The sequence below is a fragment of the Gossypium arboreum genome, chromosome 6 (assembly GCF_025698485.1).
Source record: "Gossypium arboreum isolate Shixiya-1 chromosome 6, ASM2569848v2, whole genome shotgun sequence".
NCBI lineage: Eukaryota > Viridiplantae > Streptophyta > Magnoliopsida > Malvales > Malvaceae > Gossypium > Gossypium arboreum.
Genome location: NC_069075.1, coordinates 139,130,250 through 139,250,591, shown reverse-complemented (window position 1 = coordinate 139,250,591; position 120,342 = coordinate 139,130,250). Strand labels below are relative to the sequence as shown.

Below are 120,342 nucleotides of genomic sequence, written 5' to 3'. Positions count from 1 at the left end.
AAAAAATATTATATTGCTGTTTTTTTGTTGTTCTTGGTGTTTTGGTGTTATTCTTGCTGTTATTTTTGTTGTTGTTTGAGTGTTGTTTTGTGCATTTTAACATTATTTGAATATTGTAGAATTTATATTTTATTATTAATTTTGCTGCTATTTTAGTTGCAACTATATTAGTATAAAAAATTTTAATGTATTTTTAATTTTTTGTTTAATATTTGTTTTAATGTTTTTAATTGTATTTCATATATTTTATTTTTAAAATTTTGTTGTATATAATAAAATAATCTAAAAAATTAATACGAGTCAGGCTGGACCTGAACCTAGAAAATAAGCCTAAAATTTTGTTAAGGTCTAGTCCGACCCAACCCGACCCATTATCAACTTTAATTCTGATCAATTTGAATGAAAATTTCATTATAATTTAACATAAATTATTTCTTTTAAATTATTTAAAACTCTAAATAATTTTACTCTTAAACTTGATAAACTTTAACCTAAAATATCCAATATTCTAAAAATTTGGATTATGATAGGATCCAAAAACAGTACCATCTAACGGTAAATGGGTGTTTATTTGTATCCACAACAGTATGGAAGAAGAGAATGTGAATGGTGAGTTGTGGGAACTAATAACTTGGGATCACACTTGTGATATCAGTTAAAAAAGAAAATGTAAAAAATAAAAGTAAATTAATCTCTTTAAAAAAACTGAAGTAATTTAATTTTTGTTAATTTTAAAATTGAGTAATTAAAGACAATTAATTATGGTAATAATGTCTTTGTCAATTATACATAATTTTAATTAGTATCATAACAAAATTTAACATATTTTGTCAATTTGGTCTTCATTCTAAAAACTTTAACATTTACATAAATACACAAAATGTTGTGGGTTAAATTTATTAAACAGGACCAAATTAATAAAATACATAAAATTTTGGGAATAAAATTATTATTATATCAATTACAATTACAATTACATGCATTTAATAGAAAAATATTAATATCGTGATTAATTATTTATTATAAAATTTATAATAATTTTAAAAAATAGGAAAAAATATTTTTATTAAAAGAAAACAAAGAAATTGGTAAGAGGCAGTGATGAGTGGTAGAGGCAAACAACTTTTACAATAAATTCCATTTGAAAATGGAAGGAGACTGTCATTTAATGTATTCTGGATTTAGTGTCTGCTTCTTTGGTTGCATTTGTTTCATTGTCTAACTAAGCTTAGCCACCTGCTCAATTTCAATCACATATCCTGTCTCTCACCTTACAAGTCAAAGAATGAAGTTCATCCATGGATTCTTTTTCTTTTCTTTTCTTCCTGGATCTTTCTTTCTCATGATAGATATCCTTCACTTTGATTATACTATTTATGAAGCGTTACGATAAGTTACTTATTTTTAAAAGAAGATATGAATTTTGAAAAAATTATTGTTAGAAGAGATAATAATAAATTATTGAAAAGATTTAATTTTTATATATCATATTATATAAAAGATACTTTGATTATTCAAAATAAAAACTCACAATGTGAAAGGCTCGAATTTTTGCTTAAATTTTGTAATCGAATCCAAGTTTGATTAACCATAAGCTTTTCACTACTCAAAATTCACAATGTGGAAGTGAACCTTTCCCTCGAGTCTTGAATTAAATTTGAATTTCAAAGTCGATATTATTGGAAGAGTTTTACTTGAATACTACCCCTGGCACGAACAAGACTTAGCTCAAATAGCAAAACTGATGAGGCATGTGGTTATACCAAACAAAAGTTCAAGCTTACCTTATTTTCTAGATTCGAGTTAGAGTTACTCTTGTCATATACAAAATTTTAAAATTAAACTCTAGTATTTGGTCATTGGTCATGGGTAGATTTGTTCATAGGCTAGGTTGCTTATCCAGGCCCGAAGACTTCCCCAAACTTTGGGAGGGTTTGGACAAAAATATTAGGCCCGAAAAATAGACTTGGGTAAAAACTTAAGACCATTTAAAATACGGGTTGGGCTCGAGCTTGAACATTTAAGGCCCGAGCTCGACCCCTTTTTAACTTTGCAGTGCTTTATATTAAGTTATTTTTATATATTATGTAATTTATAATACATAAAAATAAATCTATACTAAATATATAATATTACTATAATGTAAATGTTAAAAAAATGTTAAGACAAAATTATAAAAAAATTTAATAAATAAAAAATATTAAATATTAAAATAATATAAGTATATTTAAAAATAATAATATCGGTAGACCTAAAATGGGTTTTGATTAGCCATTTACAAATATGGGCATTGAGAAAAATTTTAGGCTCATGTTTCAGGCCGAGTTGGGCTTGAGCAAGTATAAAGTGTATTAATATCATGTTTAGGTTTGGCTCGAACTCGACCGAGCCCATGACCACCTCTAGTCATGCGCGTTCACCCACAACCTACGTCATAGGTTTGAGTCATGTTGTGTGTTGGATCTGGTGCCAAAAGTGTAATACATTCATTTTGTATATTTGTATTTTTTTGAATAAAATTAGTTTAATAATATTCATTAATTACATTAATATACTTTGTATATTATCCTTAATATTTTTGCACGTAAAGCAAAATGGAAGCAAATATTTGCTCACTGATTATCTAATGTTTAACTAATATTAAGTTATATTACGTGGTTGGATCGTAATATAGAAAGGCAACTTGTATTAGTAGATTAACCTAAGTGTCCTTAGTCTAATCGAAATAAGCGAATTGATTGAAAGATTAATATGTCATCTATTAAGTCCAATTGGGGAAATATTTTTTCTTGAGTATCGGAGTGGAGGATTCTCATAAAATAGAGATGTAGATGTGACTAACCAAACTGACACTGCATTGGACAATTAGGTCCACTTTGGTACATGTACTTTTTTTTGTTCAATTTGGTATCTAAACTTGAAAACTAAATCTATTTTGGTACCTAAACTTGAATCTCATCAAGATTTGATGACGTGACTAGTGTTCTTGGAACATGACTAGATTGGTTGGTTGAAAATGATTTGAATATACAACCTATACATAATAGTAGAAGTTACTTTTTTAAAAGAAACTAGAAATCTTATCACACGCAGTGGAAATCACAAATTTATAAAATATATAGTTTGAAACTAATTAGTAATAATATCACGAAATATGTACAATGTTAAAAAAATAGATTAAGATTATTTATCCTAGTGTTGTTATCAATTTTGAGTCAATATTAACTCAGTCAATTACATTAATATATGTACACACATAATTGATAGAGATAATAAAGTATGTATAATAAAAATTGAAATGTATGAAACATTAAAATAAAACTTTAATTAAATGATAAATCAAAAATCTTTCTAATCTAATTAGTTTAAGTTCAAATCTCAATATATACAATTTTATTAATTTTTAAATAAAAATTATTTTAATATAAAAAAATATTTTCGTAATTTTTCAAATTAAATTAATAATCCAATTAAAGGTGATATTTTAATAAATAATCTCTGGAGTACCTCTACTTTTCCCATGTGGTGTTGGAAGGTAGATGTAGTTTAGTGGCCCACACTATTAAATGATATGTTCCATTCACCTATGGTTAGAAGGTTCTTTTCAGTGTCATATGCTGAACCAGAAGGTTCTTTCTTTATATTTCCATCAACCTTGTAGGTTAGGACAATTGAGTGAAAAAAAAGGTACTGCCATTGTCCAACCATGTCAATTACTTTGTTAAATGTGTTTGATTTATCTTGAAAGGACAGTGGCTAGCTATGTCTTTATAGCCTTCTTTCACCCACTTTTTTTCTTTCTAATCCCTCATTAAAGTATGTAGGTATATAGGTAAATTGATGAATTGACATAGTATTGTCGTAGAGAATTTGGGTTAGATAGTGACATAACATGTTATCCACGTTGAGTTTAGGTTGAAAAATACTTACCAAGGCAATATTCGATGTCACTGCCACCTTCACGCTCCTCATATCTTTGATTAAAGCTTCACTCTCATTCAATGCTGGTTTGATAGGATCTTAACTCAACTTCCAGTCCCATTACAAACACAGCAAAATGAATACAAAAGTAGGGGCTAAAGCAAACTTTTTTTTACTTGCTGAATCATCTCCCAAGTTTTTTGTTCCATCATTGGCATGAATAAGAACAGTACCAAAAACACGAGAAAGGAATTACCAACTTATCCGATTTTACATACACTGGGAAATTGCTTTGTGTGAAAAGGCAACCCCCCATGCAAAACCTACATAAACACAACAGCTCATTACAGCTTTGCTATATTTTTTCCCCTTATTATTAATTATCATTATAGGCCTCAACTTCTAATGGGAACTGCCTTCCAAATGGGTTAGATAAAACATCTACTGTTGCCTGGAACCAAAAACAAAGGTTGGTGGAATAGAATCTCCAAAATCAGCTGCTTTCAGGTTATTCAAACGACACCCATTGTTACTGTTTTCCTTTCTGCATCGCTACAATGGAGATTTCAGCAACTTCTTTAGTGTTAATGCCTATGAAGCATGGACACGGACACGTAATACGGGTGCAACACGATACGGAAACGGCGACACGGTAATTTTAAAAAAAATGAAGTCACTGATAGATACGGCAATAAAAAATATTTTTATTATTTTTATATATATTTTTATGTTAAAATACTCAATGTAAATGAAAATATTAATATTTTTCATTAATATATAATCAATTTATTTCCATTAAGCTCTCTTATCATTACATAAAATATGACAAAATATAGTAATACATTTTTTAAGTTCATTGCACAAAATATGTCATATCAAATCTAAATTTGAAGTTCAACCTATATCCTTAAATAGGCTTGTAAAAAAAAAAAAAAGCAAAAAAAGAACAAATTTCTAGTTCAATTCATAGCATTAGCATTTTCCATATCTTCTTCTTCATTGATAAAAATTACCATCTCCATATCCGATTCATCAAGAGATAAGCTAGTAACTCCAAGAATTCCAACTCCTTCAAATGAGTCAAATACATCACTTCCAATATCCCACATCTTGTTCTCTCCTTCTTTATAATGAAGAGTTTTTCTTGAAAGTAATGTACACAAATACTATATAGCAACTATCAATAGGAATTTTTAGTATTCTCAAATATAACTCCATCAAATCCAAGAAATACTTGGCACCTATGTTAGTCGGGATAGGTGTGACCGTGAAGTTCAAGTATGTTTAGTTAGTGAAACTTGGGGTGGTTTTTATTTCATTTCTCTTTTACTTAGAGAGTAAGCTACTGCTAATCTCTCTCCTTATTGGCCGTGACTACAATAATAAACTGTCAAGGAAACATCTACAACAAGCTGCTCCTTGGTCCTAGCCGGACCGATGCATTCAGAGAAAAGATAGCTATAGAGACTTCCCAGTCTAACTCATCATCATATAAAATTAAGTGCAGTGAATATATCTAGGACAAAGTATAGACTTACTCGGCCCAACAAGATTCCATGAGGGAAACCAACTTTGGGGAGGTGTTAGGAGGAATGGCAAGCTTCCTATTCTGGAAAGCTACAGCACCAACCACCTACAATTTGCAGCACCACAAGAAAGGGGGTGACGGAATTAAAAAATAGAGCATTGAAATTCTTCAACGGTTGGTCAATTACATTGATATTTATGAATGCACTTGTTAAGAATAAGAAAAGAACCATAATGAAAAATAAGAAAACCAAATTTATCAACCTGGGCAGGACTGAGTCCATTCCATGGTTGTTGCATGGTAATAAGTTCCCATAGGATTACTCCGAAACTGTAAACATCAGATTTTTGCTCTCCGCGAAGGAATTCTGGAGCCATCCACTCAGGCTGAAAATGAAAACAAGAGATTTAGATGCTGATTGATGCAATAGGAAGAAAAGTGTTCAAGGTACATGAGATTGAAAGAAACATCCAACTTCATATAGAATGCAAGTCTGCAATGATTGTATCTGTTCATCATTGTACAAAACTGAACTAGGATTGGTTTTATGATAATGATTGTGATTGTTGTCTTTAATACAGGTTTAATGTCATGATAGATCATCAATACATCAATGGAGTTCAACATTGTTCCTATGGCTTATTATCACTCTACACCATTAATTTCCTATATAACTAGTCTGCCATGCCAAATGCAAGCCATCATAGGTTTGTAGGTTCCCGACCTTTATAATAAATTTATAGGCCTTGGCAACCGTGGCCTTACCGTTGCTCGACCACCAAAGCCAATCAAGTCTGGACCATCTCCATTTGGCGGGCAGGTACCTGCGATCCGTAGGTTGGTAGTCCAGCTAAAATAGCTGTCGAAAATCTTCCATTTCCAGTTGTTGCATTCATCCACCATCTCACTAAAATTGAAGTTTTTACCAATCTCATCCACATGCAGTTTGTGATACTTAGGGATGTTAAAATTTAAATCGCTCCATAAATTTTAAATCGATTTGCTTTGATTGGAGTAGATTTTATTTTTCTTTTTGAAAAGTAGATGCTAGGCAAAGGTAGGGTAGATTTTTTCTTCTTCTTTTGAACAGTTAGTATAGAGAGGTAAGGATAATTGTTTGTCCTACTGCACTATATAAAATTATCATTTTACCATTGAATATGTATAACTATTACAAATGTAAACTTGTAATAATGTATTGTAGAAAAATGTGTTTTATGTTTAAATATATAAATTTAAATATTTATTTGACTTTAAAAAAATTAAAAATATTAGAAATAGCTAACAAAAATAAAATTAAAATGAAGTGGGATGAGGTGAGAATAGATACATCCAAAATTCATAGAGATGGTAGTGACTTTTAAGATCAAATATTCATAAGGGAAGGAGGCGGGTGGTGGAACAAAACATACCAACTATGAAACGGTAGTAAATTTGGCAACATCCATCCTCGTCTCGCTCCATTGTCATCCCTAATAGTACCACAAAGGACCCAACAAACATCTATCCAAAATTTCACCTCTTATCCTCTCTTACCATCCAATACACATTATTGTAAACACAAATATCTCATTTATACTCCTAATTAACATCTTTTGGTATGACCAATATATTTTTTTATACCCATTTTATAATCTATAAATTTTTTTGACAAAATACAATATACCTTTAATTTGAAAATATTTGATCAAGAGCCTATACTTGGTTTATTAGGACAAGTAAAGGTGACTAGAACTATCCATGAGTCGAGTCGAGTTTTTGATAAAATTTTGGGTGCGTCTGATAGGTTCGGGTCGAAAATGGGCTTAAAATTTTGCCCAAGTTCAACCCGGATAAAAATATTAAAACCTCGGTCCGGTCTCGCCTATATTAAATTTAAAAAATATAATACATCAAAAACACTAAAAATATTAAAATAAATGTTCCCAAAAAAATTTATACTTAAATAACACTAACATAAGTGCAACTTAAGCAGCAAAATGAACAATAAAATAATAATTATACAATGTTCAAGTAATAATAATAAAATAACAATAATATAATACTAAAATGACAAAAAAAAATGAGAAAACAACAACAAATCAACATGTTTTTTCTTTTTACAAATTCGGGCCAAGTCAGACAAAAAAAAATTTATTTGAGGCTCAGGGCTCCTTTGGTTTGGCTTTTAACATCAGTGAGGTGCAGTTGGGGTAGCAACCTCACTGATATGTTGTTTGGTTCAGCAACACAGTGCAGTGAAAGTTGATTTCAACCACACTACTATGATGAAAAGGAGCGGGAGGTTTCAGCAGCAATTGAAGGCAGTGGGATAGTAGGTATTTTTAACAGACAAAAATACCCTTACTTTTATTTATTATTTTACCATTTTATCCTGGAAAATTAAACTAATTTCTTTCCCAACCTTATTTGTATCACATTACAAAAACAAAAATTTAAATACTTATACCTAATAAAACGTGTATTTTATTACAATAATAGTTATTTTCCAAATAACATATTGTTTTATAATTTTATTTCTTATTTAACATTTTAATTTAATTTTAATAATGCATATTTTACCCGGATGAAGTATGCATTTTTAATAACACATGAAAAATAACGTTACTATTTGTGAAAATAATATTTATCATTGTTATAAAAGAATATTTAACTATAAAAATTAAAATTAATTATCATTTTATCTAAAAATAAATTAAATTAATTATATAATTGATTAAAATATTTATAATAAAATATTAGAAAATACATTTTAATATTTATTAAACGAATTTATAAATTAACATATTTTAATAATTTTAAAAAGTAAAATAAATTAAAAACTTCTATTATATATCAATTCTAATATGATGTCCTTAATAGTCATTTTTTATTCTCACCTCATCTCTACAGCTGCGTTTGAATCTAAACACACACTCTACCATTGTTTCTAATCTCACCGCTACAATAACTAATCTCATCACCACCGCTATTTTTTATCTCACCGGAAGTAAACATATTGCCCATCCAAACTAAGCCTTAACCCATTTTTTATTTTCTGTCTAAACTTATTTTTTAAATTTATAAATTTTTTAAATTCTCTCACTTTTTAAACGTACTCACGGCGAGTAAAAGTGACAAAACAAAGCATGGGAATGGAAATTAATCAAACAATTGTCAGGAATGCAATGTCTGCTTTTTTTTTTTTCTTTTCAATTATTTTCTCTCACTAACTACAACATTGATAGATTGATTGACAGCTTTAAAATGATTCCTCCGTAATGGACAAGCTTTTCAATTTCATTCTTTAAAACGGAACGGAAAAAGAAATAAAGCATCACAACGTACGGGGTTCCTCTCCTGACTGTACGTGCGGAACTGAAATATAAACCTACAATTAAATTAGGTATAATGACATATATAGTATTTATATTTTATGTCAATTTAATTCTAATTATTTTAGTTAATTTATCGAATTTGATCATTAAATCTTTAAAAATATTTGAATTACTATCTTTTAATGAAACCCGCATAACAATTTACATTTAATTTATGCTAATTTTCTAAAATTTATATTTTTAATGTTTTATATTTTTTAATTATTTGTTTATGTAACATATAAGATAAATAATATCATGTCAACATAAATTACACTTAAATTTTTATGCAAACATCATTAAAAATTTAACATTTTAATTAATATTTTTATATAAAAATAATTTGACTCTTTTAAGAGGTCAAATTTTTTTAAAAAAAGTAAGTATTAAATGTTAAATTCTTCATTATACCATAAATTTAAAATAAAATTTTGTTTTTTATTAAATCTGAAATTATGGAAAAATTAAAATAAGACTTACTAAAAGGGTTTTAACTTTTAAGCTAAAGTTACATAGGAGATTAAGTTATTTAGTTACTACAAATTTGTAGTTAAAATTAGAAAGGCTAAAATTCGCTTATAGTTCCTATACTTTTCAAAAATTAGAATTTAGTCTCTTTGTATTTTTAAGAAATTTAACTCTCTATTTTTCATATTTCAAAATTCAAGTCATACAGTTAACACTATTAATTTTTTGTTAAATTTACTGTTGTGATATTTTGATAGCCATATAAAAAATATTTTAATTAACTTAAATTTAACAAAGTAATAATAATATGAGCATTTTGACCGAATTTTGAAATCTAACAAAAAAATTAAATTCCTAAAAATACAAGTACTAAATTCCTAATTTTTAAAAAATACAGTGACTATAGGCAGATTTTAACCTATTAGAAAATAAGTGGGTTGGTTTCCCGCCAGCTGACACGACAGTGACACGCGTCCAGAGCGCCAGAGTCACGTCTGATGTATAATTACCCAAACACATAAGATAGTTTTATATTGAACACTAAATAATTACATAAATACAAAACTAATTATTGTACGTAAAAACACCACATCCACCCCTTCAAAGGATTTAATTTTTATTAATTTTGAAAGTGAGTGAATCAAGATAATCAATTAAAATTTTTATTAATTATATGTATTTTTTATCAGTATAATATTAAATTTAATTTTCAAAATTTGTATATTTTATTAATTTAATTTTAATTTAATAAATTTCGTCTGTAATATTTATATATTTTATTAATTTGGTCTTAATTAAATAAATTTATCTCATATTATTTATATAAAATATATAAAATTGATGGCTAAATTTATTATTATGTCAATCATATTTATGTACAATTGACGAAAAATATAGGAGTAAAGTTAGAAATTTTTTTTAGGAGACTGAAATTAAATTGTAATTTTTACGATAGTAAAATATAATTTCATCATTTTAATAGCAAACATCTTTATAATTTTTAAAAATTAAATTATTTTTATTATTTTAAGGAATGAAAGTACAATTTTATCAATATATTTCAAAATCTAGATGATATTGATATTGATTTTTATATATAATATATTAGTGTAACAAAATAAAACATATTAAGTTGGTACAATGATGGTTGATGATGGACATTGGATATTGGATGGTATCACATGACACTCACCATACCACCTGCTGACATTTGTGTGGAATATTTTTATTCAATTTTTGGACTGTTTTGTTATGTCCCTATCTTTTCCCACCTACATTATCTCTTTAATTTTAATTCATAAGTAAAAAGGATCTCTTTTGTCATTCAAAAATCATATAATATACTCATGTCAATCCACCCCATAAAATCATTTTCTAAAATAAAATTTATCAGAAAAATGAAAAGTTAGTCCTTGTATTTTGACGAAAATTTGAGATTTTTTTTCATTTTAAAAGTTAGAAATTATGTCTTTTAATTGTTTCAATAAAATTCAAATTCAATTATTTAAATCGTAAATTATTTTTATTAAAATTTGTTAATTTTACATGTTGAGTAAATTATCCTCATGTTGGGTATAATCAAGCCGAGTCAAGCTCAAATATTGTCAAGTTCAAGCTTGACTCAAAATTTAGAGCTCAATACTCGGCTTGAGCTTGATCGAACGCTTATTTTTAAACTCGAGTTCGACTTGATAATTAAGCTTAAGATTAATAATATATATTAAGGATAATAATGTAATTTAATAATTTAAAAAATTGAAAAGCTGGATAAGATTTGTTAACCATTCAAGTAAATTATTATGAAGCTCAAATTAGATTTGATCAATAGCTTTAGCTTGAGTTTAGCTCGATAATCACTGAATCCAATTTAAATTTTTTCGAGTCAAACTTGAGCACCCATGTCTCAATTACATCCCTACGTATCATATGATTAATGGAAAATAAATATTTTAAGTCAACAAATTTTAATAGAAATTACTAACAAAAACAATGATCAAAATAAAATTTTAAATTAAAAAATAAGAAGATTGAATTTTAAATTTTTAAAATATATAAAATTATTTTTTAATAATCTCCATAGGTTTTGATTTTTAGACAATGTCTGGAACTATTCATAGTCCCTCCCCAACTCATAAATAGGAGAATAATTTAGGGGTGAGCAAAATCTAATTCGATTCAAAAAACTCTATAAAAAATTTAAATTTTGAATTAAATAGTTCGAGTTATTTGAGTTAATCAAGTTATTCAGATCAACTCGAATAAAAAATTAAGTTTTTTAGTTTAACTCGAACATGAATTACACAATTCAAGTTATCTAAAAATCTAAATAAGAAAAGGCAAAACTACGTCGTTTTGATAAATGTTTACCTTTTCTAAAGTTAAAAGTCAAAACTATTAAGTTAAAAGGCAAAATTACGTTATTTTGATAAATATTTTCTTATTAAGTTGAAATGTAAAATAATTATATTGTTTATGTAGTTAAATAATCTTTTACTTCGTCTACTAGTTAAATAATCGGTCCATGTAAACGCAACATTGAGTATAAATAATATGATTTGTTAACTCGACTAGACTTAACTCGAAATTTTTTCACTTGATTCAATTCGATTTGAAAAAAAAAATCAAATTGAGTTCAGTTGCTAAAATATGATTCGTCAACTTGACTAACTCGAATTTTTTTGACTCGACTCGACTCTATCGAATATTCATCCCTAGGATAACGCGCTTCAGCGCACTCGAACCCACATCTTTCTGCATTGACAACAATACCAATATCGATCGAGCTAAGACTCAATCAACTATATAAATGTATTTTTAACTTTTTTAAAAAAAAAAAAAAGCTTACCCAACATTTCTTGAATTCTTCAAGTCCCAAGGTTCCAAAGTCTACTCTTAAATAATAATATAATAAATCAACAAAATTTAGCCTTATAATATTATTTTGGTTTCATGCATGCACTTAGGACATGAGCAAACAAACCAAGAATTAAAAATTATATCTCCATAACTATTGCCTGTTTTCAAATGCTAATTTGCTTGACAACAACGTGGTGTGATTTTTCATTGATATTCTTCACGTTTTTTATCATTGCTTCTCAAAATTAATTTGAAATGTATTCAAGATTAGTTCATGCACATATATATAGTCCATAAAAAAGAACAAAGTTCATGCATATATATCTCTTATAGTAGACCTAATAAATGATAATAATAATAATAAAACTTTAACTAGCCGGTTGAATTTATTATTGTCAATGTAGGAGGACGTGAGTTTAAGTGCGCTGAAGTGCATTATCCTCCTATTTATGGGTTGGGGAGAGGCAATGGGTAATTTTAAGCATTGTGTCAAAAAAGAACAGATATGATCAGAACTTGTTATTAGATTATTTAAAAATAATAATTTAGAAGACAAATTTTATTGAAACTTTGAAAGTGTTATAATCTCTGGACATTTTCAATAATGAAAAATTCTTTTGATTTTTTTTTAGTTAGGCTTCGATCCAAAGGTTGTTTAGATTTGATTTTAGATGGATGCGAGTTGTTTCAAGTGTCATGTTGACTTTACTTTTGAAATGGGTTTGGACCTCCTTTCTTCAGTTGAACTAGCTTTTCTTCAGAACGGGTATGGTGTTCATCATAGTTTCTTCAAGTTCTTTAGTTTCTTTAGAGATTTCTACAAAGGTCCTCTAAACTTCTTGAACTTGTGAATATGTAAAAAGGCTTGGAGGTAGCCCTTTTTTATAGAGCGGTTACTTGGATAAAAGATAGTTCTTGTAGAATTTAATTTATTTCATTGAGTGTTCTACAATAATTTAAACTCTTTTATTTATTATTTATTTTATATTAATTTAATTAATTAGTGAAAAATAATCATTTATAATTTCTTATTAATTATCTCTTAATTAATTTAAATTAATTAGAGAAAAATAATTATGATATAAATACGATGTCATCATTTTTACTATGGTAATCTTAACTTGACCTACGATAAGTTCAGAATGACACCTGACTAAAAATTTCCTCAACTAAAAAAAAAATAAAAAAGAAGAAGAAGAGAAAGATTTAATGCATTGGAAATGGTCAATGGTGGTTTTAACTTCGCTTGAAACTCTTTTTTTTGAAGTATAATTACAATTGTCTTTATTCGTTTTATGGTCTAAGACCAATCCTGTTCAGGTTGAGGGTATTATTCAAGAAAAGACCTCCCAACAATGATGACTTCAATATTCAAACTTGATCCAAATACATAAGAAGAAATTCACATCCACTTTTTTCAACCACTTGTTGATGTCGTGTAAAACTCTTTGAATAGAAAAAGAAAAGGTATTATATATCAATGTTATATATAACTGAACTAATAAACATTGAGTGTAAAAGTAAAATATATTGCACTTTTAAAGAGAGAATGCATATTCGAATAAAGAAACCATAAATTTTAAATATGGACAATGAAATAAAAATAAAATATTAAAAAAATAACCTTACATGTAGCTGAGGGAGATGGGTTGCACTTGGGCACCTGTGGACATTTTATGTCCATAGCCATAGCCATCAATTAATTAATTATACAGTGTAAAATCCAAGTACTAAATTTTAAGCTGATCTGCTACCCAATGTTGAAGCAGCTGTCTCCCTTTTGGGTACCCATCTCTCTCTCGTCAATCTTAAATAATAATATTATATATTAAACTCCCACTCCTTATTCCTTTAATATTAATTATGGTTTTAATTATGTATATTTAACATAATTAGAGATGATGGTGGGTGAGGTTGGGCCGTAATAAAGTTACAGGGTTGTTTGCTAGGTTCGGGTTAGGCTCAGTTTGAAAAATGAGTTTAAAATTTTGTTGAAGTCTGATTCAGGTAAAAAGTTAAAACCTGAGCTCGACTAAACTCACCTGTGTTAGATTTTTTTATATAAAATAAATTTAACAAATATAATACATCAAATGTATTCCAATAAATTGAAAATAAATTAAAAAATTTATACTTAAATAACGCTAAAACAGGTATAACTTAACAAGCAAATACCTCTACAATAGTAGTAAAATTAACAATAAAACAATAGGTATACAATATTCAAACGATAATAACAAAATAATAGTAATATAATATTAAAATGACAGCAAAACAATGGCAAAACAACAATATTTTTTTTTTTGTAAATTTGAGCCGAGCTCGGGTGAAAAATGCTTACTCGAGACAAGGCCTGTTTTCTAAATAGGTCTTTCCTTTTGTTATCCAAACTTATTTTTTAAATTTTTATTTTTATTTAAACTATTTCACTTTTCGAACCGAACTTTAAAATTAACTCAATCGATATAAATATAATTTAACTCATAGAAATCGTATCTCTTCATCTTTAAAAAGGTGTCACGTGTATATGTATACATATCATACAATAAAATAGAAAAATAAAGAAGTCACACCAATTTTCAAGTCATTAAATAATTAACTATTATTGAAATCCATAAACATTGAACAAGGAATATTTGTGATTAGATGTGTTTATTCATTGAATAGCTTAATTAAAAACACTTAAACAATGTCTAATCCTCAACCAGCTAACATTGGATGATTGCATTTTATCTTAATATTTTAAAAATAAATAAATTATTTTTATAGTAAAATTTCATTCATTTTATTGTTAAAATTAATATACTTACGTTAGTATGAGATATATGTGACATACTACATGTCACCGTCTAGTTATTCTGTTACCCACACTAATTTTTAATAAAAATAATCGATTTACTCTTTAATCTAACATACAGATGTTAAATTTACTCATTTTTTAAAAGAGTTTGAAAAATATAATCTGACTCTTAATACAATAGCCTCCATAATATTTTTAGAAGAGTTCTTTTGTAACAGCCTAATTTTCAGTGGTATCGGGAATAGAGATTTGAGATCAACAAATTCGACGGGTGAGTTAAAAATTTAATAAATTAATACCTATGAGTCAAATGCGAATATAAAAGCATTTTTGAATTAGTGAATTTGGTGATTTAAAAGAATTAATTAGGTAAATATGGTCTAGAATGAGGTATCGAGACCTCAACTTCATAAATCGAGCCATAAATATTTTTAGAAATATTTATGGAGTGTTGGTGAGGTAGTATTAAAATTTAGTCAGAAAATTTTTACGTTTGGGTGGTTAATTAAATAAAAAGGACTAAATTGGAATATCGAGAATTCTCTTCATTTCTCTTCATATTCATCAGCTGAAAAATAGCCATGGAGGAGGGTTCAAGCTGGTTTTCATACTATAGCTTCATGTAAGTTTAATTCTTGCTTTCTCCTTGAAATTTTTATATTTTTGTGACTTTTACAACTAGGTCCACTTGTTGAATTCATTAGTTTTTTATTCTATGAAAGAAATTGAAAGTTGTTATGAATATGTGCTGGAAGTATATGATGATTTGGCATGGAATTGGAGCTTTAAATTATTTATATGCTAATTTTATTGAAAGAATTGAATAGAAAGTGAATGTTTGGGACCTAATTGTAAAAGAGTTTGAAGTTAAAGTTTCATATGGAAATTCTGAATTTCAATAATTATGAAATAACTTATAATGTCTAGAAAAAGTGTTAATTGAGAAAATTATCTTAATTGAGGGGTTAATTGAGCAATGACTGAATTGTATGAATTGTGAAATTTGGGGCAAAATGGAAATAAAAATTTTGCACTAAAACTGTTTTAGACAGCAGCAGTAGTCTAACTTTGAAAAATCACTAAAAATTATAGAAATCCAATTAGAGGATGAATAAAATATTAAATTAAAGCTTATTGAGTCTAGTTTCTTATAAAAGAAATTATGTAAGCAATGAAATTGTAAATCATCAGATACAATAACTTTTGTGAGACAAGGTCAGAATGATTTCGAGTTCCCCTGTTCTGAATTTGGAAAATCATAAAAAATTGGATAAAATAATTAGGGGCTTAAATTTATATGTTTAGAATCCTGAATGAGTCTATTTTCAAGAAAAACAAACGAGAACATCATTCGAATCCTGTACAAGAAGATAATTAATTTTTAGTGAAGAAAGGTCGGAACTGTCAGACAGCAGAACAGGGGAGACTTCAATAAATAAACTGTATTAATTGGCCCAACCAAAAATTATGAAATTTTTATAGTAAGAAGGTATATGAGTCTAGTTTTAGAAAAAATTAGCGGATCTTAATTTGGAGTTCTATAGCTCAAGATAAAAATAATTTAGTGACTATGACACAGATGGATAGCTTGAATATTCACATAAGTAGATAATGAAAATTATGGATAATGTTACTTGCTGGTGTGTTGTTTATACTAAGGATGTGGATGGAGAGGAGGAGGAGGAAAAATATACATATATATGAATGACTCGTGTATAAATTGATCACATGCCCGGTTATAATCGATGATTGTTGGATTAGAAATGATATAATGTTTTATTTGGAATATTTATTATAAAATTATGATTATCGTTATAATACAAAAATTGAACTTGTGAATTTATATAGCTAAATTTTAGTGATTATTTGTTAATTTTATGAATTTTATGATGAGTTATTTCATATGTATTGATGATAAAATCGTGAATAATGTAAAAGCATGAAAATTGAATAAATGATCAAATTGAGCATTTCAGTTCAGTGACAAGATGAATTGAAGGAAAAGACCATGGTTGGACCATGGAAACAAGTGATAAGTGATAGCTGCGGCTACACTTATCTGATCAAGGACAAATGAAAGTGATAAGTAATAACTTCAGCTACACTTATCTGATTAAGGACAAGTGAAAGTGATAAGTGATAGCTTCGGCTACACTTATCTGATCAATGGCAAATGACAACTGAAAAGTGGTAGTTTCAGCTACCTGATCAGTGAAAAGTGGTAGCTTCTGCTACCTAATCAGTGAAAAGTGGTAGCTTCGGCTACTTGATCAGTGAAAAGTGGTAGCTCCGGCTACCTGATCAGTGAAAAATGGTAGCACCAGCTACCTAATCAGTGAATAGTGGTAGCTTTGGCTACAAGTGACAAGTGACAAGTGACAAGCGATTTCTGTATAAGACCATATCTGGGATATGGTATCGGTGTGATATATGCTACTGTATAAGACCATATCTGGGATATGATGGAATTATGTGACATAAAGAAATACGAGTTGATGAGACATGAGCATAAAACTTGGTTGATGGATGGATTCATTTGTGATTATATATTTCTACGCCTTGAGTGTATTATCCGTATGAATTGGTATTCCAAATGGGTTAATGAGAAAACTTCTAGTATGAAATAATCTGAGTTCGAAATGAAATATCATGAAAACGTACTTGAAATACATTGGTATGTATTGTATATGCTATTTGAATTCATAAATGTGGAAAGCAAATGTATGTGGAAATATAAGATGATGATATTTGTACATGGAATTTATTGATGAATACGTACATCAAAATTTATATGATAAATTTTAGTGAATATTGAAATTGGGCTGAATAAGTGATTTGGCAATTTAAATCGTAATTGGTAGGAAGAGTTAATGAATTGCATATTTATGAATTGTTACACGTATTTGTCTGAAATACGAGGAAGTGATGGTAATTGATACATGGAAATATGAAACTATGATATATATATATAAAAACATGGAATATGTTTAATAAATGTGTTCATTCATAATTATAGAATTACGTATCTCATGTGTGCTATTTGCATAAAGATGATATTTCAAATACTTTAGTGAATAAAGCTTAAATATGAAATAGTATGAAATCGAAACAAATTGTTATGAAAATGTATTTAAATTATCTGTAAGTGTTTCGTGCTTCTCGGTAATGTCTCGTACTCTATTCCGGCGACAGATACGGGTAGGGGGTGTTACATCTTTTACCTGCATACATCCTCCAAAAAAAATACAAGAAATTATCATGTAATTTAGTTGGAGAGAAAGCAATTTTCATATTTAATTAGTATGTTAAAAGGATATAAATTTTAATACCAACTTAATTTTCTTTCGATAATAACATTCTATTTTCCTTCGAATATAACAAAGTGTAATAAATAAGTATCGAGTATAATGATAAAGATATATTCTCAAGGGTTTGAATATCGCTTCAAACTTTGAAAAAAAACACTATGCTCAAACTTTGAGAAAGATATTAATGGGAAAAGCAAACACAAATCTGCGTTAGCACATAATCCCTCTTCAACTCATTAATAGGAAAATAATTAACTTTAACGCACCTAAACTCACGTCCTCTTGTATTGATAATAATACTTATGCCAATCGAACTAAGATCCAATCAACAAAAATAAACTAACTTTTGTTAATAATTATTATTTTTCCTATTTTAATTTTTGTCTTTTTTGTAACATTAGTTATTGATATTCCTCACATATGAATATATATTTTTAAGTTTTTAGATTTTATAAAATCTTAACTAATTAATTAATTATTATTGGTTTAACAGTCGATCCGATCAGACTAGTTGAATTAGGAATCAGTGGTCTAACATGTTCAACGATTGGTCTAGTTATTGAAATACTGAATATGACACTCTAAAATTATGTCACATCATTACTTGAAATTTTATATAATTTTTTATTTTTTATTTTTTATTTTTTAGATGTTTATAAAATTTTATTTATTTATTTATTATTGGTTTAACGGTCGAACCGATCAAATTTATTGAATAAAATCAATAGTTTGACATGGTCAACTACTTATCTTATTACTAAAACATTGAATATGACACTATAATATTGTACCATAATATTATTTAGAAATTAATAACTTAAATATGTTATCATCAAATTTTTATATTTTTAAATTTAGATATTAAAATGGACAAAATTAATAAATTTAAATGATAAAAGTGGACTAAAACATTAGAAATGGTAACGTGAATCAGGTGGAAATTGGAATTAGGTAAATAAATTGCTTATTTGGTTTCGGAAAATGGAAAGCACATGAAAACCTTTCTACTAAGACACTTTTGCAGGTTAGGGAATTCATGGCCACACTCTCTTCCCTGCTCTTATCTTCTCTTCTCAGCTAAAACCCATAATTTTTATTCTCCAAAGCCCTTTGTTTTATATTATCTAAACTCGCTTCTTTTTTCAATTATTGTTCATGGTGGATCTGCTGAGTTAACTCGGTCTGCCATGTAAAATCTCCCCCCCCCCCCCCCAATCAACAAAACAAGAAAGTCAAAAGAGAGGGCAGTGAAAAAAAATGGATTTTGATGAACATGATGACCAAGAAGAAGAAATGGGTATGGCTGTTCCACCAGGCTACGACTCACTGGGTACCTTATCGGAAACTTGGTCGAAACCGGGACCTACCACCACCGGCGGTGGTGATGGCTTCGCGAGAAAAGTGGGGTCCACCACGGTAAGGTATCGAGAGTGTCTGAAGAACCACGCCGTGAGTATCGGCGGCCACGCGGTGGATGGTTGCTACGAGTTCATAGCGGCGGGTGATGAAGGGACCGTCGAGGCCTTGAAATGCGCCGCCTGTAACTGCCATAGGAATTTTCATCGTAAGGAAACCGAGGGGGAAAGTAATGTTTATAACTATAACCCTCACTACCACCACCACCACCACCAGCAGTACCCCCAATTCTCGCCTTACTATCGGGCACCGCCACCAGCCGGATATCTCCACCTCACGCCACCTTCACAGCACAGGCCATTAGCGTTGCCGGCAGCGTCAGGTGGCGGCGGGGACAGTAGAGAAGAAGAAGACGTCTCGAATCCCAGTAGCAGTGGCGGTGGCGGAGGATCAAAGAAGAGATTCAGAACAAAATTCACAGCCGAACAAAAAGAAAAAATGCTTGATTTCGCTGAAAAACTGGGGTGGAGGATTCAAAAACATGATGAAGCTGCCATACAACAATTTTGTGAAGAAACTGGTGTTAAAAGGCATGTTCTTAAAGTCTGGATGCACAATAACAAGAACACCCTTGGTAAGAAACCCTAACAACCATTATGATTATTATAATGGGACAAAAAAAATCATGATTAGGGTTTTTAATTTTTATATTTGTTGTGAATGAGCCATTGCTCAAAACTATAAAACATCTTCTCTAACACCTAGTTTTTGTTAATAATTAATCTTTCCGTTTCAGCTCAAAAACTGCAACATCTTAGCTAGGAATTTTATCAAGTCATTTTCCCTTCTTCCACCATTGAAATACTTACTTTGTTTTATCATCATGTGATCATCAATGAGTAAATTTCAAAAATGGAAATCAAAACGTGTTTGTCATGCAAAGCTGCAAAATATTTATTCGTTAACATCTGTCACCTTCTCCATTTTTTTCTCTCTTATCTTCTGCATTAAATTTGTTTCCACTTACAAATCTCTAGGCTCTTCCTTGTATACCTCAAAATCACCGCGAAAAACTTTTTTTTTTTTTTTGCCAAATATTCAGCTTTAGATCATGAGATTAATTACTCATTTTCCATTTATAAACTCTTCTTCTTCTTCCCCTTTTTGTCTCTCTCAAGTCTCATCTTTCTTTTATCTTTACAGTGGGTTGCTCACCCTTTTCTCCTTTCTCTTTAATTTTTATTTTTCGGTATTAAAAATGATTATAAGCATTTGATTCTTGTAAGATTACATAACATTCTTTTATATTTGATTGGATTAAATACATTTTATTTAATTATCCTTAAAATGAAGTGAATGTGAAATAACTATAAAAATATAAAAATTTAAGACATTAATATACAAAGTTTATTGCAGTTACTGGTTTAATTAACTGATTTGACCAACTAATTTTATTAACTGTTTAATTAAAAGTGTTTGATAAAACTTAGTTGAAAGTTGATATATGTAAAATGACAAATAAGGGCATGATATATTTTATTATTAAATATTTATTTGTTTATAATATTTTAGTCTTTATTGAGTGAAATTATAAAACATTACTACTAAGAAATTAAAACATCTATTATGAAAATTAATTAGTGTATATTTTAAAATTTTAAATAAATAAATTTCTTAAGTTCTTTATTTGCAAATATTAACATTGTGAAAATTGTTAAATATAATTGTAAACTATATTTTTAGTGATAATTATGTCACATTCTAAATAAATTTGTCAAGTAGCATATTTCAATTAATAAAAAGTTGCATAGGAAAACATCTTACACAAGTAAATTGAAAATAAATTAAGAGTACATAAATATTCAAGATGAATGGGCTCGATTGAAAATTTCTTGCGACAATGTTGATTTTTGTAGATTCATGGTGGATTTTTTTTTTTTTGAGATTTATTTTGAACTTTGGAGATGAAAGTGAAAATTAGCGAATGAAGGCTACTGATATCTTGAAACCCCTATAAGGTTTGAGAGCATGTTGCATAGAGAGTAATTTTTTTAACAAACATAGTCAAATATGTCATTCCACATATCTCATATACAATTAGTTGTTGAAGAAAGTTGTCCTTCTCAACGTTTTTTTATTTTAGAGGTTTTAACTCGACAAGCTCTTACAAACCTCCATTTATCAAATACTACAATTAGAAGATTTGACTATCCAATCCTCAATTTGTGCCCAAATAAGTTAAAAAAGGCCCAAAACTCTATTTAGCTAACATCCTTGATATCTAGAATTAAGCATGGTTCCTTCTCACCCTTAAATAAGAACAAAATCACTTATAATAATTAATTGATTAAAATTTTATTCATTAATGTTTTTTAGTTAATTAAAATGAATTAATATCATTAATAATACATAAAATTGTTATGAATCTTGTACCTACTATAAAAATGGTCACAAATTCCATACAGTTAAGAAATAGTGATATTGAGGTTACTCAATATTAACACATTTTGGTTATTGATAATGTTATATATTCATATTTTCTTTATTTAAACATGAAAATAGGATTCCAAAATGGAAAATTACCACCCATAATCTTATTTTTATTAACCAAATTTTGTTAGAAAATATACAAGAGAAACTAGTGATTAGGTGTAATGGTAAGACATATAGCATTTTTAATGGGAGGATTCAGTTTGAATATGGACAGTCACAAACGGTTAATGGTTACATATAAAAATATATGTTGCATGTATCGGGTGACATATCCTTTGGCACCAAATTATTTATAAAAGTTACATCTCTATTATTTTAAGCCTTTTAAAAGTTATGTTATTTGAATATATTTATTTAGATGTAATAGTTTTAATAGAAATTGATTGATTTGATCTTTAATTTAACGTATAGTGATTAATTTACTTATTTTTTAAGTAAAAGAGATAAAATACAACCTAATTTTTAATTAATACTAAAACCTTTATAATACTTTTACCGTTTTATTGCAATGAGTGTTGCAAACATAATTTTTAATTGTTCTGACCTAAAGAAATGTGGATGGAAGGTTAAAAAAACTTATAAATATACCTACTTTAATTCATTAACGCCTCGTTTGGTTATTTAATACATATGTTTTAACATGAGAAAAAAAATTAGTGTACTAACATGATGAATAAATAGCCCATCATTTGGTAGATAGATTACTAATCATGTAATAAACATATATTACTTTGTTTGGTTAAAGTGCTAAGTAAAATGTACGTGTTATTCTATAAAATATCAATTTTGCCATTGACAAAAGATTAGGCTGTTAAAATATTAACTTGATTATTTTTACCATTCAAAATAATTTTTAGAAAAATCGTTTTACTATTTACTAAAAAAGGTAAATAAATTTTAACAGAAAAAGTAAATAATTTGATTAAGAATGCTTTGTTTTTTTTTTATTCTTGTTGTCACTTTTTCTTTTGGTTTTATCAGATTTTCATAATCTTATTTTTTCTAAAAAAAAGAAATCACACAAGAATATGACAATAACTTTTTATGAATTGTACAATTTATTTTATTTTGATTTTTCTTTAAAAGAACCAAACCATAAATAAACATATAGTCTAGAAAAATAAATATACTAAGTTTAGAAAAAAAACCACATCTACTAAATATATCCTAAAATCATCCATATCAATACTTGGATTCTAATATTTTAAGATTAAACATATTATAACCAATAACAAAATCAAGTATTTATGCCACTAAGATGGCTTTTAGTATAATAATAAACTATACATATTAAACTTGTCTTGCAAATACGTTAGTGAAATAAACAATAATATAAAATATTGATTTAAATCACAAGATTGAACCGAACAATATATATAATATGAAAAATAGAAAATAGAAATAAAACTTGATCAAAATTGCATGATCTGCATTATGATAGGAAAGACATATGAAAATTTTGATAAGAGAAATTTACCGATTTTATATTTAATTAGGAGGAAAGGACCAAATTGCATAAAATGCAAAAGTTGAATTCTAGTAGCTATAGGTAGACAATAGCTATAGAATTCAAAATTTGAGGTCATTATATGGCAATTAGACCATTAAATGTAGTTAGTAGATATTTATGATGATTCATCCATGGAAATTTAAGAAAAGAAAAGGACTAAATTAGAAAGAGGAAATAATAAAAGATGATATTTTAATTCAATAGAAAATATCATCATTTTATATCATCTTCCCTAAATTTTTCTATGGAAACCCTAACTAAGAGAGAGAAATTCAAGCAAGCTTAATTGGATCTAGAAAGACCAAATAGAGGTGTGCATGGGCCGGGCTGGGTCGGGCTCGGGCCGGGCTGGGCCGGGTTCGGGCCGGGCCCATAAAATAATTTAGGCCGGGCCCCGCCCGAAATATGGGCCTGAATTTTGTCCAAGCCCGCCCGGCTCGGCCGGATTTTTTTATTTTTTATAAAATAAAAACTTTAAAAATAATAATTCAAATACATTTAAAACATAAAAATAAATATTAAAACAAATAAAAAACAAGACAAACAATTCTTAAAATAATACATAAATTAAAAATACAATAAAAAGTAGTTATATTAAAATTGAAACAAATTAGTACTAAAATAATAACCAAATTAATAACAAAACAAAAGTTTTATAATATCAAAATAATATTATAAACGACAACATATAACATAATAAATAGTTATAAAAGAACAATAAAACACGACAAAAAGTAGCAGTAAAATAGCACCAAAACAGCATCAAAACAACACCAAAATACCATCAAAACAGCACAAAAATACCATCAAAACAGCACCAAAACAGCAACAAAACAGCACAAAAAACAGCATCACCAACAACACCAAAAACTTGCAAAATATAATCAACCAACCAAAATATTTATACATTAACCAAATAACATATTTAATTTTATAACAAAATATAATTGTAAGCTAAATTAAATTGTCAACAATTAGAAATGAAGGTAACCTAAAAAGCAATCGAAGAAACATCGTCCTCATCGTCCTCGTCATCCTCATCATCCTCATCGTTCTTGCAACCAATTTCTAACATAAAATAAGAATAAATAATTAGATAATCAAATTGATAAAAATAATATAAAATTACAACAATAAAACGAGAATAATAATTACATTGAAAATCCCTTAGCTCGCATCCAATCATCCAAGCAAACAACGGCTTGAACCGTTTTTGGCTTAAGTGAACTCCTCAAAGGTGTGATAACTTTCTTACCCATACTAAAAGCCGATTCGAAGCTACAATTGATATTGGAATTGCCAAAAGATCACGAGCCAATAATGAAAGCTCATTATACCGAACTGAACTTTTACTCCAATAATCCAAAACATCTATTTGACTATTCAACTCAAGCTCCGGTTCTTCCAAATAAATGTCCAACTGTGACTTTTCACTCCTAGTGCTAGATTCATTTAAATATCGTTTATAATCATCACTCTCATCAAAATCTCCTCCAAAATCAACATTATTAACATTGTGTTCACCCAAACTAGAATCAACAGGATTTTTATCCGAAACATTAGAACTCCCAGCCAAAGAGGAAGATGTGGATTTGGATTTCTTAACATACTCGTCAAACAAGAGTCTAAGATTGCTAAGATTGGTTTCAACAAAATCTGAAGCATGAATACCATATATTGTAGTAAAGCAATACTGCATATAATTCAACTTGTAACGAGGATCTAAAATTGCCGCACATGACAATATCAATGAATACTCATTCAATATTTATTAAATTTCTCTTGCATTTGCTTAACCATTGGAGTTAAAAATGAATAAGGACCTTTAACTGTATCAAGCAAGACCTTGTGAACCTTCCAAACACCTCTAAAATAAAGATTAGCCGTTGGATAATTAGAACCAGAAAAAACACAAGTCACATCATAAAAGACTTTCAAAAATTTGCAAAGAATAGCAACATTTCTCCACTCCTCGTTAGAAAGTGCAAATAATTGATAATCTTTATCCCGTTGGCCCCAATAATCTAGCATATCTTTATAGTAAAGAGAAGATTCAAGCATCAAATAAGTAGAATTCCATCTCACACAGACATCTTGACGCAACTTTTTGGTCACATTCAAATGAAAACTTTTGTCGGCCACATCATAAAATCTTTTCCTACGAGTTCCCGACTTTTTTATGTACTTAATTCCATTTTGAATCTTAGCAACAACATCATCAGCAAGTTCCAAACCAGCTTTAACTATAAGATTCAATATATGTGCACAACATCTAACTTGAAAAAAAGCACCATTACACAAAATAGCTCGGTTCATATTTAAAACGATTTTTAAGACAAGAAACCATAACATCATTATAAGAAGCATTATCCAAAGTGATGCTAAAATTTTCTTATCTATACCCCATTGAGATAAACATAAAACAAGTTCATCCGCTATGTTCAAACCATCATACGGAGGAAATAAAGCTCTAAACCTTATGATTCTCTTTTGTAGCTTCCAATTTTCACAACCCAATGAGCGATAATGCAAATATATTCATCATTAGTATGCTCCGAGTTCCAATTATCGAGGTTAGACAAATTAAACCAGCGCCTAGCCAACTCTTCTTTAACACGATCTCTCTCTTTTGTATAATACATTAGGACATCCCTAGCAGCTGTATATCTACTTATATTCTTAAAATTAGGACTAGCAATACTCATCATGTATCTAAATCCCGGTTCTTCAACTGTCCTAAATGAATGTTTGCCACACACAAGAAAAGTAGAAACAGCTTTACGACACTCATCAGCATCAAACTTGTAATTTTTTATAAATGGAACACCTCCTAATGATGGTTGAGTGGCTATGGTGTATTGACTGATGTCCTTATTAACTTTTTTCAAACAACTATTTAGATGACGTCTTAAATGAGAGGTTCCACTAGAAGATTTAGCGAGAGAAGATAGTCTTACAAAGATTACATTGTGCCTTCAATTCATTTTTGTTCTCGCATTCAAACTTTGTCATTTCATCCCACACCTTTGAAGTGGTAGACTTTTGACGTTTGGCAAGACTTTCATACTCATTAAACCCATCGTCCACATGTATAGGACTGTTCGAACTAGCCATAGTCATAAAAATTCAAGTCCGAAATCCAAATAAACCAAAAGATTATTAATTTTCATACTAAAATATCTAATAATTATGATACAATTTATAATTGAGACCAAATGGCTTCATCTTATTTAAATATCTACCACAAGCCTAACAAAATCAACTATAGTTTGGAAATAATTAAAAAGTCATTGAAACCCCAACCAATTAGTTCAGTCCAACCAAAAAACAGATCAAGAAATTATAAAACACAAAAAAAGAGAGCCTAAAATCAACTAAATCAAAATAATTACAATAAGAAACACAGATCATCCAATAAAAAATACGAAACACATCTAGCTAATCTCAATCCAAAGTTTAAAAAAATCGAATTAAGGACACTAACCCAATCAATATATTTATGAAACCATCACTAACTTTAAAAAAATTCCATATATTCGGGTAAAATTGGTAAAAGCAGATCCGATTTTACCATTGTCTCTGAAATATAGCTTAAGCCCTTTGAAGATGTAATAACAAGTGCGGTAGATCGAGGTAAAATAAAAAATTAAAATGAAAATTATACCAAAAAATTGCTTATGCTAAAGATCGAATATTTTATATTCTCTTAAAATATAAATATTCTTAATTAGATATAATATTTAGAAAAGAGAAGGGGCCCGTGGCAAATTGGCAATTGGCAAACATAAGAATACATTTGTGTGTGTCTTGTCCAAAGGACTTGAAAGTTGAATAGCATATGTATATATATTTTTATTTTACTTTCCATTATTCTTTCTTAGTCTTACTTACTCCAACATTATTACATGGAAAACAACTTTTCCGATTTAGATAATACCCATTTTTGTTCATTATTTATTTCATTTGATCTATTTTCCTTCAAGATTTTCACCAAAAAATTATAGTAAGAGATATGGCAAGATGAATAAGAAGTAGAAGAAGCTTACCTTGAAGAAAACAAGAAATAAAGAAGTGAAAGACTACCGGATCAGCTACCGAGACTGCAATCAAATGAAGAAGTTTGAAATGAAATGAAATGAGCTTCAGGCTAGTTGGAGGTGGCTGACGGACAACTAGATCGGGGGAGGTAGTGGTGACCGGTGAGCTAGGGATTTGTTTAGAAATGGGAATAAAAAGAGGAAGGCAGCAACAGAACTACAGGAGGAACTAAACGAAAATGAAAAAAAAAACAGTAAAGATACTTAAACTTAAAAATAAAAAAGGAAAAAAAATATAATATTATATTCGGGCCGGGCCCGGGCCAAAAAATTCTTACCCGAGGCCGGGCCCGTTTTTTAAACGGGCCTCGTTTTTTGTCCAAGCCCATTTTTTGGGCCTATATTTTTACCCAAACCCTCCCATTTTTCTAAGGGCCTTGGTGCGGGCCGCCCACCATGCACACCTCTAAGACCAAATACAGAATTGGATTAAGGAAAAGAAAAAGTCTCGGATTAGTAGATTTTCATACACGAACAAGTGTCAAGGTAAGTTCGTGTAACTAAATTGTGTACATTTATATGTTCGAATTAAATGTTATAAATGTGAATGTTAAAATTGTGTAATTGTTATGTTTATGAGATCAATCATAAACCTGATAATGCTCGATAAATATATAAAATCCCATTTGGATACATTAAATTCGATTGGATACAAGGCTCCTCTGTTGGTTGTGGTCTTGCATATGTTGCAGACACACCATAGCTCGAAAGAGCATCCTGTTATTAACTCTCCTGTGTTTCCCATTATATGGTTCTTGCAAGCTTCTCGTTATAGCTCTTCGGAGCGTCCTGATAGGTTGTGGTACTACATATGTTGTGGACACACCTTAGCTCTTATGAGCATCCTTTGTAAGGCTCTTTGTGAGTTTTCCGTTAATTGGCTCTTTGTGAGCTTCCCGAAATGGCTTGCTTGAACTTTCTGATATATGGCTATCCGGAGCTCCCTAATTAATGGCTCTTTGGAGCTACCCGTTATACGCACGAGCTTCCTGAATGTGACTCTTATGAGTTTCATATTTTAGCCCGGATAAGCTTCCCGTTTATGTGCTTTATAAACACTCCCGAGTATGAGTTGACAGATTTACCGTATAGTACACTTTGTGTGTACTGCCCATATATCTATGAGATTTCAAATGATTCAACGGGTATCTTTTCGATAAGGGATAATATGAATTCAAGATGAAATACCATGATAATATTTGATATGCAAAATATGGTATATACATGTTCCTTGGAAACTTGAAATGATAAACACATGTATGTAGAAATGGTATATTGATGAGCTCATCTGTATTCCTTGGTAATTATATGAATTTACATACTAATATGCTTGATGATGATTTATGTATGGTTAGGCTATTGATTTTATTGATTTGGACGTACTGTGAGTGTTTATTTAAATGAACATGATTGGTAAGTTAATTTTCTATTATACGAACTTACTAAGTATTATATGCTTACTCTGTTTATTTTCCTCTATTTTATAGTTCTCGGAAGCTCATAAAGGTTGGGAATTGGTCGGAGCATCATCACACTATCCTTCAGCTCGTTTTGGTATAAACAGTAACTTATTTTGGTAAAATGGCATGTATAGGTTAAATTGGCCAATGATGGCATGTATATGGTTGGTTGTAACTAGCCATTAGAATGGCTAGTAATGGTATATTTGATATTTGAGTATGAGGTTATATCATGTTTAATATATATATGCTTGGTATGATAGATTGAATTTTGATAAACATATATGATTATACATATAGATAAGTTTGAATACTTAAATGCATGTTATGATATATCATGTATAAGATTGATATTGGTTTGGTTTTAAATATCTTGAATTGGTTGGTGAATATATTTAAATGTTAATGTAGGTGCAAGGCAAATTTAAGTTAGAAATAATACTTGGAAATGGCCTTATTTTGTTCACACGGGCAAAGACACGGGCGTGTATCTCAGCCGTGTGTGTCACACGACCTAACACATGGGCGTGTGACTTGGCCGTGTGACCTCTGCACCTAAAATTGGAAAATTAAATTTTTCACACGGTCTGGCACACGGGCGTGTAACTAGCCGTGTGACCCAAGTCAGAGAGTTACACGAGTATGGACATGGGTTGGAACCTGGCCGTGTGCCTCACATCGAGTACCCACACAACCTGGGACATGGGCGTGTCACTTAGCCGTATGGTTGGCCACACAGGCGTGTGACCCTTATACCTAAGAAAATTTTTGAAATTTTACGAAAAATTCTCTCAGTTCCCGATTTATTCTTGACTTATTTCAAATGCATAAATTGGGCCTCGAGGGTTCATTTAAGGGACAATATGATTGAATATGATTGTTTTCTTATATCAATAGTAATTGACATGAATAAATTGTATTTGTTCTGTAAAATTTAGTAATAATCCTTAACCCTGTTCCAACGATGGATATGGGTTAGAGGTGTTACAAAAATACCCTGCAGGCCTAAACCAATATGGACATATTATGTCATGCAGGTCACCCCCAACCTCAACGGGTTTGGATTTGCACCCTCTTGTGCGCGAGGAAGAGCACTAGCTTAGTCATTCAATAACCAATAAGTTGACTCATATATATAAACATATTCCATACTTTATATATAACTAATGTGAAATTAAGTTTTCTATTTTCCTCAACATAATTCACAAGTGACTTAATTTAAGCATCAATTTCTCATTCATCACTCAACCATTTTAAGCTTATGATATATCATTATAAAGGTTTCATGGGGTAGGATATAAAACCATAATTTTATGATTCAGATCTCCACATTTACCAATTGAGAATATGCCTCAAAGCTTCCAAAAATCCATTTTTTTCAACAACTTGAATACTAATAACAAAAACTAGTAGAATAGTTTTTTTTTCCCATGTCTTTAATAATATAGACACCATAATAGTAGAATTACTCACCACTAAGGTATCCCTTAATCCACTCCAGCTTTTGATGAGCTGGAACATTCAAAAACATAAGTATATCCCCAACATCTTTGACAATCTTTCTTGAAGCAACCATTACTTCATTTTCGGTTAACCCTTCATTTTTGGACAACTCTTCATATAAAATTTCATATTTTTGGGCAACCACTGCCTTAGTTATGAAGTTCCTACCTAAATGTTTCAATGAAGACTTGAACCTATCACCAAGCTCTTTTGCCATTTGAACAAGATCACAAGTTTCATTGATCTTCTTCTTCTTATTAGACTTGGTAAAACCGATAACTTCGTCCCATTTTGCATATGTTGATGTAACAAATTTCTTGTCAATCATTTTTGGAGAATCCAAGTCTTCGTACATTCTTTCATCATTATTTTCAACTTCATTAATCTCGTCTAAGATATCATTAACAACTTAAGCATCTTTTCCAGTAGCTCTTTATTTCCCATAAATCATGGTGAGCTCATCAAAGTAAGGGAAACTTCTCACCCTCCAAATGCTAGCATTTTTGTGGCTCTACCAAAATTCAAAATACAAAGACATTAGTAAAAAAAGACTTTAGATATCAAATTCAGACCAAACATGATGAAACATTTACACATGCTCATTATTAATTGATAAATATTGCATTCAAGACAAAATAACATAATCACCTTTAGATATGCATTCCAAATAGGTTTTTCGGTGTCTGAAATTTGCAGAAAGTCAGGTTTTCAATATGCACTTGAAGTAGTTTCGAAGTAGGATCAACAAAGAGAACTCTTAAGACCTCAAACGAACATTCAATGACCAATTAAGCAATAATTCGTAACAAGCGCCTAGATTAAAGCGCCAAATTTGTCAAAGCGTTTCGACACAAACCCAACTCCACACCACAATTACCTTTGTACAAACCGCAATTCACAAATCAAGAATGTTAGGGAAACTGTTATACTCAAGACCTTCTCCTAAAGACAAAAGTGACAACACTAACGATTTCAGTTATGGAACAACCGAAGGCATGAAATTAATGCAAACGAAAAGTAGATACAAAGTACGAATCTAAGCGGCAACCAAGCAGAAAAAAGAAAGAGAGCAAACGAAAAGAGCGAAAAAGAAGAAAAAGTAAAAAAAGTAAAAAAAAATGATAGAAAGAAGAAAAAAAATGGGAAGGAGGGGAAAGGAGAACGTTACATTATAATCTAAATACTGATCAGAATCCTAACATGTAGCAAAAATATTCCTTAACACAAGCACTAAGAGATATAGAAAAGCTTAACCATTAAACCAACAAGTTCATTCTTAACATAAATTCGCACAGAATTAAACTTAAGGCAATGACTCAAGAGTAGAAGTTAATTAAAATAAAAGAGCAAAACTTCCTAAAGCATGGCTTGAACCTCTAGCCTTAAACAATCAAACAGATACATAAAGTATATAGCCAGAGATACAAAGATTTAATTACAATAAAATTCAACAATCAAACATTCAAATTTTTGAGGTATTACAAGACACGCTAAAAAATTATAAGAAAAGAACATATAACTTAAGATTTATTAACTAATGTATTAATTTAAAAAAAACCAAACAACTGAATATTTTGAATTGATATATTAAAAGGTGTATTAAAATTATAATATTCCTATCAAATTAAGTATAAGCATTTTTTTATGAATAAAGAAGCTAACTAACATTAATTAATTCTATTAAAAAATTCCCCACTTACCTATAATTCTAAATAATAATAAATGTGCTTCAAAATAGGGAAAAGAAAGTGTTATAAAAGAGAAAATTAAAAGAGAAGAAATAATAATAAGTGGGGAACAAAGACAACATGTTTGATGTTGGGGAAAGTCAAGTAAAGAGATGAGATGGCATAGTGGAACTGAAGCTGTCGGAAATAAAAAGAGTTTGGTAAGAGGTGTTAGGGAACAACGTGGGATTGTGGGTTCTCTTTCTTTTTTCTCTTTTCTCAGAAAAGAGGAAAAGGATAAAACTATTAATTGCAATTCTCAAAGCAAAGGTGTTATAGTTTAGTTAAAATTAAATTAATCGATCAAATTAATTTAATTTAGTTAATCAATTAGCAATCAATTTAGTTTGGTAGGAGATTAGTTAATAATTTTTAAAATTTTAGATATCGATTAATTCAGTTCAAAAACAGATAATTAATCAAAATAAATAATATATAATATATTTTTATATTCAATGTATTTTTGAACTATTATTTTTATATTAATCGAAATAAATAATATACATTATATATAATATATTTTTAAACTATTAAAAAATGAAAATGAACATTAGCAATGTATTTTTTTATATGTTTTATACTTATTTTAACCAAAAGACAAAAATATATAAATTTCGGTTAATTTAGTTAATCGATCGAATTAATCGAAATATTTCAATTCGATTAACGGTTAAAATTTTTTACATTTTAGTTAATACAGTTAATAATATTTAATTTGGTTCGGTTAATAAATGAAACAATCGTTTGAACAACCCTATATCAAAGCTATGTTCTGCTTGTTATTGTCTCAATCTCTCCTAAAAGGGTTAATATATTATTTGATATCTAAGTTTGAATTCAATATTCAGTTTGATACTTCAAACTTTTTAATCCCAAATGGTACCTGAGTTTGGTTTTAATGTGCATTTTGGTATTTGAGTTTTTAAATTTTGATACTTGATTTTATTTGTCCTAGTTGTGTGCCTAGATTAGCCTCAATGTTCAATTTTGATACATGAGCTTTTTTTTTCACCCAATTAAGTACCTATCTTTTTTTTACTAGAGCACATATGTTAAACATTCATTTGGGTTACATGGTGTTGTTCAGTTTGGGTACTAGATTGAACATTGAAATCAAACTCAGCTACCAAATGATATATTAACCCTATATATAACTAATATTGATCCTTACCCACACTTTTGGTTGAGTTAGTTTTCTTTTTGGGTCAAATTATAGAATAAAAATTTGAAGGTCAAAATATGTTTCAAGTTTTTGTAATATTCGTAAATTTGGAAATTAGTCTTTCTACATTTTGAATTTGAAAATCCAAGTTCAGTTGTTAACAACATTGAAATTCTTCTATTAAATTTGTTGGTGTGACATTTTAAAATTAAAAAAAATCATTTGTCGGCCACGTAACCAAAAAATTATTGTAACGGAAATGAATTTAATAAAAAAAATTTAATGATGTTAATAATTCTTAAAAAATCATGTAAGTATTTTAATCATAATAAAGTATCTAAATTAACTAGTGTCATTAAAAATTTGAGGTATCAAATTATGTGAAAGATTAATTATAGATGTTAAATCTCAAATTTAAGTGTAGTATGCAAACCAAAATTAATATTTGGCTATTGTATAATAATAATAATAATAACAGAAGGTTGTGACATGTGTTGCATAAGAAAAAGCCCGTGGCATTCCTTTTATATATAGTAGTATAGATTAAATATGGTTATGTTAGGAACCTCATCTGTTGGCCTAATGGTCAGGGTGTTCTCCACCCTAGGTGTGGCTTGGGTTCTAGTCGTACTAGTTGCGTTGTTGTTAGGGCTTTGCCTTCTTCTTGTAATTCATTAAAAAAAAAAGATGGTTATGTTAAGTATAAATAATATTTCTAACCTTTTACCATGATTAAATTTGAAATTTAATATCTATAATTTAATTTGGTAAAATCGTGTTAGGTATAGATTGTCTTGGTTATATTATGGTTTTAATCTTTTTACTATGTTTAAATTTAAAATTTAGTTCTTATACTCTTTGGGTAAAACTTAGTCTCTATACTATTACAGTGTCATTTGTTAATCTAAATGATTATCAACCTTAACAATTTCAGTTAAAATGCTTGTGTGGATTTTTTCTTAAAAGCACACATTTGAACTCATCATGATAAAATAATTTTAATAGACAACATAATAGGCCCCGCTACGTACATCCCAGACGCACTCCTTAATGATAACCACCTTACCACGTCACTAATACCAGACAATAGGACTTTTCCTATAAATACCCTTTAGATCAAAGGAAAAATGACCTTCTCCATTGTCAACCATGAGCTCTTACTCTTAGCATACATTGTCAACCATGAGCTCTTACTCTTAGCATACAATCCTCTTTTGCCTTCGGCTCTCCGTCTGTTTAAGTGAATCGACTTCTTTTGCACCACCACTTTTTCTTCCATATCTCTTCCTTTGTTGAGACTTGTATCAACAATTGGTGTGGTGAGCGTGGACAAGCCATGGCTTCCTCCTCTCAGATTGATGCTTTCTTTAACCCAGGAAACCCAACGAACTCCACCAACCCAGCAAACTTTTCAGCTTTGATGAACCCCGCCAACCCCATTGCCCCTAAGCTTCCTTCAAGCTAAAACTTCCCCCAAACCATTCCCTTGACTTAGTCACCAACTTCAAACAGACCTAGTGTGTCAATTTCTCATCCTCTCCCTTCATTCTCGTAGTTATTGGCATCACTTTTTATTCCACCAGCTCATAACCTTGCCCTTTTTGTTGTTTCTATCCCACTTATTGTTTCTATGGCCAAAAGGGAAGAGAGGAAAAAGAAGAAAAATAGAAGAAATGAGGGGTAGAGGTGGAGGTGAAAAAAAAGAGCTGAGGAGAGGAAATTGTGGAGATGAAAGAAGAGAAGGTGGAAGGGGAAAGGTCAGGAGGTTGCCACCGTTGATGCCCCCCAAGTGGCTAGGGTTTGAAAACTTACCAGAGAAAAGGGAAAGGGGCAAACACATGTGAGAGAGAAAATAAAATAACTAGAGATTGGTAATTGGTTTATGATGTGTCTTAGTTCTTTTTCAGTGAAAACGATCAAGTTTTACAACATAATTTTAATTAAATTTTTAAGAGTATGCTTAGTTTACGATCCATAGTTGAATACATGCATTTCTGTATATATCTATATTATTTAAGTGTTTGATTGAGTTGGCATTACCCCAACTCTATTATGAAATTATCAAAAACTCGTTATTTTTGTAAATCAACAAAAAATTATTTTAAGGGTATTTTTGTCTCTTTATATTCTATATAAAATTTAGAAAATTACTTGCACATTATAAGATTTAAACCCAAGACATTATGATCTTCACTGTTTTCAATTTACCATTTCAATAAAAGCCACATTTGATTTTTATATCAATTTTGTATAAATTTGTTACATAAAATTTTAACCACATCGTAAACGTGCCACAATCAAGTGTACATATAAAAAATAATCATTCATTTATATCATAATACTTTGAGGTTGAGAATATTGCTTTTCATGGTTATTATATCAAATCGAACCAGTTGAAGTGAAATTATTGATCCAACATATCTAATAGGTACCATAAAATAGGAAAAGGATAGAACCAATAAAAACTAGTTGAACTACTAAAAATTTATCAAACAAGTTTAAAACATGTTGAACCGGGTTTAAAGTTTTAATTTATTTTGTAATTTATAAAATAAATGTTTATGTTTCTTTTATTTTTTATTTTTTATCTGTTTTTTTAAATTCATAGTTTAATTGGAAACCTTTAATCTGTCCATTAACTTTTCTTTTTCTTTTTTTAAAGACTATGAATCACAATAATAATTAAACTAAAATTTTAATTGAAAAAAATAAAAAGATCGAATTTTAATTACCAATCTAAAATTTTATAGAAATACAAACACTAACAGCATATTTTAACATTTTAATAGTGATGTGTATATATATATATATGACATTCACACATTGACTTGAATCTCCGGTAACAAAACGACAAATTAAATCTTAATTACACATATTCCCTAGGAAACAGTAGCTAAAAAGTAATAAAATATGGTCCCTCACCCATCACATTCAATGTAGAATCAACTGCCATCTGCCATCCTTTATTTTGGGTAAATTGCACCACTAGTCACTAAATTATGAGTAACTTTTTGTTTTGGTAGTTTAACTAAAAACATTTACAATTTGGTCACTAAACTATTCAAAAGTTTTTATTTAAGTTATTAAACTATTCAATAATTTTTATTTAAGTCACTGAATTGTTAAATTTTTTTTTTAAATTCCGCCAGCGAGCTCCAAGCATTCATCTACGACTGGTATGGTGAATCAATAATCATCGACAAGTAGAACAATATACCTTAGATCCAAGTTGATCTGACGGTTAATGTCAGAGATCGAATAAATTTTTTTTTTGAATTTTGATTCGGAGATCCGTGACACCCAAAGTTGTTTCATGAAAAAAATAAACTATAGAAGAAAAGGGGAAATAAAGCTTTTAACTGGTGCAAGTAATGCTAACAGAGAAAGTCACTGATGACTTAAACAAAAAGTTATAAAAAGTTTAGTGACCAAATTATATTTTTAAAATTAAATGACTAAAAGAAAATTTTACTCATAATTTAGTCATGTAGTTTACCGAACTTTTATTTTTCCTTTCGTCTTTTAGCATTTAGAAGCTGCAAAGGCTTCAATTAAATTTAAAGTGGAGTTTTGGACCTTATTATTGAATCAAAGGGCGGAGCTAGGGGTTGGCAGGGGTCCGCCCCCTCTTAAATAAATTTTTTTTTCATTTAGGTTCTTTTAAATTTATAAAATTTTAAATTAGTAAAATTAAAATTATACTTTAACCTTAAAAAAATTTAAAAAAATTAATTTAATCTTTTAAAAATTATAAAAATATAAATTATTAAAATGATGAAATTATATATAATTTAACTTCAGTCTCCAAAAAATTTCCAAACTTCGCCCTAACTAAATCTCTATTTGGTCCAATTAAAAAGAAAAACCAACTTCCAGCTTATGATCCATTGAGTACATTATATTGCACCTTTTAGAAGCTTAATATTTCAGGTCAAAGATGCATGTACATTTTGGGCCTGCCTAGTTTCCCCAAATTTCTAATTAGTACCTTTCCAAGTAGGGCCTATGGTGCATCATCATAGGAGGTTTTAGAGAGATAACATATTAGATAAGGCTCTTAACTTTATTCTATTTTTTTAAAGATAAGTCTGGATACCCTTTTTTAAGGCCTAAATAAGTCATTTTTCTTTAAATTTTCAAGTGAAAAGTTGATTTATTTTAAGTTTTTATTTAGGAATAAATTAAGTTTTAGGGGTTAGATTTGATATTGGTTAAAAGGTTTATTATAGTATAGATTACAGAGTTAAGGGCTTATTTGGGTTTAAAGAAATGTACCTAAGACTAGATTAAATAAACTGGTGAAATTTAAGGTTTGAGCCGAGCTGATGTATAATTTAAAGCCCACTTTTAGGCCTTGAACATGAAAAAAAAGTCTAAATTTTTTATCAAAGCTTGACCCATATTAAAATATTAAATTCAAGCCCGACCGTTTTATATTAAAATACATCAAATACACTAAAAATAGTAAAATAAATATTTCTTAACAAATTGAAAATATAAAAAAAAAAGAAGAGAGAATAAGCATTTGATTCGGGCCAGGTTTGAGTAAAAAAATATGCACAAGGCCTAACCCGTTTAGAAAATGGGTCTTATTTATTGTTCAATCTCATTTTTCAAGTCTATATTTTTGTTTAAACCTTCTCATTTTTCGAACAAACCTTTAGGCTTGAACAAATGACCCGACCATAATCAGGTCTATATGAGATACAAGTCATTTTTTTATCAATAAAAATGAAAATTTCATTTTAAAAAAATCACCGAATCTAACGGCTCTTCTTGTACTTTTATTAGTCTTGCAAAGTTTAATAGATTGACTCAAAATTGATGCCCATAAACAAGTGAAAGAAACCCCAAAACAAAGCAAAAGCCTGACCAACCTATGGTACTTCAATAAATTTTACATGAATCTCAATATCAATATGGTTCAATATTTTCAATCAAATTATGTGTTTCATCTCTTTATTGTAATATAATTTGGGACTTATTCTATATTTTCACTTTACTTCTGTTTTGACAGTTTATGTTCGAGTTTGTGATTATCATTTTCAACAATGTTAATTCAATATTTTAACTCGTATTTTTTATTTAAGAGTGTAATATTCCTTATTAATTACTATTAATTTACAGAATATAGAGAATTAATCACTGATTTTTTTATATAATATCAAAACCATAATTTAACCAATACATCTAACTGTTTTGAGTTGAAAATTCACACATGTATTATTGGTACTCACACAAGATCTTAGAGCTAATAAATAGAACACATATGTTTACAAAATTGGTTCAAATCTAATAGTTTATTTGGGTTTGTATATATAAACATTTTGATTATCCCAATAACTATAGAAATTGGGTCTGCAAAATTCTATAGAAGTGATAAACTTACTATTCAATTCAATAATTTACAGACAGCTAGCCCCACTTTAAGTGACTAATAATTGTTCAAGATATTATACTTTCACTTATTACATCCACACAATTTAATATTAAGTTTTGTCCATCAAATTTCCTCATTTTTGGAACTTCAACCACTGCTTTGTCTGTCAAACCTATATTCTCTATCATTGAAAGCATAGCTATAAAGCCTATTCCCAACTTTAAGCAACCCACATTTTTTACCCTAAAAACCCATCCTCAAAAGTTAGTCCACATTCATAGTTTAATCATATATGTGTCAATATTTTTTTTTGTTGTTGTTGCAAAATAAAAAAGAAGTTAGGTATAGAAGCCTATGCTCCTTAGATTTAGAGTGATAAACTCTATCATATCTCTTTAAGAAAGTTCTTTAATATTTAAATTTTTATTTTATGAATGAAATTTATTTATTAAACTGATTTTTTGAGTTATATATAGTGAACTAGATGATATGATGATATATCATTTAATTCACTATATATGAATCCTGTATACATTATGATTTTTATAATTTCTTTTCTCATATACACAAAGATAAAAATCCCTAGCTTTGATATCAAAATTAACTTTGTAGGTATATATATATATATTTGTATGTATGTATATATTGACACTCTCATTCCACTCTTCCTCCTCAAAATCCTAGTATGCTTAGTGAATATATCTGGCCATAAAGTGAAGGCTACTTTTATAGGAATCAAGGGCCTCAAAGAAAGCTTTCATATATGTGCGGACAAATGTTATCAGAAAAAAGAAAACATAGTTGTCTTTGGATTGATTCATTGAATCAAAAATGAATGATTTGATCGATTCAACTTGTGATATATAATTGAAATCAATTAAAATTGATTTGAACCGATAAAAATTAAAAATAAAAAACGTTTAAATACAATAAAATCCAAATCTATTTTTTAAAAATTTTAACAAAAATATTTTAAATTTTTAAAATATAATTTTCTTTTTATTAGGCGGTTAAACTAATAACTATAGTTTCAATTAATTCAACTTTCAATCCGGTTCTTACAATATTAAAAAACAAGTAAGATTTTTCATGTATCAAAATTAGTTGTTTTGACTCGAAATTATCAATATGTTTAGTCTAATCGTGATTTTGAATAGATATTATTTTTGATATTATATAATCAAAGGAAGTGTATACAGAAAGGTCCCCATGAAAGAAAATTGATGGTGAAAACTCTGAATTTGCAATAAGGAATGGTTGGTTTTCAATGTTTATAATGTAAATGGACAGTTCATATCCTTGTCCAAACATATATATTTTTCGGTGTTCCCTAAATGAAAATTTCTCTAGAAAAATAACAGATTATTAATAATCTAAGGGTGAGTTTCGATAGACGATGCAGTGCGTTTAGCTTACTTTTTGTCTCATGCTACGGTATTGTGACAGTATTTAATCTCAACGCCACAATTATTTTTACACTAATAGTAAATAAACACACTACTTATCCAAATCCACCCTAAATAAAAAAACTCAAAATTAGAACTGAAACAAAACAAAAATCAAATCAATGGCCAGCTGGGCTTCTAAGTTGGTTGGCCAAAAGTTTTGAAGTAAACCATAAATATCTTTAAAATCACTACTTATTGTTCCTTGGCTGCTCCTCTCCTTTGAATGGAATTTATGCTCACAAAATCTTATTTTCAAGATTACTAAAGAATCTTTAAACTAATGGTTGCCATTGGCCATATGCTACTTGAATGTTAATATGTAAATACTTATAAAATTTCTTGTAATTATTTTGGAAAAACATAAGAGAAGGATGAATAAAAAGTTGAGTATGTTTGTTAGATTAATTAAATGGAAAGAATAAAAATAATAATGCATTTAAGTTCTAAACTTTATTAATTAATTCAAATATATTGTCTAATGGGGATTAAGTCCTTATATCTGTTATAATAAATGTCGATAATAATGGTTGAACGATAGTAAAAAAAACATAAATTTTGTGTGGAACCCTTTTCGGGGAAAAACCACAAGTAGAGGAGAAAAAAATCATTAATATTGAAAAATGAATAATATAAGAGAAGTTTTGACTACATTTATTTAAGTGTTGATAAACATTGTTCTAATTAAAATCAAATAGAAGAATAATTCCCTTATTTTTCATTGTATTTATTTTTTCAACAAGTGACGGGATTCGGGTTACACAATCTCTAACAATATCTTTACTATATATGGGAGAGATTTATTTATACCAATATAAAACTTAAATAATTTTACATAATTTCCTAATTTTTATACAATTAATATTTTAACAATTTAACCGTCATATTTCACGCTCCATTCATATCAAGTTTGGCATAAATTAAAATTTCCTAACTATTTATTTTATGTAAAAATTTAAAATATTGATAATATTTTATATCGATATAATAGAGATATTGAATCTATTTAAAAATTTACATGCATAAAACAAGTACAAATATATTGAAAAATTTAACAATTAAATTATTAAAATATTAATCTTATAAAAATTACAAATGGGTATAAAATTATTTTTATATATTTGTCTTTATGCATTGGAAGGTGCCACCGGCTTTGGTACCTTCGCTTATTATGGTGGAATTGTTTGGTTGGCAAGAAAATGAAGGAAAAGATTCCTCAAATTTAAAAAAGCCATGAAAATCCACCAATATTTTTTCTCTCTCTCTTTTTCATTTGTTTTGTCACTTTCCACATTGATGATTAAGATATTTTCTGACATTAGGGAAAAAAAAATCTACCCACAATAGTCATTGTTGCAATCATCCAAAAAAGAAACACATAATTTTTTTTTAAATAAATAAAACTAAATATAATAATTTAGAGTAAAAAATCAATTAGAACCCTTTTACATGGGTATTTATTTTTAGTACGATGCGTTTATTTTTTTTTGTTTCATGCTATAATATTATTATAATATCTAATTTATAGTAAACGCATCGTTCATTCAAATAGACTCTAATCTAATTAGAGTTAATATAATAAATTTTGGAGATCTAAAAGTGAAGTTTAAATATCATAGATAACCATAAATTTCGAAATTTTTCCATGAAACATTCATTGGTTTTACAATCTTAAAGCATAAGTGTTTGGGAATATTGAAAATCATTTAATGCTGTTTCTTTATATATTTTAGAATTAATTTTATGTGAAATAAATAAATAAATTTAGGGATAAGTATGATTCTGAAATTTTAGTTTAATGTATAATTTGATATGTGAATTGTGATTTAATGCAATTATATATATGAAACATTGATGTGGTTTAAATTCACATATGAAATTTTAATTTTTATTCAATCGCATACATTTAAAGAAATAAATATATAGATTATTTTTATATTAAATAAATATTATTATTTGTGAGTGCAATACGTATACATAAAATAATATTATATTGATAATGGTATTAGTGGTTTGTGAATATTGAATTAAATTAATATTTTATGAATAAAATTGCACAAAATTAAAATTTATGTATAATATTGAACATCAAATAAAAATTGTATGCGTAATTTTATAACTATAAATTTACGAGACATTTATAATTAAATAAAATAAATAAATCCATAAAAAGATATGAATGTGAAATAATATAATTGTCCTTCTATTTTGTGAATTATTGTATGGTAAGCTGATAATATTATTAAAAATCATTAAAAACTTTTTAGTACTTTTTGAAAAGGTTTTGATTTGTTGTAAAGTTATTGGATAATTAAAATATAGAAATATCATAAAATGTTAGAAAATTATATGATAATAAATGAAATAAAATAAGGTTGTGCTTGTTTCATTGAAAATAGTTTTGAAAAATGATTTTTAAAAATAGATTGATTTTCCGGAAAAGTTTTACTTTTTAATGTCAAGATGATTTTGTGTAAAATATTTTCCGTTGTTTGATAAATTATATAACATAATATTTTATAATAAGTAATATCGTATAAACTTAATAATAAATAATTCTCAAATTACATACATGAGAGTGAATATTATTGCTTTAGACTTGGAAGGGATAAATGAATGTCAGAATGATTTAAATGAATACTTATATTTATATAATTAAAATAATCATATATTATACTATAAGGCATTCAATAGTGATGTATTTATAATTTTAATATATATTTATTATTAAAATTAATATTAATATTTTCAATAATATATTAAGAATATTATTTAAATTTTAAAATTTATTATTCAAAAAATTGTAATATTAAATACTTTATTAAAATAATAAGCTATATTCATAAATTATTATTTTGTTAAATATAAATAATTAAAAAATAGAAAAAAATGATTCAACTATTTTCAGTACTGTTTTTTCGATTTGCAGGTTAATTGGTCTAACCTCTTATTCTGAATCAATATTCAATCAGTTTTCAGTCTAATCGATTCAATCTATTGGTCATGTTCTAAATACAATTGCTTATTGTTGATTGAGCCTTAGCTTAATTGAGACGGTTGTTATTGTAGCAATCAAAAGTTGAAGTGGGTTTGAGCATGCTTAAACATATTTTTTTTAATGATTTAAGGACTAAGAAGAATTATGAATAAAAACAAACATTGCATAAAGAAAAAGAAATATACGTTTATTTTCTTTAATCTATAGATTTCCATCACAACTTTAATAGAATATTTGACAATTGTACTTCGTAAGGAAAAAAATGTGCATTATTATCAATGTAGGAGGACATGAGTTCGTGTGCGTTGAATCGCATTACCTTTCTATTTATGGGTTGAGAAGAGGTTCTGAAAAATGATCAAAACCTATAATCAGATTGCTAAAAAAAAAAAAAGTACATTACCAAATATATCTTTTAGTTGAGTTCTAATTTCTTTTTGAAAATTTACTCATATAGTTGGTTACTCAACTATTAGTTATCCAATTATAAAAATAAATAAAAATTATGTTCGTCAACCACATTATTGTTGTTATTATGATTTTTTTTTTGTGATTCATTCATTACATCATTAGCACAGGAGTGAAAGTGTCATTTTAAATTAATGTAATAATAAATTTAACTTTTAATATTTATATATATATTTTTAATTTGGTCCTCATCCTATTTAAAATTTTAAAAGTAAACAATTTAGAAAATTTAAAACAATCATAAAATTATTGTCTACTTTTGCTGGAAGCTTAGGTATAGGGGCGAAGTCAGAAAAATTTTTTAAGGAGGCCAAATGAATTTTTTATTTTTATAATATATCTTTATAATTTTTAAAGGATTAAATCAAATTTTTAAAATTTTAGAGGGCGAAAGTATAATTTTACTTTTATTAACTTAAAATTTAAAAAAATTTAAAGGGCTAAAATAGTAATTTTTTATTTTAAAGGGTCGGGTACCTTCTAATCCCCTAAATTCGCCTCTACTTAGGTGACAGGCTTGAGTGGAATCTTTATATTGAAAAGTAAACACAAAGAAACTGTTGCTGAATCACACATCACATGTTTTTGTGGGAAAACAATTTCGTTGATTTAAAGTAGAGGTGATCATGGGCCGGGCCGGGCCGGGCCCAAATAAAATGTTAGGCCCGTATACTAGGCCTGGGCCCTACCCGGCCCGAAATATGGGCCTAAAATTTTGCCCAACTCCGGCCCGAAATAAAATTACTAAGCCCGAGCCCTGCCCGCCCATATTAATTTTTTTTTCTTATTTCATTAAATAAAAAAATTTAAAAATATAATAAATCAAATATATTTAAAACATAAAATAAATATTAAAACAAATAAAAATAATACTAAAACAATTCTTAAAACAATACACAAATTAACAATATAATAAAAATAGTTATATTAAAATTTAAAATAATTAAAAATAAAATAAAAATATATATTAATATATAATTGGGCCGGGCGGGCCTGGGCCAAAAAACTCTTACCCGAGGCCCTCGTTTTTTTGCCCAAGCCCATTTTTCAGGCCTATATTTTTACCCAAACCCTCCCATTTTTAAAGCGGGCCTTGGCGGGCAGGCCGCCAACCATGATCAGCTCTAATTTAAAGTATTGATTCATATTAAATCCAATGTTGAGACGTGAACAACTTAATTCACCTCCACTTGTAGGAAGGAAAAAAAAAAAGTACAATGATAAATTTATTTCTCGAGGTTCATATTTTATGTAGCTTTTAAAAAATAGTCAAATCGTTTTTTAACAAAAATGATGGCTAAAATATAAATTTTAACATTGTTGGTGTGACAATTTACATGGCAGTTTATGTGCATATCATGTTAACTTAACATTATTTGTCTTATATGTCACATTAATAATTAATTCAAAAATTATAAAAATCAAAATCAAAATTATATATAAAAAGTTCATAAATTAAAAAAATATATGGAGTAGAAGTGAATTGTCATGTAGGCTGGAGTGATTACAAAATTAGCGGTTTAGTTAGTATTTTCGTTAAAAAAAATTATTTTGACTCTTTTTTAAAATATTAATGGTTAAATTTGACTCTTTTTAAAGGTTGCAGGCCAAATTTAATTAAAAAAAAAGAATAATGATTAAATTGATAAAAAAATGTTAAAGGCTAAATTTGACACTATGCAAAAAAAATTTCTATAAACATTGCATGACTTAAACAAATTATCCATGTTACAGAAATTGTTATAATAAATATCGATAATGACAGTAGAACGACTGCAAAGCACTAAGAAAAGAAAAATAAGAACACACAGATTTTACATGGAAACCCTTTCAGTAAAAAAAATCATAGGAAGAGCAGAAGAAATTCACTAATGTTGAAAACCGAATAATACAAAAGGAGTTTCGACTATATCTATTCAATGGTTGAAAAATATTGTTCTAATCAAAGTCAATTAGTAGAAGTGTAGTTCTATATGGACTCAACTTATGCGGTATAGACTATACCGCAGGGGCGGACAGTTGCAACCCTAGTCCAGTTTTGTGCTTAATGGGGATAGAAGTCGAAGATTGTTTCTTCAACAAGTGACGGGATTCGAGTTACACAAACTCTAACAGAAGCAATTTGTCTAATAAATTCAACGAAAGGGTTTATCATTTCATAAATGGTACTTATTTAAAAATAAATGCTTAAATTTTTTTTTAAAATTTTTATAATTAAAACAATAGTAGTGTCGTTAGGGATCGAATACAAACTCATAAACTATAACATCGATTCTCTTTATCACTAGATTAGAGGATGTTGGCATAAATGGTAAAAATTTAATCACAATTTGTTTTCTTCATTGGATATGATAAATAATAAATTAATAATTAGAGTAAAAGTGTGAAATGTTAAAAAGAAAGAAAGAAACAAAGTAGAATGTTGCAACATTTATAGTAAATTTAAGATGTCAAAATTAAGGCCAAAATAAGGAAACCTCCAAACTTATTATTTACTATCTATTGCTTTGAAACAAAATTTTACTTTTTAATTTATTACCCAATATTTTTTATTTTAAATGAAATTAATTTTTACATAAATATGTTTTTTAATTTTGTATAAAAATAAATATCTAATATAATTAACATTTACTTTTATCCTATGTGGGTTTAACTCAAATTTGTTAGTTTAGATTTAACTAATTATTTGATACTTTATGAATGTACTTTTCATCTATAATACAATTAAGTTTTTTATTAAATTTATGTCACGAATTCATTAGACACTAATTCGATCAGAAAATAACAAAAACGAACTATTTGAACTAAGAGTGCATTTAAATACTAAGTGTAAAGATTACTATCCTCTGAAAGACCCAATGTATCATGAAGGCTGAAGGAAAGTGGAGAGTCAGATATATTCCACGAGCTCAAAATTTAGTGGTAGACCATCTCACCAAATTCGGTTTAAACTGGAAGTCCAATCTTCATGTCTTCAATGAAGCTCTCAAGGAGGTTATTAATTTGTTAAAGAAGGATAAAGACAATGGTTGTTTCATGTAATTGATTTCTTTCAATTTTCTTTCAACAAAAAAAAAAAAATACTAAGTGTAAAGATATATACTATTTAGATACAATAAAATATAAATATTTATTCAAAAATTAAATTGATTCAAATATTTTAGTATTAACTTATAGTTGAACCATCTTTTCCTTTTAGTGATTTATCTAAGAAGTAATAAATTAAGGTTAGTATTTGGTATATGGTTAGTGTATTTTTTTATTCCGCAAGTAATTTTAAAAATTGTTATGTGTTTTAAAAAATATATTTTACGTATTTTTAAAACACTTATTAATCCCTGAACTTATTTGTAAAATTTAAAAACACTACTAATAATATATCAAATAATTTTTCTTAAATAAAAGGATTTTGAAAAAGTTTGATAATGATTAAAATATTACCTAACAAGTAAAAAAAAAAAAAAGGCAATGTGGAAAAGATTAGACCCAAAGTCTTAAAAGGACAAATGATGCTAACCTTGGCAAACACCAAAATGTTAAGAAAATAGAGTTATTTTGTTTATATAGTTTTTAATTCAATTACCACTTTTTAAATTATATATGTCTGAATAATTAGAAGATATTATGATTTTTGGGCCTCTAATTTAAAAATTTTATTTTAATTAATTATTTAATTTTTTATTATTTATCTTGCATTATTTGTTAAATTACAAAAAATAAAAAAGTTAACATTTGTTAACATTTTTGACATGGCATAAACGTGGATTGTCACGTTTGCCACATTAACAATTAATTACTTTTTAAAAATTAAAATATTTTCTAGAGTTTAGGTTTAAAATATTTTTCATATTTTTAATTTTAAAATTTAAAAATAATTAATTGCTGATGTAATTATACACGCGACAATTGCCACATCAATAAAATTAACAAACATTAACTTTTATATCTAATTTTTAGTGATTTGATAAACAATATAAATTTAAGAGTTAAAAAACACGAAAAATTAAATTGAAGACTGATATTTTTTAATAAAATTTAAAAATAAAATAACTCATTATGCCTAATTAAAATCTACACTAATATATCTCTGATTAATTTGGTATGAGGAAAATAAATTAATGAAAAAAAATCACTTCCATTACTTCAATCACTACAAACATATTTTCATAACTTTTTTATTAAAATTCTCTCTTGTTGCATTTAGTTTTTCATTATTAATTAAAATTTATTTTATATTTTTATATGTATAATGGGTGTGCCGTTAAATTAATTTTATTTAAATTGTTGATATTAGAAAATATTAAAATATTAAAATATATTTATCTGAAGAAGTAATTTCGATCAAATGAAAATAAATCAAATTAATTCAAAATTATATATCGAGTAAAATTCTGCTGTTAATTCAATAATAAATTTATTAAAATATTAATAAAAAATAATGAAAATAATTGGTCAATACGAAAAGTAATAAATTTCTTCGTTCGGTAAGCTACACAACAAGGTCAAGGGGAAAGGGAAAAATGGAAAAGACTGCGGAAAGCGAGTTGTCTATAAGTGAGGAGCACGCGTATGAGGAGAGCGTGGAGTAGAAAAGAAATAACAATGCCACGTAGGCTCTGTCAGCCTTTTCCTCCAGTAGTCCCCCTTGAAGCTTCGCTAACTGACAACTGTTTACTGCTTCACGATTGGACGGTGTGCTTTTTATTTTGGTGTTGAAAAGGCATAGAGTTAAGAGACCTCAATTACGAGGGATTAATTTAAACTAGGTCCTTCATTTTTCTGATATGTGTACAGAATAATCACTGTTTTATTAATTCATAATCTAATCATTTTCCTTTCATTTTAAAATTTGTAAATTTCTTTCAGTACATAGTAACTTGTGTGTTATTTTTTTAAATAATCTCATTATAAGTTCTGATAATATCTATTTTTTTAAGAAATGTCTAGAACTACTCATAGTTCTTTCTTAAACTATAAATAGAAGAATAATGCACTTTAGTACATTCAAATCAATGTCCTCTTTTATTTTCTATGTATATTATATACACTTATAAAGTTTCTAATTAGTTAGTGTCACGAGTTAAATTAATACTAATAAGAAAAAGATTAATTTTTTATCATAAAATCACTTCATTAACAAAGTCAAAAGTATACTCATGAGAAAAGGGATAGTTTTACACTTTAAGACAACAAACTCTCCTCGAACATCCATTCCAAAATCTCTCGCTTACATTGGAAGAACTCAAAAAAACATTATTAACTAAAGCGTTTGATATACAACTGAACAATGTAATAAATATAACGATCTGAATAATATAAAGTTGTCTTAGCTAAATGATGGGCTGCCTTATTAGCAAGCCATTAGTCCACTAAAAGGATAGCTGTTGAAATTCAGCTCTCAATTTTAAACAACCCCTCGAATCAAACCGTACTCAGAAGCATAAGATTTTCCACATTGGAGGGCAAAGATTACCTCTAAACAATTCGACTCAATGATGATACTAGTGAAGCCACAATGCTTGATCCAGGACAAGGCCTCTCGAACAGACATAGCCTCACCGACTTGCGGGTCCAATCACGTGGCAAACGACCTCGAGAAGCCACGCAAAAAGGAGCTAGTTGCATCTCATGGAACCATCGACATTTCGTCCAAACAAAGATTGTTCCTCCTCCCAATCATACAAGTACGCTTCAGAAAAATGGACAATGGCCGCCGCTGATATGTCATTACTGTTTCAGGCTGGCTAATTGCGAAAGTGCAAACAGGAACATATCATAACAGGTTGAAAAATTAAAGGCGTACCCCGCTACAGTCCATACCTCAGCCGCCTTCGGACAAAGTAGAACATGATCCATTGTCTCAGTCGACCCACACCGATTGCACTGAGGATCAAGGTCACACCCTTTCGCCACCAAAGCTGCCTTACATGGAACGATACCGCGCCCACACCTCCAAGCAAAGTCCTTTACTTTGGGCAGAAGAGGCAAGTTCCAAAGCCTCTGCCAAGGTCCCTGTACTATGTAAGACTCCTGATTCACACAAGCATTCAGCGCAACAGCATAGCTAGATTTTGTAAAACACAAGCGTAATGCTAGTTAACTATTTTAATGTAATACTAAATAAAAAATTTATATTATTTTAATTAATAAAATTAACAATTAATACTTGAGTTAGGATTAAAATTTTAAAAATAGAAAATAGAAAAACTAAAAATGATTAAATTGGAGAATATACGACAAATACATTACTTATCATAATATGTTACTAATACCAACAAGTGTTGGGTGTAATGATAAAACACAATACATTTTAAAGCAGATAATGTATGTTCAACTTTAAAAATAACAAATATGAACCGTAAAAGGGACATGAATGATATAAAAAATACACAACTAAAAGTAAAATTTAACCTAATGAATTTAATTGATATTATTTGAGTCGATCTTTGAAATTTCAAAATTAAAAAAAACTATAATTGATTAATTCAAAAATTAAAGGACTGAAATTAAAGCCACTATTTTCATATAACACAAAAAAAGAAATAAACTATATCCAAAGTCACTAAATTTTTAGTAAATTTACGTTTTAGTCACTCAACTTCAAAAAGTTACAAAATAGTCATTGAATTATTCCAAAGTCTTCATTTAAGCCTCTGGGTTGTTAAAATTATTATTGTATGGGTTTCTTTGTTTGCACCACCTGTACCAAGTTCTCATTTCCCTTCTCTTCTACAGTTCAGTTTTTTTTTTTATGAACCAAACTTTTAATGTAATGAATTTGCAAATCCAAATTTAAACAACTTTTTTATTCAATTTTAGACACTGTTTGTTAGATCAACTTGAATATAATGTATGTTCCTTTACTCATCAATGGCAATTGATCCATTATTCTAATCATCGAATCATTGTTTGGAGCTTGCTAACCTGGGCTTAAAAAAAAATTAATAACCCAGTGACTTAAATAAATTTTTTTGAATAGTTCAGTGACTATTTTGTAACTTTTAGAAGTTAAGTGACTAAACTATAAATTTATTAATAGTTTAGTGACCTTAGGTACAACTTACTCAAAAAAACTAATAGTAAAACTCAACTAGGAAAACCCAAATAAATGTCAAAACCAGTCAACAAAGGGAAGAAGAAAGTAGAAAACAGTATATACTATATACATACATAGACAACATAGTAGTAGCTATTTTATTTACATTTTCTTTTTGAAGAAAAATAAAGAATAAAAAGACAAAAGCTTGTAAAAAAGAAAAGGGAAAAAAACACACCCCAAATAATGGAGGAGAAGTGTGGAGGGATAGGATATTTACAGATGAAAGAGAAGAGTTGAAGAGGCAAAGGCTAAAAACATGGAGAATCCCAATGCTCTCTCACAGTCATATTAAGATTTAAGAAGAGAAACAAACCCCACTCTCACTCTCCACTCCCTTTATTTTATGTTTACTCTCCTTTCCTTCCTTTTTCCTCTCTCTCTTGCTTTAAAAGATTGAACTTTTTATTTATTTTTCAATGCTCTGTTGCTAATTCGATTGAAACCAACAATCCATTCTATAGGGGAAGAAGATCACTTTTTTTTTTTGTATTATTCCACTTTGGGTTTTTTTTAGATGGCGGAGCAAATGTCTGATGATGACGAAAGGCAGCAATCTCCGCCGTCAGATCTTGATTTCACTTCCAACAAGGCACGGACTTGTATCGTCACCGGGTCGGTTTCGGGTCATACCGAGTTTCAGTCACTGTACCCGGATCAGGTTCTGGAGAACGTGTTGGAAAACGTGCTTCACTTCCTTACGTCGAGGCGGGACCGGAACTCTGCCTCATTGGTGTGTAAGTCGTGGTATCGGGTTGAGGCGCTTACCCGATCCGAGCTGTTCATTGGGAACTGCTATGCGGTTTCGCCGGCTAGGGCTACCGCTCGGTTCACTAGAGTGAGAGCTCTTCATCTGAAAGGAAGGCCCAGGTTCGCGGATTTTAACCTTATGCCACCCGATTGGGGTGCCCATTTCAATCCTTGGGTCCTGGCTTTTGCTAAGGCTTGCCCTTGGTTGGAGAAAGTTTATCTAAAGCGTATGTCCGTGACGGATGATGATCTAGCAACTTTGGCTGAATCGTTTTTAGGGTTTAAGGAGCTTGTTCTTGTTTGCTGTGATGGGTTTGGAACTAGTGGCCTCGCCATTTTTGTTAGCAAGTGCAGGTATTGTTCTTGTTTTTCTTCCTTTTTGATGATTATAATGCTATGCGTATATAATTAATGAGTTGATTGGATCTGTTTAAGATGTTTAGAGTACTAATCTATGGTTTATTGGCTATTAGGCAAAGAGATGTTATGCATTTCTACTGAAAATTTTGTTTGATCTAATGCTTTGGGTTTGTAGATCTGTTATGTTTATATCTTGATCTGGTATTGTTTGGATGATGGGAAAAAATGTTGTAAGCAACAATGAATTTTTTTTTTGAGGTTAAAATTGTATGGATACTTGATTGATGTATTTCTATAATTGCAGACAGCTTAAGGTGCTTGATCTGATTGAATCCGAGGTTTCTGATGATGAGACGGATTGGATATCGTGTTTTCCTGAGGGTGAATCACATCTCGAGTCATTGATATTTGATTGTGTAGAATGCCCTATAAATTTTGAGGCATTAGAAAGGTTGGTGGCAAGGTCTCCTTCACTTAAGAAGCTTAGGCTAAATCGATATGTTTCAATTGGGCAGTTATACCGTCTTTTGGTTCAAGCTCCGCAGCTCACGCATCTTGGGACAGGGTCCTTTAGCCCATCAGAGGTTGCAGGGCAAGGTGATCAAGAACCAGATTATGTAACCGCATTTGCTGCCTGCAAATCCTTAGTTTGTCTCTCTGGGTTCAGGGAAATAATTCCGGATTATCTGCCTGCAATTTACCCTATTTGTGCGAATCTAACATCTTTGAATTTCAGCTACGCCAACATTACTGCCGAACAGCTTAAGCCAATTATAAGCAACTGCCACAAGCTTCAGGTTTTCTGGGTATGTGTTTCATATTTTGTTCTGTACAAGGCTTTGTGAAGAAATTAGTTCTTTAAAGCTTACCTTGCTTTTGATATGCAGGTCCTTGATTCAATATGCGATGAAGGACTTCAAGCAGTGGCTGCAACATGTAAGGAATTGCGTGAGCTTCGGGTTTTCCCTGTTGATGCTCGTGAGGATAGTGATGGTCCTGTTTCTGAAGTAGGCTTCCAAGCTATTTCTGAGGGTTGTCGGAAATTGCAATCTATTCTTTATTTCTGCCAGAGGATGACTAATGCAGCTGTAATAGCAATGTCCAGAAACTGTCCAGATTTAGTTGTTTTCCGGCTATGCATAATGGGTCGCCACAGGCCTGATCATGTGACGGGGGAACCTATGGATGATGGTTTTGGAGCCATTGTTATGAACTGTAAGAAGCTCACTCGTCTTGCTGTTTCTGGTTTACTGACAGATAAAGCTTTTGACTATATTGGACGATATGGGAAACTGGTACGCACATTATCAGTGGCTTTTGCTGGAGATAGTGACATGGCGCTTAAATATGTACTCGAGGGCTGTCCACAATTGCAAAAGCTCGAAATTAGAGATAGTCCATTTGGAGATGCTGCTCTTTGTTCTGGTTTGCATCACTACTACAACATGAGGTTTCTTTGGATGTCTTCATGTAGACTAACTCACCAAGGTTGCCAACAGATTGCTCGTGCTATGCCTCGCCTAGTGGTTGAAGTGATTAGATCTGCTGATGAAGAAGAGGTGGATGACTGTGTTCAAACATTATACATGTATAGATCTCTTGAAGGGCCAAGAAATGATGCTCCAAAATTCGTTACCATCTTGTAGGCAAAAATGTGGTGCAGAAAGCTATTTCATTTATTCTCATAGTGGAACCGAATACCATGCAAGTTAAAACTATCCCCTTGGGAATTTTGATACAGTCATGGTGTGCATCTTTTAAGTATAACCCATGTGAAGATCCCAACATTTGCAGCCAAGCAAAGTTGAGTAAATAACATCTGCTTCAAGCTTGGGCTGATACATTGGAATTCAAAGCTAGTCCCTGTGAGAGACGAGAGCTTACCTTTGATAAAGGGGGACAAGTGCAGAAAAGGGATCTCTTTGTAAGTTATTGAACCATGGATGTTGTTCCAGCGGTACGCATTTAAATTTTTACTTATCTTTTTTTTTTTTTTTTCTTATTTCATATTCATTTTGTCATTAGTCTAAGTTAGCCAGGGAACGGAGGTTTTTGAATGGAGGGGCAAACATGTGTTGCCTTGTCCTTTGAAGGTTCAAGAATCTGAGGATGTGGGTGGATCTATTTTTCTGTGCTTTCAGCAAAGCATCGATAGGCTGTAGAGGCATTTATCCGCTCTCATTTGTAGTTTTAAGATGTAGTAGTTTTATGGGAGAGCCCCATACTTGGACATCTCTTACTCTCTTTCACATTTTTCTAATGCCTCCATGTTTGTTATTTTCAAATGTGTTGTGGTTAGCGCCTGACTGTTGAATCTTATTATTGTTCTTGTTAGCCAAAATGTGAGAGAAAGGGGTAATAAAGCCAAATATGCATGGACCATAAAAACTTCACCAAGACACTGTTCTTTTTTCCGTTTAATATTCAATGTGGAAATGATCAAATTGACAGGAAGTTCCATTTAGTGATGTATGGAAAGTGTAGTATATATCAAGTACACATTGCAGGGCATCTCCACCATGTGAGATTCCCATCTGTATCCACTACAACCCCAAATCTTAAAAAAGGGTGGGGGTGTTGGATGGTGCATGTTGGATGTTGGATGGTCCTGCCTTACAAATTTTCTCATGTCCTTAGTAGCTTTGAGTTGATGAAATTTTAATGGAGTTTTCAGCTGTTTCGAGGTTGGTAAAAGTAGAGTATTCATATTAAGAGCCAGATTATATATTACTCCTATTAAAAAAATGGGTAAATTTGTTAAAATTTGGCGAGGTTGGGAATAACTAAATTATGACACGTGATTTATTATATGTATTTGGATAAGTTTTAACAACAAAAATAGATATTAATTTTGATAAAAACATTAATTTGTTTTTTGATAAATTATATAGATTAATTTATTTATTTTTGAATATATATATATATATATATATATATATATATATATAATTTGATGTTGGAGCTTTAGGCAGTGGTTGAATTAGACTCTTGTTATGTGCTCTGACTTCGCAATGCAGATATATATATTAATCTCTTATATGGAAGGTGGGACCAATGATTTGATGATTTGTCACACCCCCTGTGTGTGTTATAAAGTAAAGCCAAGTCCACAAGAAAATGGTGACTCTCTCTCATAATTAGGATGGAAAATCTATCAGGCCTTTGTTTGTTGTTGTGTTTGGCAGGATGGTAAAAGCTAAGTTTATCATCAAAGTGGGATCTGACTCATCTCACTGTGTAATTGAGTAAGTGATGGGAAGCAAAGGCTTGGCCCTTCTTTCTTTCTATCCATTTGTAGGACTAGACTTGTGGACCAAAACCCCCATTATTTTTCTTCCAAGCTCTTCCATACATGGCTAAGGTTTCTTTTTACTAGGTATTATAAAATTAGTATATTCATATTATATTATAATTAGTAAAATTTTATTGTCATTATACTAGAAGTTAGATTATATTTTACTTTTTTTATTAAAAAAATAGATAAATTAATTATAGTACGTTAAATCAAAGAACGAACCAGTCTTTTATGTTTAAAACTTTATTCATTTATATTGCTAAAACTAGCTTGGCTGATGAAACAATCTGATAGTGACATGTGATGTGTCATATATATCTCATGTTAATGTGTAAGGACAAGCTTTTAACGGTAGAAATGGATGAAACTTTTAATGGAATTTGTTTACTTTTTGATCTAACGTATAATGATTAATTTGTTTAATTTTTTAGTAGAGGTGTAAAATGCAATCTAATTTCTAGTGTAGGGGCTTTATGGTACTTTTACCTATTATAATCATGTTTAGAATATTAAATTAGATTTTAATAGTTTTGAGCACGGTAAAAGTACTGTGGAGGCTCACTATACAAGGAGGCAATAGATATTTCTCACAAAAATTAAACTCTATACGTTAGATAAAAAAACAAACAATTCATTTCTGTTAAAATTTTATCTATTTTTACTGTTAAAATTTAGAGTGTGATGAAATAATCAATTTTTTTTAATCTAATGTATAAAGATGACTTATTCATTTTTTTATTAAATGTAAAATATAATCGAAATTCTAGTATAAAAATCTTCATGATACTACATAAAGATAAGAAATGCAAGTCATGTGAAATTGGGTCAGCTTATTATCCATACTCTCCTGGATTGAAGGGGGATGCCATTGATGTAAACTGCATGGTAGCCCCTGCTTTTATTTTCCTCTTGTCATCATCTCTTTACAGTTTATGCCCTTTGATTTTTATTTTTAAATCTTTGCTTATTTCAGCAAACCATCCTTGTCAATCTCCAAGGAAAATAAAAATTAAAAGAAAAAGAAAAAAACAGTGAAAAGGACCATACATTAGGTGAGGATTATGCCATTGGATTCACTTCGGAACTGCCCCTTTTGATGGACCTATTTCTCCTACTCAAACATATCTTATCATTTGAAAAAGAGACTTAATTTTAATTGGATGGCCTTTGATTTTATTATTTATTTTCAAAAAAGTACATTACCCTCCCACTTTTGGCTATGGCTGCCTTGCCTGCCACATGCTATCTTACATTTTCACTATTACAACTACAAATAACAATGCTTGGTCTTTCTTCAATTTTATATAAAATATATTGCACTAACAATGAAGTAAAATATTAAACACCTTCCAATTTTAATATTGAGGAAATTGGTTTCTTTAAAAATTAAAATAATTTAATCTCTATTAATTTTAAAATTAAATAATTAAAGAGAATTAATTATATCGTTAATATTTTTATCAATTATATATAATTTTGATTGGTATGTCGATAAATTTAGCCCTTTATGTGTAAATGTTATAGACAAATTTGTTGAATTAAAACTAAATTGACAGAATGTGTAAATATTATATGCTAAATTTGTTAAATTATGACCAACTTGAAAGAATGTGTAAACTTTAAGGGCTAAATTTATCATTAAATTAATACAAATTATGTACGATTAGTGAAAACATTAACGTTCTGATTAATTATTCTTAATTACTTATTTTAAAAGAGATTACATTATTTTTAAAAAAATTAATTTATTCAATATCGAAATTAAAAGGACAAAGAGATACAATTTTACCAATTTTAAATTCCATTTAAATATCTTCAGTTTTGATGATTAAAAATTTGTACACAAAAGATTTTTCTCTTTTAAAAAAAATTATTTGCCATATAACATATCCTCCCAGAAAAGCTAGCAGCCTATGGCTATGAGCATAGACTCTCTGTCTTTACAATACTTTACATAAGTAGCTTTTAACCATGTGTTATGTTAATGAAAATTTATATAAAAATATTATTAAATAATTAAGAAATTTCACAATAATAGCAAATGCATGAATGACAAGTGAGATAATATTTTTAATAAAGATTATAACATTAAAATAATTTATGATATCGCTTTCTTGTTTTAAGATAATTTAAGGTGTTTTTTAGAAATAAAAGTGACAGAAATTAATTACATCAACATAATTCATATGGGAGTTCATCTTAGTTGATGATCATCTAATAATAATGCTCGAACACTCGTTGAAGGCTATGTAAAAGTGCAAATCATGTTTAAATCTTCAATAGCCATCTTCGCCAAGTAACCTTATTTTTATTCGTTGAAATCTAGATAATTTGAGATTTTTAAGGTTATTTCAAGTTTAATTTAAATTTATTTATATTTTAAATTATCTTCATTAATGATAATACATTCTCTCAATAATATGCATATGAAATTTTATTTTGAAATACTCTCACGTTTTGATAAAATTTTAAATCTAATTTTTCTAAATGATCTTATTCTATTTTATATTTAAATTAAATTTTAAATAATCTTATTATAAGTTTTGGTCATATTTTCTCTTTTTAACATAATGCCTAGAATTATCTATAACTCCTCTCCAACCCATAAATTGGAGGATAATACACTCAACGCACTTGAACTCACGTCCTCCTGTATTGACAATAATATCCATATCAATCGAACTAAGACCCAATCAGCAAAATTTTAAAAGCATTAATTTTATATTATTTTCCTTTTACTTTAAATTTCATTATTAGATTACTTATTTAGTTTGAAAAAAATATATCATTCGTTAATGATACCAAGAGAATATTCACACTAAGTAAAGAAAAGAAATAGATAGCAATTATATTTATCACTAGCTTTAGAGGTAATTCTTTCATTATGTTTGATTGAGGATTGCTATAATATCATTTATGAACATCTACACCTATTTTGTAAAATTTTTTCCTCTTCCATTCAAAAGTTCCACAATTTTATCTCACAAATACATTTCACAAACATAGATTTAATTCTCTACATATGCATATAAATGTGTGAATAAATGATAAAAGAATAAAACGCATTAATTTTTTACGAACAAATTACTTTACATCAACTAACGACTCTTAAATTGATTGAGAAAGTGTTCGATACCATTTAAGTAAGATCTTAAGTTCAAATTCTGTAAATAGAGATAACAATATTAGGTAAGCTTTGTCTCTCCTTTAGAAGTCTAACTTGACTTGACTACTAATTTAGTTGGAGCGTAACGTGACTACTAATTTAGTTGGAGCAAATTGGGATAGTTGAGGCAATCTTTATTACTATTTATTGGCTTTATTGGGAAATTGACCTTAAATTATACCTTAATTCTCATATTGGACCTTAAAGTTTTTTTTTTTTCAAAAAATGGTCTATAAACTATTAAAAACTCATAAAAATCAACAATTTAGTTATCGTGTTGATTTTACTTAAATACAAGGATGAAATTACTCAATTTATAATAAAATGATTAATTTACTTTTCACCCTAAATTTAATCTCCAACTCTCAAAGAAATTTTCTAAAGATTTTCTTAAAGCATCAAAATAGATAAAAATAACATGGAGACTTCTTTATTAGGAGTTGGATAACATTTTATTCTCTCTACTAAAATGACAAACTAATCATTATACATTAAATTCAAAAGTAAATTAGTTTTTCAGTTAAAATTTCATCTATTTTTGTATTATTAAAAACGGCGTATGTTGACACCAAACAATAACATGTGACATGCTACATATACCTTATGCCAATTTATAATAACTAATTTTTAACAGTAAAATAATTAAAAATTTTAACAAAAAATTAATTTACTTTTTAATTTAATATATAATAACTAATTTATCTATTTTTAAATATAATATAATATGATATAACCTACCTTCTAATATAATAAACTCATTATTACTTTTTACCCACCAAAATCTATGAAATTCAAACGCAAATTCATGAACTCACCTACTTCAATTCTCACCTCCAAAATAGGGTAAATAGGGTCTATGGCTAATGTGTGTGAGAAATAGAACAAGGGGCTCCTTTTTCTTTTTAATTTCACTAAAAGCTGAGAGAGACTTGAAACATGTCACTAATCTGAGAAAAGAAATAAAAAAGAAAGTGGGGTAGTCTCTCACCCCTTACCATCAAATTGGCCTTTCAAAAAAAGTAGTGTCAGATATCATCTGAAGCTGGTCAAAAGAACCTTGAAAAAGGAATCTAAGACACTTATTTTAAGTTTTTTCATGGTGGAGCCCCATTTGGTCAGAATTGGCATTGCCCTCCTTCAACTTAACAACAAAGAATTTAATAAATCAAGAACCATCCATGAAAGAAATCTCCAAGCTTTTGGACAAAGCTTACACATCAGATCAAATTTGAATGAAATAAAGTAAAGATGGGGTTTAGTCCCTGTAAAGTCTGCCTAACTCTTTTTCTTTTCTATTCTTTTTTCCTCCCCCCCCCCCTAAGGATACCAAAATATAATATAAAAGAAAACTCAGGTCAAATTGTGTAGAAAGTAACTATACTATGAGTTTTTTATGGATTTGATCCCTATATTATAATTTATTAAAATATGTATTGTCAGTCTTGAGACAACTTCTTTTGTTAAGCCATGAAATAATTTAACATGATTTTTTTTAAATATGGTGATATATGAGAGATATTTTATACAATTTAATAAATATTACTAGATTATGACACACAACGTAAAATAAATTAATAATAAACATATTTTATATAGAAAAATAAATAATTTTTAGTTGAAATGATAAAATTAAATATTTAAAATTTAGATTTAAATCTCATTATGATTGAGTTTTTTAAACCTTAAATGAAAATATAAAAGATAAAATAACATATTAACATATTTACTTTATATATAAAAGATAAATTGTTATTTAATTGACTCGTAATACCAATGTAATGAGAAGTTTTAATATATCTATAAATATTTTTCCTACTTCTTGTCTTTTCATTTTTAAATGTGAAAAAAAAAAGTTATCCAACTGTATTAAAAAATGCCAAGGTATGTACTCATCACATGTTTAAAAGAGAATAACCCTCGTTAAATGAAAAGGCTGGTCTCCAGACTGAAAATACTTGTTCCTAAAAGTAAAGACTAAAAATAATCCGATTACATTAGAAGGGCTAAATCTACAAAAAAATGCATAGTATAAGAACCTTCTATAGAAATTGACCAAAATCCAATGATGCAGACTTTGTTATGGACAAATAAGAAAAATGAAAACCAAGACGCTCCAATTCAGGGGCAGTGTCAAACCACCATGATTACAAAACAAAGGGTATTTCTTTTGATGGTTATCAACGGTAAACACTTTGAAGTCCTAATCATGAAAATTGGAATATAAGAAAGGAAATATCCACTAATAAAGTGACTTACCATCATAACCGTCGCCAAAAACTTATCGTGGTGTTTAGAGCATTGAGCCATTTCGAGTCCTTGTTGTCCGTTGCACGCAACCTGCTCCAAAAAGCCAGTAAAAGAGTGGTTGTGTTGAACCCCCATAGCCAGTGAACATGGTTCCTGGCCAAATTTTTTACAAATAAGCATCTAGAAAATATATGATGTCATGCACATGAAAATTAAGAGAATCTGTTGTCCAATGCAATGGTTAAGAGAGGTAAAGCAAAAAATATTTATTATATAGTGCTCCCCAACATGATTTTATTGCTTAAGACATATAGATATGATAAATTTTGGTAAAAGTATTATAGAAGTCTCTATATTAGGAGTGAGACTGAATTTTACTCTATTTACTCAAAAAATAGTAAATTAATCTTTATACAATAAATAAAAGAGCAAACTAGTATTTTCTGCTAAAAAATTTCATCTATTTCTACTATTAAAAACTGGCATAGGTGATAGAATACTCATATAATTACATGTGGCATGCCACATGTAACTTATTCTAACGTACAACGACTAATTTTTAACAGTAGAAATAAATAAAATTTTTAACAAAAGAATCAATTTGCTCTTTAATCAAATGTATAAAAACTAATTTGTCCATTTTTAAATAGAAACAAAATACAATTTAACTCCTAATACAAGAGCTTTCACGGTACTTGTACCGATAAACTGTGAGATGATATGTTCATAGAATGATATTGATGGCCTACTTGTAAATATGCTAAACAAATTATGAGCAAAAGGGCAAGTTTTTTTACAAAAAATGCAATTTAGCAAGGGCAATGAAATGAATGGCACTAATAGGGGCTAAAATAACAGTGTCACACATTTATTCGCAAGCAAATTAAGCTTTCATACAATGAGTAAAACAATATAGGTAAGAACAGTAGTAAACGTAAGGGAAATTTGCCATCTTTTTCTTCTTTTTTCTTTTCACATCTTCTGAAATATGTATGTGTCTCAGTCAAGATTACATGTAAGAAATCTTGTTCATGCCATGCACTTGCGTCTTTTTAACCCCCGACCGAACTCCAGATTAACATTTCTGTATTTATAACTTGATGCTGTTAAATTTTTATGGTTTAAAATCTAGTCCCTGCGAATGCCACCAATGAAGTACATCCTTACATGGTTTGTGCAGAAATTGATAGAACAATACCGCAGTGGTGGACTTCACAATGAAGAAGCAGAATGTACTACTCAGGGCCAAACGAATCTCCAAACTTGTTTTCCATTGATTTTTTCTGGGGAATATTCCAACCTACCAAATATTACACACATTACCAATTGGACTAGCCTTCATTTGAACTTTAACCACAATTTTAAATTCTGCTCCTGGTCGAGGAATCATGTCCTCTATCTCCAAGGTAAACCAGGCATCTATCAGGAAGGAAGAAATTTTGAAGTGAGATGTAACTCTAGTGAAAATCCACTTTTTAATGTACAAAATCTGCATTTTCTGAGAAGCGGGATGGTTTCCTTTTTTCTTTTTTTTTTTATAAATAAAACAAATTGGGTAGGGAAGAGCTTTGGGTGGCTTGGTCTTGCATGAAGTACTGCTCAAGGCGATTTAACTTCTTGAAAAATATTTAAAGCATTGTCAGCTTAAGCTAACATGGAGTTGACTCAATTATCAGCCCACATGGAAATAGCATTTATCCAAATATAGATCCTTAAAAAGGGTCCATATTATCCAAGCTCAAACCTTTATATATGTGGGTTTGAACTTGGGATAGATTTTGGACAAAATCCTCTTTCATTCATATTTTACAGCCTAGTTATTATAGTAAGCAACCTGTTGTGCAAACGGGACGGCTATCCTTGCCAAAACTCAAAACGCTCAGGTCGAAGTCTGTATCCTCTCCAGTGTTTAGGCTTTGGAATCAAACTCCTGCAACAAGGAAAAACATGAGGATTTTTTTGTTCTGATTACCGTTGCATTTGAGTCTCAAGCTTTTGATATAGCTAGTCATTTATGACGATGACCCTGATGACCACATTAGATGCAGGTTCTAGAACCTGATTGAAGAAAATAGATAAATGGATATTAAGCCAACAAAAAACAGCTAAATGCAACACAGAGTATAGAAAATGTTGATACAAACAAAATTATCTGGGTCAAACACTGAACACGAGTCAACTTACCCATCAGACTATTTTTCTTCTAGATCTTTGTATTGTTGGTGCAGTACAAGCCGTCCATGAACTACAGTACTCTGAAGCAAGAAATTGATCTTTACTTTTCTCAAACCTATCATTTTTACTTCTAATGGACATTAACAAGGGAAGAAAAGATTTAGACCTATTATTCATGTTTCCAGAACATATTAACAGAATATAAAGTCACAGACCTGCTAGCTAAGTATAGCTCCAGTTTGACTTCCTCGAGGACGACTGTGGAAGTATGGCTTTGATTCCTCATCAGGAACGTTCTGCACCAATCCTTCCACTCTTACCTGGAAATCACAGTTCATTATAGCCCTTAGATATTCATAATGGAAACCAATGAACAAATTATAAGTTTGCACTATTTAGTCCGATTCTGTTCCACATTACAGCAAACTTCAATTTTGTATTGAATAATTCAAGATATATGCCTAATGGTCCAACACAAATTTCAACATACATCTGCAACATTTCTTTATTCATTAAAGCAGTTATTAGTAAGCTTATGGATAACATACAAAATTACAAGACGCACCTGAGTACCAGCAGGATTTCAGATTGCTCATTAAATTTACTCCCTCAGGAAGGCACCTATGCATAAGTACGAAGCTGCTATCATCTATCTCGCAATCCATCATTCGGACTCTTTCTCTTACGGACACACATTGACACATACACATATTGGCAGAAATAGGAAGGTCTCCGTGCACAAGTACAGAAACATTTTATCTAAAATCAGCATCCTCTCCATGTCAACTATGACAACCCAAAACAGTAGCCAGAATTCAATGTTAGTAATAGACTAAGACAACTCAGCAAGAAAAGCTTACTCCCTTGTTTTAGTCCCACTTTACATTTGTTTATACTCCTACTTTAGAACCAAAAATGGTCAATAGCAAAAGGCAGCTGGTTGCAAATGTGGATAATACATCCATAGTGTTAAGAATATGTGAATAGGATTGTGTCCCAAAACAATTGACAGGAAAGTAGAAATCAATTTCCTTCCCTTTATTTCGATTTCCAGAATGACCTATTTTGATTAAGACTTCAGACGCATCAAAGGGAGCTTGAAACCTTAGGAGTCATTAGAGAGGCCTAAATCTCTTTTAGCAGTAAAAATTCTGCTTGCCTTTGTTTTATTCATTGTCTCTTTAAATAGAGATAGCTTATTACAATGGTTAAGGAAAGTTGTATCAAACTAAATGAAGTCCTAAAAAACAACTATAATTCTAAGAGTCCTACCACATACCAAAAACTACTACTCGATATGCTGCTGCGTCCACAACAACACTCAGCTTCTGGAGAAAAAGCTTCTCAAGCTCAAAGTCAGGATAGACTTGATGATATAAATCAAGCCCAGTTAGTCTCACTTCAGTTTCTGGTTTTGAAGTATTTTAATGCGCTAATTCCAGCCAAAAGAGCTTCTCACATTGATGCCTAACAATATTGATTCATCACAACTATAACCGAAGCCCTTCACCCTTTGCCCTTCTCTCAGCCATTTCTGCCCTTGATGAATTTTTTACAAAAAAGGCAGATGAATTTAGACAATTAGAATGAACCAAATCAGGAGTGCTGTGGAGCTCAACATCAAGTCAAACACAATCGGTTAACCCAGCAGTGAACAAACTAATGTGCAGATCTGCTCTGACATTCTTGCCCTTGCCAATCATTCCTGGAACTACCATTGGTATTTTCGATTGAACCCATTTGTTTCAGTCTGACATGCTTGCCTTAGCACTGAACTCATTTTTTTCAGGTTGACCAAATCTCCTAAGGGGTTGCTGCTTACCAAAGGATCAAAACAAAGTGAGCAATAATCTTGGAATTCTAACCAATTAGATTAAGTTGAAAATACCAAAGTTACACTTCACCCAGCACATTGAAGGCTGCCAAACTCACATTGTCCACAAGCGGTCTTCTGACCCATCAAAAATAGGGAAGTCTAATTTCATGACCTGGGAGCAGCTCCTTTGAATGGCAAAACCACCCACCCGACAGCAGTAGCACCGTGCCTCCTCCAGCAGCTGGTGGGAGAGGTGCGCAGTCTAGGCTCTTATACTAAATTGTTAAGAAAAGATCAAGCCATAGGGTGATTGGTAGGGAAGTTGAGATCAATCGCCTTTCATTTATTCTGATTTCTGGAATGATCTATTTTGATTAACAATTCACACTTGTCAAGCGTAGTCTGAAACCTTAGGACTCATTAGAGAAACCTAGGACTCATTAGAGAAACCTAGATCTCTTTTAGGGGTTTGGTAAAGTTTTGTTTGCCTTTGTTCTGTTCATCGTCTCTTCAAATAGAGATTACTTATTACAGTAATTAAGTAATGTCATATCAAACTAAATTAAGTGCTACAAAAAACAATTCCTTTTTTTCTAAAGAGTCCTAAGACATACCAAAATCAACTTCTACTAAAATGCTGCAGTGTCCACAACATATATTTACAAAAAAGAAGTTTCATATTAAAAATAAAGTACAAACATACATAAAGGATTTCAACAGTTGGCATGAACCGCACTAAATCCTAAAGTCCACCATGACATGTTTCCCACAAAAAAATCAAGTGAAGAAAAGGAAATGATAGATAATCGGTATCTGAAATAGGTAAACTTCAATAATTTCAATCCTAGCATGCAGAAGTTACTCATATTCAAATATGAACCATGTTTTTTAGAAGAATAATCTTTACTTTCTTCAAAAGATAATTTTCACATCAACAAAAGTCATTCAATGTTCAAAATGAATAATCACAAGCCAGAATCCAATGTCCTACCTGCTGGTGAAGCCCATCCCAGTAGAAAAAGAAGTGATGCATGAGGGTTTTCAGATAACTCACGTGCCTTTCGACTTTCATAATTGGTATACCTGCTTAAAGTAAAAACATAAAAATATCACCAAAAAACATATATGTAAATAAAAACTACAGAAAACTGCTGTTAAAAGCACACAGTTCCATGATAGTAAAGGAACACTAACCAGACAAAACCATCTTTATCCACCTCTTTTAGCAATACCATTGCTGATGAGCTGCAGCAGACAGGAAGATGGTAAAACAAAACGACAAAAGATCAACCAATAAACATCCAAAGCATAAATAAGTACTAAAATAAGCAAATAAACTCCAAAAAAAGCAGCTAACAGCTACCATCCCAAGCCCCATAACGTTGTTACGGGTTTAAACCAAAAGAAAAATGGCAGAGGTTGATGAAAAGGATTAGCACCCATAATGTTGCATTAACTGAACTCCTTTATCCAGAGGAATACATTTTCAAACTTCAAGCACTTAAACGAGTCAAATATAAAGCAGGTTCATATTGGTTAAGCTTATATTCCAATGTATGAAAATGGGTCGCTAAACCCAACCGAGCAATAAGTGATTTAATGAAGTGATCTAATCAGACCAGTGAAAATAAGCAATAATTCCAGAGCGCACATAGGTATGGACTATTGCATAAGTTTGCTTATTAAAAATTTTGAAATATGTACAAAACACTTTAGCATAAAGAAAAAGAAAAAGAAAAGAGTTCTTGTAGCAGTGATAAAAAAAAATATAAATTTTGAACTATAAGAAGACAATACTGATGAAGAATTAGAGAATCATAGCAGCATCATTTTATTTGCTTATAAAGAGATGGTAATCACAATATTATTGCAGCAACATGAGTAAAAACATAAACTAGAAGTTGAAAGAATTGAGAAAAAAAAGGAGTATTAAGTATTTACCATGAAATGAAAAGCCAAATATAGCATCTACTAGAATGTCAAAGTCCTCTGACAGGTCCGCAGGCAGAGAAAAGAGACTGACAGAGATTCCAGCTGCAAAACAAGCAGATTTACGTAACAACTCAAACCATACAGTTTATATTATTACAACATCCCTTGTGCCATACCTGAGTAACAAGGCCAGAATAAAGGGGTTTGGGAGTTCGCTTAGTATAACACGCAAAGGGCTTATACCCAAAGTGATACAAATGATGAGCAGCAACCAGCCCGTCACCTCCATTGTTTCCCGGACCACAAATAGCAAGAACACAATTATACTCACTCGGTTGATAAACCTGGAACAATAAAAGCTCCATTTGCACACCAAGAAACTATGTATCATCTTTTATGATCTCCAATAGAATTGTCAACAAAACAATATATACTTGACAGTAGTAGTAAGTGGACACTGACGGTAGCAAATAGCAAGACAAGGTAGAGCAACCAACTTAATATAAACAAAAAAGAAGCAGAACCCTTTATTGCAAACTTCTAATGCAATCTTAGACAAACTTAGACGCATCGAAATTCTGCGTGTTTACATTAGTATATGGCAAATAGAAAAAATTTTAAAATTCAACAAACAAAATGAAAAACGAAAGGTAATAGCCATTACCTCAGCAATCGATGTAGCTACGCTTAAACCAGCCAATTCCTGAAAATTCACATAAACTGAAACCATTCAAACTTTAAAACAAAAAAGAACAGGAAAAACGAATTGAGTTTTAAAAATGTTAACGAACCATTAACTGATCCACGCTAAAGCCAAGAGGCCCCATAAGAGTCTCATCAACCTCAGCAGCTTCTCGCTGTGTTAGGTACGAAATAGAAGCCGGATTTTGCACCGATGACTCCATTCGATGGTCCACTCACTTCACCGGATTTCAAACAAAACGGTCGGGTTGCAGGGCTCGAAATTTTACCCCCCCAAAAACCCAGATAATTAAAAGAATCTTTGCTTCACTTGGTTAAAGTGGTAGTAAGAAGGATTTACAGAGGAAAAGAATATGAAAGTTTCTATTGAGAAGAAGCGAGGGAAATAGGCATATGATTTGGCTTTTATAAATGGATTGAGAATTGTTGTTTTACTAGTTTTAAATCTGCAAATGATGATTATATATGGGTTAATATACAATCTAGTACCTATATTTGGTTTCAATGTTGAATTTGGTACCTGAGTTTTTTTTTTCAGTTTGATACCTTAGTTTGGCTTCAATATTCAATTTGGTACTTGGGATTTTTATTTTTTTTACAATTTGATATTTGAATTTGGCTTTAAAGTTTAATTTGGTACCCAGACCAAATGTTTTCATGTGGCCTAATGAAATATATTTCACACGCATGCTCTAATAAAAAAAACATAGGTACCTAATTGGGACAAAAAAGTAAGTACCAAATTAAACATTAAAACCAAATTTAGGTACTAAATCGAGACACAAAATTTTTGAACTATCCAATTGAAAAAGTTCACATGCCAATTTGAATATTGAGGCCAAATTCAAGTACCAAATTGGGAGAGAGAGAAAAACTATATATCAAATCAAACATTGAAGCCAAACTCAAATATCAAATAATATATTAACCATTTATAAAAACTAGTTTGCATAACTAAAATATATTAAAACATTTCTTCAAATGGTAAACTACATCATTAGTCACTAAATTATATGTAAGTTTTAGTTTTGGTCATTTAACTAAAAAAAGTTACAATTTGGTCATTGAACCATTCAAAAGTTTTCATTTAAGTCACTAAACTATTCAAAAGTTTTAGTGACCAAAAAATTAGTTAACTGACCAAAACAAAAGTTTCCTATAATTTAGTAACTAATGGTATAGTTTACCCTTCTTTAAAATACACTTAAATAATTGTAATGTTTAAAAATAATATGTTTAAAAATTAAATTAGTATTGTCAAAATCATTTATTTCAATATTGTTTCTTAATTGAGTTGGTGTTAAGAGTCAACCATACACCAACTCAATTAGGTAATGACTAAATTTTCATTTTTTATAAAGTAAATTGTATTTATTTTTTAGATCATGTTTTGTCTTTTATATATTTAATATAGAAATTAAAAAATGCACACATACAATAGAATTTGATTTTTTTTTTTTGCTATAGAATAGGATTTGAATTTAAAATACTATTGTTTTCATATCTTCACATTTACCAGTTCAACTAAAACCTCGTTTATTTTTATATCAAATTTTATAAATATATTTGTTACATAATTTAATTTTTATCCCCATTATGGGTGTGTCGTAATGTAGTTTAATATAAATGAATTAATACTTTGTAACCCGTATGATATATGTGTTAGATCTAATGCCTTAAGTATAGCATATTTATCTTTGTACACTTGTATTTTTCAAACAAACTGGTTCAATAAATATCTATTGATTACATTAATATCTCTTATACATAATCCTCAAAGGTTTTGGCACGCAAAGCAAAATGTAAGCAAATATTAGTTCACTGGTTATCTAATATTTAACTAATATTGAGCGATATTATGTGGTCGAATTGTAATATGGAAAGACAACTTGTATTAGTAGATAACCTAATCATGCCCTTAGTTTAATCTAAAATGAGAAAATTGATTGAAAGACAAATATGTCGTCTATTAAACCCAATTGGGAAGATGCTTTGTCTTAAGCATCAGAGCGAATGACTCCCAAGAGATAAATACATAGATGTGGCTAACTAGACTGGTAGTACATCAGACATGACCCTAGTAGAATAGATCCTAAATCCATTTATAAATCTATTTATTTGTGACGTTCATAGTGTGTCATACTTTAATCATGAGTGGATGATGTATTATGTATGTGCAACTTATATATTTTGGTGTAATTAAAAGCATGAGTTCAAATAAATAAGAAACCGAAAATTGGTGCATTAGATATACGACTTTATAATATGTAGTATCATTTCACAATAGTGGAGTTCATAGCTCAACTAAAGGGTAAATGATATCTTCTCATCGACATTATATGATAAATGAAAAGTAAATGTAATCATGTGTTGTTTTTCATTGTGATAAATGACTTTATTACTATTTGATAGTAATTCACTTTTCATGAATAAATCATAATACGAAACAATCCCATATTAGGTGAACGAATTTATTCCAAAGAGATGAAGGATATCCTATGAACATAACACGTTTATGACAATGTCATTGGACAAACACTTATTAAGTGGCTTTCATAATGATATATAATTAGGAAGAGCTTAGTTAGGATAATTGATTAAAATAAATTCCACAATAGAAGAGTTCATAGGTTAAAATTTTAGCTTATACTCAAAAGTGCTTTTTGATCCAAAAACACTTTTGAATAGGACTGCTAAAGTAGCATAAGTGAGTTCCATATATATTTATAAGCTTTTACTTTGCTCGGGTTGATTGGACAAGTGCCCAAATTTCGCGATTTGCTATTTGGCTATCTTGTATATTCAATAGGGGTGAGTGCTCGATTGAGTTTGTAACACCCCCTACGAGGCATTACCGGACTTATACACTAACATTTATACCAAATCGAGTCATAAACTTTACACTTCAGATCAATTCTTATCAAATTTTATCTTAAAGTCCTTAATATGGGCCTACGGGGCCCTGTATATGTTTTAAAAGTGATTTGAGACTAAACCGGGAACTTTCGAAAAATTTCTTTGAAGATAGGGGCACATGCCCGTGTGGCTTAGGACATGCCCGTGTGGCTTGGGACATGCCCGTATGGCCTGGAACATGCCCGTGTGGCCTACCCATGTGCAGATTCTGACTTTTCCACATGGCCTGGGCACACGCCCATGTGATTTGGCCGTGTGAAAACATAATTTTTGACCATTTTAAAGCTATTTTCACATATTAAACACATCCTATTCATGCCCAAAACATTTACTTATATATCTTAATCAAATAACATTCTTTTTATCCATTTCTTGTACCTAAATACAATTATACACTAATAGAATCCAACCAATCAATTATTTCAAGCCAAAACATGTATATTTCATTTTCCATTCACAAAACATTACATTCAACATAGTTTACATACTTAATTATTCATATAATTATATTTCTAAATCAAATCCTTTACATGCCATATAAATTAAAAATTTGTTTAACAAAAATCTACCGGAGTAAATCTGGATAGTGTGACCCTTGGTGTAGATCCGATCCTTTGTATGTATATAAGTCAATCTACAAAACAAATCACATACACAAGTAAGCTTATAGAAGCTTAGCAAGCTCATAGGCATAATAACACAAATCTTACCGAACACTGTACACAATTATATATGTATTAGTTAAACTATTTCATCCTGCAAATCACAACTTCATTAATAAATTCATTTGAATGATTTTCATGATGCACTTCACGAACTTAATTCTTTTGGGCCCATTTCTTTTTATTTCCATTATCAAATTAGGGAACAATAATAGAGTTGAGTGCTTCATTATCCATTGCCATAGTAAACTATGGACTTTCTCATTATCACACATCACATACCGAAGCCATAGCCCTGCCATGGTCTTATACGGATCACATATCATACCGAAGCCATATCCTAGATATGGTCTTATACGGAATCTCATTTTCACATCACACCGATGTCATAACTCAGCTATGGTCTTATACGAGAGTATGAATCACATTGTACCGATGCCATAGCCTAGCTATGGTCTTATACAGAAGCACATATCACATCTTTTCCGTCAACTCATTATGGTTATAAAATGAAAGCACTCAAACCATTGTTCCAACTAATTTGTTCTTTTAGTTACACGTTATTCATTAGTTAATACAATTTGATAATATTCATCTACAATAAAATACTTTAACAGTCATAAGATTTTCATATCAAATATTGAACTTTGCCATATAAACTTACCTGGGCTAATTTGCGAAAGTCGTAGAAATTCAGAGACTATTCTTGAATTTTCTCCTTTCCACGATTCACTTCATTTTCTTGATCTATAATTATAAAATCATTCCTTCATTAGCATCTATTTCAATTTCATTCTATTTCACAATTTATTCCCTTAATTTTGAAAATTACACAATTACCCCAAACTTTTCAATTTTTACAATTTAGTCGTTGCTCAATTCATTCATAAATTAAACTCATTGCTTTCAAATATCATTTTATCCAAACCATATAAACTATTTCACAGCCTTTGACATTCTAAGATTCAACACAAAACTCTAATTCCAACAACGTTCACAATTAGGTCCTAAAATAAATTTCTATGCAAATCTCTTCATAAAATCATCATATAATAAAATTAAAACCTTAATTCCATGACAAATCATCATAAAATTTCAGCACTTACTCATGGTAACTTTCTAAAATATTCATAAAAGCAAAAACTAATGAATTAGATATTAGGACCTAGTTGCAAAAGTCTCAAAATCACAAAAATCACAAGAAATAATCAAGAATTGAGCTTACATGTAATAGAAATATGAGAGACCAGCTTAAAATAACCCTTAAATGGTGTTTTTGCTGGAGAAGATGAAGAAAATTGAAGAAAAATCTAGATTTTTACCTAATATATCATGTCTTACAATTTAATAATTACCCAATTCCAATTTTGCCCCTTGTTCACACTTGATTTTTATTTTCCAGCACACACCTGCCGTTCAGCCCATAGGTGTTTAATTACCTATTTAGTCTTCCTTTAATAATTACCAGAGCTATTTAATCATATTTCACAATTTTGCACTTAATTCAATTTAGTCATTTTTGCCCAATTCACTACCGAAACCTTAAAATTTCTTAACAAAACTTTAATACTAACTTACTAACACTTCATAAATATTTATAAAAGTATTTATGGCTCATTTTATGAATTCGAAGTCTCAATACCTTGTTTTTATCTTATTTAATCTACAAATTTCTTTTAATTCATAATTTCACTAATTCGAAATTATTTCTAAAACCACACTTAACTTTTACTTACTAATATCTAAACTCACATGTCGGATTTAGTGATCTCAAATCACTATTCCGATATCACTGAAATTTGGGTCGTTACAACACTCCCCCCTTAGGAAATTTCGTCCTCGAAATTTCGTACCTGAAAACAAATGCGGATACTGTGATCTCATAGATTCTTCCGTCTCCCAAGTTGCCTCCTCTAATCCATGTTGATGCTATAACACTTTTACTAATGGTACTCGTTTATTCCGTAGCTCTTTAACTTCCCGAGCTAATATTTTCACTGGTTCCTTCGAATAAGTCATATCTGATTGTGGCTCTATCTCAGTATGAGGAATCACATGTGAAGGGTCTGATCTATACCATCTCAATATAGATACATGAAATACATTATGAATTTTCTCAAGTTCTAGAGGCAAGGCCAATCTATAAGCTACTGGACCAATCCTCTCAGTGATCTCATACGGCCCGATAAATCGTGGACTAAGCTTTCCTTTTCTACCAAACCGTAGAATTTTCTTCCATGAAGAAACTTTCAAGAACACACGATCACCCATATTGAACTCTATATCTCTTCTTTTCAAATCCGCATAGGACTTCTGACGATCAGAAGCAGCTTTCAAACTTTTTCGAATAATCCAAACTTTTTATTCAGTTTCCCGAATTAAATCCACTCCCACTAATTTCGATTCACTTAATTCTGACCAATACAACGGAGTTTTACATTTTCTTCCATACCGAGCTTCAAATGGTACCATTTTGATACTAGCTTGATAAATATTATTATAAGCAAATTCAGCTAAAGGTAAATACATTTCCCAGCTACCACTGAACTCGAGTATACAACACCTCAACATATCTTTCAAAATTTGAATCACTCGTTCTGATTGCCCATCAGTCTGAGCATGAAAAGCTGTACTAAATTTTAATTTGGTACCTAAAGCTTCCTGTAGTTTACTCCAAAATCTCGAAGCAAACCTCGGATCTTGATCTGAAATAATTGACGTCGGCACCCCATGTAATCTCACAATTTCTGACACATATAATTCCACTAAATTTTCAAGCGAAAAATCCGTTCTGACCAGAATAAAATGCGCTGACTTAGTTAATCTGTCTACTATCACCCAAATTGAATCTTTCTTCTTCGAAGTCATGGGCAATCCAGATACAAAATCCATAGTCACATGTTCCCATTTCCATTTTGGAATCATTACAAGTTGTAACAAACCCGTGAGTACTTAATGGTCTGCTTTACCTGTTGACAAATCAAGCATTTCACTACAAATTCACAAATTTCTCGCTTCATACCTGGCCACCAATACATTTTCTTCAAATCACAATACATCTTCGTACTGCTCAGATGAATCGAGTACATGCTACTATGAGCCTCTGATAAGATATCATTCTTTAATTCTGGATTATTCGAAACACAAATTCTATTGTGATAGTATAACATACCACCATTATCAATAGAGTACTCTAAGTTCATGTTGTCTTGAACTATTTGTCGTTTTAGCACCAACTTCAGATCTTCATCTTGCAACTCTCGAATTCGTTGAAAGAATACTGGTTTTGCATTTAATTCGGCTAACATAGAACCATTTTCATTAACAGACAAATGAGCATTTAACGCCCGAAGAGCAAATAATGACGATTTCCGACTAAGTGCACCTGCCACTACATTTGCCTTACCCGGATGATAATCAATGACAAGATCGTAATCTTTCAATAGCTCTAACCATCGCCTCTGTCTCAAGTTTAGCTCTTTCTGCGACATTAAATATTTCAAACTTTTATGGTCAGTATACACATAACATTTCTTCCCATATAGGTAGTGTCTCCAAATTTTTAGAGCAAATACTACAGCAGCTAGCTTAAGATCATGTTTAGGGTAGTTTCTCTCTTGTGGTTTTAACTGCTGAGAAGCATATGCTACAACTTTTCTTGACTGCATCAATACACAACCTAAACCATTCAGAGATGCATCACTATATACTACATACGGCACACCTGATTCAGGCTGAGTCAACACTGGGGCCTTTGTCAACCTTTTCTTTAATTGATCAAAACTTCGTTGGCATTCTTCATACTATACAAATCCAACATTCTTCTGTAGTAACCGGGTCATCAGTAAAGCAATCATTGAAAAATCATTCACAAATCAACAGTAGTAACCAGCTAACCCAAAAAAACTTCGCACTTCCGTAACATTCTTTGGAGTTTTCCAGTTAATCACTGCTGACACCTTGTTCGGATCTACTCGTACACCATCAGCCGACATAATGTGACCCAAGAATCCCACTTCATGAAGCCAAAATTCACATTTGTTGAATTTTGCATATAACTATTTTTCCCTCAAAATCTGCAGCACAATTCTTAAGTGCTGAGCATGCTCAGATTCTGTCATTGAATAGATTAGTATATCGTCAATAAACACAACCACAAATCTATCCAGGTAGGATTGAAAAATTCGATTCATTAAATCCATAAAAGTAGCAGGAGCATTCGTCAAACCAAATGGCATAACTAAAAACTCATAGTGACTATACCGAGTTCTAAAAGCTATTTTTGGTACATCACATTCCTTTACCTTTAACTGATAATACCCAGATCTGAGAACTATTTTAGAAAACATCGCGGCATCCTTAAGTTGATCAAATAAATCATCAATACAAGGCAAATGATATTTATTTTTAATCGTTACCTTATTCAACTGTCTGTAATCTATACCCAGCCTCAATGAACCGTCCTTCTTTTTCACAAATAAAACAGGTGCACCCCATGGCGATATACTCGATCTAATAAACCCTTTGTCCAACAACTCTTACAACTGTGTCTTCAATTCTTTTAATTCAGCTGGAGCCATTCTATACGGTGTCATTGATATGGGAACTATTCCCAGAAGCACATCTATCACAAACTCAACCTCTCTATTGGGTGGTAAACCTGGTAATTCTTCAAGAAATACATCCATGAATTCATTCACAATAGATAATTACTTTAACTTTGATTCAGGACTTCGAGTATCAAGAATATAGGCTAAATAAGTCTCATTTCCTTTACGTAATAATTTTCGAGCAGAAATAGATGAAATCATTCTAACAGTATCATCCAAATTTCCAGACTCAACCAAAATAATATCTCCTGTCTGACATTTCAAACTAATTCGTTTTTCTCGACAATTCACTACGGTATCATGTTTCATTAACCAGTCTATTCCCAAGATAATGTCAAATTCCCGAAAGGGTAGCAACATCAAATCAGCGGGAAAATCACGGCCCTTAACTTTCAGTGGATAGTTATGGCATATTAAATTAACTACCACACTTTGACCTAACGGATTTGTAACTTGTACATCATAAACAGTAGGCTCAACAAATAAATTCTTTTCGGATGCTATCATAGTACAAATATATGAATGAGTAGATCCAGGGTCTATTAAAGCATACACAGGAACATCATAAAGATAGAAAGTACCAGTAATTACGTCCGGAGCTGTCACTTCTTCTCTTGCTCGAATGGCATAAGTACGAGCAGGAGCTCTAACTTCTGATCGACTAGCAGTATCTTTCATACCAGAACGAGTAGCCCTTGTAGCACTGCTCTGACCAGAGCGTCTTTCTTTTTGAGGAGGAGTTTTTTATTTCTCTTTCTGTTCTATTTCTTCTACTTGTAATTGGGGACAATCACAAATAAAGTGATCCGTGGCCCCACATTTATAACAAGCTCCTAACTTACTTCTACATTTACCGGGGTGACTTCTTCCACAATGTTGGCACTTAGGCCTTTGGGTATTTTGTACACTACCAACACTAATAGCAGGTTTGTCAGATGCCTTATAATCAGATTGTCTTGGTCTACTCTTTCCCGATCTTTCCGGTGCTGAAGTGGCTCGACTAAATTCCTTTTTAGATTTCTTCATTGGTAAAGCTGAAAATGACTTAGATGCACTTCTTTTAAAAGATTCTTTACTTCTTCTATCTCGTTGCATCTTTCTATTATATACTTCTTCAAGTTTCTGAGCACGATCTAATAAAACTACAAATTCCTGTATCTCAGTGCCCCCTATCATCATTTTAATCTCATCATTAAGCCCTTCTTCGAATCTGATACACATTTTTTCCTCAGTGGGTACGATATCTCGAGCTTATTTACTCAGATAAACAAATTCTCTTTCATATTTAGCCACTGACTTGTTTCTTTGTCGCAAGTCGAGAAATTTTCTTTTCTTCTTATCCAGATATCTTCTACCGACATATTTCTTCTTAAATTCATTTTGGAAAAATTCCCAAGTGATCTTCTCAGCCGGTACCACAGCTTCTATTGTTTCCCACCAGTTATAAGCTTCTTCTTTCAGTAATAACACATCACATACTAATAATCATCTGGTGAGCACGCCATTTGCTTAAACAACCTCGTTATACTTTGTAGCCAATACTCAGCTTTGACGGGGTCATCATCTGTTTTTCCCGAAAATTCTTCGGCCCCATGTTTTCTGAGTTTTTCAAATGGAGAACGTTTACCAGATTCAGTTGTCGGAAGAGGTGAAGGAGCAACCGGGGGTACTACCGATGTTGAAATAGGGGGAGGAGGTTGCTGAGTCTGATTTCTTTCTCGCACATTCTCATTATACCACTGATTCATTAATCCATAAATCATATTTTTGGGTTCTTGTTCTCGCATCAATGAAATTGAAACTTCACTACTTGTTCCTTGTTCAGAGGTTTGTACTCTACTATTAACTTATTCTTGCTCAGTTTGTTCTGGTCTATCTGACATCTTTTCAAATCGAAGATAATCTATAATAAAAACAAGGATTAGATCGGATCATACACATCACACTAACACAGATTTATATGGCATGTAATTTTAAACACTTTTCTCATCATACATATTCCAAGAATCGGCTAAATCGAAGCTCTGATACCAATAAATATAACACCCCCTAACCCCAAACCGTCTCCGGAATGGGCTACGAGGCATTACCGAACTTATACACTAACATTTATATAAAACCGAGTCATAAGCTTTACAATTCAGATCAATTCTTATCAAATTTAATCTTAAAGTCCTTAATATAGGCCTACGGGGCCCTATATATGTTTTAGAAGTGATTTGAGACTAAGCCGGGAACTTTGAAAAATTTTCCTTGAAGATAGGGGCACAATGCCCGTGTGGCTTGGGACACGCCCGTGTGGCCTGGAACATGTCCGTGTGGCCTGCCCATGTGCAGATACTGACTTTTCCACATGGCCTGGGCACACGCCCATGTGATTTGGCCGTGTGAAAACATAATTTTTGACCATTTTAAAGCTATTTTCACATACTAAACACACCCTATTCATGCCCAAAACATTTACTTATATATCTTAATCAAATAACATCCTTTTTATCCATTTCTTGTACCTAAATACAATTATACACTAATAGAATCCAACCAATCAATTATTTCAAGCCAAAACATGTATATTTCATTTTCCATTCACAAAACATCGCATTCAACATAGTTTACATACTTAATTATTCATATAATTATATTTCTAAATCAAATCCTATACACGCCATATAAATCAAAAATTTGTTTAACATGGCCAAATCACATAGGCGTGTGCCCAGGCTGTGTGGAAAAGTCAGAATCTGCACATGGGCAGGCCACACGGGCATGTTCCAGGCCACACGGGCGTGTCTCAAGCCACACAGGCATGTGCCCTATCTTCAAGGAAAAATTTCCAAAGTTCCCGGTTTAGTCTCAAATCACTTCTAAAACATATATAGGGCCCCGTAGGCCCATATTAAGGACTTTAAGATGAAATTTGATAAGAATTGATCTGAAATGTAAAGTTTATGACTCGATTTTGTATAAATGTTAGTGTATAAGTCCGGTAATGCCTCGTAGCCCTATTCCGGTGACGGCTTGGGGTTAAGGGGTGTTACAGAGTTGAGTTAAATTGAATGAAAAGACGTCAAATTAATTGAGTTGGCGAGTCTTATTTTATCAGTTTAACTTAATTTGAATTTTTTTTCAAATCAAGTTACTTGAAATGAAACTCAAGTCGAGTTGAATCGAGTGAAATTGTTCAAGTTAAGTTAAAAAATAAACATGTCAAATTAAAATATTGTTACAATATAATTAATTCCATGTTAGAGCATATAAATTTAAAATCATATATATTTGGAAATTTTTCAAGCAAAATAAGAAAAAAACACTATTATTTAAAAAATTAAAACTATTATAAAGTTAAATCATTAATTAACTTATTCTCAAAAATATTATTTTAGAAATTTTTAAAAGATTTATCTTTCTATATATATTCTTTAGAAATTTTTTAAAAGTATAAATTTTAGAATTTTTATAAATATATTAAAATTTAAAATTATTTTAATTATTTTTGTAATTTTATTGAGATATGGTCAAATTTGCTCGTTTTCAAAATTGACAGAGACCAAAGGGGTATTTATACCAATATGTTATTCGAATTATTCGAGTTATTCAAATTGTAAAATTTATTTCAACTCGAACTTGAAACTTGGATAAATAATTCGAATTGACTCAAAAATCAAATAACTCAATATTTGAATTTTCTTCAATCTTTTCAAATTGAATCGAGTTTTACTATTTAAAAAAATTAAGTTTATTTTTTCATTTTGCACATTATTAAATATTTTTAAATTACTATTTAATAAAACTTATATTTTTATCTTTTTAAAAGTACAAGATGTTAAACCTTCAACATGAAGTTTTACTTTAGATTTTAAAACATTTTGATTTGTAATATTAATTTTTGTAAATATTTTAAGAATTATTTTCATTCTATTTTATTTCCAATAACTGACGTGGAAATTACATGTAATTTTATTGTATACTTAAAATTCCATGTCATGTATTTAAAGACCTAATCATCGTGCTATTAGTGATTTAACGAATATGGACTCAAAAACAAATTTGATAACTCAAGAACTATTTTTTAATTTTTTAAATTTAAGTGATCTAACTAAAAATTTACGAATAGTTGGATGATCTTATGTAGTTTGCCATATATAATTTGAAATTTTAGGGGAAAAGAACAATTGTGAAATATGAAGAGGACGAAATTTTAATTTTATTTTTCCTTAGACCCTAGTTTGGCAAATTACAAAATCTACCTAAAATTTAAAAAAATTAGAGCCGCACGATTGTTAAACCAACGGTAGATCGTTCTCTCAACAACGTCGTAACAAAAAATAAAAAGGTGTTTGGGGGACATTAAAGTCTATAAATAAAACCTTTCAAAATCGGGCGAGAGCTCTCGCGTCAATTTGTACTTCTTTCAATCCGATTTGACTCAGTTACCTTGTTTTAAGGCGTTTTTGGCTCGCTTTCCGGTCGTTCGTTTCGATGGCGTCGACCTCAAACCGAACCGGTGGCGGTTCCTCCTACGGCGGTGCGGCTCCTTACCGATCAAGGTTTGATTTCTCTTCTTGAAATTCTTTCGATTCGATTCATTTATAATTCAGAGAATCCAGAGAGTTAAGAATTTATTAGGTTTCCTTTTTCATTCGTTTTTTTTGCGGTAATTTTGATTTATTGTTAATATTGAAATAGAGATGGTTTAAGCACGAGACCGGTGGCTAGCTCCGATGAGATACAATTGCGTATTGATCCGATGCATGCTGATTTGGACGATGAGATCTCTGGTCTCCGTAGCCAAGTTAAACAATTGAGAAACGTAAGACCTTTATCGCCTATTTGTTGATTTATTTTCTAAATTCATGTTTTATGATTTATTTGATGTTCCCTTTTATATTGGATGAATTGCATAAATGATATAATTGAATTGATAAAGTTCAACAGGATTTCGCTGAAAATTTGATGTGTGTTTTTTTGCCTTCATTTGTTTGGCTTTTAAGGATTCAAGCTAAATTTTGAGTTTAATTTATTGCTTAGATAAAATATTGTCATGCATTTGGATAGCTTTGAGTTCTCAGAAGATGCCATGATGATGTTGTCATTGTTTCTCTGGGCATATTCATTCTTGAAAAGAAAATTGAAAATTGAAAATTAAAAATTAAAACCAATGTTTATAAATATCAAAGGTCAGTTTGAAGTGAGATAAACAAGGCTTTTAAGATTTTATCTTCTAATGGCATTGAATATGTTTTTCCTTTTCTTGTTGGAGTTGTTTTGTATTTTTGTCCATATCGACTTGTATCTTGACACTTGAAGCTAAGTTTAGCTTCTGATTTTTATTTTTCCTTTTGGGTTTGGGCGAGGGGAAGGGTTCTTTTCCCTCCTATTCATTCTCCACCCCCTTTATTTTTTGATGAAATATTCATTCTCTACCTTTAACTGACTGATTCGTGTTAATCTTAAATCTGTTACAGGTTGCTCAAGAGATAGGATCAGAAGCAAAATTTCAGAAGGACTTTTTAGATCAGCTGGTATTTATTAATTATTACTGCTAAATCTACGCTTTCTTCACAGTTGTTCTCTTTATGGTTTCTTACTTATGAAAAATTGCGATGATGTTTTGTTGCTTGCAAATAAGGAATGACCACCTTAGTTTATCAAACACATTTTTGTGGTTTTACTATAATATCAAAGTGAAGTGGAGGGGCAATAAAATTCTGAATGCTTTGAACCATTGTAGTCATGGAAAATAACCTGAAAAATAAGGGGAAATAATAATCATTGCTTATCTGCACTTGACATGGCATTATTGTGTAAAAAGATGGTGATAAAATCTTCATCTGTCACTAGAGTTATTAAGGAATAGTTTTCCCTTTGGAATTTGTATGGGAGGAAATGTCCTTTTCTTTATCCTCTCAGTTCATATGCTGTATTATTTAAGAAAATATTGATTATGGTTGAACATAATGCACCCCCTTGTTCTATGATTCATCCTGTTATTATTTTTCTCCATCTCTTTGAATTTTATGGTAGACAAGGAAGTGAAGTTATGATAGTCATCAAGTTCATGGTTGCTAAGCCTTAATGCAAAAGAAAACTATTATCATGCCTGCTAATAGTTTCTATCAGTTTCTTGTCTTGAATGATAATTGTTGGTTGAAGATAGCACGCATAACGTAGTGCTTTGTGATTTATATTTGAAAAAAATGCTTTCTTTTTGGTTTCCCGCTTCCTGAACATATAATCTCACTTTATGACAGCAAATGACCATGATTAAAGCTCAAGCAGGGGTTAAGAACAACATCAGGAAACTGAACAAGAGTATAATCAAGCATGGGTCAAACCATATTGTTCATGTGGTTCTTTTTGCACTGTTTTGCTTCTTTGTTGTCTACATGTGGTCCAAAGTATCCAGGAGATGAAGTTCGCAAGACTGCCGGATACATTGTTGAACGGGGATTGAAAATTTATTCAGCAAAGTTGGTTGTGTATAACTTTGTTTGTTCATGACTTTATCAGCTGTATAATTGACAAAGACATCAATGTTTCTAGGTTTAATGCTATGGTAAGAACGCTAGTTCTTTCATCCTAAAGAGATGTTTTGCGTTTATAAATCCCTAGTTTCTAATGCATGATTTGTTTAATCCACGCTGCTATTTTTAATTGTTTTGAATGTTTTTGCCTTCTGTTATACTGAACTTGTAAATTTCAACATAAATTTTGAAGTTATTGTTATTTATTAAGATTCAACATCTTCTTCTTCTTTTATTTTTTATTTTTTATTTTTATGACCTTGAAAATGTTAATTTAAATCAAATTATGCCAAGCTGTTTTTAATTAACCCTAGAGGGGTTCATGGCCCGGGCCGGGCTCAACTAAAAATTCATGCCTATTTATTGAGCTTCGGTCGGGTTGGGTCCAAAAAACGAGCCTAAAATTTTGTCCAAACCCGACCTAAATAAAAATACTAAAATTCGGGTTTAACCTGGCCTGATCATATTAATTTTTATATTATTTTTAAATATATATAATACATTAAAAATACTAAAAATATCAAAATAAATATTTTTAACAAATTGAAATAAATTTTAAAAAATACGTAGATTTAAATAACACTAAGATAAATACAACTTAACAAGCAAATGTCTCTAAAATAATAAAAAAATAATAAATGCCTTTAAAATAATAACAAAATTAATAATAAAATAAGTTTTATACAATATCCAAACAGTAACAAAAAAATAGTAGTAAGATAATAGTAAAATGGTAGCAAAATAGGAGAAAACAATAAGAAAATAACATTCAAAAATAAAAATAAAAAGTGCAGATTTTTTTTGTTATTTAGTGAATTCGGGCTGGGCGGGCCTGGGCTAAAAATACCTTACTCGAGGCCCGGTCTATTTTTTTAAACGGGCCTTAATTTTTGTTCAAACCTATTTATCGAGCCTATATTTTTACCTAAACCCTCTCACATTTCAAGCAGGCCTTCAGGCCAAGCTAAATAGCCCAGCCCATAAACACCTCTAAAGAACCCCAAGCTTTTGTCCAATACTCATATATTAGACTTAGAGCCTTCAACTAAATCCAAAAAATTGAGTCCCCACATAATCAAAGGAGTTAAAAAATTAAATTTTCTATGATATAGATTATTTTATTTATTTTATTGTTAAAAATTAATATAATTTACAAAATAAATAAATAATTATTTAAGGCCATGCTACATCTACCTTATACTATTGTACATATATAAGGATTAATTTATTTTTTTAGCAAAAAATTCAACTTTTAATACACAAATTTTCATTTTTTTTTTACCGATATCAAACTTCTAATACACATTTTAACAATTTTGTTTTAACTAAACCGGATCAACAGACTAAATTGGGAACTAAACGAAGTATCAATCCAAATAGAGGTTTTAAATTTTTAATAATTTTTTAATCGGGTAAACTATAAAAATAGTCAATTTTATTATATTTTAATCATTTATGTTTGAAATATTACTTTTTAGTCACTTAAATTATCGTTTTATTACGAAATTGTCACTCTACCATTAAGCTCCGTTACCTCCCTAACAGCGGTCCTACATGGCAGTCCAAATGGGTTTTAAATGTCGACTTAAATGTCCTACGTGGCAATCCAAATTAATTTTATTTAATTAAAAACCTATTTTCATCCCAACATCTGGATATCTAAGTTGACATTTAAAACTCATTTGGACGGCCACGTAGGGCCGTTGTTAAAAATCTATTTTCATCCCAGCATTTGGATATCCAAGTTGGCATTTAGAACTCATTTGGACTGCCACGTAAGATTGATATTAAGGAGGTAACGAAACTTAACGATAAAGTGATCATTTCGTAACAAAACGATAACGTAAATTACTAAAACATAAAATTTCAAACATAAATAATTAAAATATAATCTAAGGCAAACAAAAGTGACTATTTTTATAGTTAATTTTTTTTAACCTAACTGATCAAATCAATAAATCCAAATAGAGACTTTAAATTTTTAATAATTTTTTAATCTAACCGATAAAATCAATAACCTGACCGACTTCACCACCAATTCAGCTTAAAAAACATTTCATTTCAATAACAAAAATAGCTTACGTCACTAACGAAGGAAACCTTTTCATTTCCATTACCAAGCAACTGTACAACCGTGAAGTGATTTTGAAAGGAACTATTTACATCAATTCTATAGACAAATGCTCAGGCTAGTACAATTATTTAGTTAACACGATTTGCTTGGAAGCCAGAAAAAGATGACAACATTGTCACCAGGATTGATGTTTCCATCCATAATCATCATTTTAGGCCACTGAAAATTGCAACCAGGGTGGGTTAATTCTCTCTAAATCCCCCAGCTCAAAATACAGTGGAGAGATAATCATGTATGTTAGCGGTGTCAGCTGTGGATCAGAAGGCTCTACAGAGGTTGTTAGCAGTCAAATTAGATGAACACTGCTGCTCTATAGGTCCAGGTGGACTACAAAGTCGACTCCTCTTTGGTTCCGATATCCTCACATGGGAAATTGCTACTGCAAGCACATCCACCACCCCGTTTTCATCTAGTTCCTCAGACTTGCAGCTTGAACTGTTTGACGATAAGACTAGCTCTGGACGTTGACTACGAGAACCACTGTCTATCCTCGTTGCACTTGACTCAGATCTGGGAGAATTGAATTTTTGGATTGACGGTTCTACTGGATTCTTCGACTTCGATTTAGTGTATAATGTCTTTAATGAGTGCTCGGTATAGAACAATATCCATGGATGCCCTGACATTACACGATTCAATAAAATTTAAGTTATTTCAAAGAACTGTAGTGTCAGCAACCCCTATTCAAGTCCGAATATAAATTTCTAACTAATAACAGATTGTTCAGGAAAAAGGGGATATAAAATGACCACATAAATCCAAAGAAACGAAGATAACATGATAAAATTCATCTACATTTCATAGCTGAAGACCGAAATATATAATTAGCAAAATGACATGATTCATTGATGGATGCAAGGGTGTTTGACAAACTTAGTAAAATGCATTTATTATTTAATTATTCTACGAATTTTAGAAAGAGACAGTTGAGGGCATTACTTAGTACTTCATCGGCCGTTATTCTTGATGAAACATCCCTCGTCAGCATTCTTGCCAATAAATCCCGCGCGGGTTTAGATACAGACTCCCACTTCCCTGACTGAAAATCCAGCTTTACATTCTTGATGGCCTCAAACACTTCCTTCAAGGAATCTCCTTGAAATGGAAGAACACCGACCAAAAGTGCATGTAAGAGCACACCAGCACTCCATATATCAACCTTCTCGGAATAATTTCCCAACAGTACTTCAGGCGCAACATAAGCTGGACTTCCAGCCAAACCAGACAAAGTCTGACCTGTAGTAAATAGTAAGTTGTCACTTAAAAGCATTAGCCACAGCTTAGAGAAAAATATAAATAGATTTGGATATAGAAAGGGTAATATGTAACGGCCAGACAGGAAGAAAATCTTCCTTGTCTCACGCAACAATTTAATTTGGTCTCTACCACTTCCTTCGTGCATGTGTGCAATGGATTTGAAGACAACCACAAAGTTGTGATGATTCCATATTTGATAAACAGTGGGACCATATAAACTTAACTCTAGGTCTCCGAATATTTGGATAGTGAGTTGCAAGATAATAAACAAAGCAACAATTTAAAAGATTCGATAGAAAGGGAAGGTAATATTCTTCAGGGTAGGTTGAATATACCACTCCTTCGTGCATGTGTGCAATGGATTCGAAGACAATCTCAAAGTTATGATGTTCCCATATTTATTAACAGTGGGACCATATAAACTTAACTCTAGGTCTCCAAGTATTTGGATAGTGAGTTACGAGATAATAACTAATGCGACAATTTAAAAGATTTGATAAAAAGGAAAGGTAATATTTTTCAACGTAGGTTGAAGATATTCACCATTGGAGATTCTCATGGCAAGACCAAAATCTGCCAGCTTTATCTTTCCTGAAGTTGTGAGGAGAATATTTTCAGGCTTTATATCTCTATGCACAACTCCCATCTCATGACAATACTTAATGACTAACATCACATCCTTAAAAATATTGGCAGCACGTTGCTCGGAATACTGACCCTCTGCCATTTGGTCAATCAAACGACCTCCAGAGCACAATTCCATTACGAGATGAAAGCAATCCGGCTCCTCATACACTGCCTGCAAAGTCACAACCCCCGGATGACCAGATAAATGCTGCATTATCTCTACTTCTCTATGAACTGTCTCTTCTCCCTTATGCAAGGTTTTACATGCAAACTCTACTCCACTAGTCTTAGACCTACACAACCAAACCAACCCGAATTTCCCCTGTCCAATTGGGTCACCTTTAACATAATCATCCTCAATCTTTTTCTTCCGACCAGTTCGCGTAATGACCTCAATACACCCTATCTTCCTCTTAAGACCTCTTCCCGGAGGAACCAAAGAAGATGCACCGCAAGGTGGGGCGGTCGCAACACCAGCTAGTCTACTTTTACATGAACCAATAGGATGAGCATCTACATCTTCTTTGCACCTTTTTTTGATCCTTGCATAATCTTCTAAGGAATAATGGGACCTAATGTTAGATGATCTAGAGTCACAAGTGGGTGCAAAATTGTTGGTTACCTCCGGAGATACATTGGTTTCACTTCCTTTCCTCTTCTTTCTCATCAAGTCAATTATTCAATGTAAACAATCTTATCTAAAACTAGATCTTCGGTACATTGAAGTTTCAGGGAGAAAACAAATTAAAGATAATCAACGAAATACCCAATTTTACTGCTTTCCTGTAAATCAAGAACGAAAAGAAATAATTATAAAAAAATTGATTCACTAATCCATAAAAATTTTGTGAGACCCAATTAAGCGAAGGAATTAAAAATCTGATATATTTAATTAAAACGGAAAATAGTTTTTTTTAGAAAATGAAAATCAAGATACTAAAATTGATCCTATTTGCTTTTTTTAGTGGATTCTTCTGGGACCAGATAGAACCCAAGATCAAAATCCTATTATTCTTCCATGATTCAAAAAATTCAACCCAATCATAAAACAATTAAACCCCCAAAAAAACAAACCCAGAAATTAAAGGCGAAGAACGAACCTTTAAACAAAGCGAAAAATGCCACAGATTCCAACAGAAGGGAGACCTCGGTTGAAAATGGTAAAGAGAGAATGAAAGAAAGTAAGAAGGGAAGGAGAACCAGTGAAACCAGATATAAGTATTATAATTGGAAAAACCCCGGGAGAGAAAATCGGAGGATCAAATCGGAAAACCTAGAAATTTCCGGGCCAAGAGATTTTGGGGTGATTTTTTTTTATCTTATTCGCACACATTTAATAAATTATATTATTTATACTAAAAATTTTATCACTTGTGCAGATTTAAAATATAGATACTATTCTTAAATAACATCCTATAAATAATAAAATGAGTAGTTTAAAGTTAATTAAAATATATGAAATATATACGATATTAAAATAAAAATAGATTAAATTATGGATAAAATAAAATTTAAACATATAAATATCAAACAAATAATATTAAATGTAATATAATTATTTATCATGATTTTTCATCAATTATGAGTTACTATTGAGTTGATTTGTGATACCAACACAATTAACAATATTATTAATATATATAACTAGTGGAGATAATAAATCGTGCATATTAAAATGGTTTATAAAATAACATCAAAATAAAATATTGGTTGAGTAATAAATTTAAGATTTTGTCAAAATGGAAAGACTGAAATACCTTAAAAACTATAATTTATTTTTATAACGGAAGGACATTTTATAATTTCTTAATTGAGTTGGTGACCTAATTGAGGATGATACCAACTCAGTAAAATATTTAATAAATAGTAAGTATGGACATACACATGGCGAGATAATAAATCGTGTATATTAAAAATTATTAAAATAAATCTTTAGTTGAGTTATAAATTTAAGTTTTAATAATTAAATCAAGATGGGTTCAAATCATATTATATACATATTTTTATTAGTTTTATTAAAATAAAAATACTAAAATATTATTAAATAATATAACTTATTTTAATTACAAAATTGATATTTTCGTAATATCCCTAATTGAGTTGATTGTGGTAAAAGATTTCTACCTAAATTATAGGTCAAATTTCAATTTCAACCCTTTACATTCTAGTAGCTTTTATTAGTCCAAATAATACTTAAATAATGTTAATTATTTTCTTTAAAGTACTTATCTGAATTTTCTTAAAATACCCTTTAATAAAACTCATTCAATATCTTAACTAAAATAGTTAATAGTCTTGTTTGGAATAATTAAGGATTAAATATAAAATTTATAGAAGGGCTGGAATCATAATTTGACCTAAGTTCAGGCATTTCAACGGCGAGGAAATTGGGGATGTGTGAGTTCTTAAACGCTACCCTTCTCTGCATCCCGGGGAGGGGGGGGGTTTATTTAGGTACCCGGTTTTCAGAGAACCGGATTGGTTGGGTTTAAGTGATTCAGTGGTATACGTGGCCTTGAGATGTGTGCACTTTTATGTTTCTGTTAAAGCACGTGATGAGATGTGAAATGTTGAGTAACACGCGCGGGTCCAGGACGTGGACGTAGATCTTTTGGTTCTTGTCGATATCTCCATTAAACATGTCTTTTTGTACGGGTTGTTGTATTTAGCTTCTCGACATTGGGTCAAAGTTCTTTTCTTCGGCGTGAAGTCTATCAAGGTACATGTATATATTTTTAAGTAAATTAGTGTATAAAAGTAAAATCTTAATAGCAAGGTGATTAACACGTAAATATTCTGATCATTATATTACCATACGGAATTCATCAAAATTCCTATATTAAAATATAATAATTAATATAATAATTAAATAATAATTTAATTAAAAAATTACCAAGTCATCTAAATAAAATATAAAAAATTATATTAAAAACTTTCCTTTTTAAATATTAAACATTCCTAAAAATACCATTAAAATATTTTTTTAACTAAATATAACGACATAATATAATTATGTTATTTGATAAAATAAATAATAATTTTAAAATATTTTATATTATTTAGATAGTTTTCCATAAAAATTAAATATAATAATTTGAATATTTATTTTTAAGAAAATGCTATTATATTTAAATTTTTAATAAAATAAAATTGACTTAATATTTTCTATATTAAATGATAAGTAGTTATTTATTTACTTATTTTTTGATACAATGATATGGATAAAGGATGGGATAACACAGTTTGAACTCGTGTCAAATAATTGCTTGATAAGAGGTTTAACGATAACTCGATACAAGTCAAGATATCTATCTATTTATCTTATTCTAACACTTTTTTTTGTTGAAATTTTTATTTTAAGTAAAAATTTAAAATAATTATCAAACACATTTAAAATATTTAAAGTTAAAAATTTTATTTCCAATTATATAAAAAATTTGTTTATCAAACATACAAGATAAATTATTTTATGTCTCACTTGGTTACAGGTATAATAACATAAGAAAAATGCTTATTTATCACATATGCAGTACAATAATTAGACATAAAAATTTTCATTCTCTTTGCTTAAAAAAAAATGAATGACTAAATATCACCAATTAAATTAATTTATTGCTCACTCATATTTTAGGCTAAATTAGCCATATATGCCGCTATTTTTTTTAATTGGCCTAATAGACTTTTCTTTTTCCTGAAGATTTAAGGAAATAGGTTAATTTTAAAAAGAGAGTATGGAAAGCGCGTCCAATTGAACACTTTTTCTGCACAATTGGCAGAAAACATGTTAGGAAAAATGTGCTCAATTGGATGCGTTTCTTTTAAAATTTTTAAAAAACGCTTTCAGTTAGACACACTTTCATACTCTCTTCAAAATCGACCTATTCTCCTAAATCTTGAAAATAACCTACTTATTTGATCAATTAAAAAAAAAAAACTATATATACGCACAATTTAGCCCATATTTTAATATGGGTAAAAAATAATATTCATACAAAAATAACATTGGTAAATTTAAAAGCTTTTTTCTTTTTAATCCTAAGACTGAGGTGGTAAATTTCCATAAACATGATGGAAGCACCTCTGAAGGTAAGGAAAATGAAAATGGCGGCGATATTGAAGAAACCAAAAATGCTAATATTAACCCCAGTTAACCCCTCCAAAAACCTTGCTCAAACCCTCTTATTCCCATCAATCTATTCATTTGCAGCAAAACCCAAGCCCATAAACTATCCCAAATTCTCCTTCTCGGTTATTTGCAGCCAAAGCCAACAAAAATATCCACCTTTCGATTCTTTGCTCAACTCTTATCGTAAAGAAGAAGTTCGTTTCACCATAAAAGACAAGACTCAATTCACAGTTGTTTATCAGAGACTAATCTTCATTTGATAGCTTCTGGTCTGAAATCCAAAACTAGAGGCAAGGTAGAGACATGATTCTCTTCTTTCTATTTTGGTTTACGAATTTGTCTTTGTTATGATTTCAAGTTTTGTGCTTTTTCTCGGCAACCAAACAAAGGGTAACTTTAAAAAGATGGGATTTTTTTTTTTAAATTCATTTGTGCAGGTTAGAGATATATATGATGGCGGGGGTTATCTTGTATTAGTGACTACTGATCGTCAAAGTGCATTTGATAGGATTCTTGCCTCTATCCCATTCAAGGGCCAGGTTTTTATACTTGCTACTTTGTTGATGATGGTGAATATTTATAGTAGTAATTGAGATGAAGGGATTATTGTTGGGATGTCAATTTTCTGGTTCTTAATGAGACAAGTTTGTGGTGGTTTAATAGAACACGACATATAACTCCAGATGCTGTTTTCTCAGTACCATATAAAAATGTTGCAACTGCTAAGAAAGGTTCTGTCTTTCCTATTGAATTTGTTGGTAAGTTTCTTTCATATTCTCATATTTCATTTTGCCATAAAGATGGGATAATTTCATAAGATATGGAAGATAAAAGGCCTGTTTGGTGTGGTTATTATGTATAAATGTTGATGATTAAAATTACCTTTATGCTAATTTTAAAAGTTGTTATGATTAGCTGTTTGGTGACAAAAAATAAAATAAAATTGAATAGTTGTTTGATAATACTATAACTTTTTATAGTTTGGTGACAAAAAAAAATAACTTACTAATAGTTGAATGACTAAAAAAATTACTAACAATCGGGTGACTACAAGTATAGTTTACCCTATGCTTTGTTGTTAGTCAATATGTTCATATGTCAAGCATTATAGCTTTTTATATAGTAATATCGTTGAAGGTTAAAGTTGTTATTAGGCCAGTTTTAAAAAGTTGTTATTGTTAATCCGTTGGTGATCAAAAAGATAAAAATGAAAAATTATATAACCATTTTCTAACATTTCATAGTGAGAGACAAAAATAATTTACTAATTAATCGAATATTCATTTTGTAATTTTTATAATTAAATGATTAAAAGAAAATTTTATTAGTAATTAAATGACTACTAATATAATTATCATTATTTACTAGATTACCCCAAGTTATAATCTATTAGTTGTATGTTCAGGTCACCTAAAGTTATTACTATCTATCAAATTATCCGAAGTTGTGATCTATTATCCGTGTGTTCAAGACACTAAAATTATTAATATTACCTTTTTTACCCTATTGTCTAACAAATAAAAAGAAAAAAAAGTTGACCTTCCATTGCCCACTTAAAAGGTGATGTGTTTAAAAGATGCATTTGTCTTGTATTACTAGTGTTGAATAGGTACATGGGGCAACCATGTGGTGCTGACATGGCTGTCACGTGTGACATAATTATTGATAGCTAAATTTGGAAGGAAATTATCACTTGCCATGGCAGATAAGGGTAATAATGAAAAAAGTAAATTACATTATTAGAGTTTTCATTTTGTTCATTTAATTAAAAAATAATTTAATTATTTAATTATTTAAAATTTTTTGTTTAAGTTATTGGACTGTTAAAACTAATGTTATATGATTTTTTCTGTTTGCACTGTCTGCTTCAATCGAAAGAGTTTTTTTCTTTTTCCTTCTATGGTTTAGTTTTTTTAATGAAATAATTTTAAACGTCATGAATTTACAAACTAAAATTTAAACAGGTTTTTCTACAATCTCCAACATTAACTTGGATCAATGGCATGCTCTTCTAATAAAAAGTATAGATTACTTTAATATTGGACAACATGATTACAAATAAAATTAATAAGAAAAATAAATATTTTAAACAATTTTATCTAATTACTTCAATATTCTATATTTATCGAGTTATTCTCTCTTAAATATTAAACATATACCTATTATCTATCATCAAAACAAAGTGGAGTAAATTTTGGTCCTTTATAAAATGAGAACGAAATCCTAACAAGTAAAAATAATATATAACTATCAATGAGGTTTTGATATTGTTGGTGAAAAAGAAGGCTAAGATGCTTAGGCTTTATGAACTCTTACCATATGTTACGATTCTTTCTTTTACTTAACAATGGAAAGAGGATGAAATGCGACAACTTTCTCGAGAATTTAATATGGGAATTCTTCTTTAATATTTATCAACATTATCCTAGGATGCCGTGAAGAAAATAGCATCAATATGTGACAAATGAAATGAGTCGGTTCAACAAAAGAGAGTGATGGAATACATTGTTATGATAGCTGAAACGACGAATTTTCTAGCTACATTACAATACTTCTGTTCTTATTTAAGAGTAGCTTTGGTTGAATATTTTCTGTATTGTAAACGACTCCTTCTTAATTGTTATGAGGTTCTTTCAAAGGAGAGCAATGGAGTACACTATTTTGGTAGCTAAAACGACAAATTTTCTAGCTACATCACAATACCTCAGTCTTTATCTAATGGCAACTTTGATTGAATATTTTATGTTTTTGTAAACGACATATTCTTAATGGTTTATAAGGATCTTTTCAAGGAAGCATACTTGTCACCCAATGTCTCTTTTATTATGACGATTGTCAAGTTGATAATTTCTATAAAATTTAAACTTGAATCGGTAAATCCACTTTAAAATTTAAATTTATTTATTTTACATTTAATTTGATTATTATTTTTGAATTCAAAATTAAGTTAATTAAATTATATATGGAACCACTAAATATTTACATTTAGTAAATATAAAAATATTTTTAAACAAAATTTTTAAAAATAAAGTAATTAACCAATTCAAAACAAAAGTAAAATAAATCCAAATATTTATTATTGAATCCATTATTCACAAAAATAAAATAAATTTAAATAATAGATATTTCTTTATTAATAACCTCATTGGCTCCACATTTATCATGAATAATAATCAAAATATTTAAAATTGAATATGATCCAAATCTACAACTTTACAAAAATTAAATTAGATACCTAATTCTTACTATTCATTTTCATCTTTAGATTATATTACCCTATTTGCTAATGTTGTGATATGGGTAATTGATAGAAGTGCTCATGGGTCGATATAGGTTTGGCCTGGGCCAATGAAAGATATTTAAACTAATCTTTTAAGTTTGGGTTTAGTTGGGTTGAAGATATGGGTTTATTTTTTGTCTAAGCCCAACCCAATTTAAAAAAGATAGATCCTAGCCTAACCCGACACGCTCATATTTGATTTTTTTAGATTAATTTTATTTAAAAATAATTTTTTACAAAATATAATACACTAAATACACTAAAAATACTAAAATAAAAGTTTTCTAGCACATTAAAAGTATTTGAATTAAAAACATTATAATAAATATAATAAATATTTTATTATATTACATATAATTTTAAAATTTTATATTTTGGGTTGAGTTATTTAGTTGGGTAAGTTTTTTTTTTTAGATTTTGGATAATAAATTTAATTGTTATTGGGTTAGTGATTTAATATAAATATAAATATAAATATATATAATTATTATTTAACATATATAATTAGTACAATATTTTTATAATATAATATATTTGAGTTTGGACTAAGTCAGGCTCAAGCAAAAATCTTACTCTAGACTCAACCCATATAAAAAATGAACCTCAAATTTTATCTAAATATATTTTTTGAGCCTTGTATTTTGTTCAAACTTTCTTATTTTTTAGGCGAACCTTCCGTGAATGGTCCAACCATGAATAATCTTAAAAATATTTAGGGATTGTTTGGTATGCGAAATGAAGCATCACTTTTGATAATATAAAAAAAGGTAAATTCTGCCGTTAATAATCTAATTTTCATAAATTATTATCGTAGGTACCAAAAAAAATTACATTTTAAATACTACAGATAAAAATTATTTTCATTTTGATCCTCCATCATTAATTTAGTGAAATTTTATTTTGGTGACCGGTAAAAGAATTACAAAAAGATTGAGTGGAGGCGTGCCAAAATTGGCAGATCATTCATCTATTGGCTTTTCTGGAATTCACCTTCTAAACCCACCACCTATCAGTGTCGCCATGGACGAATAATTCATCTCTCAGTTTCTTTGGCGCTTCAAAGTTGAGAGATAAACCCTTTGGTACTTACTGAACCCAATAGTTGGAAAAAGACGCTGCCGTTTTCTTGGACGCAATAAAGCTTTTTTAAAAAATAGTCTTAAACCCCTTCTTACATAAAACCCTTAACTTTCCAATTTAGAATAATTTACCATTCCACTGCAACCCAATGAATCGCCCCCATTTCTTCTTCCCCTTTACTCTCTTCCTTGCGCAACACGACTTCTTTGAATCTTTTTATTGCCTTTGACACCTAAACATTTCAACAATTCTTTTTTTTTTTTTCCCATTTAAATTGTTCATAAAATTTGGTTCAAGGTTTAATATCTTTCAACATTTCAGCTCCTAATGGGAAGATTCAATTGGCTAAGGCTAGTAAGTACGCTCGACCCAATTTTTTTTATTGACCGTTTATATTGAATTTCAATTTAATTCGGCGAATTATGCTTCATTTTTAGCTCTTTATTGATGATTTTATTTCGCGGGTATTCACATGCAGTGTCGACGGCATTGGGTTTCAACCATGCCTGTGGAATGGACGATTGATGGAGGCGATGGGTTTAGGAAATTTTCTACAATATTCCAATCGTTAAATCGTGAAAGAGGTATTACAGATTAATTTTTAAGTGCCCATTTCTAAAAATAAGCTAATCGTAACAGTTATCTTTATCTTTTTTTTTTGGGGGGGGGGGGGAATTAGCTTTGCACAGTTGCAGTTTTGGTACTGGGAAACCCCTTGATCTCATGACCCCAGGAATGTCGTTGAAAGAGCGATATTTTCATTCAACAGGTTTTTTTTCCCTTTACTTTTTTTTTTCTTTTGAACTTGAGGAATTCAATTCTTGTTAAGAATTCAAATTTTCTTGAGGTAATTTGTTTTACTAGGGTCTCACTTCTCTGCTAAACAAGATTACTACGAAATTCTTGGGGTGCCTGAAAATGCGACCCGAGATGAGATTAAAAAGGCATATCATGCAGTGAGTAGACTAAACTGTTAATGATTAACATGTAGAAACCATCTGGGGAATTCTTTTATTGTTTGTTTGGTTATGCAGCTTGCCAAGAAGTACCATCCTGATGCTAATAAAAATAATCCTTCTGCGAAGAGGAAGTTTCAAGAGATAACAGATGCCTATGAGGTTTGTAATTTCTAGTTGTTGGTTAAATAAATATAAAATTATTTTTTTGGAAATCCTTTTAAACATTTTCCATTCAATCGTTTGTTGTGTTTAATTGCAGACTTTGCAAAATCCTGAAAAGAGGAGAGAATATGATACGGTAACTAATACTTCCCTCTTTTTCCTTATTAGTTGTAGTACTTGCCTTTTCTTTTACCTTCCAGAAGTGAATCGCTTTTACGGTTTTGCTACTATTGGTGCTTTAGGCTATTGTTGCCACCATGTTTTGTTCAGATAGGGCTTTTAAACTATCCGTAGTTTGATGTATGTTGTTTCTAAACTTATTGAATCTCTCTGAATCTTTATGAAAAAGATGCGTGCCGGAAGTTCAGAAGACATGGGATATGGTGCAAATGGTGCTGAAGGGTTTGGATTCTATGGTGCAAGTGGTGCAAAGGGGTTTAGATATACTTATCAAACAAACTTCTCTGATTCATTCTCTAAGATTTTTTCTGAGGTATTTTGTGTTCCCTCTGTCTATTCTTGTCTTTTTGGATTTGGTTATCATGATGGCTCAAAAATGCTGAAACTTGATGCGTTGCAGATATTTCAAGATGAGATGGATCAATTTGCACCAGATATCCAGGTCAACACATTTTTCTAGCCTGAAGTTTACTGCTAGCTTCATGCCTTACATTTCAAGTTAAAATATGTTCTGTTTGGAAAACTTTTAGACAGAGATCTTGCTCTCTTTTTCTGAAGCTGCTAAAGGATGCACGAAGGATCTACAGTTTGATGCATTTGTGACTTGTGATTCTTGCGGTAAGTAGCGCCTAAAATTTTTTGGAATCATGTTGTGTTCAAGAACCATACAAGCACAAATGTAATCCACTAAATGCATAATCCCTGTAGTACTCAATTTACATTTGTTTAATATGTATTCTCATAATTTCGTTACTGTTAGAAATCAATTTTTGCTTAATTTGTTGCAAATATTTTCCAGCATCTTGTCGGATTTGTTTGTCTTCTCTTTCCATTTGTCTGAAGAATTGATTTCTTTCCTCATTATACATGATATAGTTTTCTTGTGCTTTGTTTATTGCATAATGCAGATGGGCGTGGCTATCCGCCTAATGCCAAAGTGAAAATTTGTTCAATTTGCAGAGGCTCAGGGACAGTGAGTTTTTTGACAATCTATTTTGATGGTGATTAGTATTTAAGTCTTTCAAATGGGATTCACTTTCGGAAGATGACCCTACCATTTTATTTATTATACTGTATTAACTCTTAACCAGATTACAATTCCTCCATTTACATCAACATGCCATGCTTGTAAAGGATCGGGCCGAATAATTAAGGTCTAATGTGATTTTAGCAAAACATTCCCATTTCTTCTCTTATTTGTACACCATGTTGACAAGGTTTCACTCACGATTCAGGAATACTGCATGTCATGCCAAGGTTCAGGGGTTGTCGAAGGTGTTAAAGAAATTAAAGTTACAATACCTGCAGGTAGTATTAGATATTTGTCTTGGGTGAAGCAAATTTTAATTTCAGAAGTTTGATGATAGCTTTGGTTCTTAGCAGTTTATATGCAGAAAGTGGTTGCACATGTATTTCTATAAGATTTAGAATGTAGCTTTAAGATAATCTTTACAACTACTTTGTTTGTATCTTAGGATCGCTTTGCAATCCTAATATATTCTTTTTTTCCTTGTTTGTTTTTGGTTTTGATTGTTCAGAAATTTCCTATGTAATATAGTTTGTTAATTAACCCATCTCTATGATAAGTTCATTTTCTCAAGCCAGCTAGATCAAAGATGGCTAGGGCTACTTTTAGTTTCTGAAATTTGCATGGATCTATGAATGCCAAACAAGTTCTAGGATGGAATATTGTTCACATGAATGGTCTTCCTTCAGTGGAAAACATAATATGTTGCTTAAGATAGTAGCACTAAGTTTGTTGATTGCAGTTGTTTTTCTTCTAAAAATATGGATTAGGTGTGGATTCTGGAGATACAATACGTGTACCAGAAGCTGGTAATATTAGGCGACAAGGAAGTCAACTTGGTAACTTGTTCATTAAGATAAAGGTGGAGTTACTTCTATTGCCTTGTATCTCTATAAAGCTCACTTAAGGGCTGTTTTCTTAAGGGTGATTATGTGCAAATGTAGACTGCATTTCATAATTCTGGCCATTAGATCTGTGGTTCTACTTTTTGTTTGAGCTGGCATACATGTGACACATTTATCTGAAGCCAGAATATGATAAGTTTTTACATTGATTTGAGGACACCAAAACGGCTAGTTTGAAGCCAATAACTAATTGCTATTTGCTTTTTGAGATATATATCACCTTTGCTTTTGTAATCTAGGTTGCAGCTGATCCTGTCTTTACTAGAGATGGTGCAGATGTTTATGTTGACTACAATATTAGCTTTACACAAGTAAGAATTTGTTCCATGCAAAATACTTACTACTGCATCTGATTAGAGCAGATGGGCAATTTCACCGTATTTGAAACATTTGATGTAGAGCTTTTTTTTTTTTTTTGTTACTATATGTTTGTTTCCTGATGTTGTTTCTCTCACCTTGATCTTTTTTATGTGCTTATACTATATTATCTCTTATTATTAGTAAAAACATCTCAGTTGGTTTCTAAGTGTGTGCATACTTTCTCCCTTCTTGAACTAAACTTTATGTTGTTTCTCTTACCTTATCAAGAAACTTCTATTGATTTGTTAAAAAAATTCAAATAATTCTATCAATATTGGATTTCTTACAGGCAATTCTTGGTGGTGCAGTGGAGGTGCCTACACTATCAGGAAAGATTCAAGTGAAAGTAATAATTTTGGTTTTGTACCACTTTTTTATTTGCATTACACAATGTACCCTTCAGTTAGAGTTGATTGAAGGCAAAAGTAAATTTCTGTTACTAGAGTAGCTAATCTAGTTATGCAAAATTATGTTCTGAGTTTTTAAAATCATTAGACATGAGCCTCAGTCTTATCCAAATTTGGACATGTTAAAGTATGAAACGTGGGATGAACTTCTCATGTTTATATAGATACGTTATAATTTTTTAGCCCACTATCTAGAGCCTGAAATATTTTTAAATTTTTCAACAGTTCACATGCATCAAGGTATCCAACATTAATCAATTTGTATTTTGAAATGATCAGATCCCAAAAGGATGTCAACATGGACAACTTCTTGCTCTAAGAGGCAAAGGCATGTTTTAATCATTCCTCCCTACTGCCACTCCCGCTCCCTTTTCCTAGGTGCTGCTTGAATTTACTCTCGTGCAATTTCCTGCCATGAATGTGCTTTCTTTGTGAGTTCCTGCAGGACTGCCGAAGCATGGTTTTCTAGCATATCATGGAGATCAATATGTCCGTTTCCGTGTTAATTTGCCCATGTAAGTTTCATTTAGCTTATTCCAGTTTATATCGTTGGTTGGATTATCTCTACATTTGTGATTGTTGATATGAAGATATATGGATCTGTTTGGAGAGGATGGCACCCGAGATATTTCATTCCATTGATGCATGCCTATCTGTCTGCCTTTTTAACTGAGGCTTAGTTGAGTATGTTATGCTTCTGGCCATTGGAAAAGTTCTTATGATGCTTATTAAGATGATGACTCTAGTTACAAAGTTTACTTCTCTCTCATCCTGTCTCCTTTAATGTGGAGTGAAGTTGGATAATCTGCTAAGATCATTTTAATTCAATAGGCTATTTCATCAAAATATAAACTGAAAGCTGAGCATACTATACCAGTCATAGTTAGATTTGTGGGAACCATATTGCCTCAAAAATGCTTGATCTTATTTATTGTTTACTCTGCTGAGCATTTCTGCCTTATGGAAATGGAAGCTTTCATCGTTGGTGTACATACATGAGTGCTTGCTATAGCTGAGTATCAGACTGTGCTGGTAGAATCAAAGTTGCTTCATGTGGTTATTTATACTTGTAAACTATAGCCTCTGTCTAATCCCTATGGGAATTGTGGTTGATAGACTGGTAACTACTATCTTTTTCTGTCTAGTCAGTCTAAAGATATCAGAGCATTCTGTTATATGTGTCGTTATTATTGCTGTTTTCTACTGAGTGTTCATAACTTTCTTTTGGTACTGTATGAAAACTTTCGTTTACGCAGGCCCTGTTTGCCAGAACTGGGTTTTATCTTTTTTTCATCTTAAGACCAATATACTACTGTGAAAACATATTTCCTAATTTTTGTTGTCTCGTTCTTCTTCCTCCCTACCTCCTTCAGTGAGATAAATAACCGGCAACGTGCGATTTTAGAGGAACTTGCAAAGGAGGAAATTAATAATGAAAATGAAAGCACCGATGAAGGCAACTGGTAAGTGTACTTCACAATAAGCTTGCATCTGCAAGTCCAGTTCTTTCAGGACTCACTTACATCCTTATTTTAACGAGTTCATATTAGTATTGTCAATTTTGATCCTAACTTGAATGCTCAATTCAATCTAATTTGATTATAAAAAAAGTCAATGATTCAAACCTGAATTGACTTAAACCTAAAACAATCTGAATCTAAAACTACTTTAACTCGAAACGACTTGAACTTGAACTTACTCAAAATGATCTAAACCCATAATGACCTGACCCGAAAACCAAGTCTCAAACTTGAAAGACTTGAACCCAAAACAGCTTGAACCAAAACAACTTGATCCTGGAATTGACACAAGTTTTAGAACCTGAAATCACTCAATCCAAATTGATCTGAACGAAAACTAACCCGACCCGTCCAATTAACAGGTCTAGTTTAGATTTTGGCACATTTTGTTCTAGGCATAATACAATGACTTCCATGATCTTAGATGTTCATGAAAATAGCTGTTTGCATCTGCATGTATCAATGGCGATGGCTGATGTTATAATTGGGATTGTCATCATGCTCCTGATTTGCTATCTTTTAGAATATGTTTTATCCTATATTCCAAAGTAGATTTTAGATTAGCTGTGTCATTTGTTGATAAAGTACAGACTTTTAGTTCTACTGACCAATGTTCAATCCCTAACAACCTCAAATACCAAAAATAAAAGGGGACCAGTTTATTTGGATTCAAATACATGTAGCAGTCATAAGTTGCCTGAATATATTTTGGGGTTACTTTAATAATTATTTTGATTGTGATGAAGACCCTGAAATGGACAACAGGCTTTACCAGCAGCTATCTACTGGTTGAACTTACAGGTGGGAGAGAATTGTTGAACATGTAACAGCTCCAAAGTTCATGATTGAGATTTCTCTACTCTTGCTAATCCTGCTCTTCCTCAAAAAGACATTGGCCTAAACTCACTCCAATCACAAAATATGCCGCAACGGGGACGATATAGGAAATGCCCCGCCACCCCATTTTTCTTTTTTTCCAGTGGCCAGAGATGGGGATTGCTTGTTATGGTTTTAGAGGGTTAAATTCTCTAATTACCAATAGTTTGCTTGATTCATCTGGTTACTGATTACAAGGGCATCAAAGAGTGCATCCATTCCCTCCCCCGCCAACAGACTTTTGGTCTTATTAGAGTGCTCTAGCTGTCTGGATATGGTTGTTGTTGTAAACCAACTATACAATAAATGAAAAGGAAATATGCTTATTTATTATATAATAATATACAGCAGCATCTTAAATTGACTGTTGAATATATTCTTGGAGAGAGGACAAACACTTTGTTTCTAAACAAAAGAACAAGAGATATTTGAGTTTAAATTATTTTTATTTTTGTTTTTGTTTAGTTGATTCTTGTATGTATGTGATATTCTAATGTTTCATGTCTAATAATGATAAAGTTGTTAAACTTTTTAAAAACTTTACAAGTTTGGTGATAAATAATGTGTTTAAATAATTATAATTAAAAATAATCAGATTAAAAGCTGGACTTAAACCTAACACACTTTACCTTTTTCATTTTAGGCAAAACTTAATTACTATATGCTAACATTTGGTAACAATCCTTATTTATTGCTTCAAATTTATTACAACACAAGTATGACATGGAAGCTTCGCAGTATATATTTGTCTTCTCTCATGTACCAAGGTGCTCTCTAGCATTAGGTCTACGAGCACGTTTCAAACAATTAATTAATCAAATACACAACCATGAAACATTATAATAAACTGGGACAAGAACAGAATCAGATAGGGCCACGACATGCAAGAAACAATTTAATAGTTACAATTTGGAAACAAAAAATTTAGCAATCTCTGTTATGAGACGAACCATCCACACTGAGCCCTGGTTCACAATGAGAGCCGCCAGCACCTACAGCTTGAATATTAGAGCCCTGCTGATGCATTGGTACTGCCACAGTTTGTTCTGCTGCATGTGGGGTTGTTGGGGATGAGGCGCTGGTTCCGTCACTTTCTTCATCGGAAGAGCTAGCTGCTGCTGCTGCTTCTTCAGGAACCATGACTGGCTTCTTTTTCCTTTTGGCTAGGCAAATGAATCCAACCAGAAGGAATGCAAGGAAAAATGCACCACCGAGGGATACACAAACGGCGATAATAGTTGTGTGGTTGCCACCTCCTCCTCCTCCTGGTAGTGATGGCGGCACTGTCACCTCTGATTCTGACGATGGTGACAGAGAACTGAAAGATGGTGTTGGTGCAAGAGGCAAGCTACCAGGTGATAGTTTTGGTTGTGGTGAGTATGAAGGTGATGAAGATTTTGGTGGTTTTGCTGCTCCTCGTGGTGTTTTACTAATGTATGGTCCCGGTGCAGTAGCTGGCGGTGGTACTTTACCTGGTGGTGATTTTGGTTGTGGCGAGTATGAAGGTGACGACGAAGATTTTGGTGGTTTTGCCCCTGCTGATGGCGTTTTGCTACTGTATGGTCATGGTGCAGCAGCTGGCGGTGGTACTTTACCTGGTGGTGATTTTGGTGGTGGAGGAAAGTGTGGAGGTGATGAAGATTTTGGTGGTTTTGTTGGTGGGGATGAGGAGTGAGGTGGTGATCCCTTGGAGGGTATAACCGCTGGTGCAGCAGCTGTTGGTGGCGTTGGAGCTTTACCAGGGCTTGGTGGATGTGAAGGTATAGACGGTGGTGTTGCCTTACTTGGAGGAGTGGTTGGAGTTGTAGGCGGAGCACAATGATGTGATGTTGCATGTGGAGGTGACACCGGAACTGTCGTCGGGGTCGGTGGAGGCACTGGATACGGTGGACGAGGAGGCGGAGATGATGGTGGTGGTGGAGGAGAATGGTAATAATAGGCCATTTCTTTTAGTGGAAAACGAGATGTTCCAAAGGTACCTATGAAGTACCCTTGCTTTGGATTTGGGCTTCTATCTATTTATAATACTTGGAGATATCGGACGTAGTCAGGTTTTAAAACCTATTGTGCACATTTATTTAGCTGTCATTGAATTAATAAATTGAATGATTTTTGCTTCTATTCTTTGTTTTCATATGATCAAATACTATAAATAAATTGAGTTTTAAATGAACCCAACCAAAAACATATTCAATTAATTAAATATTTTATTAAACTCTAAAGCATTTTGGAGTTGATTTGTAATATCATTCTCACTATTATAGACTCGCTATTCGTTTGGGTCTTGACTCGTACTCTATATTGTAGCGACGTAAAAAAAATTTTTAGTTTCGCTTGGTCGCTAATTGTGGCGATTTATTAAACACTTGAAAACCAACTTTCGATTTTATTAACAAAGGAGTCGCCACGATCCTTTTTATAGGTGTGATCGGACACCTAATAAAATTATTTTAAAACAAAAATAAGGCCAAATTTAGGTCTACGTGAAAGTCCAGAGAAAATTGGGGTTCGAGTCGATTCTGCGAGGAAGGTATTAGCACCTCGCGACGCCCAAAATTGGTATCTCATAAACATGTGTTGACTTGATTTTCAAAATACGAGTTCAATATAATATTTAATCGTGATCCGATTGAAAAATGAGAATTTTAGTTTTCGATTTTTTAGAAAGGGTGTCCTGTTTTTTAACACAAGCCGACAATTTCACCCAACATAGCGATGAAATCGATGGCTTAATATTAAATCGGTACATTGCCTTATTTTTGAAATTAATTAAAACATGAGAAAAATATTCCTAAAGTGAGAAATTAAAATAGATAAAGGACGAAAAAAATGATATCATTAATGAAAAAATATTAACATGGAATACTAGAATATTAGAATAACAATAATAATGATATTTACAAAATAAAACAAATCATGTACTAATAATAAAATAGGAAAAATGATATATTTGGTAATAATAATATAAAATAATAATATGTACATAAAAATACATATATATATATGCATATAATAAAAGTATGTAATAATAATAATAATAATATCTATAATAAAAGAAAATATTAGGAAACGTACATAAAAAATATATACATAAAAATTTACAACAATAATATAAAATAATGATATATACAAATATATAAATATATAAATATATATATATATATATACATATGTACATAAAATATACACTAATATAATAATAGTTATAATAATACTAGCAATAGTAATAATTTGTAATAATAATATATACACAATGTGGTATTTAAAATATATATATGTATATATAATATATATGTATATAATAGTATTTAAGAATATATACATAAGAAATATATAACTAATGGCATTAAAAATATATACATAATATATATAAAATACCTAAAAAAGAAGGGGAAAGAAGAGAGAAGGAGGGGAAAGGAAATCCGGCCAAGGGGGCGGTCACGGTCACCGGTCGATCGTCGATCTCCGCCATCGTCGACCACCATGCCACCGCCCACAGTGGCGGAAAAATAAATTTTTAACAATATATGTATATATAAAGAAAGAAAAAAAAACACAAAAAAAGAAAAAAAGATTCGAAAGAAGAGGAAAAAGAAAAGATGCAACCTTTTATTAATGTTTCTTTTGTGTTCAAAATTTGAAGGATTTTTGTGTTTTTTTTCAATCTTTGTAAAATCCTCCTCCTTTTTTTTTTACATGATTTTGAATGGCTTTTATAGCCATCTTTTACATGATTTTCTATTTTTTTTTCTATTTTGTAGGTGGTGGTGGTAGACAATGGGAGGAAAAATGGGGCAAGTGGGAAAGTGGTTAGGTGGCTAGGTTTTTTATCTTTTTTGTTAGGTTTTTCTTTTTCTTCTTTTTTTTGGGGGTTAGGTTTTTTGGGGTAAGTTTTTCTTTTTCTTTTTTTTCTTTGTTTTTTTTTTGGGTTAGGTTTTTTTGGGGGCTTAATGGGCTTTTGAATTGGGTTTGGGTAAATGTAAATGGGTCATGGGTTAAGGGTTTTAGTGGGTTTAGAGGTTTGGTTGGGTTTTCATATAATTGGGCCGGGCAATTTGGGCTTCTACAATGCCCTCTTTGCTCATTGTCATGCAACGATAATAGAGCAAAGACTTTCAAGGAAGACCAAACTTGCCGGTCTTGCTAGGTCTTGACTTGCTTTGGAACTCTTCTTGTTTAGTTAGTCTCTTTTCATCCACCGCATCTTGTAGCTTTGGTACAATCCATCGCAAATTCGGAGATATGCCTTGTAGCTTCAATGCTTCCAATGTAACTTCAAGGATATGAGATTTGTGGCTTCGATCCGCTTCATCTGTAACTCGAAAGATAAGATCTACAATTTCAATATGCTCTTCTATCGCCCAAAGAGATAAGGTTTTGGTCTTCTCTTCTGCGACTCGGAAAGGCAAGATCGATGCCCTCGATCAACTCCACTGCAACTTTAAGGAGGCGAATCGGCGTCTTCAATCAGCTTCAATCTTTATTCTCTACTCGGCAACTCATTTTTGCAATATGAATTGACTCTCTAAAAAGAGACATTAAAAAAGAATTGAAAATAGCTCAATAGCGTGAGCCAAGGCTCAACTCACCTTCGCAATATGAGTTGATTTTTGAAACTTAACTTGAAAAGCGATTTTGAAAATACCTCGATATGTGACTAGAGGTTCAACTCACCTCTCGCAATATGAGTTGATTTTGAAAAAGAAAATTAAAAGACTCAACTCAACTCTCGCAGAATTAAAAAGCTCAACTCACCTCTCGCAATATGAGTTGAATTTTTTGAAAGAAAAACAGAATTGAAAATAGCTCAAGACGTGAGCCAAGGCTCAACTCACTTCTCGCAATATGAGTTGATTTTAAAAAGTAATTTGAAAAACAGATTTTGAAAATACCTCGACATGTAACTCGAGGCTCAACTCACATCTCGCAATGTGAGTTGATTTTTTGAAAATATAAATTGAAAAAATACCTCGATGTGTGATCTCAAGCTCAACTCACCTCTCGCAATATGAGTTGATTTTTTGAAAGATAGAAATTGAAAATAGCTCAACAGATGAGCCAAGGGTCAACTCACCTCTCGCAATATAAGTTGATTTTTTGAAAACAGAAATTGAAAATACCTCAACGTGTCTTGAGGCTCAACTCATTTCTCGCAATATGAGTTGAATTTTGAAAATAGAAATTGAAATTACCTCAGCGTGTCCCGAGGCTCAACTCACCTCTCGTAATATGAGTTGATTTTTTTTTTTTTGAAAGGCAGAAATTGAAAAATGGAAATTGAAAATACCTCGACGTGTGATCTGAGGCTCAACTCACCTCTCGTAATACGAGTTGACTTTTTTGACAACAAAAATTGAAATTACCTCAGCGTGTCCTGAGGCTCAACTCACCTCTCGCAATATGAGTTGATTTTTTTTGAAAGGCAAAAATTGAAAAACGAAAATTGAAAATACCTCGGCGTATGACCTGAGGCTCAACTCGCCACTCGCAATACGAGTTGATTTTTTTGACAACAGAAATTGAAATTACCTCAGCGTGTCCTAAGGCTCAACTCACCTCTCGCAATATGAGTTGATTTTTTTGAAAGACGAAATTGAAAACGGAATTGAAAATACCTCAGGCGTGTGACTGAGGCTCAACTCGCCTCTCAATCTGAGTTGAAATTAAAACATAAAATTGAAAATACCTCAGCGTGCCCCGAGGCTCAACTCACCTCTAGCAATATGAGTTGATTTTTTGACAACAGAATTGAAATTACCTCAACGTGTCACGAGGCTCAACTCACCTCTCGAATTGAGTTGATTTTGAAAAAGTAGAAATTAAAAGGTTCAACCTACCTCTCGCAATATGAGTTGATTCTTGAACAACGTAAATTGAAAACAGAATTGAAAATACCTCGGCGTGACTGAGGCTCAACTCACCTCTCGCAATATGAGTTGAAATTAAAACTCAAAATTGAAAATACCTCAGCGTGCCCGAGGCTCAACTCACCTCTAGCAATATGAGTTGATTTTGAAAAACAAAATTAAAAGGCTTAACTCACCTCTCGCAATATGAGTCAATTTAAAACATAAACTAAAAATACCTCGGCGTGCCCGAGGCTCAACTCACTTCTCGCAATATGAGTTGATTTTGAAAACAAAATTAAAAATACCTCAACGTGTCTTGAGGCTCAACTCATCTCTCGCAATATGAGTTAATTAAAACACAAAATTGAAAATACCTCAGCGTGCCCGAGGCTCAACTCACCTCTAGCAATATGAGTTGATTTTGAAAAACAAAATTAAAAGGCTTAACTCACCTCTCGCAATATGAGTCAATTTAAAACTAAAAATACCTCAACGTGTCCCGAGGCTCAACTCACTTCTCAATATGAGTTGATTTTGAAAACAACAATTAAAAATACCTCAACGTGTCTTGAGGCTCAACTCATCTCTCGCAATATGAGTTGATTTTCCTTGAAAAGCATGAATTAAAAACATCAAAATACCAAAACCCGTCCTTTGGTAGAATTCGGTGTCTTTTCCTTTGATTCGATTCGACTTTCATTCAAGATTTCTTGCTCGTTGGAGTACTGTATATGCCATGTATGATGTTATCATGATATGCACATGTTTGTCTTAAATGCTTTTATGCCTACATGATTATGCAAAGTGCTCCTTAAGCATGTTTGTCGTATGTCCATTTAGCCACGATTGTTGAGGATCTGTGTTCATTGCTTTGATTCTCGACTTTCTCTTCGAGCCTTATACATCTTCAAGCTTCACGAGTAATCGACGTTTCTCGATATCACTCTTTTGCCCCGATTGAACTTTGTTCTTACTTTGAGACTCTTGTGCTTATCAAATTTTCATCCGTAATGCTTAACATTTCTTTTGCTTAGAGTGTGTCATTTCACCATTTATCATGTAAATAAACACATAATGAGATGCATGAAAAAGGTCGATAGGGACAAAATGATATTTCATATTCATCTATTTCAAATGTGGCAAACAAAGCAAGTTAACCAATGAGAGTAAAAAATGTCAAAAAGAAAGAAAGGATCGATTCAACGGATACAAATGCTCTAGATATTCAACACATGAACTCTTCCTCGTTCCTCAATCAAAAATCTTTTCGAGCGCTTCTTGTGTAGAAGATTTGAGCTTTAGAAATGCTTCAAATCTCGTAGTCTCACTGTTTGACCCATTGTTAAAACGCCCACGCTCTTTAAGCCGTGTTTACCTCATTAGGACGCCTCTCTCGGTTTTCATCCTAATCTTTTGTGCTAATCAAGACGCCTTCTGCGGTTTTCGCCTTGATCCCTTTTTTTTTTTGATGCCCTTTTCGGTTTTCATCTCAAGCATAATATTTCTTCACAAAGATCTCGAGTTCACTGGATTCAGAGCTCCTTGCCATCCATCTCGGTAAGGATCAAAGGTCCTCCTGAAAATGCCTTCTTTACGACGTATGGTCCTTCCCAATTTGGTGCCCATTTTCCTCGCAGGTCCTTTTGTATTGGGAGAATCTTCCTCAGTACGAGTTCTCCTTCGTGGAATTCTCTTGGCCATACTTTCTTGTCATGGGCATGATCATTCTCTTCGTACATCTGCCGTGACAAATTACTCTTAGACGTTTTTCTTCGATGAGGTTCAACTAATCATATCGAGCTCGAACCCATTCGCTTCTTCTAACTTTAATTCCATTAGGACTCGCAGGAGGGATCTCAACCTTAATAGGTAGCACGACTTCCATTCCGTAAGCCGAGAGAAAGGAGTTGCTCCCGTAGATGTTCGCACAGATGTGCGATATGCAAACAAAGCAAATGGAAGCTTCTCGTGCCAATCTTTATATGTCTCAGTTATTTTCCCAATGATCCTCTTAATATTTTTATTGGCTGCTTCAACAGCCCCGTTCATCTTTGGGCGATAGGGCGAGGAGTTATGATGCTTTATTTGGAACTGCTCACACACTTCTTTCATCATCTTATTGTTCAGATTCGTGGCACTATCTGAAATGATTCTTTCAGCAAACCATACCGTAAATGATTTCCTTTTTCAAAAACACAGAACTGCAGTCCTCGTCACATTGGCAAACGGCGGCATCTATCCATTTTGTGAAGTAATCAATAACCACAAAAACGAATCGATGTCCATTTGATGCTTTTGGAGAAATTGACCCTATGACATCCATGCCCCTCATAGAAAAAGGCCACGGAGAAGTCATGACATGAAGGGGTAAAGGGGCTACATGAATTTTATCGCCATAGATTTGACATTTGTGGCATTTTCTGGCAAAATTGATTCAGTCATTTTCCATTGTCAGCCAATAATAACTGAGTCTCATGATCTTTCTGGCCATATTGAAACCATTGGCATGCGTTTTGTAAATTCCCTCATAGACCTCTTCAAGTATTTTTCTGGCTTCAACATCATCCACACATCTCAAAAGCATCTGATCCTTTCCTCTTTTATACAGGATATCCCCATCAAGAACAAATCCCGCTGCCATTCTTCTAATTGTTCTTTTATCGTTCTCATTCGCTTGTTCGGGATACCTTTGATTCTTGATATATTCTAAGATATCATGGAACCAAGGCCGTCCGTCTACTTCTTTCTCAATGCTACAACAGTGTGCAGGGACCTCGTATATGCTCATTTTGAGGGGCATTATTTCTGCTTCTTTACTTGCTTTGAACATTGAAGCCAAAGTGGCCAGGGCATCAGCCAGTTGGTTCTCTTCTCGTGGGAAGTAATGAAAAGCTATTTCTTTGAATTCCTTGATCAATCCAGCCACTAAATCACTGTACTTAATCAATTTTGAGTCTCTCACTTCCCACTCTCCACGGATTTGGTAAATCACTAGGGCTGAGTCCCCGTACACCTCCAAGATCTTGATGTTCCATTCGATAGCTGCACGAAGCCCCATGATACAGGCCTCATATTCTGCGATATTATTGGTACAGAAGAAGTTCAGTCTTGCGGTGAACGGATAATGATTCCCGTCTGGTGATACCAGGATTGCTCCAATTCTATGCCCTAAAGCATTTGACGCACCATCAAAGCACATCTTCCATGACTTCTCTTTGATGACTCAGATTCTATTTCTGTGATGCATATTAAGTCTTCGTCTGGGAAATTGAATCTTAAAGGCTCATATTCCTCTGTCGTTTGAGTTGCTAAGAAGTCAGCTATTGCTCTCCCTTTTATCGACTTTTGACTTACATAGGCAATATCATATTCCGAAAGGAGGATCTGCTATCGTGCCATTCTTCCTGATAGTGCCGGCGATTCCATCACGTATTTTATTGGGTCCAGCTTTGAAATTAGCCATGTCGTGTGATACAACATGTATTGTCTGAGTCTCCGAGCTACCCAAACCAGAGCGCAACAATATTTCTCAATGGACGAATATTTTGCCTCATATTCAGTGAACTTTTTGCTGAGGTAGTAGATCGCTTTTTCTTTCTTTCCTGACTCGTCATGTTGCCCCAGTACGTAACCCATTGAACTTTCGAACACAGTCAAATACAATATCAATGGTCTTCCAGGAGTTGGCGGTACTAGCACTGGAGGACTGGACAAATATTGTTTTATCTTATCAAAGGCTACCTGGCATTCCTCGTTCCATTCTTCCGGGTTATGTTTTCGAAGAAGTCGAAAAATTGGGTCGCATTGGTTGGTAAGCTGAGCGATAAATCGGGCGATGTAATTTAATCTCCCTAAAAATCCTCTAACATCCTTTTGCGTGCGCGGAGATGGTAACTCTTGAATGGCTTTTATTTTATCGGGATCAACTTCGATACCTCTTTCACTGACAATGAAGCTTAGCAACTTCCCCGAGGTGGCCCCAAACGTACATTTGGCTGGATTGAGCTTTAACTGGAACTTTCTCACTGTCGAACAACTTCTTGAGATTCACTACATGCTCTTCTTCCCTCGGATTCAGCAATCATATCGTCGACGAGACCTCTATTTCTTTATGCATCATGTCATGGAATAACATCACCATAGCCTTCGATATGTTGCCCAAAGATTCTTTAACCCAAATGGCATCACCTTGTAGCGAATATTCCCCACATTGTTACGAAGGTAGTTTTCTCCATATCCTCGGGCCCATCTTGATCCGATTATACCCGAGAATCATCCATGAAAGAAAACAATGAATGTTTTGCTGTGTTATCCACCAACGTATCAATGTGTGGTAAGAGAAAATTATCTTTAGGACTTGCTCGATTCAGGTCACGATAATCCACGCACATTCGTACTTTACCGTCTTTCTTTGGCACGGGGACTATGTTAGCCACCCATTCTGGATATTTGGAGGCTTGTAGGAAGCCAACATCAAATTGCTTCTTGACTTCCTCTTTTATCTTCAACAACATCTCAGGCCTCATCCGTCTTAGCTTTTGTTGAATAGGCTTGCATTCTGGCTTTAATGGGAGCTTATGGACCGCTACATCTTCATCCAATCCTGGCATGTCCTGATATGACTATGCGAATACATCTTCGTATTCATGAGCAAAGCAATCAAATTATGCCCGGTGCCCCAAATAGAAGTCCCAATCTTCACTTCTTGTTTCCTTTCTTCGCCTCCCAGATTTATTGTTTCAACGGATTCTTGATGAGGCAAAATCTGTTTATCCTCTTGTTCCACCATTCTTAGCAAGTCAGGAGACGAGACATAGTCTTCAGCATTTTCTTCGGCTTCGAATTCTCCTAAACAAACAACCTTCTCAAAATCGATTTCAGGACTCGTAATGGGTTTGTTCATGCTGTTGACATCTTAGCACCTGAAAGTTGAATGAAAAAAGGAGACTATAGAGGGGCATCCAAGTATTGGAACCAACAAACGAAATGTTATGGCATGGCATGAGGCAAATGTAAGGACAGGCTATGAAATGAGAAAATGATTATGAAATTAGTGATAATGCGAAAGATCATAACAAAATGCATCTTCATTGATATTCATTTGAATGATAAAGAGCGAATGCAAGCTCTTACAAAAGAATTCTATTATATCTAAGGACACAATAGAATGTTAATGTTTGAGCATTACTCTAAAGACTTATAAACTACAAGAAGGTCCTCGGCAGTCCAATTGTTCAACATGAAACCAGGGGGACAAAGGCGTATCCTTGAGACATCTTTACTTGTGTCAGCTCCTTTGTCAATGACATTTATATTGATGTTCTGAAAACCCTTTTCGATCATTAACATTGTGCCTTGTGTATTGTCCTGCCTCGGGTATATCATTCTCGCAGACGTAAATGTTCTTGACAAAGGAGGGAATTCCATAAGCTCTCATTCTGGTTCTCGGCCTTTTTCAATCTTTCAATTTTCTCATTGAATTCAGCCTCCATTACTCTAGCTTGTTGGCGAGTTTTATACGGATGACGTGGTTCCAGTCTTGTGGTATTACAACTGCGAATTATATATTTTATCTTCAGCGACCGAGTATGGGATATGCAATGTATGAATGAATGCATGAATGTCAAATGAATGTCGATCATGAATGAATATGCAAAAATTTGGTGTTAATTTCAAGATAGCCCTGTTTAGGCATTTCCTTAATCAAAGGAGTATTACACAACGTTTGGTCACTCGTATAATTGACTCCTCCATTAGAAACCCGTTTTGGCAACCAATCTTTAATCAACACCTTCCTAATATGATGCCTATAATGCATGATGAAAAACAATAAAGCAAAGACAAACAAACTTGATTAGTAATTTAATACAGGCAGAAAAACATAGAGAACTTCAACAAATCGAACTACCCGACCTAGTTTATTAAACAGACCCGATCCTCTTATATAGAAAGTGAAAATGCAAAAGGCAAGAGGCATTCCTCCGTGCACTTATTTTGGGGACTACTAAGCGGACGGAGGTTCGGCATGGCTCTAGTTAGGTGGCTCGTATGGTTCATTATATGCGGTTTTGGTTCTAGATAGGTACTCGAATTGCCCGTACTATCATCTGCTAAGATTAGCACGGAGCCTCGGTCATAGCCTATCACAGGCTCACGAGTTCAATTCGAGGGATTACATTTACTTATGCCTATGCGGAGGGACAAGTTAACTCACGAAAGCATAAGTCATATGTAACCCAAAGTATTCACTAGCTTGTGCGGAGGGACGAGTTAACTCACGAAGGCGTAGCGTTTACTTTCACTTAAACGGACGGAGCCCGGGTAGAGAGCTCATGTTATGCAACAAAAATGCACGTGCACGGTGTGTGGGGAGAAAGTTGCAAAACTTTACATTTTATTTAAAAAACTAAACCAAACTAAAATCACAAAAATTTAAAGCGAAAAACAACCGGATAAAACAAGTTAGAATATATACAACACGATGCAAATGCATGATTTTTTTAAAACAAAAATTTGAAGATCACGACTAAATGTTAATTTGAACAAGGAACTTTGAAAGTTTTGACAACGCGAGTTTAATTCGACTCGACTCTCAAAAGGGTCCCAATGAGTCGCCAAATGTAGCGACGTAAAAAATTTTTAGTTTCGCTTGGTCGCTAATTGTGGCGATTTATTAAACACTTGAAAACCAACTTTCGATTTTATTAACAAAGGGAGTCGCCACCGATCCTTTTTTATAGGTGCGATCGGACACCTAATAAAATTATTTTAAAACAAAAATAAGGCCAAATTTAGGTCTACGTGAAAGTCCAGAGAAAAATTGGGGTTCGGGAGTCGATTCTGCGAGGAAGGTATTAGCACCCTCGCGACGCCCAAAATTGGTATCTCATAAACATGTGTTGACTTGATTTTCAAAATACGAGTTCAATATAATATTTAATCGTGATCCGATTGAAAAATGAGAATTTTAGTTTTCGATTTTTTAGAAAGGGTGTCCTGTTTTTTAACACAAGCCATTAATTTCACCCAACATAGCGATGAAATCGATGGCTTAATATTAAATCGGTACATTGCCTTATTTTTGAAATTAATTAAAACATGAGAAAAATATTCCTAAAGTGAGAAATTAAAATAGATAAAGGACGAAAAAAATGATATCATTAATGAAAAAATATTAACATGGAATACTAGAATATTAGAATAACAATAATAATGATATTTACAAAATAAAACAAATCATGTACTAATAATAAAATAGGAAAATGATATATTTGGTAATAATAATATAAAATAATAATATGTACATAAAAATACATATATATATATGCATATAATAAAAGTATGTAATAATAATAATAATAATATCTATAATAAAAGAAAATATTAGGAAACGTACATAAAAAATATATACATAAAAATTTACAACAATAATATAAAATAATGATATGTACAAATATATAAATATATAAATATATATATATATATATATATACATATGTACATAAAATATACACTAATATAATAATAGTTATAATAATACTAGCAATAGTAATAATTTGTAATAATAATATATACACAATGTGGTATTTAAAATATATATATGTATATATAATATATATGTATATAATAGTATTTAAGAATATATACATAAGAAATATATAACTAATGGCATTAAAAATATATACATAATATATATAAAATACCTAAAAAAGAAGGGGAAAGAAGAGAGAAGGGAGGGGAAAGGAATCCGGCCAAGGGGGCGGTCACGTCACCGGTCGATCGTCGATCTCCGCCCGTCATCGTCAACATTATGACACACACCACAGTGGCGGAAAAGGTAAATTTTTAACAATATATGTATATATAAAGAAAGAAAAAAAACAACAAAAAAAGAAAAAAAGATTCAAAAAGAGGAAAAAAGAAAAGATGCAACCTTTTATTGATGTTTCTTTTGTGTTCAAAATTTGAAAGGATTTTTGTGTTTTTTTTTCAATCTTTGTAAAATCCTCCTCCTTTTTTTTTTACATGATTTTTGAATGGCTTTTATAGCCATCTTTACATGATTTTCTATTTTTTTTCTATTTTGTAGGTGGTGGTGGTAGACAATGGGAGGAAAAATGGGGCAAGTGGGAAAGTGGTTAGGTGGCTAGGTTTTTTATCTTTTTTGTTAGGTTTTTTTTTTTCTTCTTTTTTTTTGGGGGTTAGGTTTTTTGGGGTAAGTTTTTCTTTTTCTTTTTTTTTTTTTTTTTTTTTTGGGTTAGGTTTTTTGGGGGCTTAATGGGCTTTTGAATTGGGTTTGGGTAAATGTAAATGGGTCATGGGTTAAGGGTTTTAGTGGGTTTAGAGGTTTGGTTGGGTTTTCATATAATTGGGCCCGGGCAATTTGGGCTTCTACATATATGATTCGCACTTTGAGTTTGGCTGCAGTGCTCTCGTGCCCTTTTGTGAGACTGTACGATGTGAGTCCGTACCATCATATAGGCGAACTCACATCGTATAAACATGTGTTAACCCTAGAGTAGGGTGCGTGTCGATGTGCATGATAGCCTACCTATTATATCACATTCATGAACAATAACCATATCATATAAATACATAGATTAACCCATCTGAAGGAGACATACACAGAAACACTAACAAGATGAGATAATAGTGATACATTTCATGTAATTTATTTTATTAACTATTTATTATCTTTCCCTAATAATAAGAGCAATGTTGATTGTCGATAAATTATGTTGTGAATAATAGAAGTGGATAATCAACATATTTTCCTAATCCTTTTCGTGGACACATCTTTGTATTGTAGTGGAGCACTTGAAAAGTATATTGCACATCCAAAAATTATAAGATGATTAATATTTGATTCTAGACCAAAAGCAAATTGTAATAAGAAGTATTTATGATAACTTGTTGGCCTGATGCATGTTGTAGCATGTAAAACAATATAACCCCATTCCGAAACAGGAAACTTTGTTATCATAAGTAATGTTTTAGCAATTAATTGGAGGTACTTGATAAATGATTATGTTGGACCATTTTATGTATGAACATAAATAACAAGACTTTTATTTTTTATTCCAATAATATACAATGGTCATTGAAAACTTGTACCCTTAATTTAATTATTTGTGCAAGTAATCTTGCGAATGTTATGTCAAGAGTTGAAAATAAGCATAAATGTGACTATTCGATAGATGTATTTATCAAAACCATGAAAAATTTAAATGGTCACATGGTGGGTGAATAGGTTTACATACATCACATCGGATACTTTCTAGAAATGTAGGGGATTCTTAACCTGATCTTAAATGATGAACGTCTAATAATCAATTTTTTATGAGAACAAACAACTCACGTGAATTCCTCGATTTGAAATTTCTTCTGATTTTTCAATAGATGTGTAACACCCCTACCCGTATTCCGAGTCTAGAATAGGGTACGAGGCATTACCAAACTTAATATGATCAATAATGTAAAAAAATCAGCCATAAAGTTTTTTCTAAATTAAAAATTTTCATACATATGTTTAACGTCCCTTACATGGGCCTACGGGGCCCAAAACATACATTCAGGGTGGTTCGGGACCAAACCGTAAACATATGAAACTTTTGCAACACTTAGAAAATTTTCACACTTTGGAGAGTCGCACGCTCGTGTTTTCAACCCGTGTAACTCTCTGTTTATAACTTCATCACCCTTGTTAGTCGTACACTTCATATAAATAACAAGAAACGTGTATGGGCTTAATTCTCATTCAATTTCTCATATATATACACAATTTCACGTTATGTAATCACACAACATATATCAGTCATATCTCTGTAATCTAAATATATTTTCATAACAACTTATCTTGATTTCAGACTATTTCATATTTAAGCTTAAATAACCAAAGTATTTGAAATATCATCTTTATGCAAATAGTACACATGAGGTATATAATTCTATAATTATGAATAAACACATTTATCAAACATTTTCCATATTCATACATCAATGTCTCATGTCTCCATATATCAATAACTGTCATTTTCATGAATTCCGAGTTCAATTTTATAATTATTTGTCTCGTGTTCAATTTATTCCATATTGGAATTTTATTCATTAAAACATTTGAATTATCAATACATATGGACAGTACATTCAAGATGAACAATTATATAATCACAAATGAATTCATTAATCAACCAAGTTCTATACTCGTATCTTATCAACTCGTACTTCCTTGTATCACATAATTCCATGTAACACTTACCAAACTTTGTCAAATTAGTGAACGTCTTACGAAATTGAGTACTTCGTTTTCTCGATGCCATAGTTCAACTATGGTCTTACACATCTTCACATAATAATGCCATAGCCCAGCTATGGTCTTACACATATTCATATATCGATGCCATAGCCCAGCTATAGTCTTACACGAATCACATATCTCACTGATGCCATATCCTAGATATGGTCTTATACAGTAGCATATATCACACCGATGCCATATCCCAGATATGGTCTTATACGGAAATCACTTGTCACTTGTCACTTGTAGCCGGAGCTACCATTTTTCACTGATCAGGTAGCCGGAGCTACCATTTTTCACTAATCAGGTAGCCGGAGCTACCACTTTTCACTGATCAGGTAGCCGGAACTATCACTTTTCATCGATCGTGCAGCGTAGCTACCACTTTTCATTGATCAGGTAGCTGAATCTACCACTTTTCACTTGTCATTTGTCATTGATCAGATAAGTGTAGCCGAAGCTATCACTTATCACTTTCACTTTTCCTTGATCAGATAAGTGTAGCCGAAGCTATCACTTATCACTTGTTGCCATGGTCCAACCATGGTATTTTCCTTCAATTCATCTTGTCACTGAACTGAAATGCTCAATTTGATGATTTATTCAATTTTCATGCTTTTACATTATTCACGATTTTATCATCAATACATATGAAATAACACATCATAAAATTTATAAAATCAACAAATAATCACTAAAATTTAGCCATATAAACTCACAAGTTCATTTTTTGTATTATAACGATAATCATAATTTCATAATAAAATATACCAAATAAGACATTATATCATTTCTAATCCAACACTTATCGATTATAATCGGGCATGTGATCAATTTATACATGAGTCATTCATATATTTTTGTATATTTTCCTCCTCCTCCTCTCCATCCACATCCTTACTATAAACAGCACACTTGAAGGTAACATCATCCATAATTTTCATTATCTACTTATGTGAATATTCAAGCTGTCCATCTGTGTCATAGTCACTAAATTATTTTTATCTTGAGCTATAGAACTCCAAATTAAGATCCATAAATTTTTCCAGAAACTAGACTCATATTTCTTCTTACCATAAAAATTTCATAATTTTTGGTTGGGCCAATTAATACAGTTTATTCATTGAAGTCTCCCATGTTCTGCTATCTGACAGTTCCGACCCTTCTTCACTAAAAATTAATTATCTTCTCGTACAGATTCGAATGATGTCCTCGTTTGTTTCTCTTGAAAATAGACTCATTCAGGATTCTAAACATATAAATTTAAGCCTCTAATTATTTTTATCTAATTTTTGATGATTTTCCAAATTCAGAACAGAGAAACTCGAAATCATTCTAACCTTGTCTCACAAAAGTTATTGTATCTTATGATTTACAATTCCATTGCTTACATAATTTCTTTTATAAGAAACTAGACTCGATAAGCTTTAATTTCATATTTTATTCATCCTAATTTGATTTCTACAGTTTTTTGTGATTTTTCAAAGTTAAACTACTGCTGCTGCCCAAAACAGTTTTAGTGCAAAATGTTGATTTCCATTTTACCCCAAATTTCACAATTCATACAATTCAATCCTTGCTCAATTAACCCCTCAATTAAGATAATTTTCTCAATTAATACTTTTTATAGACATTATAAGTTATTTCATAACTATTGAAATTCAGAATTTCCACATAAAACTCTAACTTCAAACTCTTTTACAATTAGGTCCCAAACATTCACTTTCTATTCAATTCTTTCAATAAAATCAGAATATAAACAATTTAAAGCTCTAATTCCATGCTAAATCATCATATACTTCCAGAACTCATCCATAACAACTTCAAAAATTAGACATGGAATCAAAAACTAATGAAATAGTAAGTTGGACCCAATTGGAAAAGTCCAAAAACATAAAAATATCAAGGAGAAAGCAAGAATTAAACTTACATGAACCTAGAGTATGAAAACCAGCTTGAACCCTCCTCCATGGCTGTTTTTCAGCTGATGAATATGAAGAAAAATGAAGAGAATTCTAGATATTCCAATTTAGTCCCATTTTTATTTAGCCAATTTTGTCAATTTTCCAATTTTGCCCTTATTTCACCCATTTCCTGATTTTTCTCAGCTATTGCCGCCCAAAATATCTCCTTTGGCCTTATTTTCACTTTAGGTCCTTCCTCATTTGACAATTGAGCTATTTAATCGTTTTAGCAACTTTTACACCCTTTTCAATTTAGTCTTTTTTATTTAATTAACCACCCAAACGTCAAAATTTTTTGACTAAATTTTATTACTACCTCACCAACACTCCACAAATATTTCTAAAAATATTTATGGCTCGATTTATGAAGTTGAGGTCTCGATACCTCATTCTCGACCCAATTTACCTAATTAATTCTTTTAAATCACCAAATTCACTAATTCAAAAATGCTTTTTATATTCACATTTGACTCATAGGTATTAATTTATTAAATTTTCAACTCACCCATCGGATTTAGTGATCTCAAATCTCTATTCTCGATACCACTGAAAATTAGGCTGTTACAAGATGACTATGTGAGTTCTCAATTATTTTTTCATCATTGATGATTTGGATAGGGTTAGGGATAGAGTTGTCCATGGGCCAAGCCCTAACAAGATTTTAGGCTCAGGCCCAACCTGAAAAATGAGCCTAATTTTTTTCCTAAACCCGACCTGAATAAAAATGCTAAAATCTGGGCTTGGTTGGTCCACCTGTATTAATTTTTTTATTTTAAATTTTATATATAAATCTTTTAAAATATGTAATACATCAAAAACACTAGAAATATTAAAATAAATATTTCTTAGCAAATTGAAAATAAATTAAAAAAGTATTTATACTTAAATAACACTAATATATGTGCAATTTAACAAGCAAATGTCTCTAAAATAGTAACAAAATTAACAATAAAATAAGAGTTATACAATATCCAAACAATAACAACAAAATAGTACCAATATAATAGTGAAATGACAACAAAACAGTAAGAAAATAGTAGGAAAACAGCAGCAAAATAGTGGGAAAACAACAAACTTTTTTCTAAATTTAGGTCGGGCCAGGGCCGAACAAAAAAAACCTTACTCGAGGCCCAATCTGTTTTCTAAACAAACCTTATTTTTTGCCCAAACCCTCTCACTTTTCAGGCGGCTTGACCCGACCCCTGGACAAGTCTAGTTAGGAAGGGGCTATGAATACTTCTAGGC

At 31.0% G+C, this 120,342-nt stretch overlaps 7 protein-coding genes, 1 long non-coding RNA gene and 1 pseudogene across 12 annotated transcripts; 5 read left to right on the top strand and 4 right to left on the bottom strand.

Annotated features, from left to right (window-relative positions):
- Positions 1-19,159: 19,159 nt before the first annotated feature.
- On the top strand, positions 19,160-20,518 carry LOC108484670 (zinc-finger homeodomain protein 2-like). The gene has a single exon (XM_017788544.2). The coding sequence runs from the start codon at positions 19,495-19,497 to the stop codon at positions 20,239-20,241; it is 747 nt and encodes a 248-aa protein (XP_017644033.1). The 5' UTR covers positions 19,160-19,494; the 3' UTR covers positions 20,242-20,518.
- Positions 20,519-24,587: 4,069 nt separating this feature from the next.
- Positions 24,588-26,710, bottom strand: LOC128293841 (zinc finger BED domain-containing protein RICESLEEPER 2-like). The gene is made up of 4 exons (XM_053029394.1): positions 26,563-26,710; positions 25,420-25,839; positions 24,852-25,318; positions 24,588-24,650 (listed from the first exon to the last, which is right to left on the bottom strand). Exons 1-4 carry the CDS (start codon positions 26,708-26,710, stop codon positions 24,588-24,590), a joined length of 1,098 nt encoding a protein of 365 aa, XP_052885354.1.
- A 24,236-nt stretch (positions 26,711-50,946) lies between these two features.
- Positions 50,947-54,496, top strand: LOC108484014 (transport inhibitor response 1-like protein). Of its 2 annotated transcripts, XR_008284280.1 has the most exons (4): positions 50,957-52,036; positions 52,347-52,848; positions 52,930-53,966; positions 54,068-54,496. XR_008284280.1 is itself a non-coding variant. In XM_017787617.2 (3 exons), exons 1-3 carry the CDS (start codon positions 51,450-51,452, stop codon positions 53,686-53,688), a joined length of 1,848 nt encoding a protein of 615 aa, XP_017643106.1. In that variant the 5' UTR covers positions 50,947-51,449; the 3' UTR covers positions 53,689-54,496. The 2 variants fall into 2 exon arrangements, 1 of the variants encoding a protein (XP_017643106.1); XM_017787617.2 differs by having other exon boundaries at positions 50,947-52,036; positions 52,930-54,496.
- Positions 54,497-65,706: 11,210 nt separating this feature from the next.
- On the bottom strand, positions 65,707-67,786 carry LOC108484239 (pyridoxine/pyridoxamine 5'-phosphate oxidase 1, chloroplastic-like; annotated as a pseudogene).
- Positions 67,787-79,890: 12,104 nt separating this feature from the next.
- Positions 79,891-82,168, top strand: LOC108484613 (bet1-like protein At4g14600). The gene is made up of 4 exons (XM_017788464.2): positions 79,891-80,110; positions 80,250-80,373; positions 81,029-81,085; positions 81,815-82,168. Exons 1-4 carry the CDS (start codon positions 80,043-80,045, stop codon positions 81,974-81,976), a joined length of 411 nt encoding a protein of 136 aa, XP_017643953.1. The 5' UTR covers positions 79,891-80,042; the 3' UTR covers positions 81,977-82,168.
- Positions 82,169-84,165: 1,997 nt separating this feature from the next.
- LOC108484024 (serine/threonine-protein kinase PEPKR2) lies at positions 84,166-87,482 on the bottom strand. The gene is made up of 4 exons (XM_017787632.2): positions 87,206-87,482; positions 86,022-86,888; positions 85,161-85,457; positions 84,166-84,840 (listed from the first exon to the last, which is right to left on the bottom strand). Exons 2-4 carry the CDS (start codon positions 86,770-86,772, stop codon positions 84,479-84,481), a joined length of 1,410 nt encoding a protein of 469 aa, XP_017643121.1. The 5' UTR covers positions 86,773-86,888; positions 87,206-87,482; the 3' UTR covers positions 84,166-84,478.
- A 2,599-nt stretch (positions 87,483-90,081) lies between these two features.
- LOC108485777 (uncharacterized) lies at positions 90,082-91,193 on the top strand. Its single transcript, XR_001871360.2, has 2 exons — positions 90,082-90,526; positions 90,669-91,193. It is a non-coding gene; the product is annotated as an uncharacterized LOC108485777 (long non-coding RNA).
- Positions 91,194-94,395: 3,202 nt separating this feature from the next.
- On the top strand, positions 94,396-101,451 carry LOC108484007 (chaperone protein dnaJ 1, mitochondrial). Of its 4 annotated transcripts, XM_017787602.2 has the most exons (20): positions 94,396-94,593; positions 94,913-94,945; positions 95,070-95,175; positions 95,271-95,360; positions 95,456-95,547; positions 95,626-95,709; positions 95,810-95,848; positions 96,062-96,205; positions 96,293-96,334; positions 96,423-96,510; positions 96,801-96,865; positions 96,984-97,046; positions 97,128-97,200; positions 97,690-97,781; positions 98,064-98,135; positions 98,474-98,530; positions 98,871-98,919; positions 99,037-99,106; positions 99,965-100,054; positions 100,913-101,451. In XM_017787602.2, the coding sequence occupies exons 2-20, from the start codon at positions 94,919-94,921 to the stop codon at positions 101,010-101,012; spliced, it is 1,443 nt and encodes a 480-aa protein (XP_017643091.1). In that variant the 5' UTR covers positions 94,396-94,593; positions 94,913-94,918; the 3' UTR covers positions 101,013-101,451. The 4 variants fall into 4 exon arrangements, with proteins under 4 accessions (XP_017643091.1, XP_017643092.1, XP_017643093.1 ...); XM_017787603.2 differs by having other exon boundaries at positions 94,396-94,945; positions 100,877-101,451; XM_017787604.2 differs by having other exon boundaries at positions 94,396-94,945; positions 100,858-101,016.
- Positions 101,452-101,706: 255 nt separating this feature from the next.
- On the bottom strand, positions 101,707-103,009 carry LOC108485905 (protein TRACHEARY ELEMENT DIFFERENTIATION-RELATED 7A-like). Its single transcript, XM_053030204.1, has one exon. It carries the CDS (start codon positions 102,929-102,931, stop codon positions 102,551-102,553), a length of 381 nt encoding a protein of 126 aa, XP_052886164.1. The 5' UTR covers positions 102,932-103,009; the 3' UTR covers positions 101,707-102,550.
- Positions 103,010-120,342: the final 17,333 nt, after the last annotated feature.

Coding starts and splice junctions, on each gene's coding strand:
- LOC108484670 (XM_017788544.2), top strand. CDS start 19,495: ATGGATTTTGATGAACATGATGACCAAGAAGAAGAAATGGGTATGGCT.
- LOC128293841 (XM_053029394.1), bottom strand. CDS start 26,710: ATGGCTAGTTCGAACAGTCCTATACATGTGGACGATGGGTTTAATGAG. Junction 25,840..26,562: donor AAATGAATTGAAGGCACAAT/GTAATCTTTGTA, acceptor TGAATCTTATAG/TTAAAGCTGGTTTGGAACTT. Junction 24,651..24,851: donor CGAATCGGCTTTTAGTATGG/GTAAGAAAGTTA, acceptor ATTGGTTGCAAG/AACGATGAGGATGATGAGGA.
- LOC108484014 (XM_017787617.2), top strand. CDS start 51,450: ATGGCGGAGCAAATGTCTGATGATGACGAAAGGCAGCAATCTCCGCCG. Junction 52,037..52,346: donor ATTTTTGTTAGCAAGTGCAG/GTATTGTTCTTG, acceptor CTATAATTGCAG/ACAGCTTAAGGTGCTTGATC. Junction 52,849..52,929: donor ACAAGCTTCAGGTTTTCTGG/GTATGTGTTTCA, acceptor TTTGATATGCAG/GTCCTTGATTCAATATGCGA.
- LOC108484613 (XM_017788464.2), top strand. CDS start 80,043: ATGGCGTCGACCTCAAACCGAACCGGTGGCGGTTCCTCCTACGGCGGT. Junction 80,111..80,249: donor GCGGCTCCTTACCGATCAAG/GTTTGATTTCTC, acceptor ATATTGAAATAG/AGATGGTTTAAGCACGAGAC. Junction 81,086..81,814: donor AGGACTTTTTAGATCAGCTG/GTATTTATTAAT, acceptor ACTTTATGACAG/CAAATGACCATGATTAAAGC.
- LOC108484024 (XM_017787632.2), bottom strand. CDS start 86,772: ATGAGAAAGAAGAGGAAAGGAAGTGAAACCAATGTATCTCCGGAGGTA. Junction 85,458..86,021: donor TGCCATGAGAATCTCCAATG/GTGAATATCTTC, acceptor TATTTACTACAG/GTCAGACTTTGTCTGGTTTG. Junction 84,841..85,160: donor AACGGCCGATGAAGTACTAA/GTAATGCCCTCA, acceptor GTGTAATGTCAG/GGCATCCATGGATATTGTTC.
- LOC108484007 (XM_017787602.2), top strand. CDS start 94,919: ATGGGAAGATTCAATTGGCTAAGGCTA. Junction 95,548..95,625: donor TTAAAAAGGCATATCATGCA/GTGAGTAGACTA, acceptor TTGGTTATGCAG/CTTGCCAAGAAGTACCATCC. Junction 96,206..96,292: donor TCTCTAAGATTTTTTCTGAG/GTATTTTGTGTT, acceptor GATGCGTTGCAG/ATATTTCAAGATGAGATGGA.
- LOC108485905 (XM_053030204.1), bottom strand. CDS start 102,931: ATGGCCTATTATTACCATTCTCCTCCACCACCACCATCATCTCCGCCT.